Source organism: Halichoerus grypus, chromosome 11, assembly GCF_964656455.1.
Source record: "Halichoerus grypus chromosome 11, mHalGry1.hap1.1, whole genome shotgun sequence".
NCBI classification, from domain to species: Eukaryota; Metazoa; Chordata; class Mammalia; order Carnivora; family Phocidae; genus Halichoerus; species Halichoerus grypus.
In genome coordinates this window covers 98,930,043-99,074,221 of record NC_135722.1, presented here as the reverse complement: position 1 = coordinate 99,074,221, position 144,179 = coordinate 98,930,043, and the positions used below count along the sequence as shown (strand labels likewise).

Genomic DNA, 144,179 nt, shown 5'->3' with positions numbered 1-144,179 from the left:
TACTCTAACGGAACTTCCAGGAAGTCAGGGCTCTTCCTGTCTCTTCAGTGAACACTCCCCAGCACCCAGAACAGTTCCTGGCATAAGGCAGTGTATCATTATTTGTTGAATAAATCCATGAATCAAGAAAAGGCCCTCACAACTGAAACAAGATGGCAGTTTTGGAGCCAAACAGGCTGGGATTCTGAGGCATCCCCACTTCAAACTGGTGATGAGATGTTGAACAAAGTACCTAACCTCTCCTATTACTTTTAGTTTAAGACCCACCTCCATCTTTCCTCATGACTCCTGTAAGATTCACTGAAGTTTCCCTTGCTCACTTGCCTCTATAAAATTATATGCCCCCTTCCTTTTCTTTGAGACACTCCTCATTAATGAGCATTCTCCCCATTGCAAATAGTCATAATAAAATCATCTCCTTATTGCCCAGTGCATTCTGACTTCTACAATATTGTTCCCCTTGTAGAGTTAATATGAGGAGCCAATGAAATAACATGTGTGAAAGTTGTATTGCACGGCACTTTCAATGTAATTTTTCCCCAGTGGGATCTGAATGATCTCCAATGATTCTCTGGATTAAGGCAGGGTATTGGTCTACTCACAGGTCAGAGAGAAATTAACCACAAAATGTATTCATAGTTACTCAGGACTCCAACCCCCACTACCTCTGCTCCCATGAAACCAAAAACAAAAGTGCCTGCCCTGTCATATGTGTGTATATATGTGTGTGTTTGTATTTCCATGCATATATATACATATTACAGACACATTTCCAAATATATATTTTTGAATGTACGTACATGATATGCATTAATATGCAAATATAATACACAGCATCTATTATAATATTAGAAACCACTTTAGTGTCAACTGTGTATTGTGTGACAAGCACTATGTATTAGCTATGATTATTCCCATTTTTCAGACCTTAGAGAAGGTAAGGGATTTATCCAGGGTCCCACAACTAATTAGTGACAAAGCTGGGACTTGAACCTAGGTCTAGCTGATCCCAAAGTTCATGCATTTTTTTCTCTACACTCTTGTCTTGCTAAATATTATTCATTAACATGTATCTTAGGTACCTGCTCTGGCCTTGTCATAAAGAGAATATAAAAGATGGTTTATACAAATGTTGCCCTGTGAAAGCTCCCAATCTGCTTTCGACGCAAGATTGAGACCCCGGGAACCACAAGGAGAATACATAACGCAGGCTTAGCAAGTCAAGGCTCCAAGGAGAGGTTAAGAAAAGAGCAAGATCAATTTGCACTAAGGAGCCTGGAAGTTCACTGCTTTCTGTGTGTGTTCACTAAATAGACTAAATGAATAAATGATTTTAATTAATGTTTCAGGGGTACAGAGGGTTTTAAATTGGTCTTTAATTATGACTCACCCCAACATCTCTGGTCCTTCCATTGCCATAAAGATGAGAGTGAGGGGAGTCATTCGAACCTCAGTTTCTCCTCTGTGTATTTTCCACCTGCCACGACTCCTAGGAAGGCTGGATTTGCCTTCCTGGGAAAAAGACGCTCAGCCAAGAACCCCAATCCTTTTGCAGGTGGCACTGTTCCTTCCAGCTCCCCATGTGACTATCTTCTAGGAGCCTCCCCCATTCTGCTGAGGATTTTTAAGTTATGGAAATTAAGGAGCAGGCATATTCCTCAATTCCCTGCATGGCATGATGGCCATTAACCAATTAATGGCTGGGCAGGTGCCAGGCAGTAGGGTAATTATTAGATGGTAATTGCCATATCATTACAAGGTAAATATAGGGTCGGACTGTCATCCACCCCGAAGAGGGCAACTGGGAATTCATTTTATTCCTATTAAGCATAATTACTCCCCGCTCTCTGGGAACCTGTGATTTCCAATATAATTATTTTGTGTTTGCCAACTCCATCCACGAGGATTGGGGCTCAAAAGCAGACAATGAGGGGCAGCCTGGGGAGGTACAGGGCAGGAGCTTGAAACTCACAGTGGTGTCAGGGTTTAGAAGCTAAATCAGTTGGGCATCTCTGAAGGCAAAGGGGCCAAGTGAAAGAAAGAAAGAGAGAAGAGAGTTTCATTGATATTTAATAGAATCCTCTTCTCCGAATGTCCCAAAAAAACCTAAATTACCCCAAATCTCCCATAGATGGTATCATTCACTCATTCACCAAGTGTCAGGTACCATGCCTAGCACTGGAGATAGAAGGAAAATAGAACAGGGAACCTGTTTTTAAGGGCCAAGTAGTGGCAGAAAACACACTATCCTCATTCCTCATTTGACAGGAATGGAAACTGAGGTTCCCTGATTGGCTACCTTTGCTCAGCTCTCTCCAAGGAATAGAATTAACAGTCCAAAAAGCAGAAGGTCATCTACAATGCCAAAAGGTGCCAACCGAGAACTTTCAATGCTTGACAGGAGCTGCGCAGGTGTGACAATTGAGACATAAAGTTGACAAAGAACCGTAAGCGCTGCTGGGTGAGATGATGAAGAGCAATGTTCCCAGCCATGGAAGACGCGAGGCTCTGACCTGGTGCCATCTGTGAGATCCAGAGACACCACTTTTCATGCTAATGTGTAATAATGCTATGTATCACCTTTAAAGAGAACTTGACTGTAATAAACATTTACACCAAAACTATTTCCTATAAATCAAGCAACAAATCCCTGGCCTATCTGAGACACATTTTGTGTCTGGGAGTCTTGCTATTAAATCAAGTATTGTAATTTGCTTCAGAAATGTTTTGCCAAAAGGTTAAAATATACATATTCGTAGCTCATCAATCTCATGGGTTGGTGGGAAAGCCCTTTTGGTTTTTTTCTTTATAATCCAAGCCTTCTTTCGATTTCCCAACTGTATTCTCTACCGGTTATGAGGTAGACTCTAAGGCACTAGATTTAGAGAGATGGGTTGTTGGTTGAGGCACAAGAGGAGGCAGAGGGATTAACTCCATCCAAGACTTTTGATTACCTACCAGTGATATTAAATAAAAGAAATTATAACAACAACAAAAATATTACAATGGTAAGTATGTTAATAAACCTATTACAAGCTAGGCACAGAGGTAGCATGAGGGATAAAGGGGACAGGATGGACAGGGGTCCTGCCTTCATGGAATTTATAGTTGAGCAATTCCAAGAACCTTTACATGTAATCTTTGCAACCTGGTAGAATTATCCTCATTTTATTGATGAGGTTATGTGAACTGTTCTGCTTCCCCCAGTTAGAAGTGGGCGAGAGATGGCTGGTTACAGTGCTCTTTCTACCACCCCACATCACTCCCTGTATACAAGGAAACATATAGTCGCCCCCCCATCTCCCCCCATATCTGCCATTTAGCTTCCCATGATTTGTTATCTGTGGTCAACCACAGTCCAAAAGCAGGTGATCCTCCCTCTGACACATTTCATCAGAAGGGCAATAGAAACCTAACACTGCGTCCCAATGCCTACATCATTCCCCTCACTTCATCTTATCACATAGGCATTTCATCATCTCACACCATCACAAGAATAGGAACGGTGAGTACAGTACAATAAGATATTCTGAGAGAAGGAGACAGAGACCACATTCACGTAATTATTATGACAATATATTGTTATAGTTGTTCTATTTTATTATTATTTATTGTTGCTAATCTCTTACTGTGCCTAATTGACAAATTAAACTTTATCATAGTATTTACTTATAGGGAAAATCATAGCGTATATAGGGTTCGGTACTATCCACAGGTTCAGGCATCCACTGGGGGTCCTAGAACATATCCCCCATCTATAAGGGGGACTACTGTACCTAGTTCTCGGAACACTAAAAAAAATCTTCTACCTCAAGTCCCAGCTGGCCCTGCATGTATAATGTGTTGTCTACTGTCTACTGGGCCTGCCAATAATCGCTCTTCAATTGTGTTTATTATCTTTGTGGCACAGAGTTACCGTAGCAGTCAAATTTATACTCAACAATACAGTACTCCTATGATTTTCAACTAAATAGAATTACTATTTTTGTTTGTTTTAAAGCCAGAGCAATAAAATAAGCTCCTAACAATACTCTTGCAGTTTTTTATGTCTTTAAAATTTACTGGAAGTGATAACTATAATAACAGAATGCCTGTAAACAAACAAATGGCCTTCTCGGAAAAAGGGGGGCTTTGGTTTCCATCATGATGGGACCCACAGAGTGATGGATGGAAGCATAGAAAGAGAAGGTTGAGAACCATTGTAACCTTGGAGTCCAGAGGAGTCTGAGCCATATGAATCCAATCCTAGATGTTTGATGACCTAAAGAATAAAGAGCCATCCCTTCTCCCTGCCAGGAACATCCAAGAAGGTGATCAGTAAGGAGAAAGGAAGTTGAAGAACAACTAGATGTGCCCGGAGTTCTGGCTACTCCTTACCATGTTTCTCCTATGGGAAGGTGGATATGAATGATATAGGCCATGCCTCTCATTCTTATATGCCACACCCTAGTTTCTAGCCCAAAGTGTGAAGACCAACTGAAAGACAAAGGCAGACAAAAGAAGAAACAGAGAGTGAACAAGATGGTAGGCCAAATCTGGAACCCTCTCTGAGATTAAGACCACCTGAAATATGAGGAGTTTCAGAAGACGGCCTCCCCAAGAATCTCAATCTATGGCTTTAAAATTTTGCCTGGATTGCTCACCATTTCATTGGGTTAAGACATAACTTCAGAAGGGCCATGCCAAATTACAAGTATGTTACCACTGGCATAATATATTCACCTTCTAGTAGAGGTCAGTTTCTCAATCTAGCGATCTCTAGGAGGAACACGCTTCTGGAAGAAGACTCTAAATAAAGAAAACTCAGTAGGGATTGGAGAGCAACATAACCTAGAAAACATTTCAGAGTCTAGAGGAGGAGGGCAGGCTTGGCTGAGCCATCAAAAGGAGGATGGAGAAAGCCTGGACAAGAGGAGGAGAAAAGAAAGGGGCATGGGTTCAAGAAGGTGGTGAAGGGAGGGAAAACTCCCTCACCCAAGACAGAGGCTCTAAATGCAAAAGTGGAAGAGAAAGTGGGGGCAGTAATACTGGAGTATGGGGGCCACAGTGGGCCTGGGCACTCGACTGGAGAGCCTGGAATGGAAAACGACTATCAAAAGCCAGACTTCAGGGAGATGCCCAAAGACAAGAGAATGCTTTGAAGGGGTATATGTTCAAGAGCCTGGAAGGGCATGGAGACTGAGTAGCCCAAAGTTCAAGGCATGAGGAATAAGTCAGCCAGCCTATAAATGTGGTCATCTGAGTCACACTAAATTAAGTGACCACATTGTGATTATGGAACTTGCCAACCAGTACATAATTCTACACCCAGGATTTCCTTACACATAACTGATGGACCTAGCTCAGGATGCATGGACGTCCTGCCAGGAAATGAGACAAAGTATTCCTGTGAGGAGGTAGAAGTCGCCCAGAGGGATCCTTGGCCCAGCACAGACATTGGGTCAAAGGAAGTAGCTGAGGGACTGGGGACCTGCTCTCTGATTTCCCCACCTTCAGCATGCACCCATCCCCACTCCACTCTTAGCTACCCACAGCTTGCCCATATTATCTTCACCCTCACCCCCATCCTGGTCTGAAATTAATCAAATCCACTCTATTTCACCAGCAACATCCAAGCCTGATTGCTCTTCTCCACCACTGGGCTTCAGATGGCAGGGAAGAGGCTGGGCCCTCTGCCTGAGAGCCCTCAGGACCTCAGCTTAGCTGGGCCAGGACCAAGCAGCATACAGCCACCTCCTCTGATCCCATTGTTGGGGGACATCAAGTTTGATCAAGCTGAGCCTAACATTTGAAGAGTGAGAGGTCCAGCTTGGGAGCCATTGGATAGGTTGCTTTGAAGGGAAGAAGCAGACATGGCAAGAAGAGATTTAGTGTCTGCTCTGCTACAGGCTTCCACAGAATAGACAGTGACTCTGAAGCAAGCTGGGACTCTAGGGGCACATGTCTGAGTACACTGTGGGGTACACATTGGCATCTGCTACTGAACTGATTCATGCAAGTGATAGCCAACTCTCTGTAGAGCCACGTGGAAAATAATCCATGGCCCTCCCCCACCATTCGACACATTTTTAGGGCTCTCTCCAGACGGTCCAAGTCCCCGCGAGATTTGCCCACCCACATTCTCTGCCTCTTCAAACCCTACCCATTCTTTTAAAGCCTACCCCAAGTCCCCCACCCTTCATGACCTCCAGCCCAGGAGGCCCTCTTGACCTTAAGAACTCATGTTGCCTGTCTCCATACGTGGCTTTTGTTGTGGGCTCCCCTCTCGAAGGCTGGCTCACTTTTCAGGTCCTATTATCACAAAGGGAATGTAAGTTCCTTGACCTTGTCATACACTGCTCTAGTGTCCCCTAGAGGCCCCCATAAGTACATGCTCAATAAAAAACTTTGTGAATCTGTATCAGTAAAAACAGTGATCTCTTACAGAGAAGGAACTGATAACAGTTCAAGCTCTAGCTCTTTTCTGCTAGCTAAGCTCAACTTACTTAGCTTTTGTGAGCCTCCATTTCTTCATGGGTGCAATGAAAAAATTGACAAACAGATAAACAAAACAAATCAGACTCTTAAATACAAAGAACAAACTGGTAGGTTGATGGAAGGGAGGAAAGTGGGGGGATAGGCGAAATAGGTGAAGGGGATTAAGAGGTACAAACCTCCAGTTATAAAATAAATAAGTCACAGGGATGAAAAGTACAGCATAGGGAATACAGTCAATAATATTGTAATAGTTTTGTATGGTGACAGAGGGTAACTACACTTATCATGGTGAGCATTTCATAATGTATGTAATTGTTAAATCACTATGCTGTGCACCTGAAACTAATATAATATTATATGTCAACTATACTTCAATCAAAACTACAATAAATAAATAATTGAGCCCTACCTCATGCTTTGAATTCAATGAAATCATATGTGTTTAGGGTTTAAAACCATAATGGACATGTAATAGATCTTCAAACAGTGCTAGCCTGGTCCCACCCACCCCACAAATTTGTTCAGTGCTTTTAATTTAACAAAACTCTTTCCTATACATCACCTTACACGAGCCTCACATGAGGTATAGTCTATTAGTATACCTGTTTTACAGATGAAGAAACTGAGGTCTGGGGAGTTGATGTAACTCTAACCCAAGATGACACCACTAGGAAATACTAGAAACAGCCTTCCAGTGGGATCCTGCTGACTTCAAAGTCCAGGCTGCCTGGCTGGGATCCTGCGACAAGGCAGTGCCTAGAGATGGTGCCCTGTTAGGGTGCACGTGGGTTAGTGTGCAGTGAGAGAATGGAGATAGAAAGGCAGACGGAGGTTCAGGGGCTGTGGTGGTACTCCAGCTGGGAGGCAGCAGCCTTCTCACACTGAACCCCCCCCTCCCCCCATGGCAGTAAGAGTACAAGGCCAGCAGGATCCAGGGGTGACAGCATCTTACATGGGTGGTTTTGCCTCAGTCGGGATACTAAGGAATTCAGGTCGCAGCCAGTCACCATGGCGATAGTGATGGAGAAGAATCAAGGAATGAGCTCTTTTGGGCCCAGCCCTTCTGCTAGAGACAGAGAAACAAGACTCTCCAGGCACTTCTTGATTCCCTAGCTTTGAACCACCACTCCCTGCCCCAGAGACAAAGCCCTCCTTATAGTAGCACCACCACAAGACTATGGGGAGGGGGGAAACAAGTGAGGGAAATTCAGAGGAGCCAAGAGAGTCCCCACTGCCCTCAATGTCTCCCCACCATTATAAATGCCTCCTGCAGATACTCATTGTAAGGCTTTGAGGAGGTGGCGGGGGCAGGGCATGGGTTGATGGACACCAGCATGTATCAAACATTGTGCTACATCCTGGAAGTACGTGGTCTCCTTTGATGATCTCACAACATCCCTCATGAGGGAGGTATTGGTATCTACATTTTAAAGGTAAAGAAACTGAGACTCAGAGGTTGAGCCTACCCCAGTGTTCAGCTCAGGATGACTTTGAGCCCAGCCCTGTTGGACTCAAAATCTGTGACTTTGAAGGGGTAACCTGTCCACATTTTATCATCTAACCCCTTAGGGAATGGAGCTACAGCTGCTGGTTGGGAGGAAAGCTAAGGAAAGGGGACATGTGTTAGGGCAGGGCTGGTTCACAGGTGGAAGGTGGGCCATTGCTAGGGGCAAAGCATCGGAGCCAAAGTTCAACTGAAGGAGTCATGATCTAGCCTGGCCTTCTCCCTCTAGTCCTCCCCAAGGTCTCCCTCTCACACCCCTTCTCTTGGGAACATGACAGGATAAAGGAGGAAGGTGAGGTGGGTATATACCCTGGCACCCACATGGAGAGAGCAGCTGGGTGGATGGGGAGAAGAAGGGGAAGCCAAGCAGAGACCATCCCCCTACCTGCCTGCAGACTTATATTTAAAAAATCAGGGAAATAATTCAGGGATGGAGAGGACTTATTAAATTGGATAAGTCCTGGCTACAGCCTTCTTTTTAGGCTTTGAGTGGTGTGTGTATTTTTTTTTTCATTAAGGCTGCATAATAAAATAATTGCATAATTAGTAAGGAATTTGTTACCTTTCAGGAAGAGTCTTTAATCTCCCTGAAGAACACCTCCCCTCCCCCAAGCTCTGTCTCTGTGAGGACTGAGGAGGAAATAAGGTGGGGTGGGAAAGATGGCTTCCTTTCCCATGGACAACTCCTAGAGGTGAGAAATGAAGGTCACTTCCCACCCCCACCCTACCTCTGAACTTGCCTAACTATCGCGGCCGAATCACTGCTGGCTTGGGCCCACAGAGCCTGCGGGTCATTCTGTCCACCGTCCTTCTAGACTTCTGTCATGGCCCCCACCAATGTTTCCCAAATGTCTGCTTCTCAGGCTCATCAGAATCTCGATAAAAATCTTGGTAGATTCCTGGGCTCTGTTCCTATATAATCCAGGGGAGGAATGGAATTGCAGACTTCTGCCTTTAGCATTACCTGGAGATTGTTATTCGTACTAAAGTTTGAGCACCACTGTCCATTCCTAACCTTGTGCAGTGGGGCAGAGTGTCAGGAGGAGGAGGATTTGGTGCTGATGGGGGAGAGCCCAGGAAGGACGGTGAGGTCCCCTCATTCTCTCCAGGACATGAACAGGAAGGGAGACCCAAGCCTAGCTACTGTCCCTTCTCCCACATGTATTTCCAATCTGTATAATGGGGGATTGTGCCAGATCATCTGAGGTCCCTTCCAGCTAACAGTCTTTGATTCAATGGCCTGTTATCAACCAACTGCTTATCATCTGTTATCTTCTACTCTGATCTATTATCCCTCCCAGGTTCAGGCAGAAGTGACCCTATGATTTTGATGAGAGAAGAGACAAGTCTGCACAGGTTAATCCTGGAAAGGACTCTCCTCTTCAGATTCCAAAACTAAAAGCTCCGGTCCTTAGTCAAACGCAAACATCCCTGGGAGGGGTAAGCAGCAGGCAGCTTTTTTATTCTATACAGCAGGTTTCATAGGAGGAGGATGGAAAGAAACACTGAACATTGCTCAGAGACAAAAGAGGCGAGAGAACAGAGAAATGGAGTGACGTGAGTGGTGTGGGGCCCAGAGTCCCGAGTGCCAGTCCTAACTCTGCAGGTGTACATGCATGATGACAACATTGGATTTGGCCTCAGCCTGTGAGCCTGGAAAACTAGAGAGGTGAAGATATCCCCTATCTTTGGTGTTCCGCAAAAAGCTTCCTGCAAAAACCCCCCTTCCCCATATGACTTAGAAGAGACCCAGAGATGCCTGCTCCTCCTTGTTTCCCTGTGATAAGGCCAGTCATAGACCCTCAACATGCCCTTCCTCTGCCTCATAAATGATTAGCCGAACTGCTCGTTCCCACTGATCAGTTGGAACAAAATGCTTGTTAACCAAACTTGGGTTCTGCTTCTCTCTCCACACCCCTGAACTTCAGCCCACCTTCATCCTGAGCCAGCAGACAGCTCCTCCTGACGACAGGCCAGCCTCGAGGTCAACCATTCTCCTGTCTACTGTCCCATCGCGTCATCTTTTGCCCCACTGCCCCACACCTGCGTCTTCTAGCTTGTTGACTCCTGTGTATGAAAGAAAACCCCTGTTGGCCCCACTCATTGGTCGCTTGCAGTTCTTAGGGTCAGATCATTCTCCCTCTCCTACGCAATCCAGGTGTCCCCTGCTATCCAAAAGTAGAGCATTCCCATGAAACCTTTTCTGAGCCGAAATGGTACAAAGTAAAGAAGCAAATTAATATGAATTTTTATGGAAAAATTTTTGAGCATTCCCCAGACCCAAAAAATAACCTCTCTTAGGCTTTTCGGATACCTTAGGACACATCTTGCTAAGAGATGCACAAAATAAATTGAGATAATGCTCGCAGACATTCAGAGCCCTGACAGCGGGATGCTGAGATGCCGAGTGCAGCTCCTGGGAAGGAGCTCGGGGGGACCCTTCTCCCCACTCGGGGTGCGGCTGCCTCCATAATGGCTCACCGCAAAACAAATGCTGAACGATACTTTTGCTTTTTGCCTTTTCTCATATAAGCAAAAATCTTCTTTGGGTGCCTTTGGTTGGTGAAAACAGGTACTAAAGTAGGTCTTTCGTAAAAGTGATGAGGCCTAAGTCGAACTTCCGGAAAGCAGGGGCACCTGTAGTCCCTTTCCCTACCCGAAAAGAATCCTTTCAACTACAACCTCTCCTTCCTACACATGGAATTGTTTTTTCCTCGACAATGACCATGGGCAAGTCATTTTACTAGACTTTCCGCATCTGTCAAGTAAGAAAAATATACCATAAAGTTGTAAAATGAAAGACAGAGTGTATATAAAAGCACTTTATATGCATAAGCGAATCCAGTCCTAGAGGGCGCTCAAATCTCCCACCCTCGGTTTCCCTCCGAAGATCCGGGCCTGTGCCTGCCCTGCCTGCACTCCACCCCAGCTCGGTGCCACCCAAGCTTCCAGGGGCCAGTTCAGCTATACAGTCTCAATCCAGAAAGCCACCGCTCCCTTCCCCAGGCGCATCCATCCCTCATTCATCACTGTCACATCCCACAGAGGGCTTTTATTTAACAACCAATTTATTTCCAATTTAACAAATCTGGGGATGGGTATCTCTCTCACAGGCAAACCAACGACGCCTGGGTTGTAAATAGACTTACCGACGAGTGTGCTAGATAATATAAACTCCCAGCAGCATCAGAGGAGAGGGGAGAGGAGAAGAGAGGGGTCAGGAGATTGCACAGTGATAAAATATGCAAGCCCCCTAGGCAAACCACCCCTGCCACCCTCCCTCCCGGCCCCTGCACTCTGGGCTGCTTAGAATTATTTATTTGTCTCACTGATTCCTGGCTCACCTTGAGCACCCACAAAGGCTTCATAAACAAAGTATGAGCTGCTAACTGGGGGCTCAGTGGGAGCACACAGGTGGTTGAGGAGGTAGTCATCAGTCTGGCCCCAGGGGCCAGGCTCCCCTAACCCACCCCACCTGCAGCCAAGCTGCTTGCCCTTGAGTGGAACAATGGCCCCAGATGAGAGGAGTCTTGCTCTTGGAGAGGAACAGTTCATCAGTAGTCTACACGGCCTAGGCTGCTCAAGGAATACATACTGATCGCTGGAGATATCAGAGAGCAGAAGGGCTTTGTTTACAAGGCTCACAGGGCTGGGGTGAGGCTCAAGGCTCCCCCCGGCCTAGGTGGGCTGAGGGGGATCAGCAACAGGCCCAGAGGCTGCCTCAGTGTCTCTGTTCCCCAGCCTTCCCCCTTTCCCTAGATTTCTCAGGCTCTGTACAGATCCCCCCATAATCTCATCCAGGGCAGGGGGAAGGAGAAGAAGTGTTGCATTAGGAAATGGGGTTTTAGAAAGAGTGGTCACTTACTGGCTGGGTGATGTGGGCTGAGTCACCGGACCTCCCGGCTCAGTGCCCTTCCCTGAAATGAAGACCTTGAACTAGATCAGATGATTTCTGAGATGTCTCCCTGCTCAACCACGTAGAGGTGGAGCCACAGAGAAGGCCACTGGGCTTCCGAGGGAGATTTATCTTCACCTCGGCCGCACACGGAGGCCTGCCAGCGCGACTTTAAATTACACCTCCTAAACTCTGCTTCACTTGGCACTTTCTCGGGTTACCTCTGAGGGCAGAGCAAGTTTATGTTAAACAAACAGTGCTGGGTTATTAGGAGCAATATTTATAGTGGTTGTGTGACTTAGGAAATGGGGATGTATTCCCTCCCAGGCCAGGCCTCCAGGGAGGATGGTCCCCGCCAGGCAGCTCTGTCCGCCCGCAGGACAGGAGGCACCCCACCCCAGATCGATCGCTCCCTGATTTCTTCTCTCTGCAATGGCCATAATTCCATGCCTGTAGCATGCTCCCGGTGTCTGGGGAAAACCAGCTTGCAGGCCTGCTGATTCCATTTAAAAGGATGATGTATGTGGGAATGATTTGTAGCTGGATCTCCAACTCAATCCTAAACCAATTAGAAGAGGGTGTGTTTGGGGCGCCTGGGTGGCTCAGTTGGTTAAGCGACTGCCTTCGGCTCAGGTCATGATCCTGGAGTCCCTGGATCGAGTCCCGCATCGGGCTCCCTGCTCGGCAGGGAGCCTGCTTCTCCCTATGACCCTCACCCCTCTCATGTGCTCTCTCTCTCTCTCTCATTCTCTCTGTCTCAAATAAATAAATAAAATCTTTAAAAAAAAAAAAAAAAAAAAGAAGAGGGTGTGTTTATTGAGAGCTAGGGGCATCCCTTTCAGAGCGGACTTCGGGATGCTGGTTGAAAGTTAGAGACCCGGGTGGTAGGTGGAACTCTGCCTCTCAAGAGCAGGGAGAGTCCAGGGACAACAGGCCCCTCCTGGCAGAGCAGGCATTCTCTGGGGAGGAAGCTGAGGGCAGAAAGAAGAGAGAAGGGATAAGGCTTCCTCGCCCCTCCCCTTCCCCCGCATCCCAATGCTACATGGCTGGATTCCTCTAGTGGCCAGAAATATTTAATCGAATACTTTTGTTTGGATCTTGCCTCCCTGGTAACCTGAAGATGTTACCATGGCAATCCCTGAGTAATACATCTCGATTATTTATGGTCTTGAAAATAGGGTGGGGAACCACTCCAAGCCCCACAGAAGCAGCAGGAAGGTAGAGGTAGAGGCTACTTCCTCCCCTCACTGTTCCCAGCCGCCCCAGAAGAAAGGGAGAAAGAAGATGCCAGCTTGGTTGGCTGGAAAGAGCTCAAAACCATTTGGCATGGAAATTCTCCCCTCCCCATTCCCCCCTTTATGCCCCTTGGAGCTTTCCCGTCCCCCAGCCCTTCTATCCCCTCAGTTCTCCCAGATCATGCCCCACTCCCCAGGGAACAGGCCAGGGATGGATGGGGGCAGTCAAGAGTATCTGGGGACTTGGGCCCCCGGTTCTAGCGTGAGCTGGGCTGGAATCCCACTCACACCGGTATTACTGCATCTGTGACCTCAGACACATGACCTGGCCTTCCAAAGCCTCCATATCCTCCGGTGTCAGATGAGGATAAGAACGGGTCTTATTTCAGAGTTATTAGGAAGGCCAAGTGAAAGAAGGCGTAGAAAGCTGTCGGTATGGGACCTGGTACATAGTAAGTGCTCAAGAAATCCTAACTGTTCTACAGAAATTACATTACCAACCACCCTAGCACATCCTTGTTTGTGGAGAGAAGTCAGGATTGTCGAGAGGGCAGCAAGGGACAGGAGGACAGAGCTGGGGAGGGGAGAGATACTGGAGGTGGGGGAGAGCAACGCTCTTCTCCTGTCCAGTCGTCTTGAGTCCGAGAAGCAGCAGGAACCCCAGTAGCCAAGTCAAACCTGGAGAATTTGTTTTTCCCATTTCCCTCATGCCTACACGTCAGGGCACCCACCCATAGTTAAGAGCAGGTAGAGGACGGGGCGCCTGGGTGGCTCATTGTTAAGCGTCTGCCTTCAGCTCAGGTCATGATCCCGGGGTCCTGGGATCGAGCCCCGCATCAGGCTCCCTGGTCCGAGGGAAGCCTGCTTCTCCCTCTCCCACTCCCCCTGCTTGTGTTCCCTCTCTCGCTGTGTCTCTCTGTCAAATAAATAAATAAAATCTTAAAAAAAAATAAATAAAAAGAGCAGATAGAGGACATCTCCCATCCAAACTGGGCCCCTGGCTCACAGACTCTGACCCCCACTGTACTGATGGCATTCCTGACACGGCCCTTCCACCAATGACCCCAGACAACCACAGCCCAGTACACAGACACGATGGCCAAGGGTAATCCCAGGTGAGAACCACCGCCAAGGAGACCACTGGAACTCTGGCGACCTGGGGGCGCTCAGAGGACGACAAAGGTGAGGAAGCCAGATGACAGCTGACAGGTGTCTCTACAAGGCTCTTCTCCCCTGCCTCTCCTGATGCCAACACTTGCCCAGAGCCCCAGTGGTTCTTCCTTCGTTCTGGGGTGGTTCTGGGGTGGTCCCAGGCTCTCCTGCCCTCAGCCGCAGGGTCCGCGACTCAGCTTGACTTCTGGGCTGTCAGGGGGCATCCTTCTTGCCTCTGCTGGCCTGGCCCATATTTATGATGAATCTTTAGTACATAGCAATGCCTGGCTCATACTAGGTGTGAAATATATTTTGAATGAATGAATGACACTTAGGGGCTCATCGTACTAGAATCACAGATTACTTGGTATGAGAAGCAGAACTCAGACTGTCTACAGTCAGGATGGAAAGAGAGCCCCTCCTTACTTACATATGCTAACACTTCTATACATTTATGGTGATGTGAGCCTGGAAAGTTGTATGTTTTAGACTAAGACTGAACTACCCTCTCTACTGGAGAGGAAGATGATGGTGCTCGTGCATGCGTGTGTGTGTGTGCATGTGTGTGTGTGTGCACATGTGAGCATGTGTGTGTGTGCATCAGGGCAGGACTGGAAGGGGCATCTGCAGCCCTTTCTGTGAAGGACATGTACCTGAATAGGTCACAGAGATGTGGAGGCCTGAGCAGAGCAGATAAGAAGGGTCTGGAAGATCTAGACCAGTGGCCCCAATCCATGGTCCTCAGACTCCTACAGGTTCCCACAGGTAGTAACGGAGGCTCAGGAGCTATTTTTAATATTTCTGTATGCCTAGCAGAAATGACACACTTACCAAAGATAAGGCCGCACAGACTGCTAACTGAGACATCATTTCTTTGCTTTTGGCTGGAATTATATCAACTCAGTGTGATAACACTACTAATCTCACGCTGATCTGAACCCCTGATTGGCAGTCATACATGGCTTTGATTAATAAAAAATGGGAAAACAAATTATTACTTGATAAATGTAGTTTGTTTGCCAGACAAAAATCTTTAAAAATACAGGGTGCTTGGTGCAGAGGGAGGAAGAGATTCCGTGACTGTTGAGAACTCAGACTCTGGACTCAGACACTCGGATTCAAATCCTGGCTCCACAACCTACGGTGAGTAGTGCCCATCTCTTAATTCCTTAAGCCTCAGTTTTTTTATCCACAAAATGGGAATCATAATAATATCCATCTCATAGGGTTCGTATGAGGATTGAAGGAAATCTTGTAGAGACAGTACTCAGCTCACTGTCGGGCACGTAGGAAGCATGCAGCAAATACCAGCTCTTATCATCATAACCGCTATTACTGCTCTTACTATGAGTGGGAGGGTGAAAAATCTGGGAAACTCTAGGCTAGCTCATTCTTGAGGTTCAAGATATACCCATCACCACTGCTCTTACAATGAGAACTAGAGGTAACTGACCATAAGTCAGAACTCACCCAAGGAGTAGCAAGTCTCTGGGGACTGAGGATGTTAAGAAGAGGATTTGTAACCCGTTGACCTGCTCCCCACTGACAGGGACCCCTGATTGGTCCCATGAGGCCAGAAATTAGGAAGGATGGATTCCAGGCCAGGTGACAGGATGTTAGATTTAGTGTGTTATTTTCTACGGCTGCATAACAAATTGCCACAAATTTATCGGCTTAAAACAACACTCGTTTACTATCTCTCTGTCTGTGGGTCAGAAGTCTGGGCATGCTCAATGGAGTTCTCAGTCAGGTCTCACAAAGCCAAAATCAAGGTGTGGGTCAGCCTGGTCCCTCATCTGGAGGCTCTGGGGAAGATTCCACTTCAGGTTGTTGGCCAAATGCAGTTCCTATGGCTGTAAGACTGAGGTCCTGATTCTGCTCCTTGCTGACAGTCAGCTGGGGAACCCTCCCTTCCTACAGGCTGCCCATGTGCCTGCCTCACTCACTCTGTGGGCCACTCCATCTTCAAGCCAGCATGACTCACTCAATCCTTCTCATACTTCTCTCTGGAAAAACTCTGCTTTTAAAGAAGTCCTTTGATTAGATTAGCCCACCCCAATAATCTCCCTATCTAAAGGTCAACTGTGTCATGAAATAATCACAGGAGTGATGTCATGCTCACAAGGAAGGGTGAGGGTCACTGGGGTCATTCTTAGAATTCTGCCTACCACATGGAGAATATCAGGGGGTAGGTGGCCTCTGGGGAATTGTGTATTTCGATCAGTTCAAGGGGGCATAGTCATCATGAAGGAATATTGGTAACCCAGGTCAATACCCACCCTCCCCAGTTTCCCCCCTGGAGTCTGGGGAGCAGGGCTGATCTGGGTATATGCCACACAGAACTGCGTGCCCTGGAAGGCAGATGCTCATTTGCCTCCTGGCTGCATTCCCTTTCCCTGATTTTCCCATTCCTCCATCCCAGTGCAGACTAAGCCACCTGGTCAGTGTCTCTTCCCATCTGGAGGAGGAAAGCCTTTTGTGAATTAGCTATCTTCTTCCTCTCCTCTGCTGGCTTCTGTTCAAAACCTCATGACTCCTCTGTGGCCATGGCCCAAGCTCTGAGACTTAGGATCTTCTCTCCTGTCTCCTTGGCCATGGAGTAAGCCTCACGTGAACCCTTCATGGGTCCAAGACCCCCATCTCTTGACAGTCGATATTGCTCTAGGGCCTTTGTTCCCAATGCACATTCCCATCCCACCTGCCTCCTGTGTGCCAAGCCACATCTCGCATGCCCCCGGACCAGCCCCTTCAGGTGGGCCTTCCACTCGGGAGCCTTCTGGAACACATTTCTGCCTCCCCTGGGTGCCCCAGGCTGGGTGTCCTCTGTGTGGTTAGCGTCGTGCTACAAAGCTCTCAGGCGTCTCTGCATCTCTGCAGGTCTACCTCTCTGCTTCCCCGTCCCCGGGGGCAGGAACAAGGCATGCTCAGCAGCCCCTGGTCCTGGGTATGTACCAGAGTCTCCTGCGGAATTGGTAGAAACACAGATTTCTGGGTCCCACTCTGGGAGGAGTGACTTGAAGCTCTGCGCTGGTTCCAGGTTCTGTATTACTAGGGAGCCCCACAGGCAGTTCTGGGTGGCCAGCCAACCGGGGAGCCCTGGCCGTCCCAGATCTAACCTCCTATGTTCTGGAAACCTCCAGGCCACAAACGAGCCAGACACCTTGCAGCCCTCTCTCTCTGAGGCCCCTCAGCTGGACACAAACACCTCTTGAGGAAGAGGCTGGGAGGGGCATTCCGCCACCAGGCCCTCTAGAGCATTTGAAGTCATTTCCAATGTCTGTTCTGTCTCAGCAACAAGCCTGCCTGAGCGTAATGGCATCCTCCTTGCGCTCTGGGATAAAGGAAAGTGTCCTTTCAGTCACGCAGCCTCGATGGGGAGGGGCAGGGGACCATTCCCCCACGACCCGGCCCCTTCCCGCTCCTGAGGGTTGCAGGGAAGCGGCTTCCAGCCAAGGTGCTCCGAGCAGCCGATTGTCTCGTTTGCCTGGTTGTTACGGAGAGATCCGACACATAGGCAATCAAACCCCTTAGCTCACCTGCCAGAGGAAGAGAGCAAGCGACAAGTGTAATAGTGGGGAGAGAACAGATATTCCATGTCACTCGGCTCACATTATCCCCCATAATGAGCTTGGCCCGACAGCGGCTCCCACGGCTCCCATGGCTCCCACGGGCACCGCAGTGCAGGGAGCCCAGAGGCGGCATCTCCCTGTCTGCAGGTCCGGGGCCGCGCCAGCCTCCCTCCTGGCCCCAGCCTCCCTCTTGCTGAACAGGCCCGGAAAGCAAGCCAGCCCTGAAGCAGGAGGTTTGGCTCCCCATGGAAATGGACAGAGTTACAAGAGCCTTTTGTCCCCACAGCCCTGCTTCTCCCACACATGGAAACTGAGGCAATCCTCCAGTCAGATAGGAGCTGTAAAGGACCTGGTGTGTGTGTGTGTGTGTGTGTGTGTGTGTGTGTGTGTGTGTGTGTGTGTGTGTGTGTGTGTGTGTGTGTGAGAGAGAGAGAGAGAGAGAGAGAGAGAGAGAGAGAGAGAGAGAGAGAGAGAGAGAGGCTGAGCTTTGCCATCCATGTCCGGGAGATAAAGCTCGTTAATCACACAGTGCCTAATGAACAATGCACATTTTAGGAGGGCCAGATTGTCAGGGAGGGCCAAGACATGGGCGGAGGCCACCAGGAGGAGGGGGCAGCTACAGCAAGCTCCAGAGGAGAGACAGGACCCTGCTACAGGTATTAGGAGGCATCAGAGTGTGGCAGGGGTTCACTCTCGAGGGGAGAGCTGGTGCCCACTCTGGCTTGGGGAGGGCCAGCGGGGTCACTAACATCATGCCTCTCCCATGAGCTCCTGCCCATCTTAGGAGAGGCAAGGTCAGGGCTAGGTGGGGGCAGGGCCAGCAAGCCAGACTTGGAATCAGGTCTCTGAGATGGGAAGGTTTCCTAAAGCCTTGCAGGTGGGGTCAGGAGAGGTGGGTCCCAAGCCCAGCGGCCTTCCAACCAGCAGGGTGGTTTTGGGTGAGCCACCACCCCTCCCCCGCACCCCCCTCTTACTTCTCACCAGCTGCCTTTTCTAAGGCCCTGGGTGTTGGCTGCTCCTTGAACTGGGGAGGGGGAGGAGCAACGTTGCCGCCTTGTCTTCTCTGGGGCCAGGTTCTAGCCCCAGCCAGGGCTGAGGAAGGAGGCAGGGAGAGGCAGGGGAAGCTTCCTTCTTGCACTAATACAATGTTGATTCGCCCAGTGGCTCCGACAGGGCTTTGTGTCCCCTGGAAGAGCAGCTCCCTCCCAGGCTCCCACATGGGATTTCCCCAGGAGCCCACAGGTGGCAAAATAAAACAAAACTATCAATTCTTTAATTGCATTCTTTTTCTTCCCCAGAGCACAGTAAACCCATTCTCAGCTAACTCCTGGACTTGCTATCCCCCTCCCACTCTCTGCTGCAGGAGGAGAGCCCACAGCCTGGGAAGGGTCAGGAGCTTAGAGGGGAAGAGAGGCCCACCCCTCCCCACTGAGGCTGCAGATCTGTCTGCCGTCTAGCCTACCTCCCCACTGGCCTCTCTCCTCCCCCAGCCCATGGCTGGGCTCCTCAGGCTGGGCTGGGCCCAATGAGTCCGAGCCCCAGAGCCCCAGTCGGCTAGGTCTGTCGGCTGGATGCTTCAGGATGCCGGGAGGGGAGGGCGAGGGAAAGAAACAACCTGGGGAAAGAAAGAAGCAAGGCCTAGGAAGAAATCTCAGTGGTTTCTGAGCATTAAATGAGTTGGTGTTTAAATGAGATGCAAATGACATGCAAATGAGCCTCTCATACTTTTGAAAAGAAGCACCGGCATTTTGGCCGAGAGAATAGCTGTTCCTCACTCTGCAGCCAGATCCATCCAGAGTGACCTCTCCTCCAGCACTCTGCTGCAGTGACGAGCTGCCCAGCAGCCCGAAGCCAGGTCCCTGCCCCACTAGGGCCATCGGGGGACCACCTGCCCCTGCGCCTTCTGCTCCCCAGGGAGCATCTGCTGACCACTTCCCTTTCTTTGTTCCCCACAAGCCAAAGGGGTAGGGGGCGAAAGCACACCCCCAGATCTAGAATTCACAGCACCACGCAAGTCCAGTGAAGGGACAGTCCTGGGTATCAGCCCTTCCCCATTTCACACGAGAGAGGCTCTGACCAAGGCCCCCAGTTCTGTGCTGTGGCCCGGCTCCGAGACCCCCCAGATCCTGCTCCAGGTCACCACCTCACCCTGACCTCCCTGCTCTTCTGTCCTGTGAGCGGCCTGCCCTTTAGAGGCCAGAGAGACGGGCAAGTTCCCCTGGGAAAGAGGGCCAGACAGCATCCAAGGGAAACATCACCGGGGTCTCCCATCTGGAACTTCGGCCCGATTCCTGTCCACACTCTGGGGCCCAGACGAAGGTGGCCGACACAAGAGCAGCCCTCCCACAGACTCCACACTGTTCTTAAGTTTCTCAGATCTCCATGCCCACCCACCCCCCACCAACAATGCCTCCTGCTTCTCCCCATCCTTGTCCAACCCAGACCCTGCCCAGACGTTCCTGGAACTGAGTCCTCACACCCCTTCCCCGGGACCCTCCAGAGGCTGCAGCCGGAGTCTGGGAAAGCCAAAAGAGGAAAGTGATCAAATGGCAGAGCAGAGAGAAAGGCAGACAAGAGTGTCTGTCACTCGGGGCAAACAGAATCAGCCTTTCCCAGAGCTCTCAGGGACTTGAGATGCCAGAAGAGACCTCCAGAGGGCAAAGGGGAGCTGGCTGAGCCCACAGAAGACCAGCAGTCCGGGAGAGAGGCGAGTGGGGGAAGGGGACATGGTGCCGTTTGGTGGAAGAGTCCAGCACAGTCTATAGCCTGCTCCTCTGGAGGGGTTCCCTGGGCCACGAAATGCCAGGCGTCCAGAGAAAGAGTTAACCCCCCACTCATGTCCCCCAACCCTTGGCAGGCTTTGGAGCCCACCTTCCTGCCCTCAGCTCTCCTGCCCAGCCCTTCTCCACAGTCAGCGCCAACCCCAGGATGCAGGCCCCCCAAGTGCGCACAAGCCAGAGACGAGGCTGAGCATAAGGAAGCATCAGGTCCCGACAGTCATGTATTCAGAAACGCTCCCCGACAGGGACCCCGTTACTTCAGGGCTGAGCCCCTGGTGTGCTTAGTAAAAGCCTGATAAATGAATATGAGAATTGATTGGCTAATTAATTACTGCTGAAGACCTTCCAGCCAGTAAATTCTTACCCCCTCCCCAGGCCCTGCAGTCACCCCACAGAGCCACTCTGCCAACCCAGTCTGGCCACCCAGGCAGCCTCTAATTCTAGATCCATGGCTAGGGAGGAGGGGTGCACAGGCTCTAATGATGGGCACATTTTTCCGAACTCTACAGGGCCCTACCAAATTATGAGCCTCAATCCTGACCTCCAAGCAGGCTCTAAGAACTCAGGTGTCAGATGCTGCCTTCCCCATTGTCCAGGCATCTGATTCTGTGGCCAGGGTCTCACCTACTCCTTTAGTGTCTCCCCTTGGGACAGAGGGGGGTCATACAGAATACAAATGACAAGCTGCAAACTCCATTCCTCTCATCTTCAGATTCAGATAGAGAACCTGAACCCCAGATGACAAGGCCAATGGCGGGGTCTTCTGACTAAAGACACCAGCCCTCCAGCAGAGGGAGGTGATTATTGCCACCCCAAGGAGGGCCAGGCAGAGGGGAGAAGGTGGGGCTGTGGGGAAGATGAAAAGGATAATCGCTGGAATTGTCCGTGTGCTCCTATCCCCCCGAGCTTCACTTTGCTTCTGCTCTGCCTCAGCAGACTTCTGTCAGTGCTGGGAAGAACAGAAGCCTCTTTGTGGGCAGTCACTGGCCCAGGGTCACCAGAGATTGTTATCATCCAAACCGGGGATCTTTCAAGAGTGAAAGGGAGCACTATTAATAATTCACCAGCACAGCAGGTGCAAACCTGAACTGTCCTGAGCAAATGGGGACGATGGCCATCCTGACCACGGCTATTCCATGGCCCTGCTCTCTCCACAGATCATCTGTGAATTATCTGAGCGTCGACAGTGGTGACTGCCGTGGTCTCAGCTGGTGGCTTCATCCATTAGGGGTGTGGAGATCAGCCAGGGACATGAGACTGGGGACCCTGCGTAGCAAAATAGATGTTGGGGAGGGGGAAGATAGAGGACCGGGCCACACAGTTAACATTTTCCATTCACTAATTTGGTAGATGTTTACAAGGCTACAGTGAGCCCAGCAGAACCCTGGGTACTGGACAAGTGTTAGCAGTTAACACGGACAGTGACCCTGTCCTCATGGAGCTTACAGACCACTGTAAATATTGAACATCAGTTATAAGATCAAATCATGTTCTAAACAAGGAAATGCTGGTGCCCTGGGAACAGTCAGGAAATGCAAGGCCACACCTTACCTAAGGGAGGCCTGACTCATTCTATTTTTATCTCAAATCGGTTCAATATGGAAGATCAGCACTTGGTAGATGTGTGACTTTGAGCAATTTATTTAACCTCTCTGAGTCTCAATGTCCTCATGTCGAAAAGGAGAATGATACCTACTTTATAGAGTTAATCTGAAAATAAATTAGACGATAAACGTATGAAACGCTTTGCACGGTGCCTAGCACAGGGAAGGGACTCAACAGATCAACAGACATTAGTTTCCTATTATTTCCAAACCTGTTTACAACTAATGCCTTGACTCCTGCCAAATATTCCCTCCTTCCTATTGTCTACCTGACAAACTCCTATTCATCCTTCAATGCCCAGCCTAGCAGCATGAAAGCAAGAAGAATAAAGTAGTAAAGAGTACAAGCTTTTGACCCAGTGTTCCTGAGTTTGAATTCTGATTCTGCCAACTACCATGTGATATGAGGCAAAGCACTTAACCTCCCTGTACCTCAGTTTCCTCCTCTGTTTCACAGGGACTATCAGAAGGATAAAATGTGTTAATAAGCTTAATGCACTTAGACCCATGTCTACAACATAAGTAGGTACTCTGCAAACTTTTTAAAAATAAAACAACCAACTCAGATATCATCTCTTCCAGCTTGAAAAATCTGAAATGTTACTGAATCAAGCTGACCTTGTGCACTCTTAGCTGTAAATGACCCTAGCCATGAGCTCCCCTCCACATAACCCTGGGACAGAGTGGGGGACAGCAGACAGACTGTGACCCAGGGCAGGAGCTGACCTGGGAACCCAGGATTCTGAATCCAACCCAAACCCCAGGCCTTCACTCTCCATTTACCTATCTGGGGAGCTTAAAAATCAGACAGATTCGCCTCTCAAATGGGCTTAAGCACTGTCCTTTCGGAGACAGCTTCTCAAGGTCATTGCAAACCCGGGATCTGATGGCTCCTCCCTGCAGCCTTCTCTCCCAAATATTGCCACGGAGGCCCGAACTCCGGCTTCAAGAATTCACGATGTGTTCGGTTCACTTGCAGTCCCCCCGCCACCCACTGCCACCCTCCATCCCCTGGGGCCCGGAAGCAGCCTGGGAGCAACACTGCTCGCTGTCAGGGGAGCCCATCTAGCCCCGGCTTGACATTTCAGCAGCCCGAGACCCGGAGATAAAAGTGGTCACTGAAAAAGTTCATTCCCCCCTCCCTCTCCTTTCTGGAGGCTTGATAGGCATCAGGGTGGGTGCCAAGATGGTCCTCTCCACCTTGCTGCCACCACGATTCCTGCTTTTTGAGGAGGAAACCTTCACAATTGATGATTACAAAGAAGCAGTTTATCACCTGTGCTTTTATGATTGCAGCAACTAAGGGGAAAAAGATGTCCTTTCAGATAAGCATTTGAAGGAGGGGGAGAAGGATTTTCAAAGCCTCCTTTGTTCTCCTCAAGAGCCATGCCATGAAGTTCTGGCAGGCAGCCCGGGAGAAAGGAGAATTTTAAAAAAACACAATCGGAGCTGGCTTCCAAGCCCCTGCACCATCCCTGTCATCAATTAAGGCTGTTACTTAACAAGCGGTATGGACCATTGTCTCATCCAGCCTGTGCTCCCTAATTGAATGTGGACTTGTGATGAATTCTCTGGAAAAGGGCTCAGTGCAAGGAGGTCGCCACCTCGGCCCCCTGGCACTCAAGACCAGCTCCAGCTGGGCTGGCGTGGGCCTCTGGGGCACAGTGCTGGCAGGGAGATAAGAGAAGGACCTTTCTGAAGCCCCTCGGTGCAGGCAGGGAGCGCGGACCCAGGACTCTGAGAAGGGCAGGCTGCCAGTCCATGCTGGGAACTCAATTTGGGAGCTGGGGAGAAGACAGGAGGTAGAGTCCGTGCCCCCAGTGACCTCAGCCCTGCCCAGCAAAGCCCCCTCCCCAGGTTATGAAGCTGAACCTCATCAGGGCACAGAGAGCTGTTGGGGCCTCAGTCCACAAAGGTGTAGGTTGAGCTGCTACCAACTCAATACATATGATGTTCAAGAAGCTGTACACTGTCAGTCACAGCCTTGCCCCTGCCAGCCATTTTCCTTAGCAAACTAAAACTCTGATCCTCCATGGTGTACAATGGAGAGAACCCTTGGGGATAAAGGAGGCTGGATCTCATGTTGCCCTGGATCACCCAGACCTTTGGGAATGACAAAGTGGTGGTGTTCAGGATACTCCCCACTTTACCTTGTGACCCCAAGTGGACGCATGAAGGTTTTCTTTGCTCTCTACAAGATAGCTGAGATCAAGCTGGAATGGTTAAATAAAACTTTATCAAAGGCTCCAGAGAAACAAAAGGGAAAAAACACGGAAGAATACAAAACCCAGTCATCCGGTTCAAGAGCCACATCTGGTTCAGGTTCACTTTGGAGCCTTCCTAAGGTTGCTCACCACCAGGATGGACTCCTGGCTTGGCCCCTTGCCAGAGGCCATCTTTCCCCCGCTCGTCCAGGATCCTGGAGGTCCATATCCAAGTAAGCAGGATAGGATTTACCCTCCAACCTACCTAGGACCTGCCTTCTGAGTTCTGTCCCAGAACCCATCTCTTGCCTGGATAATTAAGGCAGGGACCATCCAGCAAATTCCTCCAGGAGGGAGCACATCTACCCATCTGACCTTGCAGCCCTCAGCATCATGAGCATATAGGAATGCAGCCCCATGGCCTCACACAGGGGCAAGAAACACATACATTTAAAAGCAAAGGGCGAAAACTCAGCCTTCAGCGTAGGTTTCCTGCCCATCATTACTCCAGGGCTCTGGCAATAAAGCCCGCCCTGCTTGGCTGGAGTCCTAATGCACCTGGCTGGCTCTTGCCAACTCCCTGCCCTATGCAGGGGTCTGGAGGCACTTCCCTAGAACTCGTGTTTGCTGGCAGAGTCCCCACACTAACCAGATGAACCATCCGTATCCGCAACCCCTACCTGATTTCCTGTCCTACTGACCCCACCCTACTGCTGCACCCCACCCCAGCTCAGCGTAGCTGTTGACACCAACCCCAATAAAGCCTGGGGTCATCCTAAGTCTTCTTAGAACCCATGAACGGAGTATCTAGTGGCCTTCACCAGCAGCTAGCCACACTTGTGATTGAGCGATAATCAAGAGGTAACCTGACAGAAACCTCTTCATTCTCCATAATTTTCCTCAGAAAGAACATCCTATAAATTTCTATAAAGGAAGAGGAGGCCCCCAAGAGGGCTGGAAGCAAACAGAACCGGTCTACATGAAGCAAGGGTGAAGATTTGTTTGATACTCTGAAGAGGGAAGAGAAAAGGAAGGAAAAAGACAAAGAGCTGGCAAGATCACCAAGCCTGTGTCCCACCAACTTCCCCGAACCCTCTCTTCAAATCTCGCCTCCCCTAATCTTCAACAAGGCTACGAAACTCCACGAATTCTGGAAGGGACTAGAGGATATATGGAACCCAGTGAGGGAGAAGATCCAGACAAGCCTGGGGGTGGATGACACAGGAAAAAATAAGTGAAAGAGCTCAAGAAATGACAGGTTCATGTCACAGGATACAGAATTTATATTCCAGTCAAGCGTAATAGACCTCTAAATATCAAGAGGTCTCACTCACATCATACAAGTATAATCAGTATAGCCACCATTTTCCTGAGCACCTACTATGTGGCAAATTTTGCACGCTTTTGTCAATCATCATAACCCTGTGAGGTAAGTATTATACCCATCTTAGTGATGAGGAGACCGAGGTTCAGAGAGGTTAAGTAACTTCCCCCAAATCACAGAACTATTACGTGGCTGAGCCAGGATTTTTACCTGGGCCAATGGAATCCAAAAGCCATGCTCTCCTCTGTGATATGCTGGACTCCTGAAATCTCCTGGCTCCCTTCCATGTTCATCTTGGTCTCCTCCCATTCTCCTTCCATCTGCTCCTGACAGCCCGCTGTGGAGACATAGTGAGATCAGCTGTGTGAGGCCACAGTCAGTCAGTCACTCAACAAACATTTCGCAAAATCTTACCATTTGCCAGGAATTGTGCAGGAGATTGAGGATTCAAACACAAGTACAACACAAACAATGGCCAAGTGCTGGGTGCCCTGGCAGACAAGCCTCCATGGAGCTACGGGACGGCACAAGGGGGAGCCCAGGTTCTGTCTTGGGGCAAGTGGCAGAGAACAGGGCACTAGAAATGCAGGGAGTTTCTTTGGCCAAAATGGACCACACGCAGTCTCCTGATGCCAAACAGCTGAGCCAAGAGACCCCCTACGGAATGACTTTTTTTTCCATACTTTTCCCCTTTGCCAACAAGGAGAGAACAGAAAGTGTAGGCTCAACCCTACATGGAAGGAGAGGAAAGATGAAACTAACTTTTTCTAAATACCTCCTCTGTGCCAGGCACCCCCTCAGGCCTCACAGCTACATTTTGCTGAAGGAGCCGCAGACAGGTTCAGGAACTTGACCTGGGTCATTCGGTTGGGAAACACAGAGCTGGGATGCAACCCAGTCCCGCCTACCCCAAAGCTCATGAATGATGCTTCCAGCACACCATGCCTCAGCACTTCCAGGCAGAAGCTGCTGGACGTCCACCTGAATGGACTGGCTGATGAAAATGTGGCCCAGCAGGTAGCACGTGCGACAAAGGGACTGTGCCAAAGCCAAAGCCACCGTTGCCGGGACCCTCCCCAAGTCAGAGGAGAGGAGATGAGGAAGTATATGAGGGTTTGGGGTGCATGCCTGTCCATGCTCTTCGGCCTCCTCCTCAGAAGGCCATCCCCCCCAGGCTCTCTTGACCGCCCTCATCCCCACCTCCCCTTCCCAGCCAGGAAGTCTGAGCACCAGCCTCGGGAAAATGTCAGCCAGGCCTGGCCAAGCATATGCCTGTGTCATTGGCACCCGCGGGGAGCTCCAACAGTCGGAAGGTGGAGGGACCGGGTGCCAGGGGCGGGGCAGATGGCATCTCGTCAGCCTCGTCACTGCTCTGAGAACCCTCAAACCTACTCTTGGCTACCTCTCTGAATCAAGGGCTGCCCACGAGCCCTCATCACCCATGCTCATGGCAACCCACCCAGCCTGCAAAGCCATGCCAACCCATGAGCTGGCGGAGACACCGCCACAGTTCCAGTCCCTCTGCCACCTGCCTGTTGTCACTCTTCATTGAGCATCGTCGGCCTTCCACAGGGCTGCGCTCCCAGGCTCCAGGCTTCCAATCTGCTCTCTGGGAGGCTGACAGAGGATGGGCAGGGCTGGGGGAGGCCTCCCTTCCTCGCTCCCACCAGCTCCTTGCCCAGGGCCTGGATGTTGGAACAAGTGCTAGGAACCCAGATGGCAATTGCTGCCATCTAATTATGCGTGCATACGATATTAGCCAAAAGCATTTGACTAGCTCCTGGGGTCTCAGGCAGATCAAACGGAGAGGCGCTGGGTTTGGGGATTACTTGGGCAGGGTAATGGTTGACAAGATGCCTACTGTCACTCAGGCAGCCACTGGCAGGCTGTCTTCCCCCAGCGGAGCCCTCACTCCTCACCTGAAGGAAGACGAGCTGGGAGCTCAGGCCTTCTGGGACCGACACGGGCTGGAATCCTCCGTGGCTCCTGGCTGCTGGGCTTTCTCTGACCCCGTCCTACTAGTCACCCCATTGAAGACCTTGCGCCTCACCAGGGTGGAAGCAGAGGATGTGTGTTTTCCAAGAATGGCATTTATGTGCTCACAGTGAAGCTCATCTTCTCCTAAGTCTACCGTCTCTATCTTGCCCGTTGATAACCCCTGATCTAGAATCAGTCTCCAACCCACGTGGCACTCGTTTACAGTTCATGGGAAACAATCTGTGCCTTTGCCCAGCCTGGCTTCCTGAAGGTCAGTTACCCTGTTCGGTTCTGTTTTCTTCCTGGAACCTAAGCTACTTGGGCACATGCTTTGCACGCATGAGGGGCTCGAGACGTGGTTATTGAGCTCAGCTTCACAACTCTGGTCAGCTGCTTCCTGGTTACCTACTATATGACAGGTTCCGTGCGGGACCATGGGATTCCCACTTGAACCAAGCACCGTCCCCGCCCCATGGAATTCTACATCCCAACCCACCAACATTTCACTGTGAGTGACTGAAGTAAAGAAGGACCCCCAGAAAAGGAAAGGCAAGGCGGGAGCTGAAGGTAGAGAGCGGCCTGAATCATCACATCAGGACCTCCCAGGATGTCAGCATTTGCTTGCTTTGCAGACAAGGTTCTTTGTACCCATTGTGCAGGAGGCAGGGAACTGACAGGAGGCTCTCTGATCCCAAGTGATGTGTGCGAGTCGAGGGATCAGGACATATATGTCCAACATAACTTTGCCTCCTGTACTCATCACTTAAGAAGGAAGAGAATGGCATGGACTATGGACCGCAGGAGTCAGGAGGCTTCCTGCGCTGTCAGGATGTGGTGGAGCAGCGTGAGTCCCCGAGAACAGGATGGGGAAGGCAGGAAGGGACCAGGAGCCAGCACCTACCTGCCTCAGGTGTTGTGGAAACTGAGGCCGCGGAGGACAACGGCTTCTGAGACTCCGTCTGGTGAACAAGCAGGTACCATGGGACGCAGCTGTCTCCAGTCTCGGTCCGGGGTGAGTGCCAAGAAGATGTAGAGGGTGTGACCCTTGGAAGGCTCACGTTTAAGGACTGGGATTCAACGGAATCCTGGACCAGAGATTGGTGGGCATACAGGACAGGGCACACAAGCCCACGGCCAGAACAGTTCAGGCACATAACCAAAGTCATCAGAACTGGTGTGTGGCATTGAGGTGGGGCCAGCAAAGACGAGGCAGGGGTCCTCACCCGGGGCCTTTTGGAGCAGCCCTCTTCACTCACTGATTCACTCTGGCTCCAGGCGCAGGACATGGCTCCCCTTTATATGAACGATCAGCAGGCCGGCTGTGGGCAGGACCTGCTGGGTCCAGGCAGGGTCTTCCCAAAACAGGTGGGACTTCAGTTGAGCGCTAAAGGAGAAAAAGAGAGGGGAGAGCATCATTGGAGTGAGAAAAGGTACAGAGGTGGGGTTTTCATGGCATGTTTCTGGTCCAGTCAACAAAAAATGTGTTCTACTGGAATCGAATATTTAGAACCAAGAGTAGTGCTAATCACATCTGGGAATACAAATCGGGGCTAGATCATAAGGGGAGATAGTGGGAATTCCTCTGGAGGAATTCTGGAAGCACGGAAAGGATATATATAGAGTGGAGGTGGAGGAATGCACGTGGAGAAAGTGGCCTCTTGGGGTCTCACATCATCTATGGAAAATCCAAGGAGAGTGTAGGAAACTTCTCATTGTATTGCTGACCAGGTAGAGAGTTCTAGGCAGGAAGGAAGGAGATTGCCCCAGGCCATTAGTGTGTGTGTGTGTGTGTGTGTGTGTGTGTGTGTAGGACCCGGTGCTGGGGAAGCAGAGCCATGCTCACATTGTACTCTCTGGGGCCACCCCACACCTGGCTTTGGGTCCAGGGCTCGGCTTTGGGATTAGCCGTGGGATAAAGACAAGGCAACGTCAACTGCCAGTTCCCACTCTCCCCTCCAACAGCCTTCTCTTCCTTTCCCTCCTCTTCCCTTTCTCCTGGTCTCCACAGAGGATGCGTTCCCTGCTTCTCCCCGCTCCGCCCCCCCCCGCCACCCGCAGTGTGACTGCCTTCCAGCCACAGGGAAGCGGGTGTGTCAGACTGTAGATCACCATGGAAGGGTTGACACCTCGTGGGTAATGAAGAGAGAAAATGCATCAGGGGTGTTTAGGGGAGATGACAGGTGATCACAGAGGCCTCGTCCTTGCCCAGATGTATTTTGTCAACTGATCACTCAGCAGACCGGAGAGGGAGCTCAGTCAAGCCCCCTGGGTGCTCTGGAGGGATGGGGGCTCTTTTGATCCCAGACTTGCTTAACTCTGGCCTTAGCCACACTCCTGCTGCTCCCCAGTGGGGTGGAGCTAGGAGGGGACAGGCTCCCTTTGAAGCTCATCCCAACACTGGGCAGAGCTTCCCTTCCCTGTAGAAAAATGAGAGCAGCAAGCTGTGATGTGCTGGGAAATCAAATCCCCCGAGAGCAGAGCTGACGCTCAGGCCAGGAGTACTGTGGCTTGCCACACGGCCATACTTGTCCAAGACTCCTCCAGCCTGCAGAGACAACATAGCCATGTGACCTTGAAAAGCCACCAACTCTGACCTTCAGCCTCGTTATCTGCAAAACAGAGATAAGTCCATATTTTGCTAAATCTAAGAGACCATTGACTCTAAGACCCACCATTCTTTTTTTTTACCACTAAGAGAAAGTAAACACTGCCAATTAAACTATGACATGCCACCAACGGTAAGACCCACCCGGCTGCCAGAGATGTTGAGATGAGAAGAAATATCAGTGTGAAAATCGTGAAATGTGATCATTCTGCACAAAGCTCTGCAGACGATCAAGCTATGATGAGCATCAGCATGCTTCGCAAACTATGAAACACAGAAACATGACTTGTGCGCAGTACCAGAAGGTCGATTCTGGGAAAGGTCTCGATGGCGCTAGAAAGTGAGCTTCAGGAGGGGAGGCATCCTGGTCTGTCTCCTTCATCACAGTGGCCCCAGGGTCTGGGAGACTGCTCAGCACATCACAGGCTCCCGGTCAATATTTCTGAATACAGAAATGATGAGTGATCCATGACGTTCCAAAACCTGACAGTTTCACACCGTGACAGGTCCATCTGTGCAGCCAGGCCAGGGGGTGCTGTTGAGTCTGGGGTCTGAGGCCACTGCTGTTCCCCTTCCCGACACCTTGGGTGTGTATGAGGTGAGAATCCAAGTAGACTCAGGATTAGGCTCCCTGAGACCAGCAGGGTGCCCCCCACCCCACAGCCTGGCTCAATTTTCATCCAACGAGGCTGGCAGGCTATCCCAGTGAACAAGTGAGAATTATCCCGACTCCTGAACAACATAAACATCGGAAGCATTTATTGAACAACTGCATGAACGCCCAGGGGCTGAGTCCTGAGTCAAGGTGTCATCGAAGTTGGTTTCTTCTGGGCCTCTCTCCTTGGCTTGTAAGTGGCCCCCTGCTCCCTGCATCTTCACATGGTCTTCCCTCTGTGCATATGTATCCCAATCTCCTCTTCTTGAAAGTACACCAGTTGTGTTGGACTAAAGTCCATCCTAGTGACCTTATTTTACCTTCATTACCTCTTCAAAGGCCCTATCTCCAAATATATTCATATTCTGAGGCACTAGGGCTTAGGGCTTCATCATAGGGATTTGTGAGCACATAACTCAGCTCATAACAGTTAGCTAGTCCAATAAGCATTTAATAACTAACTACTGCAAACCAGGCACTGTGCCAAGTGATGGGAACATATAAGTAAATAAGACTGCCCTCAAGAGGATCACAATCTAGTGGGGAAAATAGACACAGAAACAGATAACTGTTCTTTTTGGTGGAAGTACAATGAGAAATGTATCAACCCAGTAGGAGTGCCAAGAAGGGCCACCTGTCCTAGCCTGAGGTGTCAGAGGTGGTCACGGAAGGCTTCCTGGAGGAGGTGCTATCTTAGCTGACTATGAAGGATGAACATAAGCCAAATTGAGGTTGGGGAGAGGGGGAAAGAGGATACTCCTGGGAGAAGAAACAAGACCCCAAGTGCGTTGAAGGACAGCCATGTGGCAGGGCAGAGACAGGGTGAGACACCACGCTTGGCATCCTGAAATTGCCCCTTAATGCAATTGAGAGTAATGCCTCCTTAAATTCTGTGCCCCAGGGACTTCACTTGCCTCACCCCTGTTCCAGCCCTGAGAAACCACAATTGTTTCAGTGTTGCTGGAGCAAGAGATTCAAAGCAGGGGCTAGTGAGCAACAACACAAGAGAGAGTTGGGGGCGGGTCCTGGAGGACTGTGTGCAGAGAAGGGAGATTGGCCTTCGTCCTGTAAGTGACTGAGGTGAAGGGATCCAGGATGGACTTCAGCTGTGTGTCCCTAATTCTTAGCCTCTCCAACTAGGTGGACACGTACTTCATGGGTGATGGTGAGGCTTACCCACAAAGCATGCACCCAGGGCCTGATTAGTAACTGTCACTATTATTCTTCTGCCCAGAGTGGCTCCTTATCCTTGGAGAAGGGTCAGGTTGTTGCAAGAATTAAATGAGTTTATGTAACGTGCTCAGTATTGTGCTTGAAGCATAGTAGGTGTTCAAAAACATTCATTTCTTCTGAGTCCTTTTTGGTGCTTATCACATTCTGCCATTTAGTATATTTACTTGTGTGCTAACCTCTCTTGTTCTTTATGGAGCAAGGACTGTGATTTATGTCCATTTAGCAGAGGCAGGATGGACTTGTGGCAATAAATGGGTTTTGAAGTCAGACAGAAAAATCTAGATTCAAATCCAGGGCCACCGCTTACCCACCAGCCCTAAGACCTTGGACCAACTTTCATTTTGTTAAACCTCCATTTCTTCATCTAAAAATACTCATCTCTAAAAATACTCAGGTGGAAGTGCTGGGCTCCTGAGACACGATTAGCAATATTTGTTGAGTGTGTGAAGGAAGAGGGAAGAGAGAAGCTGCCTGCCTTGGCTTCCCACCCTATTGCCCACACTAAGACCTAATCACCCTTGACTTTTCTGCTCTCTGACCTCCTCCCCTAATTAATCACCACACTCTGGTCATGCCATCTCCTTCTTAGTTTAAAATCCATCCACTTACCTTTCTCCCTACTGCCTCACTCTGAACCTCTTTATCCAGGCCACATTTCTAGGCTGACTTCCCCAAGGGCCACTTGCTGTTGAGTCATCTTCTATATGGATGCTGTTGGCCACCTACCCAAGTATCCATCTCTCTTCCACATGGTGCAAAGGTAAGTGGATGCATCAAAGTCAGCCATGGCAAATTCATTCTCCTTGTCGGTGATTCATTTGGGAAGGGGCAGGGAACCCAAACCTGGCCAGAGAAGAGTAAGGAAATCTGCTGGAGGGCTTCAGGGAAAGTTTTCCTTACTGATAAAGAGAGACACACGGAAAGAGACGTGGCCCCTCTCCTTCCGCCAGAGGGTACCCTGTCTTCATGGGAGGCATCATGCATGGGAGGGGTCATGGCCAACAGGCCGAGGACCCCAGAGCAGAAAGATGGGAAGACCCTGGGTTCTCATGGCATTGTGCAGCTACCCAGTTAACCAAGCCTGGACACGTGCTGCCACCATGCTTCTCGCCATGTGAGATAAGTGGCTCTTATTGCCTAGCTAGTTTTATCTGGGTTCTCTAGGACTTACAGCATCCTGACTGACACAGCTTCCCACCCCCAGTGTCAACTCTCAAATCCTTCTTGACCACATACTAGAAAGATCTGGTAGCAAATCTGGCCATGTCAGCCTTTCTATGGCTTCTCCTTGGCATCACTTCCAAATCCAATTTCTTAGCATGGCCTTTGATGCCCTTCCTGATCCAGCCTCTGCCTTCTCTACAGCCCTACATCCTTTTACTTCTCTCTCTCCTGGGCCCTCTTGGCCCCTCTTACCCCCACCAATGCTACAATCTACTCTCAACCTACTGGGCAAGCCATTTCACCTTCCCATGCTCAGCTTCCTCATCTGTAAAGTGGAAATACTCATAGTATCTACACCATACAACTGCTATGCAAACGAAACGAGTTCATGTATATAAAGAACTGGCGCCCAGATTAATCTGTAAACTGCTACATAAATACTGTCGTGTCATTTCTCCAAATGTGCCTTTTTTAGGCTTCCTGTTTCTTTCCACTGGCCCGAGGCAGAAGACAAGCCCTAGAGGATAGCAGAGTCATAGGTTAGGAGGAGCCTGAGTCCCTGAATCACCACATAGGCATATTGAGCTATTACGTGTGCAAGCAATAAATCCTAGTATGAATTTGTTTGTTATGCAGCCAGCACTCCCTAACTAATAGCAACTCCCCTACGCCATGCCCCCAGCTACCCTGTGATAACCCTTGTTCTCCAGACCAGCAGGCCCTGCTGCCATTGTCAGTTTAGATTTTCCTTTCCCTTCCTAACTAGAAGCAGGAGTGAGTCAATTGACCTTTGATTACTGTTATGGGTTGGATTGTGTCCCCCCAACAAAAAAAATATGTCAAAGTCCTAACCCCCAGAACCTTAGTATGTGACCTTATTTGGAATGGGGGTCATTGCTGATGTGATTGGTTAAGATGAAGTCATATAGAAAAACAGTGGGTCCCTAATCCAATATGACTTCCAGCCTTACGAGGAGAGATGGACACAGGCATGCACAGAGGGAAGACAATGTGAAGACAGAGACACACTGGGCCAAGGCCAAGTGGTGATGGAGGCAGAGACTAGAAAGAGGCAGCTGCAGGCCAAGGACACCCAGGGTGGCCATCTAGCACCGGATGCTGGAAGAGGCAAGGAAGGACTCCACCCAGAGTCTCAGAGGGAGCGTGGCCCTGCCGACAACTTGATTTTGGACTTCTAGGCTCCAGAACTGCAAGAGAATAAACTTCTGTCATTTTAAGCCACCTGGTGTGTGGTACTTTGTTTCGGCAGCCCTAAGGAACCCATACAAGTACCAGCTCTTACAACAGAGTCAGAACTAGAGCTGAACCTTCATCAATCTGTGTGGGTGGAGCAGAGGAAGGAAGGAAGAGACAGGAGGAAGGAGAATAAGAAAGGTGAAGATGAAAGTGACTTTTACTCCTGTTTAATCACCTTCTAGACAGTTCCCAGGGGTTTTTTTTAAGGCTCTGGGTATGGAAAGAGATTTCTTCCATAGAATATCATAAACATGGGCTTGAAGCATCCTCCTGGAAGAAGTGAGGGAAGCTGAGGAAAACATCTCCTTCAGATCACCAGTTGACAAAATAATACGAGGTTATAAAGCTAGAGTATCCCTATGGCCTCATAAGCTTGGAGAGAGAATGAAACACATTTTGAAAAAAAAGTGAAGAGAGGCAGCATTGGGTAATTTCTGTTACGTGTCTTCTGGGCACCAATAGCCTATAAATAGACAGCGCATCTGGTTTGGGAGCTGTCTTGTGGGGGAAAGTAAAGACGAGGGTGCCATTCCCAGGCTACAGGCTCTGGACCTTCCCAGAGTTGTCCAGACCGTGGGGTGGGGGGTAGGCTGTGTCAAAGAGTTGGGGGCAGCACCAAGCGCCCTGGGAGGGCAGCTGCAGGGCAGGGGTAAGGCAGAGGCTGGGTGGTGGGTTTGCTGGCCTGCCATGCTCCAGGGGAAGAACAAACCCCCTGTCCCAACATTGGTGCTGTAGCCGTCAACATTCTACTCCTGGGAATGATGGGGATTGCGGTTTCCCATTGCTGCTATAGCAGATTACCACAAATTAGGGGCTTAACACACAATTTATTACCTTACAGTTCTGGAAGTCGGCTCAGAAAGGGTTTCACGGGGCTAAAATCAAGGTGTCAGCAGGGCTGCATTCCCTTCTGGGAGTTCTACGGGAGAATCCATTCTCTGGCCTTTTGAAGTTTCGAGAAGCTGTACAGTTTCCTTGTCTCCCGTGTCTTCAAAGCAAGCAACATTGGGCTGAGTCCTCATCTGCCGGCTCTCTGGGTCTCCCTCTTCTACCTCCTTCCTCCACCTTTAAGGGCCTTTGCAATTATATTGGGTCCATTTGAATAATCCAAAGTAGTCTCCCTATTTTAAGGTCAGCTGATTAGCAGCCTTAATTCCATGAGCAATCTTAATTCCCCTTTGCCACGTAAAGTAACATTGTCACAGGTTCCAGGGGTTAGAAAGTGGATATCTCTGGTGGTGGGTGGACATTATTCTCTTTTGTCTCTGATCCCCAAAGATACAGGTCCATCCTACAAGCAAAATACAAATGCATTCACCCTACTCTGGTACCACAGTCGGTATCAGTCAGTGTTCAGCCAGAGAAGCAGAATCAGCAGGAGGTATATATTAAGAGATAAATTGCAGGAACCTGCTTACATGATCATGGGGGCGGGCTAGGCAAGTCTGGAGTCTTCAGGGCGGGCTGGGACTCTCGGGTATGGACTGAAGCTGCTGTCCATGAGCAAAATTTCCTCTTTTCTCAGGGAGGTCTCAACACTGCATTCCAGATCTTTCAACAGGATCAAGCCTACCAGATGATCTAGGATAATGTCCCTTATTTAAAGGCAACTGACTGTGGATTTTAATCACATCCTCAAAATACCTTCACAGCAACATCTAGATGAGAGTTCAATGGAATGAGTGGGGGCTCACACCACATTGATGTTTCAAAGAGACCATCACACAGATAAGGTGGCTCACTAAGGACCGAGTCCTTTGCCATAGCCCCTGTACCTGTTGGAATAGATGACAATTTCTTAGGATGGTTCTCTCCGTGGAGTTAAATGGGTCTAAGGAGCCCACGAAGCCAATTCTGCTCCACTGTTCTCTGAGATTAGCAGCTCCTTAAGAATAAAGGCTAGGAGGGCGCCTGGGTGGCTCAGTTGGTTAAGCAACAGCCTTCAGCTCAGGTCATGATCCTGGAGTCCCGGGATCGAGTCCCACATCGGGCTCCCTGCTCGGCAGGAAGCCTGCTTCTCCCTCTCCCACTCCCCCTGCTTATGTTCCCTCTCTCACTGTGTCTTTCTCTGTCAAATAAATAAATAAAAATCTTAAAAAAAAAAAAGAATAAAGGCTAGGATTTCACATTTATATTTATATCTGGCAGCGCCAAACCTAGTGTTCCTTGTATAGGAGAGACATACTAGGGAAATGATGGTTAGAAGAATTTTGTCTTTGTTGAGTATATATTCTCTCCTGTGCTTAACCTGCCAAGCCCTTTGGGCAGCCGCCAATTTGACTGCATTTGCAGCTACTAATTCAAATGTTGGTACAAACTTGCATCCTATCACACTGTCGTATATGGCTAGGTGGCATTGGGGGGATAATGAGAAATCATCCTAGGGGTGGGAGTGGGGCGGAACACTTGAGTAGATTAGAGGAAGAAGCCATGGCATCTCTTTGTAGAGACATTTATAAACAAAAAAGAGCCCAGTCTGCCTGGATCAGGGTGAATATTGACTTGTCTAAAGACAAGTATCCTCAGAATGGCTCGACAGCCTGAGAGATCTCTTATTCCTGACTATTCCAGATCTTTGGGAGCTCCACAATGTCCTTGATACCAAGGTCAAAGAGAAGAGTCTAACAAGCCAGGCCTTCGAGAACATTTTACCCTAACTCCTTATTTTACAGAGACTCAGAGAGGGAGAGTGATTTGCCCAAAGTCACACAGCCAGCTACAGGCAGACAGATCTGGAACTAGAAGCCAGGGTTTGTGATTCTGATGCACTTTTTAATTTTCACTATGCTGTTGTGTCAACTTCAGGATGTCACATACTCAGAACTCAATCTAAGCATCAAGAAGAATTGGACATATTTCTCCAAAGTTCAAATGATACATTCACTGATGGGAAATCAAAAAAGTGACTTAGAGATTTAACATCTGCCCATTAAGTAAGCATGTGTTCTAAATAAAAATAGTTGCAACTTAAGAAAGGTTCCCTGTCCATTCTCTTCAACCAAATTACCTCTCTGGGGCACCTGGGTGGCTCAGTCAGTTAAGTGTCTGCCTTCAGCTCAGGTCATGATCCTGGGGTCCGGGGATCAAGCCCCACATCAGGCTCCCAGCTCAGCGGGGAGTCTCCTCCTCCCCCTGCTCATGCTCTCTCTCACTCACTCTCTCTGAAATAAATAAATAAAATCTTTAAAACCAAATTACCTCCCTGAAGTCCATCCAATATGGGAGTTCTGGAACCCACACTGACTTCACAGGATCATTGGATACTTGTGAATCACTGGCTTGAGCAATCTCATGAAAACCAAGCCCAGGTGAAAGCATTTCATTTGCACTTAACTAGATTACTACCCAAAAATAATTCATGGGATGTATCATAATTTATTTTTGTTTCCCACCAACCCTTTAATGATTTATTCAATGGAGGAAGTCTTCCCTTTGTCCATAGTTATAATCTTGGTCTTGGGCATGTTCCATAGACTGGTGGCTAGGATGCACAGAATTCTCAGATGACCTCCCAGATTGCCACCCCTGGTGCAAACATCCCATACCCCCCACACACACTGAGTGTGGCCAAGACCTGTAAATACACTGAGATAGTCACTCCTTTGAGTACCTCACCCTGCATAAGACTTCTTCCTAGCAGACTGGATGGAGATTCTCCTACTAGGAGCTGAGGATCCCAGGCTGACAGCTAGCAAGAAAATGGGGGCCTCAGTCTGACAACCACAAGGAACTGAATTCTGTCAATAGCTTGCAAGAGGTTCCCAAGCTTTGGATGAGAACAGAGCCCAGCAGATACCTTAATTTCAATGCCTTGTGAGACACTGAGCAGAGAACCCAGCCAAGCAAGGGCCGACTCCTAACCTATGAAAACGGAGATAATAAATGGGTATTGTTTCAAGCCACTGGGTTTGTGGTAACGTTTTCCACAGCAGTAGGCAATTACAGCTGGCCCTTGAACAGCACGGGTTTGAACTGCACGGGTCCACTTAAATGCAGATTTTTTTCAATAAATGCCGTACAGTACTGCAAATGTATTTTCTCTTCCTTATGGTTTTCTTAATACCATTTTCTTTTCCCTAGCTGACTTTATTGCAAGAATACAGTATAGAATACATATGATGAAGGATAGTTGGAAGGCAGGCAGGGACAAGGGGCGCCCCACCCTAAGAGGAAACTGCCCTTAAGAGGATTTTTATACTCCCCTGGAAGGAGCCCTCCACCCTTTCCCATGTGACAAAAACCTGATTGGATGACAGGTGCAGAGAGGGTTCATCAGATTAAAACAGCCGGCCCACAAGCCCATAAAAACCCCTAGACTTAGAAATTCCGGTGGCAACACTCTTGGGTCCCCTCCCTCCTTGAGAGCTTTGTACTCTACTCAATAAACCTTGCTTTGCTGCCCACCACTCTGTCTGGTCTACCTCTTCATTCTTCAAAGTGGCGTGATCAAGAACCATGGGCACCAATGGGAAAAAAAAATCCTATAACACATACAGCATACAAAAATATGTGTTAATTGACTTTGTTACTGGTGAGGCTTCCAGTCAACAGTAGGCTATTCATAGTTAAATTGTGGGGGAGCCAAAAGTTCTATGTGGATTTTCAACTACACAGGAAATCATCTCTCCAACCCCCACGTTGTTCAAGGGTCAACTGCAATAAAAGAGCTTCCTAGCATTCTTGCTATGAAAGCACAAAGGGACACTAACACTTACATAAGACAGTGAGATAAATGGGCAAAGCCACCCAAGGGGGCTCTGACGCCCGGGCCCCAGTCGGCCACTCCCATTGTTGAGGGCATCCGTGTCTAGTCCCGCCAGTCAGGAAGCTCTGCACATAGAATGTCCGATCAGCATTTGAAGTTGTAAACACAATCTCCGTTCAGAAATCTGAGTGTTTGGCAATACCCACAACTCTAGGTTTGATTTGGTGTCGTCTCCTCCCCGCCTGCCCCCCCCATAGGACCCTGCTGCCTCTGGAATGCTTGAGCTGGGAAGGGGAGCAAGCTTCCCACCCGCGGTCCTGCAAGGGCGTCCCTTGTCAGTCACAAACTGCTTTGCATCCTTCTCATCCCAATCAAAGTGCCTCTCCCAGGCCGCTGGCCCCCACAGCCACCGCACCACCAGGCCCTTCATGGGAGTGCCCAGCCCATGCTGGAATGTAAGGATTCTGTGGTGGGGGCTCTGCCAGGCCTACACATCTTCGATCTCTGTTCCAACACCACTTAGGTGTGTGGTCCTGGAGATGCAAGGCTACACTCTGGGTGGCCAGGCAATCGCCCCTGTCCTTGAGGACCCCCTCAGGCCTGTCTGGGCTCCTGCCAACCCTGCAGCCTGGGCCCAGCGGGACAGAGTGCCTAAGGCCCTTGCCAAGGGACCCACCCGTTTAAACTTGATAATCAAGTTCCTTCCAATTCTCCCTCCTCCACTCCACCTCAGCCCGGTTTGAAATCTTATCTCTTTTTGGGCTGAGAAAGAGACTGTTATTCTCCACAGTCTGGTTCATGATATAAAATCTGTGCTCTGAGCCCTCTGGCTTTGGCTTTTGATATTTAAAGCCAAGCTTTAGAAATTCAAAAATACCCTTTTTTCTCTCAAGCACCTTGCCCTTAGAATTGAAATCCATGGCTCTCAATACCATTGCCTCTACAATAGATTTACAAAAGGCTACTTAAGAGCTCAAAAGCCAGGAAAGGGACTCTTTGTTCTCTCTGTATGGTCCCTACCCTCAGGGCAATGCAGGAGAAAACCAGGCTGCACAGCACAGGGTGGGGCCAGCAGTGAGAGGGTTAAAGCAACGGTGAGAGCACCGAGTTTAACACCGAAATTTGACTGCGAGGCATTTATAAAATGCTGAGGTGTTTCCCCCAGGCACCGCTAGGTGTGGTTTTCAGGGCTCATTCCAGCAAAAGTACTAATAAAGATGAACAGTAAATATTATAAATATTGACACAAATAGTTGACAGGGAAGTTTATTATGGTCATTTAGGAGCATTTGCTAATTTAAACTTTTTGAAAATAATCTGGGAGTTGCTACAATGTGCAATTTTAAATGAATGCTTATTTTATACCTGAAAGAGTATATAAAAATATAAGAATCCACACATACCTGGACAACTAATTTTTGATAAGGTACAAAGACAAGCCAGTGAATAAAGGATGATCTTTAGAACAAATGGTGCTGGGACAATTAGACATTCATATTTTAAAATATTAACTTTTATCCATGTGTCCCACCATATACAAAAATTAACTCAAAATGAATCATAATCCTAAACATAAAACCTGAAACCATAAAACTTCTAGGAGAAAACATAAATCTTGGGATCTTAGGTTAGGCAAAGACTTTTTATCAAAATAAGAAATTAAAACAGTAGCATCAAAAACATGATCCATTAAAAAAAAATTGATAAATTGAACTTCATCACAATTAAATTTCTGCTCTTTGAAAGACACTGTTGAATGAAAGATACCCCCAGACAGGGAGAAAATCTTGGAATATATGTGACAAACGTCTTGGAGCCAGTATAAATAAAAAGATTTTAAGATTCAATAATAAAACAAACCACACAATTTTTTTAAAGGAGCAAAAGATCTGAAGACATGAAAAGATGCTCAGCATCCTTATTCATTACAGAAATGCAAATTAAAACCACAGTGAGAGGCCACTTCACATCTGATAGAAAGATCTACATGAAAAAGGCTGGCCACAGGAAGTGTGGGTAAGGAGCTCTCATCCACTGCTGGTGGGAATGTTGAATGGTACCACCACTTTGGAAAACAGCATGGCAGTTTCTTAAAAAGTTAAACACACACCTAACCATATGGCCTAGCCATTCCTCCCTTAGGTATTTGCCTAAGAAAAATGAAAGCCTATATCCATACAAAGACTTCTTTTTTAATAAAGATTTTTTTTTTAATTTATTCATTTGAGAGAGACAGAAAGATAGAGAGAGCACAAGCAGGGGGAGCAGCAGAGGGAGAGGGAGAAGCAGGCTCCCTGGTGAGCAGGGAGCCCAATGTGGGGCTCGATCCCAGGACCCTGGGATCATGTCCTGAGCTGAAGGCAGACGCTTAACCATCTGAGCCACCCAGGCGCCCCCATACAAAGACTTTTACAAAAATGTTCCTAACACTTTATTTGTAAGAGCCCGGAAGTGGAAACAATCCAAATGTTCATCAACTGGGGAACTGAATAGACATAGACGGTGGTCCGCCCATACAATGGAATTCTACTCAGTAATAAAAAGGAATGAACTATCAATCCAGTTGACAACCATGAATGAATCTCATGTTGAGTGAAGGATGCTAGATAAAAAGGAACATGCTATATGATTCCATGTATATGAAATTATCAAAACGCAAACTGATCTGTAGTAACAGAAAGCAGATCTCTGGGTGCCTGTGGGGAGAGAATGCCAGAAGGGAGGGGGGCAGCGGTTGGGAAGGATGGATTACAATTCTGGGGGTGATGGATGTGTTTATCATTTTAACTATGGTGATGATTTCACAGGTATATAGATACACCGAAGCTTAACAAACTGTACCTTTTAAATATGCGTGGTATCTTGCATTTCAATTATACCTCAATTACACCTTTTTAAACCTGTTAAAAAGATATGTTTATAACAACAACGTGTGTTTCTGGGTCTGTCACAGGAATAGACTTCTAACCCAATCCATACATACCTTCCAAAACCTGAGCTTAGTCACATAGATCTCCATACAACTCCACATAGATCTCTCAGATTCCCTGGTTGATCTCATTAAATGTTGTGAGTAAAATGAACATTTTTAAATTGGTGCTTACAAGAAAATATATAACTAATTTTTTAAATGTCTTTCCAATAACTATTAAAATCTGAGTTTTGTGGCAGGTACATCAGTAGACGTACCCTCATACCAGGTTTTCAATGATCTGGAGTCGGAGCAGGTGAGAAGGGGAGGGGAGTTTTGGGTGAGAGGTGGGGAGGGATGGGGGTGTGGGGTTGGGGCTGGTGGTTGGTGAGGATGAGTATCTTCATCTGAAACACAGAGCCCCAAGGCACTGGGCCAGAGAAGGAACGAGCAAGAAAGACTGAGAAGGGGCCAGGATGGGGAGGAGACGGGAAGGCAAGAACAGGTTGTTGAGTCCCACAAAGCTGGCAGGAATAATCCTAATAGCTACAATGTATTGCATGCTGTCTATGTGTTATCTCAGTTCATTCTTAAAACCCTGTGAGGTGGGTACTACAATTAAACTCCTTAAAACACGGAAAACTGGTGTCTGATAGAAAATCTAAATAGCTTGCCTGGGGTTAGAAACCCCAAGAGCCAGGGGGTTTCCAACTGTAAGCAGTTTGCTATTGCTGCCATAACTAACTATCACGGATTTAGTGGCTTAAAACAACAGAGATTTAACCTTTAATAGTTCTAGAGGTCAGAAACCTGAAATGAGTCCTGCGGAGCTAAAATCAAGATGTGGGCAGGGCTGTGTTCCTTCTGGAGGCTCCAGGGGAGAATCTGTCCCTTGCTGCTTTAAGCTTCTGGAAACTGCCTGCATTCCTTGGTTTGTGGCTGCAGCCCTCTCCAGCCCCCTTTGACTCTCCTGCCCCCCCCCTTATGAAGACCCTTGTGATGACACTGAGCCCAGCTAGATAATGCAGGGTAATCTCTCCATCTCAAACGCTTGGTTTAATCACAGCTGCAAAGTCCTTTTTACCATGGATGATAACATTCACAGTTCCTGGGGATCATCTTTGGGGGGGCCATGGTTCTGTCGACCCCTCCCCCCCCCCGCCCAGGCCCTGGCCGATATGACTCCTTCAGTCAAGATGGAAGGCCTTTGCTGATCAGTCCCCAGTCGCCTTTCCCCACATCCCCTCCCACAGCTGACACTGCATCCAGAAGTCACAAGCTGCCTTGTACCGATGAGGCTGCCCCCTCCTCCTCAGCCTCCTCCCCGTGATGGCCCTCCACTGCAATACCTCCCTCTTGTCCTCGTCAAGACCTACTGAAATCCCAGCTGTCCTCCAAGTGCCAGCTCCCTGGGAAACCTCTCCTAATCTTCAGCTGGGGGTCCTCTCTGCTCCCCACCACTGCCATGGCATTTGGGTTTCACGTTCAGTCTTAGACGGGGACAGCAGGTGTAAGCTCTTTAGGCAAGAATCGTATCTCATTTATCTGCGTAGCTCCCACAGCCTACAACACGGTGCCCTGTACACAGTGTTTATCCTGCACCTGAGTAGATCAATGGATACACACACGCCAGACCCAGGTAAAGCATCCTCTGCCTCTCAGCCCCAGGAGGCACCGGTCCCCTCCAAGGCCCCTGGAGCCCCGGGCCTGCCGTACTTCACCTACGCCTACAGCCAAGCTCAGCGAGTTTGCTCAGAGCGGCTCTAACTTGGAGCTTGGGCTCTAATGAACAGATGGCATAAAGAACGGAAGGGATGGCAAATTCAAGGCAGAAAGCAGGTGAGGTTGATGGGCTCTAGTCCCTGCATCCACATGGCTGGGAAAAAGCAGAGCAAGGATGCTCAATTTGGGAATGTGTGGTCTCTGACCAATTCAGCCTCCTGGGTCAGCCCGTTCCTGCCATCTGGGGCCCAGTACATGCCTTTGCACCTGGCCCCACCAGCCCCCAGGAATATGCTCCTGGACACTCACCCAAAACAATTATCAAAATACCACACTGCTACAGACTTCAAAGTCCATATGCGGAAATCCTAAGGCCCAATGTGATGGTTTTTAGAAGGCGGGGCCTTTGGAAGGTGCTTAGGTCATGAGGGCGGAGCCTTCACGAACGGGATTAGAGCCCCAGACAGCTCCCTCTCCTTCTGCCAAGTGAGGAAACAGCTATCTATGAACCAGACACCAAATCAGCCAGCAACTTGATCTTGGACTTCCCAGCCTCCAGAACTGTGAGAAATACATGTTTGTTGTGTAAGCCACCCAGTCTGTGATATCTTTGTGATAGCAACCCTAACAAATTATAACCACACAGAGCTAACATCTTTATTTTACTTTACCTACTGAACCCAAAGCGCAAGGAAGGGAAGGCCCCATTCATTAGTGATACCACCACCATGTTCGTCAACCAACATTTATTGACACATTGGTAAATGGCACCAAGTTAGAGAGTGGCTCACTGACTCCCAATCCCTGCAAACACAGGTGCAGATGTGTGTGTGTGTGTGTGTGTGTGTGTGTGTGTGTGTGTGTTGAAACCCCCATGGGGTTGGAAGTGGAGGCCCTCAGTATTCTTCAAGGCAAACCTTGGTTTCCATTTCTTGTTGATTAAATACATTACTTTGCTTATCTACCTACTCTGTGGATGAAGGGGTTTGAGGCCAGAGATTTATCCTTTAAATTAAACAGTAATACGATGGATCTTAAACAAAAATACTTCAAGAGTTCCTCCATAGAATGTGTGAGTCCTGGGAGCCAAGGAGTGGGGAATAATTCTGGCCAAATGATTGGCACTTGCCTGACCATTGATGCTTTCTGTCCCCAGCATGGAATAGGGATGAGAAATGGATAAGGAAGAGGGAAAAGAAAATCTGACCCTCTTAGATAACTGTCCATCTCCTCATTAGTCAGAGTCTCTCAAGTAGTTTGGAATCATGTAAATTTCCACTCCTAGTCACTCTCTACCTAATAGAACTTTAGAAATACATGCTAATAGCAAACAAAGGTGGATTTTGGCATCTCGGGTGTTTGGGACTGGACAGAGCACCGCATCTTTCTCTTGAAATATCAGACAGTGTCCACCGCACAGCGGATCCGCAGAGCTGTTTACACTAAACAACAGACCACAAGGATAAGGAGGTGACGTACTGACCAAATCAAGGGGGCACCATTCACGTTGTGGTCATGCAGTGGTATATTCATTGTGATAATTTTCCAGCAGATGGCAGTGATGCGTCTTGAGGAAGGAGCCCTTATTTATAATTTGTACCAAGCACCATCTAAGCTAGAGGCCATGCTGCAATACCCAGAGTGTCTGGTTCACCTACTTGACTTTGGGTGCTTTTCCTTAGAGAAATGGTACAGGGAATGCAAAAACAGTCAGAAGGCCAGGCCATCCCAACCTGTGTCTATATGATATATCCACTGTGCCTGTGTGGGGCTTGATTTGAGATAGAGAAGTGGCCTGGACAGACAGAGGCAAAGCGACTAGCTGACGGTGTTCTAACCTCCATCCTGGTTCCTGACCACATCCTGGTGTGGAGGGAAGAGTGGGGAATGAATGTCTTTCTCACTGCTCTGTCCCCACAACCCAGAATAGTGCTGGACACAGAAAGGGTGCACAATACAAGTTAGTTGAGGGGAGGATGGATGGTTGGATGGATGGATGGATGGGTGGATGGTTGGGTGGATTCAACAGACACCTGCGGAATGCATGGGCGGGCTCTCCTATCGTTTGGTTCATTTGCTCCAGCTGGTCTTCAGAGAGAGACAGCAAAAGCAATGACCAGGGACTTTTCTGATGGAAGGCAGAAACCACCAAAATGAATTCACTTAAAAGATCTCCCACCAGGAAGCAGCCCCTAGAGAGTCCCCTTTCTGGGGGAGCAAATCTCTTCCTTAATCACCACGTGCTGCCGCCCACTGTTATCACTCACTCAGTCCAGCTGTCCGTCCCACCTCTCAGCAAAGCCTATTTACCAAACCCATTTGCAAGTCTAAAATGTAATCACTGGCTTCCTCCTCAGAATGTTAATCTTCCAACAGGCCTTCCCTAAGCCAGGCGGGAGCCCCTGGCTGGCTAGCTGGGTATGGTCCTGCCTCTCCTCCCACATTTCTGCTGCTCAGCACCAGAAAACCACAGACAAGGCAGAAATAGCAATCAGGCAGAAGTCTGGGCTGGGGCCAAAACACCTCTGCTGGGGATTATCAAGGGCAGACTGGCCTTGGACCAATCAGCAGGCTAGGTTTAGGGAGAAAGGCTGGGGGGCCCCAGGTCAGGCCTCAGGTGCAGAGGGGCTCCATCCTGCTCAGCTTGACATGATGCCTGCCCACACAGTGACCCCCACTGCTGGAGGCAGGTCTGCAGCCCAGGAGCCGCCTGGGCTTAGGGCACAGCCTGGCTTACAGAGGTACTCCGTGGATACGCAGTGAGCCAAATGGCTCCAGGTAAAGTTGCTAGGCTGGAAAGTAACTCATTCTTTTGTCCTGGACCAGCCCACTATTCCTTCCAGTAGTAAGTGCTTATGGGGCACCCGCCATACGTCGGACACTGTGCTGGGTGCAGGAAAGTACCAAAGAACAAACAGCCATGGCCCCCGCCTCGTGGAGTTTGTGGTCAAGTGGGAAATAGAAACAAGAAGTTAAATGCACTGACAGGTGCCAGATCAAGGGCACCCAACCCGATCCAAAGGATTCCTGGAGGAAGCAGCAATTAAGCCAGGACTTGAGGGACAGAGGATTTAGCAGGCAGGGGCCCAGAGCAAGCATCACACTTTCTAACATGTCATAATTCAGACTGGCTGGCTGTGAAGGGGAGAGTAGCCAGAAAGGAGGGTGGGGGAGCCAGATCTCCAAGAGCCTTCTTTGTCAGCCAGGCATGGAGTCTGCACTTCCAAGGGGGGGTGGGGGGCCAACAGGGAACAACAACAGGGTTTGGGGGATGTTTGGGTCCAAAGCAAGTTAGGGATCAGGGCACTGGCAAGGTGGGAACAGTAAGGAATTCTGGTGGTCTGGAAACCGTTTCTGAGCGTTTACGGAAAATTCTATCTCATTCCTTCCTTACGTGAGAGATACACTTATGTATAAAAGGTTATAAATCACTGTCCCTCATACTCCATACTTCAGAAAGGATTTTCATGTCCATCTCCTCGTGTGATTCTATAAGAAGGTGGCAAGTAAGATCCCCCTCCATGTTACAGATGAGGAAACTGAGACCCGTAAGGTAAATCAACGCATCTAAAACTGCATAATAAATACAGTTGCATAGAGAGCTTCCTATTTGCCTAACAGAACGTTGTAACACAGATTATGGATGACCTTGGGTGGGGCAAGTGGCCGAGCGTCTTTACACCCTATCTCCACCTCAGCATAGAAGAAGCAAGTGGCCATGCCAGGAGCGGCCCCCACGGTTCTGAGAGCTGGCCCAGTGCCCTTGGCATGGCAGGCTGAGCAAAAGAGACCTCAGAAGCCACCCTACTTGAAGTCTGGGGGAATCAAGCAGAACCCCTACAATATACAAAACACTGGGGCCCGATCTGAATAGGTGTGGGCACATCCCATGCCAAGCCATCAGCGCCACATGGACATTGCTGGAAATTCCAACCCATGCATTAACCCTGCCTCCCAGACCGGAGTCCTATGGCATCCTAAGGGGGTGTAGTTATGGGGCCTCCTCACCAGCTTCTGGAAACTTGGCCTGTCCTGTTTTTAGACACCCTGCTCCCCCTGTCGCACCAAGGGCAAGAGCCAGTTCTCTTGGGCGTGCTGCTTAAGTAGGAAAATAAATAACCCCACTTAGAACAGCAGTGGCAAACAGGCTTCTGTCAGAGGGCCTTTCTGCCCTTCGCCCAGTTCCTGGGTATCCTCTCTACTAGAAATGCTTTTCAGGACAAGGGGGAAGAGATAGGGGAGGGGAGGGGAGGGTGGAGATGGACACTATTCTTGAGAGGGTCTTTGTTGCTGTAATTTCCATCCTTCGCCAAGGGCTGAGAGCCCCCGCAGAGCCGGGAGGGCTGCTCAATGCCATGGAGACTATTGTGTTATCAAAGGGAGAGGATTATGGCTCCGGTGGGGCGGGAGGAGTAGGAGTGCCAGCCGGAGCTGGAGACAGCCAAGAGAAGATGACAAGTCACTTAGGCCCTGGGTTGAGAGCCGGTGGCAGCTATGAGATGCAGAGACAGGTCTTGTCGATTCTGAAGGACCTTCAGTGTCACAGGAAACAACGCTCTCTCTAACAAGGAGCCGTCCCCCTGAAGTGGGGGAGGCTGAAGAGCAGCAGTGGCTGGGGGGGTGAGGGGCAGGATCACGCACATGGCTGAAGGCTGGCCTGGTAACGGCAGGTTGGCTAAGGCAGAAAGAAGGGGCCCGTCAGAAAGGCCAGAATGAGGCCCACAGGACCTGAGTATTCAGGCCCCAGATGATTTGGATAGACCTGCACCTAGTAAGGGCTCAAGAAGCAATTGCTAGAGAGGACAGCCACCTCAGAGGTGACTCCCAGGGCCACCAGTTGACCAGGATGGACTGTGAGCTCACCTTGTGCCCAGCACCATGCTAGGCAACTTGTAGGGCACAGCAAAATGGTGGACATGGCCCTGCCTTCCGGATTGGCTGCAAATACATAGATAAATGGCACGTCCATGCCTGACCTCTCAGGGCTCACGGGAATGGGTGGGCAGGGAGCGGCTAGGCTGGAAGGCACCCCTCAGGAGAAATGGCAGCAGGAAAGAAGAGCAGAGGGCTGGGTGATTCCATGGAAATCATCGATTTAAATTCTCTGGGCCTCGGCATCCTCATCTATACAACGGAGCACCTCGCACTCTGGGCTCTCTGGGGTGCCGCCCCAAAGGCACTCGCCCCAGCTTCCCACCAGGGTCTAGCTTCTGATCCTCCTGCAGCAGCAGGGAACCGTCCCTGGCATCCCTATCTCTCAGAATAGAACTAACGTGGGCCGTGATTTATTACCAAGCAGAAGGAGAAAGCAAGCCATGTCGGTATCTTTGAGGCAGCTGGTGACATCTTCCCAGAGCCCCCCCACCGCTATCCCACCCCACCACACCCACAATAAATCCGGGAGACACATTTTCCAGGCTCTCCCCTGACACATCTAATGGATGTCAGATGGGAGCGTCCGCATAGCAAATAGGAATCTAATCTATCCCCTCGTTCAGCCAAATGGAAACAGCAGGATATCCATGGCTGAGCCTCTAGCTTCTGGCGGGGGACACGTAAAAGGAAAATGGAAACAGATTACAGTCAGTCTGATATCCAAATAACAAATAGGTATCCCGGAGAGAAATTTGTTTTATTGATGTTCGGGAAGAGATCCACTGATTTCCTTGTCTGCCCTGCCTTGCCACTTTAATTGAGGAAGGTGCTAGTTAAAAGCCAAAGGAAAACAAAAATGAAAGAAGGTGCTTAATGTCTGGCAGGCATCTGTTCTCATGTACACACATCCACGCACGCACACACACACACCCCCGCACGGCTCTCTGGAATAAATGCTCGCAACAACCCAAAGTGTCAGTTGGAACCGGCCACTGATTGGGCACAGTTCATTCTCCCAGGGGTTGACAGGTGTTCTGGGCTTCAAGGCAGATGGATTGCGCAGGAAGGAATCAGCCACTGGGCCTGGCGCCAGGGGGCTGGGGCCTGGGGATGTCGATTCCCCGGGGAGTTGCTGAGACCGGCCTGGGATTCAGGCAGAGAAAGGGGGTGGCCCCCTGGAGGCCAGGGAGGGCCAGTGGGATCTTACCAACAACCCTCACAAAAATCTCAGCTCTGGACCTCCCAAAATTGGAAGGGAAAATGAAGCCAAATAGTGAAAGGAAGGTAATCGGCTCAAAGGAAAGAAGCAACAGTGTAAGAAAGACAAGAAGTGGGTAAGGCCTTAGTGCCATGCCAGCCTGATGTTTCCTTAGCATCGGGGCCACGGTCTACCTCCGAAGATGCCAGGTAGGAGGGGAGATGTTTGTGATGCTATAAATATAGTTTATAGGCTTTGGTTTATCTTTACGACGGACGCAATAAATAATTTACTGGTCAGTAAAAGATCAAAGACACTGCAAGAGCTGCAGCCTGAAATATCAAAACTTCTACTGTTTCTATGGAAGCTCTATCAACCATGCAAATTTACTCCTCGATGGGCTAAGTTTATGGCCCTGTGCCCTGGTCCCCAAAAGGTAAAATTTCCAAGAAAACAGAATAAACCAACACCAGGGCCAACAGACATAGGAACAGACATAAATTATCACAGAGCTGGGGTAACAATGCAGCTGACCCCACGGGGTTAGTCATTGTAATTGTGGGAAGTTGCACTGACCCAGTCCCACTTGACCCCTTACCTGCCCCCAGAGAATCTCAGAGGGGATGCACATACTTATAAAAGCCAACAAAAGTATGTGATTGACCTTCTGAGAAATCATTGCAGAGAAACTGAAGATCTGAGTGAGTGGAGAGTGAATGGCCCTAAATCCAGTTAAGGCAACATGGGTATTTTACCAGGAGGACTGGCTGTGCTCGTCGTTAAGGTCGGGGAATCTCTGGGGGGTAAAGGCTATAATAATAGGAGAAGGTGCTAGGTTTGGATCCTGGAAAAGGAAGCCCAAAGTAACGCCCTGCCCACTCTCTTCCCACCCAGCTCTATCCCTGTGTTCAGGCCACACGCCCCAGCTCTGTCTCCTCCCACCCCCCCACCCCGACGAATGCAAAACAGCTCCTCCTTGGCCATCATGGGCCTCGGGATGTGCACACTGGCAATGGGCCTGGGGTAGAGGCCCTGGGAGCCAGCTTGGGGCTGTTTGGACAGGGAACTGCCAGGTCCCAGGTGAGGGGAGGGCCAGAGCGAAGCCCTCTGAAGCAGAAGCTCAGGGCAAGGGCTTTATTCCCTAGGTCTGCAGTGGTAGTAGCCTGAGGAACAAGTGCTGTTGGGGTCTTTCCTGCACTGGCTAGAAGGGACAGACACAGACCCACCCCAGCATTCCAGGTTCTGAAGAGCAGGTTGCAGCAGTGATGACGGGTCATTGGTTCATCGGGCCTCACTGTTCACAGGCTTCCACAAGCCCCCAATCCATGTGCCTTTGGGCTGTTGGGTCATTTCTCTATTGTTCTGGAACAAGGAGAAGCTCCAAAGAGCAGATAGAAGTCTCCGTCCACTGCCAGAAACAGCCCCTTTTCAATCACTCCACTGCAATTCTTTCTCCATCTCTTTATGAGTTAGCGTGCATCAGCCCCCCTTGAGCCCAGTGGCCTCTGAGTACCCTTGTCCCTGTTACCCTACCTTTTTCACGGGGCCACTGCGGGCATTTGGGGCGGGAGGAGTCTTTGTTGTAGGGGACCGTCCTGCTCATCGCAGAGTATTCAGCATCCCCAGTGCCGACCCACTGAGGCAGACCCAAAAGCTGTCCTTGTCGAGGACACAAACCAACGTCCCCACAGTTCTAAGCCCCGCCTTCCGGTGTGCAATGCAACCTCCCCCATCGGAACCACTGCTCCAACTGCAACACGAGAAGGAAAACGTGGAGCCAGACACGAAGCATGGGCCAACTGGGAGACTCGGACTTGGGAATGGACCGACACCACAGATCAGACAGAAATGGGGACGGATAAACGATCGGGGAGGGGGCGGCCCAGACAATTTGCAATCAACCTCACACATGCTTGCAGGTTGATACAATCAGCAAATCGGCATTTTATTTTCTTTAATGGGAGAGAGAGGTGAAGACACGTTTGAACCCGGCTGCCACCTTGAAAGAGACAATCAGCCATTGCCCCGTCTCCCAAGGCTCCCCCTAGAATCCCTTTGGGATGTGGAAACCTGATGAGATTAAACAAATAGAGCTGCCTCCGCTCCCTTTACTCAGTCCCAGCCTGCCCTTCTCCCACCTCCCAGGCTGTCCTATCCCTAATGGAAGCCAAGTGCTGATGAATTGGTGGTGGGTTGCTTTGCTGTCTTCCTAAGTGGCTTCTCCCCACTTAGGGTAGGAGGCGGCTCTGGCAGGGTCAGCGAGAATGTCAGACTGTAAACGAGCTGGCCGGCAGCTACATTCATTAGAGCAACTCGATGCCACTCAGGCCCAGACAGCAGCCGGGGCTGGAATGAATCAGAATGGAGGGTCTCCGGGCCTACACTCCCCCCTCCCCTGCCTGGCAGCACTCTGCCCATTTCCCCTGCCCTCCCCGTACTCAGCTTCAGGAGAGTCCTGCTCAAGGGGAGCGCTGAGGCAGGTGCACCTCAGGGTCCCAGGCAGGAGGACTGTTTCCTTCCACCGTAGGGAGGGGATAGAGGATTGCAGAAGAAGGTCCAACTATCCCCTGCTTTGCCAGCTTTGTCTTCTTATGCATGAACCCACCATGGTCCTTGTATTACAGGCCCTTTCCCTGTTTCCCTGCATCCCTGCACACATCTGATCCACGCAGCTGGCTGAGCTGGCCATGGGCCCAGAATTCCCAAAAGGATGCTAAGTGGACGCCCCATGGGGCATGTGACCAGCACCCCCGCGATCTGGGTCCTTTCCCTCACTGTCATCTAAAATTAAGGGAGAAGGAGCTTGCTTTTGTGGGGACCATGGGAGACCAGCTCTGCTTCCACAGCTTGTCTCTGTTCTCCTCTGCTCTGAAACAAATCACTTGTGACATTATGCGCCTGCTCCAGAGACTGCAGCCAAGTACTTCACGGAAGCCTCTGGAACAGTAGGGTATGAACCAACACCAGTATATGGCACAGACATTGATAATTATTCTCCTTACTATTTACTGAGCACCCACCGGCATGCCTTAGTCTCTGTACCAAGCTCTTCAGTTATATTATCTTACTTGATCCTAATAGCAATCCCGCCAGTTAGGTATTATGATTATCCCACATTTTCAAAGCGAAGGCAACTGAGGCTCAGAGAGGCTAAATAACTTGCCAAGGGTCACCTCTGCACGATGCTCTACTCTGTGGCGCGCAGTCCCTAGAACAGAGATCACAAATACTTGCCAAGTGAAAGAGTGAATTAAACGCTCAACTTTGTCTTCGGTGATGCAACTTTCTAACCCCACCCTGCAGCCAAACCCAGCCAGCCAAACTATTTTGTTTATCCAATAAATACTTATTGAGCACTTACTCAATTGTGTTCACTGCTGTGAGGGGGTACAAAGAAGCAGCCACTGGAAAAGTTAATGGAAACAGTCAACTAATAAAAAGTTAGCAACATTTAGCATTAACTTGAATTAATTTCAAGGTTATCTGTTTCCCCTTTTAGCTAATTAAACGTTAGTGAAATGGTGCATAACTAGTTGACTACAGAGTAATGTAGCAAAAAGAACACTGGATTCGAAGTCAGGGGTCCTGGGTTCTAAAACCTCACCAGTTCCTCAGCACGCGAACATGGGCAAGACGCCTGACCTCTCTGAGCCTCTGCCTTTGTTACCTAATCTGAGTCTGAGTGTCACTCAGCCCCATCAAGTGTGGGCACAGCCATTTGGAGAGAAAATGTACAGCAGCAAGATTTATAAATCTTAAAGCTCCAGAAACACGGGAGATGGTATTCTTTCTCTCTCTCCATTTTTTTTTTTTTTGAAGGTTGAAAATTAGTCCGTTGACAGTGTTTAAATTTTTTTTTTGAAAGCAATAATGGGCAATTTGTCCATAAGCTTATAAATTTGCTTGAAACTTTCCCTGAAACAATTTGTTCTTTCCACATAATTTGCAGAGTGACAATATAACAATGTTGCTAGACTACCATGTCAAGGACTTTTTAATTTGGTGATAGCAGAGAAGGGAAACCATAATTAAAATAAGGCAGGACACTGACATGGTTTAGTGCCAATAGCCTGGTCGTCGGGCTTGCTTCTCATTTTCCACAGCGTTCACACTGGGGGTGTTGTATAGAAGTGGGGCGCCTCTCTTTTAGTCCAGTGGGACTACAGTTTTCCCCGAAGGCAAGGATGGTGTCTCCATGACCTTCTCAGCATGGCCTCAGCACACACCCCAGTGGAAGGAAATGGTGCGTTTATTGCCTAGACCTCAATTATAAAGGAAGCTTGAATGAGGGTCACGGTCAACAGAAAATGCTAAAAATTTCACGTTTAGATTTGAGTTTGGGTTGAGGGATCCTCTGGGGGAAAGAAGCAAAGAAAGGAGGCTGATGTCTTTGGGGTGAGGTGGTTTTGGCGGGTGAGCTGAGTCTGTCACATCATCATTGGCCACTGCGATGCCAAACAGGTGATACTCAATGAGTATACTGCTTTTGTCCAATGCTATGCTCAGCTCATCTAATTCTCCCAGCAAGTATAAAGTACAATGAGCGGTCCTGCTTTACAAATGAGGAAGCAAAGGCCCAGCAAGGTCATGAAACGACCCCAGCCTCCACCACCCTGTCCTCACAAAAAAAACCCGCAGCTTATAAAAGGGCAGCTGACTCGGAAGCCCCGGGGTCCTGACCCCTGTGTCCTCTGCCGCTGGATGCAGCGAGCGGCCCCAAAGTCACCTTGCTCTCTACTCAAAATGAGATCATGCTCCAACTTTAAAAAGGAGAGAGCCCAAGAGAACGATGATTTTTTTTTTTTTCCTTCAGGTAAGTCCAGAGAATGACGAAGCTGAGCAGCACTTGGCTTCTGGCCAGCGTGGTCGTCTTTCCATGGACTGTGACTGATCCAAGCTGGGACATTGCTGACTTAATTTCGCAAACCTACAAATGTACTAGAGACAAGGTGGGTGCCAGCGCTGCTGTGCAGACTAGCAAGAGGTGTTTCTTGATCAGGAATGTCTATCCCTCCCAGTCATGAACAGAGTGCAACGTGGGAGTTGGAAGCAGGAGAAATTACTTGGCCTGTTACCAAGTATTTTTAACAGCTTCAATTTCTCTCCCTTGGCTTGACCTAACCACAGGAGGAGATGGATGCCTGGCAAGCCATGAATCTTGCTCAGGAAGTCACTCTCTCCAGCTGTAAATGGAGCCCTGTGAATCCGGAGCCTGGTCTGGTGACTGGCAATCATGAGGACACCGCAACAGGATGCATGTGCACATACAGACACATAGGCCAGCAGTCCGATCGGCACCAGGGCCCCAGGGCCCGCATGGTTCCTCATTGACCCAGTCTCAGTCGCGGACTTACACCCTCAAACTCTCAAACAATGTATTCAGAAGGAAAAACAAAACTATTCCACATGGAGGATGTTGAATGAATGAATGAATGTTTATCATTTGGAAACTCTAAAAAAAAAAATCTAGTTCTCAAAACATTTCAAGTCTCTAGCACACTTTTGAGCAATTTTGAGTTAAGTCCTTTTAAATTGTTCAACTCAAATGTTGACCCTTATTTAACTACAACAATGTCATAGATAAGACATGAACCTTTTAGCTTGTTAGTAACTGGTTTATTCATACCCTCCCACTTGTGAAATATTGCCTCTGCCCACAAGGAGGTCAGGCATAGTAGGAACAAAGAGACACGTACCCTAAATAAGCTCAATTCAAGGTACCAGGTGATCAGTGACACATGTACAGTGTTAAAAAGGAAAGGGAGCGTTTGCTTCTTGGTGGGCAATCAGAGGAGACTTCCTGGAGGAGGCTCCTAGGAGAGGAAGTTGAAGAACAAGCAGGACTTTACTAGGTAGATTTGGAGGGAACAGTGGGGAAAGGAGAAAGACTCAGAATTTGGGTTAATGGAATGAAAAGTGGGCCAGTTTAACTTGAGCATGAAGTTTATGTAGGGTGATGAGTGGGAGCTAGAATGGGGGATGTAAATTGGGACCAGATTATGCTGAGTTTTGAATGTCAAGGTAAGGCTTCTGGGGTTTCTTTGGGACACAATGGGGAGCTGTTGAAGGTTATTGAGCAGGGAAGACAAATGATCAAATTACTTTGTTCCCAGTCCCTGTTTTCTGAGGTCATATGATCCTTTCTGGCAGATACTACGCACAGCCTTAGAAGGAAGCCAAACTACTCTCCCAGGCAGCGGTTAACCTGGCGGTGCTTCCTGCCTGCTCTCCATGCCCAGAAAGCTCTTGAACAAGTCCCCTTTCTGGGCATGCAGCCTGGGTCAGCTTCCCTGAGCTCCTCTCTCTAACTCCTGCTTTATGGAACACACTCCACATTTCTTAAATGAGGCTCCAGATTCTTCTGTAGCCATGATTCAGTAACAGCAAACCTTTCTCTATTCCCAGAAAAATAAGTTAATTGATGATTGCCTTAATTATAAATTTTTCAACTACAAATTTATTTTTAAATGTTGGCCCCTGCTACAGTTTGCCTTTAATAGAATCTTGTATGCGGCGCTCCTGGATTTCGCACAAAATTATATTTTTAATTAGCCTGGGCTTTGAAGTTGGGCCCATCGGGATCAGAATCCTTGGTCTACCACGTACTAGCTCTGTGACCTTCAGCAAATCGATTGCCATTTCTGGGCCTCGATACACTCATCTGCAAAATGTGGACCATTATGCCGTTCCCACCTGGGTGTTACAAGAACTAAATGAAATTAAACACATGTGGAGTGCCTAGCCAAGCGGCAGGCACTTTGAAGGCCTCAACGAGTACCCTATCTCCCATTCCCTCCCTCACCCCTTCCCCTTCCCCTGCCCTTGGGGGCGAGAAGTGTGCTTTATACCAAGGCTAGAGGTATCAGCCTTTTGAGATGTTCTACGGAGGGAGAGGCAGTGCTGGAGTGTGGACCCAGCATGAACCGTAGGTGCGGGACAGACCTGGGTTCAAAGTCTGGCAGTCCTCCCCAGCAGTGTGACTTGGGTAAAGACCTGATCCTCTCCAGACTTCAGTCTCCTCCTATGAGAAATACCACCTGCCACGTGCAATCACTGTGACAACCCTTGAACGGACACAGGCCGTGCTCCTTAGCACCAGGCCTCTCGCTTAGCAGGGCTCAACACGTGTTAGCGTCGGAAGCTTCCAGCAGGCAACCTCCACAACTTTGAGGACCACTGGGCTCAGACCTTTCCCCTCTCCAACCCACCTTCACCGTTCCCCTTTCTTCTCTTTTTGTCAAGATTTTCCATCCTCTGGCATGCACCCTTCCTTCCTCCTAGGATAGGTGAGCAGGTTCAATGAGCACATGCAGGGAAGACACTTACCGCTCGAGGCTGAGCCACACCAACTGTCTGTGGTGTGCCGAGCATCTTTCTCCCGACCACAGCCAGCTTCATCGGCTCTGCCATCACAGCCTCTTCTGGGCCTTCTTGGGGCTTTCTCCAAATTCACACTCAAAGCCCACAGCAGGACCAGTCCTCTTATCTGCAACAACCACAAAACCAAGGGTCCTTGTAAAGCACAACTGGGGAGGGGGGCTCATTTCCTGGGGGAAACCAGAGGGGTCAGCAGCCAGGACAGAGGAAAGCCAGGCCCATGGGCCCAGCAAAGGGAGCCGAGTGGATGATTTCCTACCCACTCTTTGTCCATTTTGCTTAAATCAAAGCTCATAGCCATCTCTCTCCCTTAATCAAAGCAATTGTTATTTCTGCTAATTTGCCCTGTGGACATTAATTAACTCTCTACCAAGCATGGCCAGATCCCACAGAAGTCAGTGCCCCATGAGACAGAGAGGTCCCTAAGTAGCACCACTCCATGCATCAGGGAGGAGTAGCTGTTTGTCCTCTGCCCCCATGTCCCCTGCCAGCCTGGGAGAGCGGGGGACTTTGGCCTCAGAAACTCAGCCTCCAAGAAGGGAATTATCCTGTCTCCCTAAAAAACAGAGAAATGCCCTTGCCAAGGGCAGGATCAAAGGATGAAAATAATCCACGTTCACAGCCATGCTGTCCAAGGGTCTTCTGTTGTCCGGGCAGGTCTTTAGATGCAAGAAGACCACCACAGCCTCAGAAAAGTGAATGGGCGGCCCCTCAAGATGATCGAGCTGCACATGCAGCAATAGAAGCTACTGGAACCTGCCTCTGGGCAAGGAGTGAGTTGCCTGGGTGGACTTCTGGGTCCATGTGAAGGGTGGTGGTCACACGGCCCAGATTTATGCAATCAGCTAGTCCATCTCCAAAGTCCTGGTGGCCTATTATCAGAAATACCTGGATGAGGCTTCTAAGAAGGAGATCAAAGACATCCTCATCCAGTACAAGCAGACCCAGCTGGTAGCTCCCCACGGTAGCCCCCACTGCAAACCCAAAACAATTGGTGGTCCTGGGGCCCAAGCTCACTACCAGAAATCCTACCAATAAGCCCATCAGGGGATCAGGGTTCATCTTTATAATAAACAATTTTGGGGGGGGCGCCTGGGTGGCTCAGTCGGTGAAGCATCTGCCTTTGGCTCAGGTCATGATCTCAGGGTCCTGGGATCGAACCCTGAGTTGGGCTCCCTGCTCAGCAGGGAGCCTGCTTCTCCCTCTCCTTCCACTCGTGCTCTCTGTCTCTCTCTCAAATAAATAAATAATCTTTTTAAAAAAATTAAAAATATATATATTAAACAATTGTCACGGGACTTAAAAAAATAAAGGTTGAAAAGAATCACTTCTGGTTTTATTTGTTTTGCTGTTTACCACTCATTAACCCTTCACCTCTTAGAGTTAGAAAAAAAGTCATCTGGCTTTTTCATTTCACTGTGAGGAAATGAGGTCGGAGCAGCTGTGAGACTTGCCCAAGGTCATGGGAACTGCATTTGGCTGAGGGTTCCCTCCACAGTTCCCCAGCGGTGGACACAGCCGCTGCTTTGGAAGCAAACACTGGCGGAGAAGTTGACACTGAGTCTATCCACTTCTCAGTGAGATTTGTATTGAGCACCTATTGTGTGCTAGTCACTTTCAGGTATATCATGTATATTATTTCATGGGGTTGTCTTGTTCAGTGCTGGACTCCTTCCAGCACTGCCACATAGTAGTTGCTCCGCAATGGGGGGTTTCTTCTTAGTCTTGGGAGCTGGGGATGGAGTAGCAAGAGTGGATTTAGAGTCAGTCTGGGTTTGAACCTCATCCCTGCCACTTGTCAGCTTTTTGGCCTTTACCTCTCTAAGCCTCAGTTGTCCTATCTCTAAAATGGAGGTGATAACTAATGGTAAGTTTTAAAGTCATTGTATGTGAAGGACCTTTTATACCTAGTAGGTACTCAGCCAATTATAGCAGTTCCTGTCATTGAACATGCTGCTATTGATCAGCTCCTTGAAGTCTGATCATCTCAGAAATTAAGACACATAAATACATAACCACAAAGCGAAGCAGAGAAGAGACCAGTGGAGGGCCATGCAGGTTTCAGAGGGTGCCCTTACATCTGGGAATGACGGAAGGCTGTCTGGAACAGGTGCCATTGTAGTTGAAAGAGCTGCACGGATTGAGGGGGAAGAAGGGATGCTGAGAAAAAAAGCAAAGATAAGGATGAGGAGACAAGAGAATGCAGCAAGTGTTCAGGTCCAAGAGCATAGAGATCTAGAATTTTGGGAAGACTGGAAGTTTAGGGGAGTGAAGATGAATCCGGAAAAATAAGTAGGGGTCAATTTGTGGTGGCTAAAGATTGCGGATCTTATTCTGCTGACAGTGCGGAGTCAGAAAAAGATTTCAAATAGGGTAATGGTAAGAAAAGAGCTGAGACTTAAAATGATTAATTAGGCCAAGTGTTCGGCATCATTTGGAGGACAGATAAGAGAGGAGAAGCTATTGCAATGGACCCAACTTGAGCAAATGAAGGCCTGACATAGGGAGTAACATGGGGAGGGAAAGATAAAAATGAATATAAGACAAAGATCAGAGGTAAAAGAGAGAGGACTGAGCCACAGACTGGATGTCATAGAAATGAGGGAGAGGGAGGGCAGGAGGAAGGAGAGAAATGGAGATGCCATGAATCCAAGTGGGAAAGCAGCAACAGTTGATCAGAGGCACGGAGAAAGAAAGACCAGGAGGTTACCTTGGAAGGAGGGCTCAGGAGACCTGGTAATGTAGAAAGAGCTGCAGAAAGAAAGAAAAGATGCAGGAGAGAGAGTAACTGGGAGAGTAAGACCCTGTGTGAGGCCAGAAGCCTTCCTAGGGTCCTTGGTCAGCACAAGGGAGGGGAGTGGAAAAACAAAGGAAGACACAGAAGAACTTTAAGCTGGGGAGAAGGAAAAGCGAATTTATTCATGGATATTCTCATTCCTTCCATAAACATCCACTGAGTGCCTACTACCTGCCAGTCAGAAAGCCCACCCTTCTGAGTCTGCATTAGACTCCCCAGCAAGTTAGAGGCAAGGCCAGCTGCCATGGGGGAGGGTTCAGGGTCCTTGGGAACTTACTAAAAATGTCAATTCCTTGGCCCACCCCCTTAAGATATCAGATCAGTATCATTTTCCAGGTGGCTCTTTGGGAGATCATAGTTGGAGGGTGAATTAAAAGCTTGTGGGAGTTTTGGGGTCATGGCTGAGGCGCCAGATTTGTAGGGAAGAGCAGGGGAGGGGAGGGGGTGCCTGCAGGCATCACTAAGGGGGCATTGCAAATGGTCCAATTCTCAACGCCATGAGTCCTGGCACACCCCCATTTCTGACCTCATCTTCCACCTTTTCCCAACCCCTGAGAAACCTTCCAGGAGTCCAGGGAACTAGACACCCTAAGCCTTCTAGGCTTCCTTCAGCTCTGATATTTAATTACAATTACATTTAATACATCCAACAATCAGATCCGTTCAGAGGAGACAGTCCTCATGATAATGCCTAATGTTTGTGATGAATGTCACAGTTTTCAGCAATTTCATGCATATTACCGTACATTATATCATACCAGCATTTCTTCAAGTATGATCCATAGACCACCAGCATCAACATTACCTGGGAGCATGTTAGAAATGCAAATTTGTAGCTCTCAGCCCAGACCTATTATCAATCACCTGGAGACCAGGGCCCTGGAGGCTGAACTTCTAATATGCTCTGGGGTGATTCTGAAGAAAACTCTAACTTGGCAACTGCAGATATAGTAAAAAAATAAAATAAAATAAAATAATCTTTGTCCCTAGTTTATTGCACAGTGCTTCAAAAACCCTTGGGAATTCCCTGATAGGAGTGTCTTTTGTTGTACATAACGAGCTCCTTTTAAACATACCTGAGTTTATGCTAATAGTGGGCCTTTATGGCCAAGAGCAAGACTTTCAGTCCCACCCCACGATCTCTGGGGAGGGCAGAGGGACTGGAGATTGAATTCCATTGCATGGCCGTTGATTTAATCAACCATGTCTATGTAATGAAACTCATCATACCTCCAGATACTGACACTCAGTGGACCTTCCTGGTTGGTGAACATATTGATATGCTGGGAGGGTGATGTGACCTGATTCCATAAGGAGAGAGTATGGAAGATCCATGCCACCCCTCACCCTGAGACCATTTGGCTATTCCTGAGTTGTATACTTTATAATAAAACTGTAATTACAAGTATAGTGCTTTCAGTGAGTTCTAACAAATTATCAAACCTGAAGGGACACCGTGGGAACCCCTGAATTCGTAGCCATGTCAGACAGAAGTGCAGATAGGACAGGGACCTCATTTGTGGCAGGCATCTGAGGTTAGGGCAGTCTTGTTGGGGACATTGGCCTTCACATTGGGATCGCACGGGAACTTTGGGTAGTGTCAAAATTAAATCGAATTGCAGGAAACTCCGTTGGTGTCAGAACAAAGGAACCATAGTCTTATATAAGCCAAAACATAATCTTGCAAGTTATATATCAATATCCTCATGCTACAGATGGGGCGGAGACACAGGGAGGGAAAGTGGCTTACCCACAGGCAGAGAGCCATTCTGGAGCAAAGCAGGAATATGCATTTAGGTCCCTGGCCCCAGGTCATGCCTCTTCCCTCCAGGCCTTCCCTCCTGACCACAGCTGCCTCATGGGCTACGATGCCCCCAAGTCAGTGGTAAAATCACAAACTTAGGGGCTGGAACCTGCCTTGTGGTGGTGGTGGTGGTGGGGGAGGAGTTACCTCATTCAACCCATCAAGGCCAACTGCCAGGGAGGTAATAAAAAAGACCTGAGGCCCTCAGACCTCTGAAAGTTTAAATTACACCTTCCTGAACGTGCGTGTCTTGTGTAATCCTCAAAGATTTGTAACTGTGACAGCCTAGGAAAATTACAGGTGACTTGAAGCAATTTAATGATAATAAAAATAAAATAAAAACAGTAAACAGCACTGCTGCTCCCTCTAATTTCCCAGCATCTTTATCATATAAATGCCGCCATTCTTCTCCCCACAGACGATTAATGAATCTGCAATTGCCACAACTGGATGCCATGCTCACCTCGCTCATTCTTTCTGCTGCGGCTGGGGCTGGTGCTGCAAGAAGCCCCTCCCAGCCCCGATGCCAGGGCTCTCCAGGCCCCGCCAGACCTCAGGAGCAGTCCTCGGCCGGGCCCCGGGGCCCTCCTCCAGACGCCAGGCTTTCCTCCCCTGCCCCTCACCCCCGTGGCCCAGAGCTGTCTTCAGCCAAGTGTGTGCTGGAGCCCAGCTGATCTGAGCAACCACAAATTGACCTTCTCTCTGGGTGTCTCCTTGCCTCCCTCCTGGTGTTAATATGCTCCTTAAAGAGCTGCAAACTCAACAAGTCTCTGTTATGCAGGTTAATTCCGAGCGCAGCCAAGCTGTGATCAAATGACCTTTACCCACTTCCCTGCTAATTTTGATGGGCAGCTCCATTTTCCTTCTCCCTCCTGGTCCCCCCTCGCTCTAAATTGGAAATCTATCAATTTTCTAGGTAAATGGAAAATAAAGACACACCGGCAGAAGCAACACACTCGCCCGCACACACACTCACGCTAACACTAACACTAACACTAACACACCATTGTTGGGGCAGACGCTACACCAGACCTGCTGTTTTTTTTTTTTCCTTAATTCTTAATTTCCAGATCTCAGAAGAACGCAGGAGCTGGGTCCTGAGCTGATGCCAAAAAAAATAAAGGTGTTGAAAGAGAATCCCTTGCCCACAATTGTATTCCTTGCTTCATCAGTGGAAGACAGTAACAGTTTTAATAAATGGGGGGAATAGTAACAATAAAAACTAACGTTTATTGGGGCGCCTGGGTGGCTCAGTCGTTGAGCGTCTGCCTTCGACTCAGGTCATGATCCCAGGGTCCTGGGATCGAGCCCCGCATCGGGCTCCCTGCTCGGCGGGAAGCCTGCTTCTCCCTCTTCCACTCTCCCTGCTTGTGTTCCTGCTCTCACTAACTTTCTCTCTCTGTCAAATAAATATATATATATATATATATATATATATATATATATATATATAAACAACTAAGGTTTATCAAGTGCTTACTACTTACCAGTCACATACCAAGAATGAGCTCATTTAATTTTCTCAATACCTCTATGAAATGAGAGTTATTACCCCCAGTTTATAGAAAAAGAAATGGAGGCTTCAAGAGATTATGTAAAATGCTTAAGGACACACATACAGAAAGAGTCAGAGTGAGCATTCGAACCTGGATGGTCTGATTCCAAAGTCAAGTTCTTGCTTTGTTACCAGCAGCATGATCCGGGACCTATCATGTAATCACATGAGTCCTCAGTTTCCCTACCTGCCCCATGAGGATAATCAGATTTACCTCATCAGGCTCCGGGAGGATACATTCAGTGGTGACCATCCTTTGAAAGCTACGAATCATGGTCGGTTCACTGTTATTATAATGATGATTATTGATTCAGTTAATTAATTCCTTGTACAAATATTTCCTGATCACCTACTATGTGTCAGCCCTGTTCTAGGCCTGGGAATACAGCAGTGAAAAAAACAGATAAATATCCCTGTCTCCCAGGAGGCATTCAAGTGGGGAAAACTGACCAAAAACAAGTAGAATACATAATGAGTCAGATGAGGGTTAATGCTAGAGAGAAAATAAAGTTGGGGGGGGCGTCTAAGGGGTGAAGGCGGGAGGGCTGCAATTAGACACAGCTTGGTCAGGAAGACCTCACAGAGCAAGTGATATTTGGATAAAAGTTGAAAGGAATGGGGGTAGCCAAGCAGGCAGGTATCAGAGAAAGAGCACTCTGAGCAGTGGGAACAGCAAATGGAAAGCCTCCGAGGCTGAGGCTGAGCCAGCAAGGAGGCCAGAGTGGATGGGCAGAGGGAGGGAGGAGAAAGAAGCAAGAGATGAGTCCAAAGAGGTAAAGCGGGTGGTGGGCCATGTAAGGCCTCGCAGGCCACTGGCTCTGACCCTATGTGTGGGGAGGGGGCTGGTGCACACGGGTGCGTGGGAGGGTCTGAGCAGAGCAGTGACATAATCTAACAGTTTTAAAGGCTCACTGTGACTACTACAGGAGGGCAGGAGCAGAAGCAGGGAGACCAGTTAGGAGGCTGGTGCCACTAACCTAGATGGCAAAAGATGGTGGCTTGAATAGGAGGGCGCAGTGGGGGTGATGAGATGTATTTGGATTCTGAATATATCTGAAGGTAGAACCACCCAGACATGCTGATGGATTTGGATGTCAGTGGGTAAGAAAGCAACAAATCACTGATGACTTCACCATTTCCGACCTGAGCAGATGGAAGAATGGAGCTCCACTTACCCAAATGGGATAAAGTAGGACAGGTAGGTGTTATGGGTTGAACCACAAGAGATATGTTGAAGTCCTAATCCCTAATACCTGAGAATGTGGCTTTATTTGGAAATAGGGCCTTTGCAGAGGTAGTCAAGTTAAGATCGGGTCATTAGGGTGGGCTCTGGTAAGACCGGTGTCCTTATAAAAATGGAAAATTTGGACACGGATTCACATACACACACAGGTTGGAGCTGGAGAGAAGGTTGAAGTCACACAGCCACAAGCCAAGGAACTGCCAAAAGTGAGGAGAGGGACATGGACCAGATCCTCCCCTAATTCCTCAGAGGGAGCAGCACTCTGACAACACCTTGATTCAGACTCCTAGCCCCCAGAACTGCGAGACAATACATTTCTGTTGCTTAAGCCACTCAGTTTGTGGTACTTTGTTATGGCTGGTTTGGAGGGTAGGTCAGCAGTTCCGTTTTACACATTCAGGTGGAGATGAGGAAGAAGCAGCTAGGTAGGAATCTGGGGTTGAGGGATGAGGACTGAACTGGACACATCCGTTTGAGAGTCATCTTCTCTGCTGAGAACTTACAGCCAGGGCACTGGTTGCGATCACATAGGGCAGATAGAGAAGAGGTATAAGGACTGAGCTCTGGGACACTCCACCATTAAGAGGACAGGGAGTTAAAAAGCAGTTGATGAGTGGAGGAGAAGCAGGAGAGGTGGTGTCCTGAAAGGCAAATGAAGGAAATGTTTAGGGAAGGAAAAAGTCATCAGCTGTCAAATGTCAGCAATGAGCCAAGTCTGATGAACACAAAGAATAGACCATTGGATATAGCAACTCAAAGCTCATTTATGACCTTGACAAGGGCAGTTGCAGCGGGGGAGTGAAGCCTAACTGGGATGGGTTGAAGAGAAAACTGGAGGAGAGAGATTGGAGGCACAGACATTGACAACTCTTTGGAGGGATCTGCTAAAGGGAGACAAGGGGTCAAGACAATTTTTTCAAGGTAAGAGAGGTAATAGTATGCTTTATGCTGAGAAAATGATGCAGCAGAGAGTGGGATATGGATGAGACAGGAGACAGCAGGGAGAATTGCAGGTAACACCTTTGGAAATCTGGTGGGGGTGGGATTAAGTACACACTTGACCAGGAGCATGGTGATACACCCAGAACAGGAGAGATAGGATGTTAGGCAGGTGCGTGGGTGGGTCGATGCGGTGGTGGTGGCATAGGAGGTAAAGTCATCAGCTAAGAACAAGGAGGGGAAAGGGATAACATAGGCATGGGGGACAGTGGAAGAGTGAGAGGTGGGAAGAAATAGCAGGGTTGTCCGCAGCACATGGGGCCACCTGAGGTCTTGCTCATGAATGTGGAGTAACATTAGTCACATGAGATTCTGTTTTTTCTCCCGCCATGTTCAGCTGCCCACATGGAAGCTCAAAGTCAGCAGAGAGTTGGACTTCATCAGAACTGGGGCTTTGCTCTTCAAATGCAAAGAGAGAAGAAGCAAAGGAGCTGAAGGGTATGCCAAAGAAGGATTATAAAGATGGACTCTGGAATTTAAGCTGGATGGTGATAAAAGGGAGGGCCTGAGAAGGGCAGGTATCCCCAAAGGGTATTTGAATCAAGGAACTGTATGTTCCAATGGAGGAATGATTGTTAGAGTCGGGGTACTAGCACTTAAGAATAAACATAGGGGTCAGAGAATAAAAGTGGGGGCTCCTTAACATGCCTATCTTGGAGGGGCGGCAGTGGCTGCAATGACAAGGTGTAGGGTACGGCCAAGGGAGTGGGTGGCTGGCATAGGGTGGAAAACAAGAACATTAGAGGAGGAGGTCAAAGGACTGAGAAGCCAAGGTCCTGGAAGGCTTGTAGGTATTGAACCCACCAGGAATTTTCAGACAGGTAGTATCGGAGAGAAACGGTGATCCAGGAGCTAAAATCTAGAAGAAATGAGAGCAAGCCACCAAGAATCATTAGGGAACCACAACTCCTGAGGACATGAGTCCCCACGCTGCAGGTTCTTAGAAAGGAGATCGAGAATAGGGTGAAAGCAGCCATGAGAAGCAAGGAAGGGTCCCAAGCCACCTCCAGGCCCAGCTCCCCAGAAAATGATGTCCTTAGGGTAGAACCAGGGAATTTCAAAGAAGAGATTAAGAAAAGCCAGTTTGCTGATGGCTGACCATGAATCCCAGAGGGCAGGAGCTCAGGAGGAAGGAGACCTTCAGGCAGAAGAGGAGGCATGCAGAGCCTAATGGAGGGCAGGCCTCCATTGGGGGGGCGGGAGGGCTTCTCAGTGACTGACTTAAGTGAGGCTGAAAGTGTCCAGAGCCATGAAGTCAGGACAGATGCCTAACCTCACTGTGGGAGGTCTCCTGCGAAAACACCCCCACCGCTTTTCCCATTTGCTGGAAGCTTCTGCCACTGCCACCCTCAGAGAAACAAACACCTCCACCATCGCATCAGCCCGCAAACCGAATACCCCCTGCTGGGCCACCTTCCCCGACTGTCTGCTCTCTAAGCCCGTGTCTGTGGACGAGTCTGATTGGTGCAAACTCAGCCACAAGCCAGGCCTCACCAGCAAGGGAGGCTGACCGTGCAAGTCTTGTGGCCTCTACCCTAGGAAGAATCATTCAAAATTTGTGTGAACTACCCACATCTAAGGAGGGTGTTCAAAGTTTCTGGCAAACCAAAAATGTCAAATATTTATTAGATAACAGGAATAAGTCATTTTTATTATTATTGTGTCTAAGCTTTGCAAGAAAGAGATGCGGAGGATCCTGTGCAGCCACTTCATCTCTAGGATCTCAGATGAGGTTTCTAACCTTCCAGCTACAGTTGAGAACACTATTTCTATTGATTAGTGCCAAGGACTCAATAAGGCACGTGCATGTTCTCAGGTAGGACTTTAGGCCTGAGCCTTCCCAGATAAGATCAGACCCATTTAGAGTTCACTCCTCACCAAAGCACCCTCTTGACTCTGGAAAGAAGGTGATAGAGGTTCCTATTTACTCAGCAGCCCCTGTGTGCCGGACACTAGAATCTTCACTCGGCATGCATGATCTCCTTTAATCCTCAAGGCAACTCTGTGAGGAAGGTAGTGGGATTACCATATTAGAGATAAGGAAATGGAATTTTAAAGAAAATATTAGTAAGGGGCGCCTGGGTGGCTCAGTCGGTTAAGCGTCTGCCTTCGGCTCAGGTCATGATCCCAGGGTCCTGGGATCAAGCCCCGCATCGGGCTCCCTGCTCGGCGGGGAGCCTGCTTCTCCCTCTCTCTCTGCTGCTCCCTCTGCTTGTGCTCTATCCCTCTCTCTCTCTCAAATAAATAATAAAAAAATAATAATAAAATAAATATTAGTAAGTTGCTTATGACACCCTCCACCCCCCATTGCCCTCCCGTACCCCAGCAGCTACAAGCTCGCCGTACATGGATGTGCAGGTCGTGCACTGCACAACTCCACAGTGCATAATTGTATCCGTTGTGGATGACACCACCTGGAATTGTGCAGTGCACAGCCTGTGTGCTCAGATGTAGCCTCTGCTGGCTTGGTTCCAAAGTCCGTTTCCCCACAACCATGGTACAGAATCCAGTCATCAAAGTCTTTTAAGTAAGAGCTCCTTAAGGTCAGGGAAGATTTCTTGTGTGTATCCACAGACAGCAGCACAAAGCCTGGCACATAGCACGTGCACAATAAATGGCTGCAAGATTAAAGGCTATCAAAGATGAGCATGAATGTGCTCATCAACTCCTGAATCACTGGATCTACAGAGGCACCACTTGAAGCCTGAAATAGGTAGTTTAAAACAAATGAAAGGAAGAACTTCTGCTTGGCACAGCTGGTTGTCAGCTTATAAAACTCATTAACCCCAGAGGTGGTACAGGCAGCAAATACTAATGGACTCCAGGTGTGTCTAGGCAAGTTCAAGGTTTCTACAATGACGGAGAGTAGCCGAGAAGGGGGCCACGGACATTGTTTGAGCACCCACTCTACTCCCCGCACGGGGCTAGACTGAGCACCTTATCTTAGGGATCTCTCCAAATCTGTTTCCTTCTATGTAAAGAGCTATTATCATCCACCTATTGGGGTGGGGGTTGTAATCGTTAAATGAAATAACATATGTAAGGCACTTAGCACCAGCCTGGCACCGTGTTAATGCTCAGCATAAGTTAACCATTATTCCTGGAAGTAAAAATAACGCAATGGAATCGTGTTAACATTTCACCGGTAGGAAAGAATCTTCACAAAACCTGCATCTCATACCAAGAAACTAGGTTCAATTATCCTCCTATATGGACACTTCACTGATCAAAACTTAAAAAAAACCTAACCTTCAGCCTTTGGGATTGCACATAAATAGAAGAACAATTTGATTATTTTCCTCCCTTGTCATTTTCAGCCAGGGCAATCTTGAACTAAAGCAGCAAGAGAATGATCATCTGCTTCGAGCAACCCCCACCTCCTGTCACTTCTACCAAGAGCTTTCAGGGGACCAACACTGTGTCAGGCACCAAATGAAATAGTCGCATAAGACTTCTGCCTTCCCATGTAGAGATTTTTGTGCAGAGTTTGTGGTTATTGTGGTACACAGACGACATGAAAACAGATTCATATCACCAGAAGCCAGATCGCAAAGAAAACCATAGCAGATTTTCCAGCTTAGTCACGCTTGTAACCAGCTTCCTTTCCTACGAACCTGAATGTAGCCCCTTGGCGGTCTGCCTTGCTGGACGCTGCACCCCTTGAAGGCAATGATCACTCAGTTCTGTCTTTTCTTCTCTGGATCCATAAGCCCCTCATGGTACAAAGTAGATTTTGCCACAGAGACAGTGAGAGAGGGAGAGGGTGGAGAGTTGGATGGATGCGTGGTGGCAAGATGGCTGGATGATGCAGCATAGTTTAATTAATTGACCACAGCGTCAGCTCTAAAGTGATATTAGGGGATGCCTGGGTGGCTCAGTCAGTTAAGCGTCTGCCTTCGGCTCAGATCATGATCCCAGGGTCCTGGGATCAAGCCCCGTGTCAGGCTCCTTGCTCAGCGGGGAGCCTGAACCTCTGCCTGCCACTCCCCCCTGCTTGTGCTCTCTCTCTCTCTCTCTATGTGTGTGTGTGTGTCAAATAAATAAATAAAATCTTAAAAAAAATAAAGTGATATTAGGTTCCAAAATGAGCTCTGCCATTATTTAGTTGTATGGCCTTGAAAAAGTTGCTTGATCTCTCTGAGCCTCAGTTTCCTTAAGTGTAGTATGAGGCTAATGCTAGTACCTACCTGTAAGTTTGTTGTAAGTATTAAGTAAGCAAATACACAGAAAGCACTTACCTATCAACGCACGTTAATTGAGCTCATACCACGTGCCAGGCCCTGGTCTAAGAGCTGGGACTACCTCATTAAGCAAAACAGATAAAAATCTCTGCCTTCATAGAGTTTCTATTCTAATTGGGAAAGCAGGCAAAACACAATAAATTAGAGAATTATCTAGTATATGAGAGGGCAAGGGTTTTTAAGGGGAAAGTAGAGCAGAGTAAGGCAGTAGGGAAAGGTGTACAATTTAACTTAAAATGGTCAGGGTGATCCTCACAGAGATGGGAGCATTTGAGCAATGACTCAAAGGAGTGAGGGAGTGAGCCAGAGGGACGTCTAGGGGAGAGCATTCCAGGCACAGGAAATAGCCAGTGCAAAGGCCCTGAGGTGGGACTGTGCCTGGTACGTCTGGTGTGGCTGGGGCAGCAAAAGAGGGGCAGAGTAGCAAGAGATGAGGTCCAAGGGGGAATGGGAGGTCAGATACCATAGGACCTGATGGGACACAGTATGGCTTTGGCTTTTTTCTTGTTTTCTTTGAGTGACATGGGGATCCTTTCTGAGCAGAAGAGGGACAAGGTCTGATTTACCCTCTGATGAGGTCACTTTGACTGTTGTGTGGAGGACCTGCCACCTGATTGGGGCACAGTGGTAACTGTTATGAATGCTCAGCAGAAACAGCTACCTTCTTGGGGGTCTTAGCAAAGCTGCTCGTCTTCCTAATTACTTACACCATCTGTTTTCATCGACCGCAGCAAAGGGCTCTGCAGAATTGAATAGAAGGAGCTAGAAGCTGGCACTTCAACTCTGCACGACTCACTGTCAAGGTGCTCCCCAGAGCCAAGGGGGAGCGGGCATGTGTGCGGACACGTGGTTGACCCCCACAAGGGGGATCCTCTGAAGCTGCTCCTCGCCTTGCCCATCTGCTAAGGGACACTTACCCCTAGCTGTCAGGCAGCCTCTTCTGGGCCAGAGGAATGAGCATATTCTCCCCAAAGTTGGCCATGAGGACATTCACAGCGCTCTTCTGAACAGGCCTGACCTCTTCCCGTCCTTCTTTTCCTCTTCCTCCTCCCCCGCCCCCTTCTTCTTCTTCATCCACATCCTCACCCTTATCACCGCTACCTGAGACCATGCTGGGCGCTCTACGTGCGTCACCTAACTTAATCTCCACTATCCCGGTATGAGACGGGGACTAGGCTCTCCCCGTTGAACCCAGGGAGAAACTGAGGCCCGAAGACGTCAAGTCACTTGCCTGAGCTCCCACTGCTGGCCCACGGCAGAGCAGGACTGTGACCACAAATAGGACGGCTCCAGAGCCTGAGCCCAGAGACTTTATGCTGCCTGCCTGCCTGCAACTGCTGTTTTTGTGGAGGCTCTTATTCCTTCAGCCTATCTGAAATGTCATTAATGTGGCCCTCGGTCCGTAGAGAAGGAGAAACAGCAAGGTGGGGTGAAAAGGACATACAGCCCCGTACCGGGCCGGTCTGGCTTCCCACGGCGGCGGATTTGTACAAGCCCACACTGTGTCCTGATATTCACCTGGGGGTGAGCACGTGCACATAGGGAGACAAAGCGAAGGTAGATCTGGAATGCGTGCAGATCGGGCTCTGGCCATAGGCAAGGCTTACCTTACCTTGGGAGGAGCATCCTGGAGGGGGTTGAGAGCCCCCAGAAGCGAAGCCTCACTCTGCCCTTGGCTAACTGGGACGCCTCTACCTCCTCACACCCCTGTTTTCTCTTTTGTAAAATGAAGGGGAGTGTAGTGCCCACCTCACAGGCTTGTTATGGGGATCGAATGTGCAAAGGCACAATGATATAGGAAAACCTCTGAACACCACGAATGACGAAATACGTAGAGACACGGCTCACTTCTGGTACTCGGCCCAGACGAGGCCGTCTACTCGCCAAGGTCTTTTAAAGAGAGTTTGAGCTGTGGGTCAAAGGGAAAGTTTACCTTGGAAGCCCGGTCCCCACCTTTGGAATTAAAAGGCTTGGACCAGGGGCGCCTGGGTGGCTCAGTCGTTAAGCGTCTGCCTTCGGCTCAGGTCATGGTCCCAGGGTCCTGGGATCGAGCCCCGCATCGGGCTCCCTGCTCCGCGGGAAGCCTGCTTCTCCCTCTCCCACTCCCCCTGCTTGTGTTCCCTCTCTCGCTGTGTCTCTCTCTGTCAAATAAATAAACAAAATCTTTAAAAATAAAAATAAAAATAAAAAATAAATAAATAAAAGGCTTGGACCAGGGCGGAGGGGAGAGGGGGGGACACAGGGAGGCATATCCAGGACTGCCCACATCCCAGGTTGGAGGCCTGCGAACACCGCTCAGCGTGGGCAGCCCCAGGCCTCTGTCCCCATGTGAGCTCCTTGAGGGAAAGCCTTCCAATTGTTCTGGAATGGTACTGGGGATGACTCACTCCCCCCAACAAGGTCTATCTAGTGTAGAAGAGGTGTCTATCGAGGGCCCAGCTGCCACAAAGCTTCCTGCAGTAACGTCTTCTGGTGGGATCCAGTTTCCTTCACACTGAGCATGGAGGAAGATAGTTAACAAAGCAGCCCTTTCAGGGTTACCTCACTGCATAAAAGAGGGCAAGTACTCTCTGAAACCCAGCTGTGTCCATGATGCTCACTGCTGGCTCCCCAGCTCCCAGCACAGTACCTCGAATTTCAGTATCTGCGGAAGGAGGGAATAAAGAAATAACGAAAGAAAAGAGGAAGAATCGAGCTTTTTAAAAAATAATACCTTCGGTGTTCGCCTGACCAAACAAATGTGCCAACGTCACGGGGCAGACACTGGTTTCCTGGTCAGGAGAGAAACGTGGGACCCACCTGGGGGGAGGGAAGCAGCCACTAGGGTCCCCTGCCCAGGTATGACTCATCTTCCCCCCACACCCGGTAACTCAGCCCCGCCTTCAGGCAGTTCCCTCCTCCCCGGGCCCTTCTCCAGAAACCCACCACTGTCAAGTATAAATAAAGCAAACCACATTATTGCATGCGTCTCCATCTGTTAATTAACAAATAAATCAGCCCCGTCTCACCAATTAAGGAAGGATATCTGGGACCACAGAACGTGACTGACTCCTCTCAGTGAAAATGAAAGGTGTTTGTCACAGGCGTCCAGGTGACAGGGGCTGCCTGCCTGTCCCACCAGCCCCTGCCTGCTTCTCACAGCCCAGATTCTCCACCCGCCCGGGGCCTGAGGGAAGCCGGGGAGCAGGCACCGTGTAGAGCTGCCCCTGCGCAGGGCTCTCTGGGCGGCCCCTGCCACTAAGCTTCGGGCAGTGCATCCAAGGTGCTGAGGGCTGAGCTCAGACTGCCCTTCCCCCAGGCCGCCCTCCCAGCATCTCTGCTCCACCTCTTCCGTGAGGTCTGTACCTGAGGCTGACCCAAGAGCCAATGTGGCATTTCTTTTCTTCCCCCATCTTCACTGAGGTATAATCAACAAATTCAAATTATAGCTATTTCACGTGTCTGATTTGATGTTTTGACATACATATATGTTGTGAAAAGCAGTTTCTTAAACTGAGGTCTGAGGACCACCAGCATCAGAATCCCGGGGAGCATGTAGAAGTGTAGACCCTCGGACCTCAGCGAATCCCATAGGGTCAGAATCTCTGGGAGTGGGACCAGAATGATGCCACTTTAGCTGGCTCCCCAGGAGATTCTCAGGGTTTGACCAGCCTTGTACAAAACCCTCCTTTTCCTCTGCTTGGGGACCTAGGTGTTCTGTCATTTATAGTGACAAAACGGGGAAGCTTCTGGCAAGTGGAACAGGATCATGGGAGGTCCATGGTGGAGGGACCCTTGGTCCCACCTTCACTGCGCGGGCAAGGGGAACGGGGCCCAGGGGAGGGGTTGGTTTTTTCCCCTCAGCAAAAAGACATGTGGAAGTTCTAGCCCCTGGGGCCTCAGAATGAGAAGTTATTTGCAAATCGAGTCTTTACAGAGGCAACCACATTAAAATGAGGGCACGAGACAGAACAGGTGTCCTTATGAAAAGGAGAAATGTGGGCATAGAGACAGACATGCACAGAGGGAAGCCTGGAAGAGACACAGAGAGAACATCATGTGAAGGCTACAGCTCTGTTGTCACGAGCCAAGGAATGTCTGGAGCTACCAGGAGCTGGACGAGGCAAGGAAGGATCTTCCCCTACGGTTTTCAGTGGGAGCATGGCCCTGCCGACACCTTGATTTGAGACTTCTAGGCTCCAGCACTGTGAGACAATAAATTTCTCTTGTGCTAAAGCCACCCAGTTCGTGGTACTTTATTATAGCAGTCCAAGCCGACCCATCCAGCCCATAAAGGGAACATGACTTGCCCAAAGTCATCCCCCACACCGCCACCACACTGCCACATAGTCTCCTTCTCACCCTTTGTCCCTACAAGGCATGACCCCCAGCCCTCTAGAAATGTAATGCAGAGCAGGTGGCCCCTCTAAAGCATTTTTCCACATGCAGAAAACAGAGGGGTAGTCGCTCAGTGTGACAAGGACCCCTGGGGGCTCACCCAGCAGACAATAGCTGCAGAGCCATCCTCCCCCTCGCCTCCAGATCCTTCCCTCAGAGGCCAACCCTCCAAGGTCTCCAAGCCCCTGATGCCTACCTCTACCCCTCCATGGTATGCAGGTTACCCCACAGCCCTTAGGAAACTGTCTCGCAAGCCTCTGGTCTACAAGGCCCAGATAGGATGGGAGGGGAGGCCACTACCAGGATGGAGAATTCCACGTGGTTTAAGAATTCTGCATTAATGGGTGTTATGCACAACAATGAATCATGGAACACTACATCTAAACCTAATGATGTAATGTATGGTGATTAACATAACAATAAAAAATTAAAAAAAAAAAGAATTCTGCATTAAGGAGCAAAACAAAATTCTTTGAGCTCTTGTCCCTAAATTGTGTTGTGGGTCATGGGAATAGGACACAGGATTTCTGAGTTCTTGAGGGAGACACCACCAGACAGAAGGCTAGAAGCACTTTACGATCCTCTCCAACCCCAGGGCCCTGGGAGCAAGAGAAGCTGGTGTCCAGGGGCGGGAGGGCTCCGTAGCCAGCTCTGAGTGAGCAGGAGCTCCTGCACACTGCCATCGGTGCCTCAAAGGTCCCAACAGGAGGAAACTTGTCATGCCCGAGAGTAACATATCCATGAGGAAAGTCATTTGTGATGAGAAAGGAGAGAGAGAGAGAGGGAGAGAAGAGGGAGAGTATGCAATCAAATAAATTCTAATGACATTGATAAGGAGATTTGGAAGCACAGCCAATGACTCCATTAAAATAATGATTTGGGGTCTCTTCTATCATCACCTGGGGTCTTTTCCCCCTCCCTTGCCACTATATCTCGAGAGTGCAGGCAATGACCACCGTGTGGGGAGACAGGCAGGACAGCAGGGATGGAGACTGATGCCACAGAGAAGCAAACCCTCTTTCTACCCACTGGCTCCTGATCATCAGCGGTCAGGCCTTTTGGTTGGCAGCTACAGGGAGGGAAATAAATCACATCATGACTATGTGATCAGGAGACATGGATGAAGGAGTCTGGCCTAGAGCCTCTGCCATCCCCCTCTTGTGGCCAGAGGTCCCATGACACCCCAGGGTGGACACAGGCCCACTCTGCTCCATGCATGGACCATCATGTCAGTGGTGGCCCCTGGGGTTGCACAGAGTGACAGCTCTGGTAGACACCCACACATGTATGCAGGCAGCTTCATAAGACAACAACCAGACAACAGGAAAGATGTCTAGTAGAATTTCCCCAGATCCCCCAGAATGAAACCTACACTCCCTTTTGTGTTTGCTTATCTTTAACTTTTTTCATTGAGATGAAATTCATATAAAGTAGACAATTTAATACATTGACAGTGTTATGTAACCACCGCCTCTGTTTAGTTCCAAAATTTTTTCATCACCTCCAAAGGAAATCCCATACCTCTACTCCCTCCTCCCAGCCCCTAGCAACCACCAATCTGCTTTCTGTCTCTACAGACTTACCTATTCTGGACGCTCATGTAAACAGAATCATACAATAGAGAACCTCTATGCCTGCCTCTTTCAGCTTGCATCATGTTTTTGAGGTTCATCACATGGCAGGAGGTATCAGTAGTCCATTCCTTGTTGTGGCTGAATAATATTCCTTTGTATGGATGTACCACAGTTTGTTTATCCATTTATGTGTTGATGGACATTTGGGCTAAATCTACATTTCTGATGGGACCCAGAGCTCTCTTTCCCCAGAATGAGTGCACCAGCCCTTGCTTTCCATCTCTGTTCTGCCTCCACTCCCACTCCCAGGAGAACTCTCTCCCCATCACATGTTCAGGCTGTCTTCAGCTGAAAAAGATAAAGACACCTTCACCTGAGCCCTCACTCTGGGCCTCTAGGAAAGAGGGGAAGACGCAGAGCTGTCTGCAGTCTGGTCTCAATTTTGCAATCCCAAACTCTCAATTAAGGAGAATTTGTTTTGTTGTAAATATTTATTTATTTATTTGAGAGAGAGAGAGAGAGAGGGAGGGAGATCACAAGAGGGAGAGTGAGAGGGAGAAGCAGTTTCCCTGCTGAGCAGGGAGCCCAACATGGGGCTCAATCCCAGGACCCCAGGATTATGACCTGAGCAGAAGGCAGATGCTTAACTGACTGAGCCACCCAGGTGCCCCTCAATCAAGGAGAATTTGGACAAAGTTATTTAGGTTGAACTACTACTATACTTGGTGTATTTGTTCCACCCTGGGCAGACAGGTAAGTGTGCACACATTCTGATCCTCTCAACCACTGGGGAGGATTAATTGGCCAAACTGAGCCTGGCATGTCCCAGAAGACCATGCTATGGGCCAGGATTTGGTTTCATCTAATGTGCCCTCACTGAGTATCTGCTCCAAGCTGGGCACCATGATAAGCCCCGGGATATATAAAGATCAATGAGACATGGCTTTTGGACTCTTGGTCTAGAAAAAGAATGTGCAGGAATAGCAGTAAGACAGGGAAGACAGACCCTGAGTCATACAGTAGTCCAGGAACCCAGAGGAGGGGAGCTGTCTTCTGGCAGACCTGGGAAGGGAAGGTTTCTCAGAAAATGTGATCTCAGGGGGCACCTGGATGGCTCAGTCGGTTGAGTGTCCGACTCTTGATTTTGGCTCAGGTCATGATCTCAGGGTCATGAGATCAAGCCCCACGTCTTTGGGCTCCATGCTCAGCGAGGAGTCTGCTTGAGATTCTCTCCCTCTCCCTCTGACCCTCCCCACCACCCCCCACCCTGCCGTGTGTGCACTTGCATTCTCTCTCTCAGATAAATAAAATAAATCTTAAAAAAAGAAGAAGAAGAGGAAGCAACCTCAGGACTGAAGGAGAGTGAGCACTGTCTGACCAGGGGAAGAGCTTCCTGAGTGGACTTCAAAAGCAAAAATATGAGAAGGCTATGGTTTGCGTGGGGAGTCTTTTCCCCCACTGTGGCCACGAATGAAGGACAGGCTGGAGAGGCACACAAGGGCATGGGCCACCAGATTGCGGAGGGCCTGGGGCATCAGAGTAAGGCATCTGTCCTAAACTATCTGCAGGTTTGTGACCTGAGGAGGAAGGACCAGAAGGGGCAAAAGGCTGGAGGCCGGGAGGCCAGGCAGGAGGCTGCAGGGGTGGCGCTGCCCAGCCCTGAGCTGCTGCCCAAGCAGCACCTGCGGTACTCTGCGGAAGACAGGCTGAGGGCAACACCTTGCTGAAAGGTGGTGAGCAGGCCCTGTAATTAACATGGTAATTTATGCAAGATTAAGAAAACCAGTGCGGAGCTTATAGAGACTGGGAGGTTGGAACCCTCCACCCTGCCCTGCCCCAGCACCGCGCTGTCTGAAGTTGGGCAGCCACAGGAAGTGTGGAAAGGAAGGAACTGCTTCAAGAAAATATGTCAGAAGAGGATGAATGGGGTCGTTCAAAATAAACTGCTGTGCTCCTTGCATGTCCAAACCAGGAAATCATCAAAGAGCAGTTTCCCACAGAGCCCAGACGTGTAAGGGGGTCCTGTCCTGCTTGACACCCTCTTTGCCATTCGGAGCCTGAGGAGAACCTCCCAGGTCAAAACCCAGCTCCGAGCAGAAGGTGTCTGCACCCACTGGAACCGCCCGACCCTCCAGCTACTGCAGCTGCTGGCCCCGCGCTTCCCAGACAGAGCGGCTGGACTGCCCAGGCGGGGTCCGGCGAAGCCTCCACCCCCTCCCTGTGCTGCCACTTGTCAGAGCCAGGCAAGAGAGATGCCAGCCTCATCCCCAGCCTGGAAGCCCATTCGGGGCGCTGGAAGATGAATTATGTTTCATTTATATCAAAGAAGCAATCTCGGAGCCCATTTGTGATCAAATTTGCTGTCAGAGAAACTTTGCTTTATCTCATTACATCTGATATCTCTTGGCTTCTTGTCCTTGAGACTATTAAAGTTTAATGTCAAATTCAAGATGAAATGAAATCTTTGCTGTATCATCTCATCAGGACCTGAGCATTCCCCCTTCCATCTAAAATTTTTTGACAACTAATTACAATGGGGGGTGGGGGGAGGGAAAGAGAAAGACTTACTTCCCTTCCATTTGCTGAAAATGCCATCATTTGAAGGGGTTGCCAAGGAGCACAGTGGCCTCGTGGTGGCGGAGAGCAAGGAGGGGTGCTTGTCACCCTTTGGCTCCTCTCTGTCATCCCTTCACCCCGAACCCAACATCCCTGGGACCAGTGACATCTGTTTTCATCCCTGTTCTTACAAGGCCTTCCTGCCCAGGGCACATGGTGGCAGAGAAGACACACTGGACTGGGAAGCCGGCAGGCCCTGGATTCCAGGCTCTGCTAACTGCCTGACCATGGGCCAGTGAACAATCTCAGGTCTCGGTTTCCTCCGCTGTAATACAAGGGGTTTGGACTAGAATCACGTAACTCCACTTAGGCACTGGGAGGGCAAGCGGATAACTGAATAGCTGTGGGTGGAACCACAGGGGTTGGGGACTGTGGCAAAGAGAAGCGTATAAGAATTAAACAAACACCAGAACATCACATCTGTGGCCTTATTTATCATGACAACTCTGAGACAAGTTGATTTCCGAGGCTTATGATCACCTCTAAAGAAGAAAAGTGCCCACAGGAAACAGGCTTTAGACTGGGAATATGTTTTCCCTGGTATAGAGTTGGTGCATTGATTAATAACACTGATTGAAATCCACCTGTGCAATACAGAGCTCTCAGAAGGCCCAGGGACACACAGCTCAGAATTCCTAAAAAGCAATGTACTTTAAAAAAAGGAGGGGGGGGTAAAAAAAAGCAATATATTACAAATGTATGAAGAAGTTCATTTATTTAACAAAAGCTACTAAGCATCCCTGATGTGTGCTTCCACTCTTCCAGGTACTAGGGATTCAGCAGTTAGCAAGAAAGATAAAAATTCTTAACCTCGTGGAGCCTAAACACTGTGGGAGGAGGACCCACAATAAATGTGATAACGAAGGAATTCATTCATTTAAACAAATCTTCAAATTCCTAAAGTAGACGGGGCCAAGGAGTGATGTGAATGCTGGGATGTTAAGATATCTCAGACCCTTGACTCACTATGTGACCATGGGCGGTTTGCTAGCCTCTCACAGCCTTCGTTCCTTTATCCATAAAACAGGTACCTACCTCTTTGAGCGAAGTGAATTGGGTTTGTGTGAAACGCCTGGCACATAGGAAGTCACCGTATCTATTGGCACAATCGTCTGGGCAGGCGGTCTGGAGAAGCTGACCTCTGACCAGCAGGCCTCGTGTGCCAGGCCTGGAGGACAGCAGCTGGTGTAAAGCAGAGCCCACAGCTCAGAAGAAGGTCCCAATTGTCTTCCAAATAGCTACTCTGCTGGAAGAAATCAGGAATTACTTGAGGCACTTGGCCAAGCTAGGATCCAGCTTCTTTTTTTTTTTTTTTTTTAAGATTTTATTTACTTATTTGAGAGAGAGAGAGCATGAATGGGGGGAGGAGCAGAGAGAGGGAGAAGCAAGCTCCCCACTGAGAAGGGAATCTGATGCAGGGCTCGATCCCTGGACGCTGGGATCATGACCTGAGCCTAAAGTAGACGCTTAACCGACTGAGCCACCCAGGCACCGCGGATCCTGCTTCTTAATAAATAATTTCTTGGTCTTCTTCACTTGCCCTTCCCTCTGCCTAGCCATATTCAGGGGAAGTTCTTCATGGGCTCTCACCCATATCATTTCTACAGCAACCAAATGCCAGGACTTCCACAGTTTTCTTCAGAGGAATCAGTATCGTAAAGCCAGTCTGTAATCTAAGTCTCTAAAAGTGTGAAGGCGGCAATTTATTCCTTAGCCCTTCTATTCTCTGGGGGGGAGAAATAATAATCCAAAATGTTGGTAGGTATTTTCTTTAAAATCAGAATATCTGGATGCCAGAGCCAACACTCATCTTTACCAACAGCCCTATTAAGTAGTTACCACCACCACCACCCACCCCATTGTAAAGGTGAGTGAACTATCAGAAACTTCAATGAGTGCCCAAGGTAGCCCAGCTGGTGGGCGACGCAGCAAAGACATAAACTGCACCCGTGGGCTTCAAATGCCGTAATCTACCTACATACAGTATTGACTCATTGTTCGCTGAGTGACAGATTCCTGTATGAGGTATGACATAAGCCAGGGAGACTGCGTCCTTTAAACAAACACGCCAGATTTCATGCATCCAAGTTAATGTTGTCCCTTGTAAGGTAGGACTCTGGGAGGCTCTGCATTTATCCCAGTGATGTTACCACTCACTGTTTTGTTTTGTTTTGTTTTTGCCTTAAGTTTTGTTTTTTGTTTTTTGTTTTGCAGTTTTGTATTCTTTGCTTTCATTGTTGTGAATCTGCTCCAAGACAGTAAACCTTTAATGTTTTGAGGGTAGATTCAATTCCTGGAAGAAGGCCAAACTTGTTTGGAGCCAAATCTTGCCAATAAGGTAGACAAGTAGTTTATATTAAATTGAAAAAACAAAAAAACAAAAAAACAGAACTATGTGCCTGGGGCTCAATAAATATTTGTTGACTAGCGATGGCAACAAAATGAAAATTAAATATAAGTTGTTTGATTCTAAAGAAAAGAGACTAGTTTTATTCTTTGGCTCATAAACCTTCTCTGAAAGTAATTCCAGAAAAGAAATTCCAAAGCATTTTGAACAGTGGTGGAGTCATAAGAACAGGAGCATCATACCAAGGGGGGTTCGGCTTGGAGGACGATCTATGGTTACAGAAGTTCTAGATTTCAAATCAACATGTAAGGAGTCCCAAGTACACGTAGGACAAGTTCTAAATACTGTGTGTAACTAAATAAGAACAAAATTCTCCAAGAGCTCCCAATCCTTTGGGGAGGGAAGCAGGAAAGATGCCTATAGAAAAGCAATAAATACCCATGATACAAAGCAGACCATAAGACACTCCAGAAGGACCAGGGGAGGCATCCAAGGGAGGCAGGGAGAATTCTGGCTGGAGGGTCGGGAAGAGGCTTTGTGGGGGAGGCAGCATTGAGCTGGGCCATAAAGCAACGCTTCCGGATCTTTTCACAACATGGCACACCCAGAAAATGGCTAGCTCACTGGGACAAAGGGATCATGCTCCCCATGGATGGGAACGCTGGCCAAGAGGGCTTCCGGTGGCTCCAGCCCCATCCGGCAGCCCTCAGGGCTGAGGAGAATGAATTCCTCACAACACATGAAGACCTGTCTTAAAGAAGGGACGGAACTTCAACGAATGGGTTGGGAGAAAAGGCGTTGGCAAGCTCACAAGCACAAGACAGAGAGGAATTAAGTGTTGGGTGTGTTCTGACAGCAGGCTAATATCCCGTTGGCAGGAGGGCAGGAACCCAAGGGGGAATGAGGGAGTTACGGCCAGGGAAGCGGCTTGAGCCCAGTGAATTGGGGGCCTGGATTGCCATGTTAGTGACTCTGGAAGTGATTCCACAAACCGATGGGGCGCTGAGTAGTATGTTTGGGGGTAGAGAGAGAGTGGGAAGAAACCCTCACATTGCTTACAGTTTACTTAAAAACAGCCGTAAAGAATAAACTTTAAACAAACAGACAAAGCCCCAAAGCTAGGATTCAGGCCTTTCTCCCGCTTGGACCTTAGCAGGGTGCCCTGCTTAGAGAAAAAGGCCCAGTTGATTCGGAAACAAGATGAAAACCTCCAATCCCCAGTTTAAAAAAAAAAAAAATGCTGTGAGCCTACAGAGTAAACACCCGTGTGTCCTCAGGAGCCCAGGGTCTCCGGGAACTAAAAGCAAGCAGACTCCTTCATGTGTTTTCTGTGTGTCCCCTTAGTAGTTTGAGTCACTGCGGCTATGGTCCGCCCTGACCAAAGGGAGACTTAGAACCCAGCAAACAGCCGCCCTGAGGTGTGGTACCAGCCTGCCCTCGGGCTGGGGGACAGTACTCTGAAGATGGCTGCCAGCGTTGCTATGGAAATTTAATTCCCCACCAGAAGCAAATCCCATTCTAAAGGCCAGGAATGGCCATGTTAGGTCAAGAACGAAACATGAACTGGGGGAAAAGACTGCTTTTCAAGAGAACCAGACAATTAATTAAGCAGAGGAACCACCCTACAAAGAGAAAATTGCTGATACCTAATGTAAGCGATCTTCATTCTGTTCAAGGGCAGTTTTTAAGAGTGCCTACAAGGGACGTCGTGCCGGGGAGCGTTCTCTATGTCATCAGAGGAGAGGTGTACAAGGTGGCCAGAGGGAGGGAGGTGAGAGGTCAGGAGGAACTTCCCCAGCTCTTACAACCCTTCAGTTGTAAGACACTGATCTGTGTTCCTGAGGAGAGTGGTGAATCTGCCTCTCTAGGAATTCCAAAGAAGGGTAAAATTAGGTACATGTCCCAGGTGGTTCCGGTTAGTGCCTTCCAAACATTTTGAGTCGAAAACCTCTGGAAGGGTCCAAAACCCCATTTCCATAGGTGCAACCCTAACTCAAGTTCTCTCCGTTCCCCCAATGTCACTGTCTACGCGTGTGGTGAAGGTGTATGTGTGGTGAAGGTGTATGTGTGAGCTGAGCCACGAATAGAAACCAGCTGCCTAAAAAGGCGTGTGTGGACACCCCACTCCTATCTGGGCACTGTCTTCTTCCTCTCTCCTCTCTCCATCGCCCTCCAGCCCACAGTCCAGAGCTTATGGACGGAAGTGACAATTCAGTGTGTAAACATTAGTTGGGCCACCATTATGTTTGAGGCACTGTGTTCGATGCCACGGGGAAAACAAAGAGGTGAAGATTTTACCCCCTTGCCTTCAAAGAACTTGTCTGGAAGGAAGCTCAAATGTGACCATATAAAAAGGTAACAGGTCAGTTTAGGGGGTTTCCGTAGAAAATGCAGGCCCATGAGAAGCTCTGGAAAGGGGTAGCTCTTTCTTTGGTAGGCTGGCCAGAGAAGGCAAAGAGAAAATCTCTTTCTTTTTTCTTTTTAATTATGGTAAAAAAAAAAAAAAAAAAAAACACATAACATAAAATTTGCCATCTTAAACATTTTTAAGTGTACAACTCAGTAGTTAAGTACATTTACACTGTTGTGCAACACACCTCCAAAACTCTTCATCCTGCAAAACAAACCTTATATCCATTAAGCCACAGGTCCCCATCTCCCTCTCCCCCCCAGCCCCTGGTAACCATGATTCTACTTTCTGTCTCTGGGAATCTGACTACTTTAGACACCTTACAAAAGTGGAATCACACAGTACTTGTCCTTTTGTGACTGGCTTATTTCACTTCGCACAATATCCTCAAGGTTCATCCAAGTTTTAGCATGGATCAGAATGTCCTTCCTTTTTAAGCCTGAATAATATTCTCCTGTATGTAACACCTCATTTTGTTTACCGATTCATCCATCAATTGACATTCGGGTTCCTTCCCTCTTGGATACTGTGGATAATGCTGCTAGAAACATGGGCATGCAAGTATCTCTTTGAGATCCAGCTTGTAGCTCTTTTGGATATGGACCCGGAAGTGAGATTGCCGGATTGCATGGTAGTTCTATTCTATTCATTTATTTATTTAGGAACCACCATACTGTTTTCCATAGCGGCTGTCATTTTACAATCCCGCTACAAGTGCAGGACGGTTTCAATTTCTCCAAATCCTCCTGAACATGTGTCATTTTCTGCTTTTTTAACAGTGGCCCTCCTAATGGGTGTGAGGTGACATCTCATTGTGGTTTTGATTTGCATTTCTTCAATAATTAGTGATGTTGAGCATCTTTTCATGTGTCTGTTGGCCATCTGGATATCATCTATTCAAGTATTTTGTCCATTTTTCAATCAGGTTATTTCGGGCTTTTTTGTTGCCGTTAAAGGAAGAGCATCTTGAGTGGAGTTGGGAAGAGAGAAGAATGTCTGGGTGTAGAGAGGAGGCAGGCTTTTGTCGGATCAGGTGACCCAGGCAGAATGCTTTAAGGAAGGTGAAGCTGACATGTTGTGTGGACCAGATAGGCAAAGGTGTGGGCCAAGTCTCCAAACCAAGATCCTGAAGCAATGTGCCTGGCATCTGGAGAGCCTAGGGCCACAGACGCACACCCCCCGCCCCCCTTAGCTAAAGTAAAGCTCTGCAGTTAAATGGGACCAGCTTCCTTGTTACTGTTATTTCTCAAACGTGTCTCATTGGGGAGAGGGCTCTCGACTCCACCCTCCCTCCAAGTGCCTTACATTCCTAGCGTTGTTCTGAGCTTCCAAGTGACCGGCACCGAGGCCCTCTCCCTTCCTCCCACTGGCCTGCTGGGGCTGCAGCAAAAGCCCACACAGGAAGGTGGCTGACTCAGTGGAAGGGACCTCCAGCGAGGCAACAGGATCAGCCAGGCACACTCCCGAGATGCCCTGGGACACTGGCCTGCACCCTGCCCCGCCTCTGGGGCTACGTCTCCCGCCCGTGGATTATATGGTCCTCTGGCTTCACTGGAAGCAGGAGAGAGCCCCATCTGTCAGTGCTGAGATCCCCTCTGAGAGCCCGCTCTCCCACGCTTCCCAGACCAAACACCTGGCTACACTTTTTGCCCAGCGTTTGTTGTGTGAGGGAAATGCTCCCCACATGCTGTTATGAAGTAGGAGACAAGAAAGTGTTTCTGCATGAGATTCCTATTAAAAGACAGAGATAAAGAGTCAGAAAGAAAGGAAAGGACAGCAAGGTGATACACCTCAAATATTAATAGTGGTGGCTTCTGGGTAGTAGAATATGGATGAATTTTTTTCTTTGTGCTTTTCTGTATTTTCCAAATTTTTGACCATGAATATGTATTACTTTTGTAATCAGAGAAAGGACAGCACATGGTAATTTTAAAAAGCCTTTGTTGGGCTTCATGCCTACTTGGGCTTGGTGCTCTTACAGATTCTACACAGAAAATTGTACAGTCTTTGCCCCTTGGAGCTCTTCATCCCAACTACACCTGCTGGTCCTCCGAAAGGGGCTAAAGACATTCCCTGGGGAAGTGCCAAACAGCCCTTCACACCTGACCTGTCAGGGCAGAGAAGCCACGGTGGGTGGATGGCCCAGGCACAGGATGAAACATCACAGGTCCATAAATGGAATTGGGCATTTCCTGGGAACAGGGGTCACCTTCAACTGTCCTTGGATCAACCCAGAACACCCTCAGCCTTCCTGAAGGAAGGGGTGATGAAGGGGCTCTTTTAGAAACTAGAAGGAGACAGCATCCATCTGTAAGGAGCCATGGAAGGCCTCATCAGGATGCACAGGGGTGCCCCCAGCAGGGCCCGGCTCCCCACAGCTCAGCCCTCCCTCACTAGAGAAATCACCACATTTTCCAGGACCAACTGTCTCTCCATCTAGATGGGCTTGGTAAGGGAGCTGGAATGAGTTCAGCAAGACGGAGGGGAGACTGAAAAACCGTATCTTGATTTGAATCAGTGGTGCCAAAACATGGCTAGTCTCTGGATTCTAGTATCAGCCATTTCGCTTCCTCCCTCAGGAGGGGAAGCATCATGGGTCCTAAAGATAGCCCTGTGAGAGAAAGGGGTCTGGAAGGCTGCACCAGACAAGGGTGCAGATAAAGTCCTCCCTCTGAACTGCCCCTTGGAAGATAAGGCTGGGCTGCTGCCTGATTTTATGCATGGGAAATGAAAGTTATAACTATGTTCCTTGCATAGAAGTGCATAGTTCCAGCACTTCTTCATCCCCAGAGCTTTTATGCCATACATCCTATTAGACACAAGGGGAAACTGAGGCTCCAAGGAAAAAACAGCATGCTCTGGATCCAGAATCAGGCTTGTCTCCCCCAGTACCTGCCGAGTCATTTACATACATCCACTTGCCTTTCTGAGCTCCCTGGGGGGGGGGGGGGCTCTACCACGGAGAGGGGTCGCCCGTATCCTAGGACCAGCTGCCTGAGAGTCCAGGCTCCCCCTCAGCACTCCCTCCCGTGGGCTGACTCCTAGCACTGCCCCAACACCTGCGAAGTTTTCAACCTTATCATGTCCAGCTTGAACACAGCCATCCCCTGCAAGCCAAAAGATACCATTTCTGAGGGGGAAATCTCTGACGGCGTTCCTGTGTGTCTCAAGCCCAAGAAGCCAACTACGCAACCCGTCACCACAAGCCTTCCGAGAGCCTCAGTTTACACAAGATGCCTTTGCTAAAGTTAGAATACGGCGCTCCCTCCTGGTAGATGAATTATAACATAAGGCCTCTGGTGCCCAAGTAAGACCCCAGGATCTGTGGATTTCAGTTCTCACTCAACCCCAGGGGTGGGGAGCCACTGTGCAAGGCATGCTATGGGCTTCATCCCCAAGGATCTAAAATGCCCACCCTCCTTCTCCCCAACCCCCACTTCCCAGGCATGCCTCCCCTCCCCCCACACACACACACTCAGTTTTCTTTCAAGCTCCCTACTTGGTGATCAGAAAGGCTCCCCATCCCACACCCCACCCCAGCCCATGGTCTGGATTGGATTTCTAACTCCCTATGTAGAGCTGATGAGGTCTCATTCCCAGGAGGAACCAAGCATTTTCCTCGTCCTCTGCCCACCCCCACCACCACCCCCCTTGGAGAGCTCCTTTATGCTCTATTTTTAGTTTCTTGATTGCAAGTGAGAAGCCGGAATCAGAGTATGCCAGGAAACTGCAGCCGCAACCAACCCCGAAAAATGGACAGCAACTGGGGGGGGGGGGGTCTCAGAGTGGAGGTGGAGAGGTGGACTCCGAATCTCAAACTATTCCGGGTTGGAAAGGAGGGCAGAGGATGTGTTAGCCACCCTTTCTTCTAGACCAGCATGGAAAAGTAGCTTCCGCAAAGCCACAGAGCTAGAAGGACCCCTAGAGGCCGCCTAGCCCAGCCCCCTCCTTTCCAGAGAGGGCAACTGAGTCCCACAGCTCGCGGGCAGGGCAGGGCAGAGCCGCCAGAAGTAGCCTGATTGCTGAGGCTTCCTTCTCTGGCCCCGCACAAGGAGATCCCACCGCTTGGCCAGGAGATGTTTCTGTCGCATCCTCAAGGCGGGTGCCATCCGCGTGCTGGCGCGGGCGGGGAACCAGGCAGGCCTCCTCCCGCGCGCCCAGGCCCACCGGGGCCTGATTCAGCCCTCACGCCGACCGCTGCCCTCTTTGTGTCGCGTGCAGAAGTCAGCGGGGGCCCTCCGCCCGCGCCAGATGCACCACCGCCCCGCGGGGACAGGCGGGAAAGACGCCGGGTCGGGAGCGCTTCCCCCCCTCCCCCGACGGGCCGCCGCACTCCCTAAATGAATGAACTGGCAGCTCCAAAACGGTGGCGCAATTGGCAGTTATTGCTGGCAGTTTATCAGTATTAACTGATTAGGCCCGGGATGATGGATCCCCTGTCTCTCTGAGCCCGCCGCCCCGCGGGCCGCGCTCCACCCTCCGCCGCCCCCGGGCAGCCCCGTGCGGCCGGCGCCCCGAGACCCCCCTGCCTGGCACCTGCCTCCCGCCCGCCCCAGCCCCTGGCTCGCCCGCTCCCCCTGCTCCCGACACTCCCGTCCCCCGAAAAGAGACATTTAAATAAATAAAACAAAATTCAAATGAGGACACTAAATCTCCCCGGCGTTTAATTGATGATCATTATGCTTGGGAACCTAAACTCTTTTAATTTCACTGCGGTGCAGGGAGATGAATTATAGAATTACAGTCGCCAATTATCAATCACGCCTTTGCTCTGAGTCTCTTGGCTGCCCAGCCGGCTAGCCCTCCCTCTCGGAGGCCAGGGGTTGAAGAGGCGGGGTAATGCATTGCAAACAGGAGCTCAGCCTGGACACCTGGCCAACTCCGGGTTTGGGGGTACCCCCTCGCCTCTCTCTGTCTCTCTCTGCTATCACCCCATTTCTAGCACACCACCTTTTCTACTTAAAAAAAAAAAAAGAAAGAAAAGAAAAGAAAAGAAAACCTTTTTCATTTCGAGCTTGGCGTTTAATTCATTTTGTTCGGGGTAAGATGTGCTTGTAGCCTCGCCCCCACACTGGGCCCCATTCCAGCGGCAGCTTCTGCCCCAGCCCGGGCAGCTGCCTTCAGGCCCGCGCGAGGGAGGGAGCCGGCGCTCCGGGAGGACTGAAGGGGCTCGGAGGCGGGCTTGGGAGTGCTGCCCCAGTGCTGGCTGCTGGAGCCCGGGCGCCCACCACTGGGGACTGATTCCACTGCCCTCTCCTTCCTGGCCTCCTTCACAGTGAAAATAATAATAATAATTTGAATAATAATTTCCACCAAAGCTGTGAATGATTTGCATTTGTATAGAGCTCTGCAATTTACAAAGTGCTTTCATGTGCATTATCTCATTTGCTCCTCCCAATAATCCTGAGAGAGGTCGGTAGAGCAGGTAGTTCTGTTACTCAAACGCTTATTCATTCATTCAACTAACATTTATTGAGTTTCTACTTTGTGCCAGGCCCTGGGGATAGAGACAAGAAAAAAGAGGCCTCCTATCTCAAGGAATTCACAGACTCCTGGGGAGACCTACTAAGTGAACAGAAAATTATAAAGCCTGGGTGGACAGGTGTTCTCCCCCCCACCCCCACCCCCCACAGGGAGGAAGGGGATGTAGCTGAGGGCCAGGGCCGGGGTGGGCCTCAGGCCTCACACCTGTTGCACTGGGGTCCAAGTATGTGTTCCCTCACAACACACATACACACACACACACACACACCTTATTATATTGTCATCACTGTCCATCTGGTCCATTTTTTTAAGTACCCATATAAATCTATTTCTAGCCTTGGGTCCCCAAAATTATCCACATTGGTAAGCAATTGTGGATCAGGAGAAAAAAGTGTGGGAGCCTCTGACTCCAAATCTCTCAAGGCCAAGTGTACTACCACCACATAAAAAGAGATGTGGGCTGCAAATGGAGCCAGATCCTGGTCCTCACTAGGCCGCCCTGACACCTGGGCCTCCTTCCCACGAGGTGCTGTGTGGAAGCTTCTGGTCAACATCTCATGGTTGATTGATGGGTTGGCTGACTGGTTGGTTGGTTGTAATACTCTGTTTTATTCCAAAAAGGATTTGAGGTGGACCAAGACAACACATTCTCTCCCACAGGGGTGAGGGGAGTGAGCATGGCTGGCCTAGAGTCATTGATATATTCATTAGACAGTCCCATCCCCAGGTCTGGTCTTCAGATGGAGATCCAGCGCTCTGATGCACGGCTTCTTAGTCATCCAGGCCCCCGACTGCAGGGGCAGATGGAGTGGAATTAGCTTTGGTCAGTTGGCTTAGCTCAGCCCCCCAAAAGCAGCTGGGTCCTCAGATTCCCTGTGCTGGTGAATGAGGTGAGGGAGCACAGAGCAAGGGGATACTCTTAAAACAGCGTCTTTGCCTCTTTGCAGAGCTAAATATCTCCAAGAGGACGTCCTGCAGGGATCACAGCCTGGGTCAGAGCCCACCGGTCTGCCTGGCCAAAGCCAGGACAACTCTATCCTGTCACCAGCTGGCTTCCCTGGGCTCTGGGCCACTGGCCTCAGGCCACAGTCCAGGCACCCAGCCATGCCAGGGAGCCAAGCAGCGCTGGCATGGGGAGCTCCGTAACATTCTCCTAGACCTTGGAAGGCTGACATGGAACCAGGACACTGTAGAAATTATGTCTCCATCCTGAAGTGGAGAAGGCATCCCAACCTTTCCCTGGTGCTGAGGACTTCCTTCCTTCCAAACCACATCCCATCCCATCCCCACATGGCAAGGAAATGGAAAGGGTGCCTTTCCATTCTGTAGCCTCCTGCCCTGCCACCCCCATCACACACCATTTTGCTCCCCAGCTTAACTATGTCCTTTTATACCTCTCCAAGCTCTGCCTCTTGAGCTCCATCTCCAGCCCTCCCTCTACTCTGCCTCACAAACACCTCTTCAGCCTTCAAAACCTCAACTATCACCTCCTCTGGGAAGCCTTTCTGACTACCCCCCATCACCACCAAGCCAGAGTTCACCTCCCCTTCTCCAGGCCCCTTCTCACACACTGTAGGGCAATTCATCTATCCATCATGCTGCTCCTCCTTGGTGCTCTGAGCACCCTCCAGGTAAGGGTTGCTTCTGTCATTACTGTATTCTTGTGACTTGCCCACAGTAGGGTACCAACCAACATGGATAGAATCACATTTGAGCCCTGTCCTAGGGTTCCCAACTCATCCTAGTTTGTCCAGACTTCCCCACTTCCAGCACTGGAAGTCCTATGTCCTGGGGAATCCCATAGTTGCTGGCAGGGGGGCCGGTTGGGGGGCCTTACTCTGTGCCTCCTCCCTGGGAGCTGAGAGTTGCAGTCCTCCAACACTGTGACACTTGTTTTCAAGGCTGGGTTTTCCAAGTCCGTGACATCTGCAGGGAAGGGTCAAACACAGCTCGGCCATGCGGCCTCCAGGCGTGGTTTCAACATGCAGATCTAAGCATTCAGAGAGCTCCAGAATGGATTCATAGGATTTGGACTTTTTTTGAGCTGGACCACCTCAGAGATCATCTGGGATGGGGAACCAAGGCCTGGAGAACTGGAATGGCCTACCTGAAATGGCCCTGGGGAGTTGAGAGTCACCATGGGGGGACAGAAGTGACACCAGCCTGGGCATCCTAGACCTTCTAGTCCCGGCTCCAGTGGCACACGGACTGCCCTGCTGAGCCTACACCTTTGTTCTGAGATGTAGAACATGCCAGGCGGCCAGTTCCCACCAGCCTCCCAGCCAGGCAGGGGAGGCAGGCTAGCACCTACTGAGTCCTGGGCTCTGTGGCACAAGCTTCGCATTCACCATTTGATTTAATTCTCCCAGCAAGCCTCTGCCAGTTTACAGATGAGAAAACTGAAGACTGGAGAAGTCCAAGAATTTTCCTGAGCTCACCCAGCGGGTGGCCGTGCTCGGTTTCAAACCAGCTTTCTCTGCGCGGGAGCCCAACACCCTTCTACTCACTGACTAGGCCCCTGACCTCTGTGGTCCAGGCTCCTCCAGATCTTGCTTTCTTTGGATCTCAAGGTAGCAAATGTCAGGTGTGGCCCCACTGTTGGATCAGGTGCTCAGCGCCAGGGAAATGAGGACATCCACCACAGGCAAGAGACAGGGCTCTGCAAAGTGCAGAGGCGCAACACTCCTCTGAAGCCCTGATCTCAGGGGCAGAACAAAGGGAGGTAGCTGTTTAACATTTAAAGCTGTCTTTGTTCTAAATGACAAGGCGAGAAATATCGCTAGGGAGAAAAACACGAGAAAGAGGCAGAGGAGGAATGGAAAGTAGCCTTCGAGGAGGACCAGATGGCAGGCAAGGAGGGGTACGAAGGTCAAGGTGTCCAGGAGGCGAGCCTCCTCCTGCCTGCTGACTTCTTCCATCCAACACCCCTCCCACAGCTACCGTGGCTGCCCCGGGTCTGCGTGAATTAGCCCCAGGCCGCTCCGAGGATGCCCCACCCACTCAGGAGGAGCAGGGACCTGCCCTCTCTCCCCGGCCTCTTCTTGTTTTTCTACAGCCAAATCTGCAAGCAGCAAGGGACGAACATTTGCTTCATTCGGGCTGGGCCCTCAGAATGGCCTCTCTGCATCTCCTGTCCTAGTCCCAGCAGAGGGTCAGAGGCTTCCTGGGCCACGGGAAGATCGCTGACTGGACCCTGCCCCTACCCCTACCTGCAGCAGTCTGGTGGACCCACGGCTTGACTCTACCTGATTCAGCGACTACAGGGTGGGGGCAGCAAGGACAGGGGAGCCTACTGAGGGTCGGGGGCCTGCGGGGCTCCTCTCTCATTGTGAGCCAGCTTCAGACGTGACAGATGAGCTCCTTAACTCCAGGAACCACCAGCCCACCCCCCACCCCCGTCTTGCCCATCCCCCACTCCTCCCAACCTATCTTTCTGGCCAGACCCCACATCTTCCTTGCAGCCTCAAATCTCTGCGTTTCTGAAATGTAAAGTGCAGTTTCTCTTCTAATTACAAAAATAACAGCTGACAAACACATGCCAAAGGCCCTCTCTTTTCCTCCTGAGCTAACAGCCCCATTAGGACAGATCCTGTTATCTTCTGTGCCCTCTCCGTATATTTTATGGAACAGCCTCAAAAGTGCTCTGCGGCTCGTTCTCCCCACCCTCCTTTTCAAGGCGATGGCTTTGTGAAAGCTGAGGGGAAAAATAAAGCCTTTTACTAAAATGTCACTCTGGGGAAAGGGGGGGAAATTTCCTAATAGGCCATCAAAGGTTTGCCTTTTTTTTTTTTAAGTGTGATAAATTTGGCCTGTCTTAAAAAGACAGCTCAGTGTTGCTTATCAACCGTGATTTGACCAGATAGCCGTTTAAAAAAAAAACAGACACTGGTCTTTTTATAATAAATGAAAGCAATAAAGCCAAGAGCTGGGCCAGAACTATAATTAAGAATCAGGAGCTGAAAGCAGTGGGTGTGTTCATGAAGGGCAGAGTCCAGTCTTTGGGCAGGAGGCGTGGGCCAGACCTGCGGGGGGCACACCCCACCGGGGGTGACTGACTCCTCTTGCGCTGGGTCCCCCACCCTCCCCTTCTTTTCCTCTCACATTTTGGGAGAGTTCCTTCCCTGGACAGATGGGCCTGAGTGTAGAGAGGAGGGGACAAGGGAGGGGCTCATCACCCACCCCCAAAGCCAAATCAAATGCCTATTTGAAATTCAGCCAGAAATCCCCCTCCTTGCTCTGTCTGTGCACAATAAACATCCCAGACTCGGCTACTCCTAAAGAGCTGTCTGTTTAACACAATCTCCATCTCAAGCGGCTGTTTTGCATTTCCTTTTGGCTTTATTAAAACTGATTTTCTATTTGCACTATAAAAACTGATCTGATTAAATTTCCATTTTTCCCCAAAGAAAAGACTCTCTTCTCTCTCCCTCTCTCTCTCTCTCTCTGCTTTTTCTCTCCCCTCTGTCTTACTTGCCTTCCTGTCTTTTCTCCCTCCCACTCTCCCTCTCCACTCCTTTTTTTCTTTTCCCAAACAAGCAATTCTTGATTATTCTCCTTCATCCCTCTCTTATCCCCTCCAACTGGGTCCCCATCACAGTTGCCATGGGGATAGCCATGGATGGCGCTCCCTGGGAAGGGAGCAGGAGGGAGCTCCACCCTGGGACTCTGGAGAGAGGAGACTGGGGAGGACTTCTTGGAGTGGGGGGGGGGGTTATCTGTGAAACTTCAGCCACCTCCCACATTACCCCTTATGAGGACCCTCATACTCAGGGTGGCCCACGCGGTTAGATGGTATCAGGGCTGCCCACCAGCTCTCTGTGCCATGATTCTAACAAAGCCAAGGTTGTGGGTTCGATGCTCCCATTGGCCACTTAGCTCCTTCACTGTGCTCGGGGGTGGGGGTGGGGGCCCAGTGTGAACTTATCACCCTAAGCTGTGTGTGACTAAGGCCACTGGAGGATGGGCCAAGAAGAGGAGAGGAGAGAGTATGCAAACCCACCTGCCCTATATGAATAAAAGACAGCACTTTTCCTTTTGCATTTTTACTTCTCTCTCCTGCTTGACAATACAGAATCCATGTCTTTTGCCCCTCTGTGTAATGACAATGACAGCTATCACTCATTAAAGACTCACTTTGGTATGCACTGGGTCTTAGCAGGTCACACACAATCGTTGTCATTCTTACACCCAAACACCCACCCCCTGAGGGAGATGCCATCTCAGAAAGCTTCAGTAATTGGCTAATGGGAAGAGGCAAACCCAGGCTGTGTTTTCACCACTCCCCAACACCGCCTCATGAAAAGAAAGGAGCCTTGTGAAAGACAAACCCAAAGTGTCCAGGGGTTTGGCAGAGAAGAGCTCGGGAAGCAGCATCTCTGACAAGAGGATGGGCAAACAAAGTAGTTGCCCTCCGCCCTTGTAAGGGTCACCCCTGTGACAGTCCCCTGGCACACTGGGATTCCCCTGCCTCCATGCGCTTAAAGCTCCAGCCCAACCTTGCACCCACATCTCCTCCCCCCCTCCCGCCATGGCACAGCTAAGGCAGGCTGGCATTTATAAAGACTTTTCTAAATATTCAGGGAAAAAATTAAATAATGACAGCAAATATAAATGACCAGTACCACCTGATTTCCCACTGCACCTCAGCACCTGTGCACGCATTATCATTAGTCAATTGTTGGATGAATGAATGAATGAATGAATGAGTGAGTGAGTCAGTGAGTGAAGAGCTTGCTTGCTCATTAGACAAAATCAAAAGAGGCACGGACTAAGTTTCCTGCACAGCTGGGGCCATCCACTCAGGGCTGGATTTCAAAGAGGCTACCACCGGGCCCACCGGGGCAGGTAGAATGGCGAGCATTGACTAGCACACAAGGAAAGCCCTCGCCTAGCAGATGAGGCCCCGTTTCCCCACTCTCCGAGGTGGCTTTCCTCATGACAGCTGCCCAGTGTAGTATCTTCCCCACACATTAACCGTACCGCGCAGATAAGAGGAGTTCATACCCATCTGTAACAATTAATGCATGGTTACTTCCCTCTCTGGATCTGAGCCAAGAGATGTGGACGCCCCCCAAGGCCCCTCATGGCAGGCTCAGCTCCCAGATCCACACCTTGGCTCGCTGTGGCCTCCAGCATCTAGGGTTCTCTCTGGCAACCACCACTGGCAAAGCACCGGGATGACTGGCAGAAGCCCCACCCTGCCACCCAGCAGAAGAGGTGAGGCGTGCTCGAAGAAGCAGGATACAGGTAGTCTGCACGAGCCGAGCCACAGAGAAGAGCCGCAGCTGCCAGAGAGAAGTGCTGGGCACACTCGGCAGAAGAGAGACTGTCCGTTGGGAGGGAGGGGTAAGGCTCCATGGAAGAAGAGGCCTGTGAATCCCTGATCTCGAAGGATGGTTATGATCTTGACATTTAGAAGCACAGAGCAGGCTCCTGCCAGCGGAGCGACTGCCTGAGGGTGCTGCTGGAAGGCGCCGGCGTTGCGGGCCATCCTGCCGGCCCAGGGCAGAGTATGCTATGCATCGGGGGCTCTGGGAGAGAAAGCCAAAGGTGGGCTGGGGCCAGAACATGGAGGGCTTGGCTACCACGGGGCAAGGGGAGACCCCGAAAGCTCAGAGCCTTTCTCTTTCATCCCCACCTGTCCAAATCTTCCTTGCCCTTCAGCCTGCAGCTGAAGGCCCATTTCCTCAGAGAATCCTTTGCCGATCTCCCAGGAGAGCCCTCTCTTCAGCTGAGGTCATCTGCCCTTACAGGGACTCCCACTCACTTGACATTGAAGCCTTCCTACATACCAGCCTTGCAGAACGGCTCGGACGCCAGAGTGCAATGCACATGTGCTGTTCTCTCTGAACTGCCCTCCCTGCCCCACCACCCAGCTTCCGGTTGCTGATGAACGCCTGCTCATCCTCAGAGGCCACCTCAGCCATTCCCTTCCCCAGGAAGCCTTCCCTACCCTTGGCCCCGCAGCTCTGTCCCCGCAGCTTCTCACACTTTGTGCCTTCATTGGCCCTCTTTGCACTGATCCCTGTTTATGCATCCTTCTCCTCCACCAGAGCATGCGCTCCTTGAGGGCAGGGACTATTTCTTTTCTCTCTTCATTCATTGCAACCAGCACGGTGTCTGGCACATTTGGGGTCTTCAATTATCTGTTAATTGAAGGGACACCTGAATGAACAGAGGACTGCCTTGTGAATATCCTGCATATTATTTTGGTTTGCTACTCAACTCCCTGTGGATACATTGTTCATGCAGTTTGCAAGTTCCCTAAGGGCTGGGACTCCATCCTCAAACCCTCAGCGTTTAGTACAGTGCCATGCTTAGACAAAGTGCTTCCCACATTTTTAGCCAAAAAAAAAAATCTGGATCCTGTGCTTTGAACCAAATCTGTGCTTGAAGTCTCTGGAAGCTTCCCAAGACAAGCAAAGCATGGCTTCTGTGTCCACGAACAAGGCAGCCCACTCAGAGGCCTGGGGCAAAGAGAAACCACAGGAACCTAAGCCCCATGAAGGCAGGGAGCTGTGTCTACTCTGTTCACTCCTTTGTCCTGCCCATGGCAGATAATAGCTGCTCAATGCACACTTGCTGTAAGAAATATGACCATGCACAGAAAGGCGACTTAAAAACTGTAAACACTATACAAAAGTTTCTTTTGATAACTGCCTGTATATAAGAAACTGAAGTGAGAAGAATGCAGTAAAAAAAAAAAAAAAAGAAGAAGAAGAAGGTAGAGGTCACAGGGGGAAGCAGTGGTTTGTGAGAGAAGATGCGGAATGTGGTTTTAGACATTTTATGGTGACAGCAAGACATTTAAGGAGAGATGTCCTACAGGCTGCTGGATTTATGAGACCAGAGTTCTGGTAAGAGGTCAAGGCTGGAAATGAAAATCTGAGCATGTTGGAAAAAGAGAAGATAGCTGCAAAATGAGCTCATGCAGGAAGTAAATCTAGCAGCAGGGAAAGGCAGCATCACGGGGGCCTTGGGGGACAGCCCCAAGGATGGGGAGGAAGTGACAGCATGGAGACAGAGAAAGCACAAGCAGGGAGATGTGAAGCAACCAGAGGACAGTAATGGGTAAGAGGACGAGAAGGATGAGTACTATCTGACTTCGCCTTTGGAGATTTGGGCCTCTTTTCTGACAGTTTTCATCTGTCTTTTCTCAGGGGCAATACAATCATGTCCTGCTCCAAATTCTGGCTTGGTCCTGGCCTCCTGTTCTGCAGGCTGCTTCTCCCACCACACATCCACTCACCTTCCCCTCTTTCCCTCTCTACAATCGGACCATCAATGGGACCACATAGTATCACAGGCCCCTACCAAATCATAGATTTAAAAAAAAAGGCTTCACGAAGCATCACATCCTTTGCTCTCACACCACAGATGAGGCCCAGAGAAGGAATGCAACCTGCTTGAAGTCACACAGCTAGGAAGTGGAGAGCAGGACTAGATCAGGCTAGTGCTCCTGGATTTCTAGCACAGTGCACGCTACAGAGGAAGCAGAAACCCTGGGGGAGAACCTAACCTGCCCGAGATTCACAGCTGGGCCAGGCTGGGACCAGAATCCAGAGACTGAATTTCTTGTCCACACTCTTCCCACTCCACTGGCTGGGCAAGAACAAGCTGCCTGCTGGTCTCCCAGATCTTCAGGCCGGCCTCGGCGCCCAAAGTGCTCCCTAGAGCAAGCAGACACAACCTCACAAGTTGAGACTGCAGGGCAAAGATCAGGGGCTTGAGCCCTAACTGCTCCCTGCCGCCGTATAGCCCCTCTGCTCAGAAAAATTCCCTGAAGATGGGTTGCCTTTAAGGGCAAGGCACTTTTGCTCCCTGAGCAGCAACTGTTAACCTCCCTTCATCCACACCTAAAATCTGGGCCATTCCAAAGACACAATTACACAGCCTTTACCATCCCGGCACCCAGAGCTGCTGGCTGCTAAGAAACCCCTGGCCCTCCTTGTCCTGAAGCTGCCAATTTCCTCATCAGTATTTTATTTGTCTGTTTTGTTCATTTTTAAGCTGGTGGCAATTGCTATTTAAATTGTTTTGTAAAGTGTCTTTGCATTTACAATGCCGGCTGTCAGCAGCCCCACAATAGGAAATGAGATTTGGCATCAAAGGCAAAGACGCTACTAAAATACATTTTAATAAATATGTAAATCAATTAATCAATCACCCATCCAGGGAAGGAGCTTCAGGAACACAGGCTGGCTGAAAGAGTGGAGTTCGGGAGAATGTGGGGTCCAAGGTGATAGAGGATGTTCGGTGGTCAAAGAACCCAGAAGTTATGGGCACATCGGGTCCTGGGGCCCTGGCCTGGCCTCCCACCCTCCCAACTCTCCCTAAACGGGCCTCCGCAGGGTCTTGCACAGTAGCCCTACCCGAGAAAGGGGACAGAGCCCCATCAAGGTAAAAAATCAGTTCCAGCGCTGAGAAACCAGCCCTCTGGCTGAAACTCCCACCACCCCCAACCTCTTCCCCATTGATGCTGTTTCCTAGAGAAGTCAAAGATTAGACAGTTCCTGCAAGGTTTATGTCTGTAAATTGGACCAGCCTGGAGGATTAGCACCAAGACACAAGAGGAAGAAATGACCAACTGTTCTCTCTTTTCCTGAGACAGCACCAAAAGGAGAGGAGCGTAAGCTGTAACAGGAGGCATGAGCCCTTGGGGAGAGGGCTGCCGTCCGCTAGGAGAGGGTCCTGGCTAGGGGAAGGAAATAGGACTCAAGGGACAGTATTGAGGGGACAGAGAAGAGGCCTACCAGTGAAGAGCTTTTAAAACAGGAACCCAAATACACACTGTGGCTGATGAGCGAGGTGGGAGTGTCTGGTGGCAAGGGGCTGGCCACATAGTCACAGATCCTCAACTTGTACGAAAGTGTGTTATTAGGGGTATCATTCTGGCCAATAAAATCTGAGCTGGCACACATCTCCAAGCCTCGGCTGCGCAGACCTTATAGAGTCTCTTCCAGCCCATGGTGTATGGTTTGCTAAAGAGGGACCTCAGATTTATGGTGAGGTGCATCCTCACACAGCTTCAGTGTGACCTTGGGCAAGTCACTTGTCCCCTCTGGGCTTGTGCCTACTCATCTAGACAATGCAAGAGTTGAGCAAAATGAACTCTAAACTCAAAACCTCTCTGACCCGACTTCCCCATCATCGTGGAGGTAGAACCAGTACCTCCCATTACAGCTGCCAGACCTTTGTGGCCATCAGTAAAGACTGGCCTGACCCTGCCGAGGAAGAGACAGACGATTTGGAGTCTGAAGACCAGGGTGGACCTGTCTGAAGGGCCGAAACATGCTGCACCCCCCCCCCCACTCAAGTAACCAGGATATGGGAAGAGTGATGAATACCCCCAGAGGAAGCCAAAGAACCACGCTCAGCTCCTCTCTCGCCCCTTCCTCTGCACTCGCTCCCCACCCCACCCCCACTGCCTCCCCTGGAGGAGGTAAGCCCTCTGATTGAAGACCTGTCTGGCTCCCAAATTACCTCGTTTTTTAAACTGATGCCACCTGGACCAGAGGGCAAACATTCCCATTAGGGCTGAGCGTGTGCACACGTACCCACCCCGGGTGCCCGGGCATGTATACACACGGCATACGTGTGGCTGGTGTTTCGGTGAGCACACGTAAACGCGTGACTTCAGGCATATCTGCATATCGCTGTGCGCCTATAAATGTGCCGATCTCTGTTGCTCGGCGTGTTCACATCCAGGCAGGTATGTGCTTATTATGTGTGCATGTGTGTTTCAACAGGTCTGTGTGTGTGAATGGTGCCCCTTCAAACACACCTGTGGCCAAGAGAGGCCGCATGCTAGGCAGGGACTGGTGGACATTTCCATGGCCAGAGATCTTGCTTGTCTTGCTCTCTTCTCTCGGAGAGTCTGTTTCAAAGCGTTGCCCAAACTGCTGCCAGGCAGGCTGCCACCACCCCGTGCCTGCTTCTTCCCAACCCCACGAAGCAGAGGCTGGGATAAGGCAGTGTTGAGCACAGAGCTGTGGGGATCATTTGGCCAGGAGCCAGAGTCTCTGCTCAATTGCCCTGACCTGCTACATGTGACCAAGCACAAGAACGGGGAGAGCAGTTGTCCAAGGAATCCCTCTAGCCTTTCTAGAAAGATCCAGGGATCACTCCACAAGCTGCCAGACAGGGTGTCTCTGAGCCCTCAGTGCTACATCTGGCTCTACCCCACTCCCCCCCACCCACACACACACACAACTGTTAGAATAAACTCTCTCAAAAGCAAACTTGACATCTTCTGTGTTGCTCCTTTGGTGGCTTCCCACTCCCCATCTCCAGATGGCTTTGCATGACCCCCACGCCCTGATGGGATGTCTCCCTCTCCAAACTCTTCCCTCGTGCCTTCTGCTTCATCCTCTATACCCCAGAGGCCCCCACAACATGCCACAATGCTTCATGCCTCCATGACATTGCTCATGAGCCCCTCTGCCTGAGCGGGACCCCTCCAGCTTCAACTGGTCCGATGTCTACTCAGCCTTAAAGACCAAGCTTCCAGGAACCCCTCTCTCACCCATCTGGGCTCTTCTTCAGTGCTCCCATAAACCCAGCATGGCTAGGCCATGACACTGTATTGTACTTCCTTATTATCCACTTACCCCTCTTTCTTCCCTGCTGGACTATAAAGCCCCTGTGGCCAGGCACCACATCCTCGTCATCGTGGAGATGCAGATAGGAATGCCCACTGAATGACCCGTTGGTTCTCTCTAGATTGCCTTGCAATGAGCTGGTTGAGGTTGGGGGCTTCTCATGGTTTCTAAAAGCTATAATGGTAGGCAGTTGGCATGACCAGCTCTGGTATGCATTCCCTCAAGTGGCTGGCACCATGCTTAGATTGTTTTTTAAAGTTGCTCCCTATAAAACAGTAGAATAATACCAGTGCATGGCATACCTCTTCTGGAGCCCAACCCATGAGGCAGGCATCCAGCATGCCCAGCCCATGCTTGTAGTAAGCATATTTTGTTACTCTAATGCTTTGACATCCGATTATTATGGCCTTGCTAACACTGGAGGGACTGCCCCTCCCAGCACTAGCTAATTCCTAGAAATAGCAAACACCTTAGAACCCACCTGTCATATGCAAACAAACCAATCCAGAGCCCAGACCCCAACTGGCTCCTTAATGGCACCCTCACAGGGCTCTTCCACTCCAGGCCACTAGTACTCTGCCCTAATCACCGCAAGGCCAGGTACCAGACAACCAGGAACAGCCCCTATGCCCCAGAGCCCACGAAATTATTCAAACTAGCCAATGCCAAGCCTGCTCATGCTACCTTGTCCATTCCTTCCCTCAAAAACCACTCAGAGGGCCAAAGTGGTCACACCTGATGACTGCCTGACTGTCCGGCTAACTGGTCACCCCACAGCCCCAAATATGCTGTCTCCCTGGCTCCCCGTGGCTCCATCATCCCCACCCTGAAGGTGACACCATTTCTGGGGAGACTTCTGAAGTGCCAACTTTATTAAGATTGATTTGGCCTGCCTGCCATTCTGACAGGTCCAAAAGCAAACACGGCAGGGCCATGGGGGAGATTTGGTCATAATTACCATCTTTAATTACTGCTAAAACATCAATTGCTCTTGTTCAATTAGCAGTGCGGTTTCAGGCATGGCAAACTTTGCAACACAAAATAAGCTGAAAATTGATTTCTGAACACTTAATGCAGATCTGAAATTGCTAACCTGATAAGGTTGTCATAGAAGAGCCAACATGGCCAAGGAGGAACTTTGCGGGGCTATAATTGCCCTGGTAGGAAGATTAATAACTTGTATACTTACATCTTGTTCATCAAGTAGGAGGCACTCATTGGGGGAGCCAGAGCGGTGGGTGGGTGTGAAGCATGAAGGCAGAGGGAGGGTGTTAACAAGGACAACGGCAATTAGGCAGGAGAGAGCAGCAGCCTGCACCCAGTGGTCCGTGAATGAGGACATGGCCCTCTGGGATGGCACGCAGGAGGGGCCGGCTGCCTGCGATGGCTGCCAGGAAGAGCCGACCTCTGCAAAGCAGGCAGGTACTGGGGCAGGCTGGTGGGGAGAGGGTGCCCGGGGTCCCAGCCACCTCCACCTTCTCTCCAAGCCCTGGAAAAGACCCTCAAGGTCAAACACCCCTAAGAGCTCAGTTGGCTGCTGAAAGAGCTTTCTCCGTTCAGGCCTCCTGGCAAGGAAAAGAGTCCAACGTGATGGACAAGAGAAACCGCAGCTGGGCTAGGGATGTGAAACCCTTGCCCCGACTGCTTTCACCATCTCTCCTTTGGATGCCATGGTCTTCCTACCATGGGATTGAGGGCATTTCTTGGTGCATATCACATAACATTAAACAGGGAACATTCTATGAGCTACCAGGTGCCCCACAGACTGTGCGATTGCTATTATTGTTGTTATTATTATTATTATTATTATTATTATTATTCCCCTGGGCCTGTGGTTGATGTAAGGGCACAGGTCAAAAACCTGAACAATCTTGAGAAAGGCCCCCCCCCACCCGCCAAACCCTGTCACTGAAGCTGAGGAAAATGAAGAAAATATTCCCTCTTCTGCTTATGAAACTAACATCTACTGAGCACTGGTATGTGCCAGGAACTGGACAAAGCACTAAACAGATTGGTGGGTCAATGGATCCATAGATGGGTGGATGAATGGATGGATGGGTTGATGGATGTAGGTAAAGAGAGCAGGTTGGCAGGTAGGTAACTGTTAAAGAGAGGTTATTGCATTTAATCCTCTCAATACCACTAGTGGGTAGGTGTTACTATCCCTATTTGATGGATGAGAAAAATAGGACTTAGCAAGATTAAGTAATTTACCCTAAAGTCACATACCTACTAAGTGGTGGAGCTGAGATTCAAACCCATACCTCTCTGAGGTAAGAGACAATACTCTCAATCTCCCCTCTCTGCCCCGGAAGTGTCCTTTAAACCTGTTTGGTGCTTTCACTAAATTGTGGTAGGCCCCATGACAGACATGACTAGGAACCAGAAACGTCCTTGCCCACGTCACTCTACCTGCAGAAATGGAGACAGACATTCATCCAACCAGCTGTGCTGTGCATGCAGCCAGCAAACACCCCGGCTCCATGGCCTGAGCAGCAACTGGACACTCTCGGGACACACACCTGCTAATGCCAGGCTTGGCTGGAGCCAGACTGTAACCAGGTCCCTCTCTTTTATTTTCTTAGAGCATAAGCCCATGACCCCTGTAGATCCAAAATTCAACTCAATTCAACAAATGTTTATTGAAGACCTCTTGCTCCGCATAAGCCCAGAGATAGAGAGAAGAGTAAGACTTTCCAAACACACACTCCCTGAAAGAGTGAAGGAAAAGAGGGATGATCGTATGGGTGGGAGCCGTGCAGAACAGAGGAATGAGGGGCCGAGGGCAGAGGAGAGGGAAGCAGCTGGAAAAGGCTGCCCAGGGGAGGTAATAGAGGCGGCTGTGCAGCTGGCTGGGCATTAGCCGGGCAGACACAAGAGCCACAGGGCCCTCCAAGCGGAAACAGAGCGATGTGAGGGCCATGGTCTGTTGGAGAAACTAGAATCTGTCTAATGTCTCTGGCCTTGATGCTTGAGGTTGGGTTTGGAGTATGAGGGAGAGATGAGGCTGGAGAGGAGGGACCAGATGACTAAAGGACTGCAGGCCACACGTGACTTTATCTTGTAGGTGCAAGGGGTCAGCACTGCGCGTCCCAGAAAGCTCCCTCTGGCCGGAGGGGAAAGAGGGTGTATGAGTTTGCCAGGGCTTCCGTAACAAAGAAGCACAGCCTCAGTGGCTTAAACAACAAAGACTTATGTCCTAGAGGCTAGAAGGCCAAGATCAAGGTGCAGGCAGGGTTGGTTTCTTCTGAGGCCTCCCTCCTTGGTTTGTCTCCCTGTGTCCTTCATGTGGTCTTCCCTCTATGTTGTCTGTGTCCTAATCTCCTCTTCTCTTAAGGACACCAGTCATATTGGATTAGGGTCCACCCGTAAGACCTGATTTTAACTTCATCCATGTCTCTTTAAAGACCTTATCTCCAAATAAGGTCACATTCTGAAGCACTGGAAGTTAAGACTTCAACATATGAATTTGGTCCATAACAGAGAGACTAGAGGCAACCAGATCAGAGAAAAGAAACCCATGGGAGCCTGTTGCTGCAATCAGGGCAAGAAGGGGTGAGGCCTGAATCACCACCCCACCCCCACCCCCCGCAAAGCAAGGGGCTGCTTGGAGGGCTGTGGTGTAGAGAGAAAATAAACAGGTTGTGTGGGTATCTGGATGGAAGGACTCCCTTACAGTTGCAGATGCTCATAGGGTCAGAGGCTGGGCGACTTGCTCCAGAGAAGTCTCTCTAAAATGTTCATTTTCAGGGCACCTGGGTGGCACATCCAACTCTTGATTTCAGCTCAGGTCATAATCTCAGGGTCAAGAGATCGAGCCCTGCATCGGGCTCCATGCTCAGCACAGAGTCTGCTTAAGATTCTTTCTCTCTCCCTCTCCTTCTGTCCCTCCCTCCATCTCAAAAAAAATTAAAAAATAAAATATTCATTTTCAGGACTCCTTATGGTATGCAAATCTACAGTGAACACACACACCGTGCAAATCAGTGATACTGAGAAAATATCACATACTGGTTAGAGAGGTGGTCTAGCATGGTAGACAGGACCCCAGACCAAAAGTCAGGAGGCCTGGGTTCTGGGACCCATTCTCTTTAAGAAAGTCACTTCTTTTGGGGCCTCAGTTTTCTCCTCTGTAAAAGGAGAGGGTTGAACTAGATTGCCTATAAGTTACCCTTCCTTCCCTAACACCCTATAAGCTTATTATTGCATAAGGAGCAGAGTGGGAACAAGAGCAGGAGGAGGAAAGAGAGGCCAGAAGGAGACTGAGGTGAAGGGGGAGAGAAGGAGCAAGTCCCCCATTCATCACACTAACCATACTCCAGGGACAGTCTTAATAGGCTCAGATCCAAAGGCCAAGACAGATCAGGGCCACCTTGGCCTGGCATGAGTGTTTCTAATAGTCACTTAAGAGAAAAGATTAATTATAATAAGTAAACACTGGTACAACAAACCAATTTGCCTTATTACCTGAGCTCCTCCAATGCTGATGACCCTAAAAGTACTCCCTGACTCTACTCTCTGACCCCAGGCTCATATCCTCCTCCTGCTCCAGGTCTCCCTCCCCCTTCCTGGTTTCAGTCAGTGGTGCCATCTTTGACTCTATCTTGCCCACATTACCAATTATCACCTGAGTTCTGTGGCTCTGTTTTAGCAGAGGATCTTGCCTCCATCCCTCTTCTTTCTTCCCTTCCAATACTACCCCGGTCTTGGAATTTTCCAGCTTCATGACTGTTGCAGTTTGTTCTTTGCAGTTCCTGGGACTTGCACCCTCATGTTGACAGGCAATAGCCTCCTAACTGGGTTCTTCCTCCAGCCTTCCTTTGGTGCTTCTTGCATATCCTCAGTCCCAAGCCCCAGCCCTCTTAGGCCCTGCCCAGGTGCTGACTCAATGGACTGCCACCCAGGTCCTGAGCCGTGAGAGTTGCTGCTCTCTGGGGAGTTCCCAGGACAGGGAGGAAAGGGGAGGGAGAAGGATGGAGGACTAAGTGCAACTGCCACCCTCCCTGCATATTCAGTCTCATCTTGTACTATTCCTCAGCATGTTCCACCCCATCCAGACTTGGTTTGGGAGCTTCAACTCAAACCCCACAAATTCAGTCCTAATCTCAAGTCAGTGCCTGGGTTACGCCTGCCCATACAAACCCTTGTGCCCATATCTCCCTAGTAAGGAGACAGTCCAAGACTATATATACTCTGCTGTGTTATTGAAGAGCATCAACCACACCCACCTGACCAGTGAAAGGAACTGATTCAAGTGTTTTATTAAAAGGGCAAAAAGTTCTATCCAAATAAGGACAATGGTTATTCACTGGACCAATCAAATTGTCCCAGAAGTTTGAATAGGAAACTATGGGGAGAGCATCAGTCAATTGGCAGCAAAAGTAAAAACTGAAAAGACACATAGAAATAGGCATTGAGGTAATAGGGTTATTAGTGTGTCTTGAATAAGCAGAAACTATGAGTAAATAGAATCTATAAGCTAACTAGGCCACCAAAATAAAGAATGTACGGAACTTCTGGTTGCTGTTTCTTCCTCTAAAAGGAAAATACTTCTTTTGAAAATCACCTAAAAGCAACAAGGAGAATAAGAAATGAACTCTATCTTTGACAAAGCTAACAAAGACCTATAAACTCAGACACAACACATAACTGGGATACAGAAAGATGCTGATAGAAAACAGTTGTGGCACAAAGTTCAGGTAAAGCTGGCCAAACACACCCTCCAAGGTAAGTGTCACTCTCCAGGGTAAAAAAAAAAAAAAAAAAAATCACACTCTCTTGTTAAGAATAATAAGGACAGGTATGTGGGCTGGGCATTGGGAACTTTCTTGACCCTATTTTGACATGAAGCAGAGAAAGCAAAGTTGGGACCAATGATGAATCATGCAGAGAAGTCATATTTGCAGAAAGCAGTCTCTTAGTAATGGAGGAGAGATGAGTGAGGCTCCACATTATGAGCATATCGGCAGTTGTCCTTGCCAGTTGACTAGACAAAAGTAAAGCTTGCAAGATCCTACACTCATGTCCCTGTAGGAAAGTTCTGGTAGCCTAGAACATGACCATGCTCTCCCTCCTCCACTCTAGAACCTCATGCAAATAACTGGTCCAGGAAAAAGTCACCTCATTAAAAGATGAATTAATAACCAAAAAGAAACTACCATAGAATTTATATAATAAAGATATTATAACAAAAAAGGAGAGAACAGAGGAAAAAATAAGTAGTAGACAAAAAACCCTCACCAGAAAAATGAACAAACATATTACCATAGAAATTTTTAAAACGCAAGGAAGCAACCACTTCTACAAACCAAGGGCACAAAGAAGAGTTACAAATGTTCAGGGAAAAAATATGGCAAGGCAAGCAAAGGATATAAGTCATAAGATGGCAGAGCTCAGAAAATAAGTAGGAAAAAAATATAAAACCAACCATAGACCCTGCTGAAAGCATAGGAAGTGATATGGAGGACAAAATTGAAGAAAGTGAGAAAAATCAGTAGAAATTAATAAAAGGCTAAAAAACCAAGATCATAGAGAAATGGTTGGTCTGAAAAGTAGACAAAATATATGTAATTCATATCCCTATGAAGAGAACAGATATTTAAAGATGTTTTATAAGAATTTTCCAAAAAATATAAGAACAAATCTACCAATCAGAAAGGAAAATATCGGGCACCTGGGTGGTTCAGTCGTTAAGTATCTGCCTTCGGCTCAGGTCATGGTCCCAGGGTCCTGGGATCGAGTCCCGCATCGGGCTCCCTGCCCCATGGGAAGCCTGCTTCTCCCTCTCCCACTGCCCCTGCTTGTGTTCCCTCTCTTGCTGTGTCTCTCTCTGTCAAATAAACAAATAAAATCTTTAAAAAAAAATTCTTAAAAAAAAAAGGAAAATACCAACAAAAAATGATCAAATCTAATAAATATTCTGGACTTCAAAGACAAATACTCCTTTGGAACATTCAGCCCTAAAGATCAAGTTGCTTTTAAGGAGGAGGGAAGACAATCAGGGTAACCTCAGACATCTCCACAATTTTATTCAAACAAAGAAATAATGGTTTAACTGAAGATGCCATATCCAAGCAAGCTATCAATCAAGTGTAAAGGCAACATTTATGAACATGCAAGAACATGAGAACATCAATCTCATGAGCTTGAGAAATCTACAAGAGGATTATCTCAAGGTAATCAAAAGATGAGTGGAAAAAAGCACAGCATTAGAACTAAAGTGACACAAGATCCCTGTAACTGAGACTAAGACCAACACTAAAGCAACATGGTAATTATGGTTCTAGAACCAAAGGTAAAGGTTTTAAACCTTGATAACATAAAAAGTTTATAACCAACAAAACATGGCTCAGGGAAGGAAGAGAAGGTAGAAAACAGTGTAAGTATGCTAATAACATATTGTTTCTAACTGGCTGTCAAAGATATCATTTAAGGCTAATAAAGTAAGTAATAGTCATGCATGAATATTTAAAGGTATAAAAGGGAAACATTCAGAAAAACAGTAATAATATGATCAACTAAAGTGGTGGGGGGAGGTAGCATTTAGTAGAAATACAGCAATTTCGTCATTTGTAGAGAAAGCAGTCAATAGATACTAGGGAACACACATACACACACACACACACACACACACACACACACACAAAAGGTAACCACTTGGGGGAAAACAAAAGCCTTTCAAATTATTAGAAGAAATACATTAGAAAAAAAACAAGCAAATAAAACACAATATGGAGTAAAGGATTGAAAAAATAAATGCAGCAGCAATAAAACCAGAAAGTATAACATAAAACGTGATTTAAAAGGGAAAAAAAAAAAAAAAAAAAGCAAACATGTCTGTCATATTAATTCATGCGAATGGGATCACTTTACCTACTAAAATATTTTTACTCTCAGACTGGATTACAAAATAAGGTCCAAATTTCTTATGTCTCTTAAAGCAATTACCTAGAGAGGTTGGAAACAAAAGAATGGGTTAAGATAGAACATGTGAGCACAAAGAGGAAGGAAGGAGCACAATTTTAGGGGTTGATAAACTTTAAGTTGGGGGCAGCGAGTAGGACACAGAGGGATATTAAACTAGAACGAAGAAAACGTTCTAATGATAGAGGTCACCATCGCCAATGATCAAACAGTTGCAAATATTTATATCTCAAACACCATCACATCAACATTCTTTAAGTAAAACTACAGGATACACAAGAAGAACTAGAAGCATTTTAGTAGTCACAGATGACACTTGGCCACCCAGTCCATGCCAGAGGCAGTAAACACAAAATAATTCAGGATACAGAGGAGCAAATAATCAAATTAAGAAAGTGATCCTGATACCCTGAAAATAATTCCTTCAAAACCCTGAAAACAGAAAATCTTAAAAATTGAACACCTTAGTCTACAAACACCACCACAATATGCTCTCCAAAATAGAAACCATCCATACCATATGCTGGGATTATAATGAAATAAAATCAGAATTTTTAAATAAAATTCTTACCACTCTGAAGTTTGTATTCCTTCTCTTAAAGAGCATTTGGGACAAAGAGGAAGTCAAAGCTGAAATTGGAAAATACCTTTAAATAATCCTAATGAAAGTGTTATGTCAGAATTGTGCTAGAAGGATGTTCACAGGTAAAAATGAAGATAAGTTAATTAAGCATGCAACTCAAGAAGTTAGAAAACAGACAACAAAGTCGAGCTGCGGAAAGCAGAAAGAAGACATTAGTTATGTGAAAGCAGAATACAATGAATGAAATTAAAGAACTATAGAATTAATATATATATCTCCGAGAGGCAATTCTATTAAAAAAAAAAGCTCATAAAAGAGATAAACCATTAGCTAACATTATCAAGCCAAAGGGAGAAAACAGAAATACCCAAAATAAGTAATTATAATGGGAAAATAACCATAGAAACTGATAAAATCTAAAACATAACATGACACTATTTTGCTCATCATTATGCAAAATAATTTGAGAATGTGGAAAAAAGGATAAGTATACAGGAAAATATAAATTGTTAGAACTAACCACACTAAAGTGAGATACTCTAACGGATTAATTGCTATGCGAAACTACAGACAATTGTCAAAGCTGCCCCCACCCACCCACCCAAAGAGCACCAAGCCCAGAGACTGTCATAGAAGAATTGTAACCAACTTTAAGAAATGGATCATTCTGATGCTCTGTAAACTCCTTTGGCACATATAACAAGTGCATACAATTTTTTTTGAAACTAGTGTAACACTGACATCAAAATCTGACAAAAAAGCACAAAAGGAAATTATAGCCCACGGTCACTTAAGAATATCATAACAACAAAGAAATTATATAAAATATCAAGAAACAAAATATATATACGAACAACCACGTTAGAAAATATAGTGGAAGGAAAAAATTCATCTATAACAGCAACAGAAGATCAGATACACAAAATTAAACCAGGAAATGTAGAAGATCGAGAAGGAAAAAAAAAACAAAACAGAAAACACCATAAGGCTCCAATAGAAGATGTGCAGATGAAGATTTAACATTGAAAATATGAAAACTCTCTTTACGTTAATACACAGATTCAGTATGATCCTGCCCCTCCCATAATCAACAGAGTTGGGTCTTTTTTTTTTAATTTTGTTTCTATGTTTTTATTTGCTTGGGCTTTGCGGGGCAGAACTGAAAAGATGATTCTGAAATAAATAATGATTTTGAGAAAGAAATTATCGAGAATTGCTAGCAAAAATATTTTTTGAGGAGTAATAGGTGCTAGAAGCAGAATTAGCCTTACCAAATATTAAAACAAATTATAAAGCAACGAGGCCATAATAAAACACCATAGTTAATTAAAACACCATAGTACGTGGCATGAACAGATGGACAGATTAATGGAACAGAAGAAACTCAAAGGCATTTTTTCAAAAGGGAGGAAGATAGAATTTTTAAAAAAATAAATGGCAGTTAGCCAACTGGGTAGCCATTGAAGAGAAAATAAAAAAGAAAAATTGTATTTCTTTTTTTTTTAATTTTTAAGTAATCTCTACACTCAATGTGGGGCTCAAACTCACAACCCTGAGATCAAGAGTCGCGTGCTCCACAGACTGAGCCAAACAGGTGCCCCTAAAGTTGGATTCTTATCTCACACCTTACACCAAAATCAACCCAAGAAGAATCACATATTTGTATTTTTACAAAATAAAACCATAAAATTCTAGGGGAAAAAAAATGGGAGACTTACAAATATAATCTTAGAGTAGGATAGATTTTTTTAAATATGACCCAAAATCCAGAGCCCATTTCACTAAGTTGATTCATTTGACCACACAGAAATCAAATTCACTGAGTTTGGGGCCGGTGAGGTGGGAAACAGCAAAACAAAGCCAAGAAACAAATGATAAACTGGAAAACAAATTGCAAAAACCATATTACAAACAGTTAATTTGCTGAAAGGAGAATGTCATAAATCAATGAGAAATTGGGCAAATGGTACAAAGAGACATTCATCTAAAAGGGGACGGCTCCCAAACACAAGAAAGGATGCTTGCCCTCACCTGTAACAGGAGAAATGTTAACATGGTGACACCATTTTTACCCAAAAGATGGTCAAAGGTTAAAAAGTTCAATACCCCTTTGTAAGAAAGGGTATAAAGACACCAAAAGTTGGCTTTTTATGTTTTTGGTTTTTGCTGGTAGAAGTGTAATTTGGTATCGCCTGGATGAGGTTGTTCCTAGCTGGGTCTTTGACCCTAGGCAAGTCTCATAACCTGAGTCTCAATAGCACTCTCTTAGAATTACTTTCAGAATGAAAAGGAATGGCATATGCAAACTGGCACAGTGCTCAGTACAGTAATACTGATACACCTCACATCTTGGTCATGTACCACCCTCTGCCCTTGCAGACTCAAAGTGAATATTCTATCCACAGCTAAGCTCATTCAGAGGCTCTGTTCTTTGGGGAGGGTCCTCCTCCCAGAGCTAGAGGAGGGAACTGGTATATCCCAGATGCCCAACCATGCCTGAGAAGGGCAGAGGCCAGCCCCCAACCCTGGGAGCCCAGGATTTGCCTCCAGAGCAAGCCTCAGCCCAATCTGGCCAGCTGGTGGGGTAGGAAAGAACAGCTCAGAGACTCGGGCCTGAGAGCCACAAGCAATGGGTACGCACACAAAACCAGGGGCAGCATAGCCCTCAGACTGTATTTTGAGGTTGCTGATGCCCTTTAACTGGCCCAGATCCCCAACTGCTCGGTTCCAACCCCACCACCAGCCCCACGTACCGGGGGTTGACTGAATTCTCTGGCTTCCTCCCAAGTGGGGGAATGCAGGGAAGTTTGGTTGGAGGCCAGCCTCCCCCCCATGGACCTCCAGACCCTTCAGCACACACTCGGTTCTTCTTGGAGGTAGGAAAGCTGGTGTCTAGTTGAATTAACAGTCTGCTGGTACCAGAAAAAGGAGGTGTGTACTTGGAATCCCTTTTAGCCTGGGCTGGAAACACAGCGTCTCTGTGAGCAAGTTGCTTCCCGTCTCTGGGCCCCAGTTACCTCCCCATAAAATGAAGAAGGAGGACGAGCAACGTCTGTGGCACGTTCCAGCTCTGACACTGTGTGGCTCTAGGATCTCTCCCAAGAGCCAGGCTGGAGACCAACAAGACTGCCCTTTCTAGTAAGTTCCTCAGGGAAAGGGAAGGGTCGGGGGGCTGCATTCTGACACTGCAGGCCTGGTTAGGGGGATGGACCTCTTCCTCTGCAAGCATCTCCGTCTAGGAGGGGGGCTTCATCCATTCTTAACAGGGTATTACATGGAAATTTTGGCACCATGACACAACAGATGGCAGTCTATCAGTGGACATAGCGAAGTAGATGTTCAAAAACCAGTTAGAAGGCACTACAATCCACAGAGAGGACACAAAAGATAGAGAAAGTGGGAATGGAGAGATGAATCTGAAAAGTAGTTTTATTTGGGGAGAACTGCTATAAGTGGTCCCCATCCTACCCCAGCCCGGAGCAATGAAGAGAGGCGTGCCCAATCAGGGGGACTTCCAAAGATCTCTCCAAGAGCTTGATAAGGGTCTGTTGCACCTTGAGGAGCCCCAGGGTCTAGCGTCTAGCTTTTGCCAGGATGTTTAAAGAGCAAGAGAACGAGACCCATGAGTTGCTTCCATGGCAGGGGAAGAACTGCTTCTGGGGTGGGAAGCCCTGCACCCCCAGGATTTGTCAGGGACAGAAGATGCTTCTGCATTTCCTTAGACCAGAAGTGGGAAGGAGAGAGCCCTCTGCAAGCCACTTTGTATCCTACACAAGACGGGCACCTGGGAGGGCAAGGGGACTCCAACAAGGAGTGAACACCCACGGGATGCAAAGGGGGAGGTTTGGGGGAGGGGTGGCAGCTGGAGGAGGGCCCACGGAAGCGAGCTGCCATCAGACAGGAGCCTCTGAGGAACCCACGAGAGAAGAGTAGGCTTCAAACATCTGCTAGGTCCAGAGGGCATGGAGCCATTGTGTCTGCAGGGTTTCATCCGAAAGTGGAACTGCTATGAGTGAGACGAAACCGGGACTTATTACAGGCATTAGCTTTCCACGGTTGCGTTAGCTGGGGAAGGGGTCTATGGAAGGCGGCTGCCTCTGTTTGATGGTGGGCCTGACGTCACCAGAGGTCATGAAGCGAGGGAGAGCAAGGGCAGACCGGAGTCTGCACCTGCCTCTCCGTGCCTCCAACCTCGACAAGAGGCAGAAAGAGCGGGAGCCCCTGGCTACGGAGCAGCATGCACGCCTGGCCCAGGACTCAGAGCGGCCGAAGGAGGAGACCCAGCGGGAGCAGCAGCTTGGCCCCAGCAAGGTGAGCCGGAAGACTGTCGGCCCTGTGTCTGAGCTATAGAGGCACCTGGTTCCCTGCACCGGCCTTTGTAGCCTAACGGCTGCTGCTTGCCTTCTGCCTTCCAAATCTCGCCCAGATTTCTCTTATGCTCAATCCTAATCCAGAATCATGCAGAGAAGGGAATTCTGGGACACTTCTTTCTAGCTGAGCTATGTTGACAAAGCCCAAAAGCACCACAGCTACCTTCTGACAGCATCCTTCAGGTGAGAACTTTCTCCCTTCCTCCCCCCTCCCTCCCCGTACACACCTGAGGGGTCAGGAAGGGCGGCGGACAGGCAGTGGGGGCAAAGCAAACTGGTAAGGCAAAGAAGCTGAACGCATCATCTTCGGCTCCAGGGCAGGCAGCTGGACCCACCTCCCTCAATATTCAACTAGAAATACAAAGTGTTTGGAAATTAATCTACCTGAAAATTTGAAGGGCCTTTACAAAGACAAGTTACAAACTATTAAAGGATAAAACAGGAGATCTGAATAAGTAGGAAAAATTATCCCCAAATTAATTCATAAACTCAATACAATTCTGAACCAAATTCTGGCAGGCTTACTAAAAATTAGTTTTTCGTTCATTATGAATGAATCTGAATATCTTTTCCATATATCACTTATTTGCTTACTTCATTTCCTCTTTAGGGAATTGTCTGTTTCTATGATCGCCTTCCTTCTTAAGGGTGTTCCTGGGTTTTCTTGATTGGATGAACACTTTACTAAAATGAAAATATTTTCCTGTCATGCTCATACAAAATGCCTCCAAGTTTGGTGATTGCCCTTAAATTCTGCTCACACCGTTTGGACATCAGGAGTTTTACATTTTTATGTAGTTAAGTCTGTCAGTGTGTATATGATTTCTTCCTTTAGCTTTAAGGTTAGAAACAGAAATCAGATATTTATTCTAGCTCTCTGTGATTTCACTTTTACAGTTAGCTTCTTATTTTTTAAGTTGAGATATAATTGACATACAACATTATGTTAGTTTCAGGTGAACAACATAATGGCTTCATATGCCTACATATTACAAAAGGATCACCTGTTAACATCCATCACCATATGCAGTGACAAAATTTTTTTTCTTGTGATGAGAACTTTTAAGATGTACTCTCCTAGCAACTTTCAAAAGTATTAACTATACTTGCCATGCTGTACATTACATCCCCATGACTGACTTATTTTACAACTGAGAGTTTATACCTTTTGACCCTCTTCCCCCTTTGTCCCTCACCCCCCACAGTTAACCTCTTTATCTATACAAAATGTATCTTCTGATGATATAAACTATGTATCTGAATGTCTGTCTTCTTCTTCCCACCCCTACCCACTGTCTAATTTTTCCCAGCATCTTTTGTTTGTAACAAAGTGGTTAATTTTGTATTATCTTGACACCTGGCATCAGAATTCCTCTTGGGGGACAATAGTCACTGTTTAGAAGGTCCTCTTGATAAATGTGGGATAAAAGGTGAGCCCTCTGAAAGCCCAAGTGACAGTGGCACCAAAACTTTGGATAGGGGGGGAAACCAGGGCTCCTGGGTGGCTCAGTTGGTTAAATGACTGCCATTGGCTCAGGTCATGATTGCAGGATCCTGGGATCGAGCCCCACATCAGGATCCTTGCTCAACGGGGAGCCTGCTTCTCCCTCTCTTTCTGCCTGCCACTCCCCCTGCTTGTTCTCTCTCTCTCTCTGTCAAATAAATAAAATCTTCAAAAAAATTTAAAAAAAAAATTTTTTAAAGGGGGGGGAAGCCACTCTGAATGAGATTCAGAAGGAATTTGTGGTGATTCACATACGAGGGAAGTGAGAGAAAATGAAAAACAAGAAGGGAAGATGGTGAAAAGATAGCCAGAAACGTGGCACGAGGATGGAATGAGCCAGGTAAGTGAAGCATGTGGAAGATGAGGTAGCCATATTTGTACTTTAGAAGCTGATGCTTGTTGGGGAAACTGAATCTCCTTGCATTTCAGCAATTGAAACCCTCCCTCTTTTGTCACCATCCTGCTTAAAATTCCTTGTATGGGTGAATTTTTCCAGCTGGAATTCCCTAGAAGATTGACAAATTCTAAAATGGAAGAACAAAGAGCTACGTAGTTTTTTTTTTAAAGGAAGAACAAAGAGGGACATGCCTTATCAGCCTACTGGAAACAGTCCACCCATGGTAATCGTTTTAGTCAGGATGGGCAAGATTTTGCTGCAGAAACAATAAGCTCCCAGTGCAATCATTTAAAACAGCCAAGGTCTGTTCCTCACTCACGTTACATGTCCATCGAAGGTTGCCTGCAGGATTTGCTCGGTGTCATCCAGGCTGCCAGTGCTTACCTGACCGGAGCATCGCAGGTTGTCACGGCAGGGGGAAGGGAACGTGGGGAATTACACACTGGCTCTGAAAGCGTCCTTCCAGAAGTGACATGTGTCAATTCTGCTCATATTCCATTGTCCCAATCAAGTCATAGAGCCACAGCAAACTCCAAGTGGACAGGGAAATGCAATCCTACCATTTTCGTGAAAGAGAGGAGAACTACACGATTTTCGAACAGTGCTAATGATGACAACAATCATTTTTTAAAAAGAAAACTGGAGGGATGATTGACACAAGGACTAACGAATAAATGAATAAAACAAGAAAGAACACACAACAAAACATGTGTGTGTATATATATATACACATACATATGTGTTATGTGTTTGTATGTCCATTCGATCAGGCATATGAGACAGGTGAAATCATAAAGACTGGGGGGAAAGGTGATTTGTTTAGTGGGTAGTGTTGGGAAGATTGGCTTACCATACAGGTGAAAAACAAGTTTAAATCTCTCCTTCTGCTATTTAAAAACTTGAACTCCCAAAGATTAGGGCCCTAAATGTGACCTGCAAAACTATTGGAGAGTACATGAAAAAATATCTTTGTGACCTTGGTGTGGGAAGATTTCTTTAATAAGACCCCAAAAAGCTCAAACCATCAGGCAAAAAAAGAAATGATGCATTTGACTAGAATAAAATTGAGGCTTTCTGTTCACCGAGAGAACAGAATGCCAGAGTTATCAGGCAGGCTGGTGACCAGCCAGGAGAAGACATTGCAACAACTGAAATAGAGAGCATGCCTATGTCCAGCAAATATCATAGATTTGAACTCCTTCGAATCAACAACAAAACAACAACAAAAACAGAAACAACCGAGAAAGGGCAAGAAATATGACCAGACAATTCACATAAGGTGAAATCTGCAAAGTCCCTCGCTGTAACAGTACACCGTGAGGCACGCAACTGCGAGGTAATCGGAAAAACTCCAAGAACCCATGGAGCACCCCCGTAAGGCCCGTCAGCCTGGCGACAGTTAGAAAGCCAGATGACACCAAGTGCTTGGAAAAGATGTGGGAAAACCACCAGCCATCAGCACTGCCAGTGGTGGGGTCTGCGGAGGGAGCCGATCCCAGGAGCCACATGCCAGTTCTGAGCGGACGGGAACGTGGCCAGCAAGCCCTCTCCTGGGTGTGTGCTGCACACAAACTCCCACAGAGACCCACAGGAGGACGTGCTTGAAACTGTCCATCACGGCAAGGAACTGAGGCAGCCTGGTGTCTGTCACTAGGACATGAGAGCAACCTTTGATGGGTGCGTAGGTGAAATAGTCTGCACCGTCGAGAAGCAATGAAACGGACAGAGATACAACAGCATGAACAAATATGAAAGACAGCGCTGAGTGAAAGAAGTAAGGAACAGACCAAACTGTATCTAGGTATGAGATACGGTAGAGACAGGGAAGTAAGCATGGGGGTGAGATGGAAAGACATAAGAAAGCAAAACAAAATAGGGGCCTTTCGCAGATGAACGGTGCGCGTACTGCGGAACACGATTAACTCAGTCCTATGCTTCTCTCACCCAGTAAATGGAAGGAAAGAGAAAGCAACCAATCACTGCACGGCCAGGAAGTAGCACTTGCACTCCCATTCCGTGGGTTAGAACGTTTTCTCACGCTTTCACCGGCAGATTCCTGGGCTCGGCTCCCAGAGATTCGGATGCAGTAGGACTGATGAGGGGCCCCGAGAATTTGCATTCCTAGCCAGCTCCCGGGTGATGCTGCCGCTGTCCAAGGAACCATATACGTTGAGGAGCAAGGAGCTAGACCACAGTCAGGAAATCATACCTCCTGCCAGGGAAAGGCTAGTCTAACTCTGCCCCAGGAAGGAGAGGAAAGAGGTCTAGTACACAGCTGGCCAGTGTCCACCCCAGGGTCACACCCTCACTTCCAGCACCTGCACGTCTGGATCACTGGCTCCTTCCACAGGCCCACGTCGGGCTTCCCTGCTACATTGTAAACTCCATGAAGGCAGGGCTCATGCCTCGCTGTGCTCCCTTCCCCCAATCCTCCCCCCCCACCCGCCCATGCCTAGCTCAATGTCTGGCCCAGAGCAGAGACTCAAGAAATGCTTGCTGATACTAGGCTGGACCTTTAAAGTTTTTACGCACAGAAATGGCTGGTAAGAGTCAGGACAGGGATCTCACCAGCAACTGGGAAAGAGTGGCTCAGAGTGGGAGTAAAGTAAGCTTCAGGGGAGGCAGGTGTAGACTACGGAGGCTGGAATGGAAAGGAAGTGTCCTGTGGGTCTCCGCCCACTGCCAAGGGCCTGATCAACTGAGTTTCTTTCATCTGCTCCTCTCCCTTGCCTCCCTCCTCCCTTCCCCCACACCCTCTCCTCCAGCGACAGTCAGAGAGGACAGCAGGGGCAAGAGCAACTTGGACCCCATGGACTAGCCCGAAACTGCTGGGAGCTGAGAGTGGGGGCAGGAATCCAGTCCCACAAGTCCAGAGTGGATTAGCCAGATTCGGATGAATGGCAGGTTGGATGGATGCAAGGCCACGTGCTGCCTGGAACCCAAAGGGTCAGAGCAAGACCATCTCTGGGGATGGAGGAGCATCTCCATTTGTCCCAGTGGCTCTTTCTGCCCTTGTGCCCCCTCCACGTCTTTCTGAGCCTTGCCCTCCGTGCTTCGGCTTGGAGAACGGCACTGAAGCCAGAGCCTGTTCTGTGGCCAAGTCAACACATCCGCTTAGATCTCAGTCCCCATGTGTGCAGTGAGATACATGAACCCTTCTAAGATACAATTAAATGCTGAGATTCTGGGAGGTTATTTACACCTTCATATGATTTATTTTGTTCCCCTTCTCTAGTGTTTTCTCCCCTAAGGGGACCGGGGTAAATAAGTGATTTTAATGGTGATATGTCACACTGTCATATGCATCTGCAGGGAAGATTACAAGACAGTCTTCCTAGGTGACCTGGTCAGCTGGCCGTGGGAGGGCGGCCCTCCCATCTATCCAATTCAATGTGACTTTCCCCCACCTGTATGAAATCCAAACTCTCCCAGACACTTGAGAGCTAGGCACAGAGGAGATGCCACATCTAGAACATTGCTTAAATTTTCCAATTGTTACCTGGGATCGAGGCAATAGGGGAAAGGCATCCTTTATGATGCCTGAGGCGCTGGGGAAGGAGCGTCTGGACCTGGGGTGGGAGTGGGTCTGTGGCCCACCAGCCAGTCCATCCCTGAGGCTGCAGGCTCCCACAGCCCCCAGGCTGAGATTGCTGTGAGCGCACAGCCAGGGAGCCCCGCTCCCAACCCCAGACTGACCTCTCCTGGCCAGACCCTGCAAAGCAGTTTGCAAAGAGAAAGGGTGAGGAGTCATCCGTGTGCTCATCGTCCTCTCGCCACCTTCCCCCCAAAGAGAGGAAAGAAAGGGGACAAAGAGGAAATCAGGAGGAGTAAGTTGGCCCTCCCACCCTCAAGCTTCTCCCTCTCCCCCAGACTCCAGCTGTCGGCCTAAAATCACAAAGCCTTTTCGCGCAAAACCTCGAGAAAAAAAAAGAGAGGAAAACGAAGGGAAGAGAAGCAGCAGCAGTGAATTTCAAAAGGAGGGCTAATTTGTGCAGCGCTGGACAGCTGCATTTGCATAATGAAATGTGCAGAGGATGTTTGGCTCATGTATTTTTTAGAAGGTTTAACTTTAATTTTATTTAGCCTAAGAAGGGCATGTCACTCAAACTCCGCTGGTCATTTATAAAAATATTTCAATTGTGTTTCCAAGGAGCTGTCTTTCTGGCCTAAGTGGCTGGTGCCGGAGGTTGTGAATGCTAATGCAGAGGTCGGAAGATCGATGGGGAGGGAGAGCAGGAGAGAAAAAACTGGGAGGGGCAGAGACACCAAGAAAGAGACACCGAAGATGCAGAGAAGAAAGGACAGGCAGGAAGACAAAGAGAGAAAGAGACAGAGTGTGGATTGGGACGAGGCCCTCCGGACTCAAAAGAAGCAGGTCAGGTAAACATCCACAGCAGGTGTGGGGATGGGTGTTCCCAGTGGACCACATCTCGCTCATGCAGGTTGGCCCAGCTCTCCCAGCCCTCGGTGTTCAGGTTTGTTTTGAGTATTGCTACTCTAATCTCCAAAAAAAAATACCACTTCCAAGAAGGGCACTCTAGGACCAAGCTGTCTGCCTTCTACCCCTGGGTCCTGCACTGGAGGCATTTTCTCCCATCTGTAATTCTGAACTGTAATGAAGGAGCTCGATTGTGGGCTCTTTGCATCAGCGATGGGCAAGGGAGGGCTGAGCTGAGCGAAGCTGTGTACGCTTCTTTCCTGTTGCCATTATGGCAACAATTACCCTTCAACTCCCCTCACTAGTTTCCACACAAACACCCCAACCTCCTAAATAAAGTGCTCGCAGACTTTCCCAGCACAGGCTAGGACCACAAGGGCAGCGCAGAGAGGAGATGAGGAGCGGGGAGAAGAGGCTGTACCTGCGGAATATCTTCCTCCCTCCCCCACTGGCCTCAGAGACCTTCAGAGAGACCCTAGGCTCTCAGACCCAAGCCAATCTCTGATTCACTGATGTGGAAATGAAGAGCCAGGGAAGGGGCGGGGGGGGAACCATCCGGGGGCAGCCAGCCCTCGGGTTAGAGTTCTCGAGGCCACACCTCACTGCTTCCCACCTTCCCTTGCCAACCTGCTGCCCAGAGCCTGGGCTCCCTCTGCCTCCTCTCTGGCCTCGAGGACCAGAAAGGAGATCCCCAGTAACCTGCTCAGGAAACGTCCACCTCCCAGCTCCTTGCAGGCTCTCTATGTCAGGTCTAATCTGAGCGTTCGGCTCTCCACTGGATCTGGGCACACAGCCGTGGGAGCAGACATTCTGGTCTGAGGACACCTCCAATGGTCCCCGTCTGGGAGTTCACAGTGGCTGATCCAGAATGTGGGGCTGGGGGGCACACTAGAACCCTCCCTATAGGAAGTACCCCAGTCCCTACTGCAGACAATTATACACACAGCCAAGGTAGTCTGGGGCTGGAGCCAACACCCAAAGCTCATGGACTTGGCAGAGAGTTCAGGGTAGGGAGGATGGCCCATATGGTGACATGGGACAGTGACCTGAGGGGCAGGGGATTTGGAGCTGGTCCATCTGGGTTTAAATTTGCTTGAATTAATCACTTGAGCAAGTCACCTAACCTCTCTGATCCTCCCTTTCTTCATCCGTAAAAAGGAGGGAAGTAGATCTTACTGGTAAGATTGCCATGAGGCTTTGCCATCATGCATCATAAGATGCGTGGCCTGTGGCAATAAGAGGGTTTGAGGGACTTTCTGCCAGGCACCCGAAGGACAGGCCGCATGTGCAAAGGCAGCACACCCGTCCTGGGCACCTCGGGAGGCAGAAACAGAGCTGGGAGAGCAGAGCCAACTCCTGCCCTCGAAGAGCACCTCATACGATGGCCCATGATTGTGTCAGTCCTTGTCGTTAACAAAAGAGCTGGACAAAGAGTAGAGAATCAGAGACTGCTGGAAGCAGAAGAGGTAGAAACAATCTAATGCAACACTCTTCTAACGCTTTCAATTCGAAGATAAGAAGTCTCAAGTCCAGAGAGGGGCACGAACAGCAGCCCAGGTCACAGAGCTGCTCCACACAGAGCCAAGCCCTGAACCCACCTCTCCACGTCCTGGTTTCCTCTCCTCTCCCATGATAAGACTAACAGCTTCTGGTGTGTGAGACTCCCCACCCTTCCCACCCCCTACCCCCCCACCCACACGCGCACACACCTGCACTTCCGCACGCACACACACGTTCCAGAAAGGGCTTCCCACTGTGCAGACGGAGGGGGCAGCTGAGACCAGACTGGGGTGGGAGAAGAGCCAGGGGAGGGGGCTGGCACTGGCCACCGCAGCCCCTTGGGAGACGCCTGCATATGGCCAGGCAGGCCTGGCAGCCCATGCACACTAATCCTGCTGTCAGCCAGGCCAGGCGCCGGATTAGGAAATGTCACGTTTCAAAGGAAATTATTTCCATTTTCTCCCCAGGAAAGGAAAAGGCAGAAAGACAAGCAAACTCCCAGGGTTGTGTGCTGGGAGACAGGCCAGCATATGGACCTGAGACAGGCATCCCCCCCCCTCCAGCCCCTCTGCGGACGCCCAGAAGTGACAGCCATCGCCTCGCTGAGTTCATTCCAGTCAAGGACAAATGGATTTCACAGTTTATCAAGGGAGGAAGGGGCGTGTCACAGACTCATCAACCGTGACCCACCTTTGGTCCCTGCTTTCCCACCCTGAGCTCAGCCAGAGCCCCCTCCCTGAGCTGGCCCCCGGGCCCTGCCTCCGGGGATCGGCAAGTCTGAGAGAGATGTCGCCCTCCATCCTCTGTGCTGTGCGGTACCTGCCAGACCCTCTGCCCCCGCCTGGCCCTGAGATCCTGCCTCTTATCTGGGGCTCTCCACTCTGCAGGCAAGACAAAACCTCAAGACCCAGGGAACGAAATAATGCGTGCTCCCTCTCTAGATTTCTCTCTCTGCTATTACTTTTCTGCTTCTCTACCTTCTCCAGCCTCATCTGAGACAATAATAAACACTTCTCATTCTCACCACCACTGGAAATTATGGGGCTTCTTAATTACAAAAGTAATGTCACAATATTAGCAATTAATTAATTCTAATCTGGCCTGGAAGAGAGGTCGGGCGCACAATTGCCCCGTACGCCTCTGGAGCCGAGGACCACCCCGGCGGGTATTGTGATTGAAATATATTTGTATGGAGTTATTAGATACTATCTGCAATCAATCCATTACCATAAACTTAAGCTTCCACGTTCTTTCATATTAAATGAATTTTCATATCACATTTCCCAATAAGCGCTGCCTCAAGTCAACCCTTATTTATCTAATAACGCCATGCAAATATTTTATTATATTTCAATGAAATGTGTCGAAAACTATTACCTTGTGCTGCCTTTGGGGTGGGGAGGGAACAATGCTGAGTGGGAGGTGGGGAGACTTCCCTCAGTATCTGCTCTGTGAGGAAGCGGCCCCCGCCCCTCCCCCCGACACCCACATGTCTCCATCCCCACTCTAGGGCCCAGCCCCTTCGGGGAGGTAGGTCTGCAAGGAAAGGGTTTCCTAGCCCCAGACAAACTGAGGACTTGCAGGGCAAATGCAAGCCCCTCAAGGAGAGAAGGGACCCCTCCCCAGTTCCAACAGCCCTCTGCGCTGCCCATCGGCCATGGCCCGAGACCAGCGCTGGGCGGTTGACTGTGCAGGCACATAGAGCCCCTCGCTCAGGGGGCCCTGGGCTTTGTTTACAGGTCTGCTATCACCGTGATGAAATTCTCAATCATTTTTGAACAAGGGGCTCCACATGTTCAGTTTGCACGAAGGGATCCCACAAATGCTGTAGCCGGTCCTGCCCAGGATACACTCTATCTCCACCAATGCTGGTTTCGTACTTTTCAGCCATGCTGTACACTCCGGGGCATTCACCTACAGTCTAGCAGCCAAACCTCTGGGGTCAAAAGAGGCCCTTTCCGGTCCTGCCTTTCCTGCCTGTCCAGACTCCCTTCCTGCCACAGGCCCACTCCCAGAGATCTTGCCATCATGCAAACGAGGACCCAGAGGCATGTGCCAAAAGCTGCACATCCAACAAGCAGACATCTTGGACCCCAGAGTCGGGATGGCTCCCAGGTCCTGGCTCCCAGATCATGGACCCCAGAGTCGAGATGGCTCCCACGTCCTGGCTCCCAGATCCTGGACCCCAGAGTCGGGATGGCTCCCAGGTCCTGGCTCCCAGAGTCGGGATGGCTCCCACTGTTTTGCTGGTACCACTGTCACAGGACCGTCTGGGCCTGGGGACAGGTGGACCTGGTGTCTGCTCAGCATCTCCCAGGATCCTGCCCCTGCTCCACAGCGGTCTGTCACTACCCCCATTTCAGCTGGCAGAGTTCAGGGTGAGCATGAACCCCTGTCTCCCTGACCCTACTGTTCACAGTCTTTCTAACTAACCTAGAAGGACTTGCCTCTTGGTGACCAAAGCTCCCAAAACAGCCATTTGTTTTTTGTTTTGTTATGTTTTGGTTTTTCTTTAGATTATTAATGTATTTATTTTAGAGAGAGTGTGTGAGCGGGGAGAGGGGCAGAGGGAGAGGGGGAGAATCTCAGGCAGACTCTGCACTGAGCCGGGAGCCCAATGCAGGACTCGGTCCCATGACCCAGAGACCAAGACCTGAGCCAAAACCAAAAGTCGAATGCTTTACCAACTGAGCCACTCAGGCACCCCTGTCATTCGGTTTTTTAGCTTTACGGTCCCTTCAGGCAAGAAACACATTTCCCAGGGACCAGAGGGCATCAAACTTACACACATATCTCCTTCCCTGCTCTGGTCTTCAGTTTTACCAACTGCAAAATGGGAAAATAATATCTTCAATGAGAATCTCTCAGAGCCTCTGTGGAAATCAGGTGAAACAGTAGAATCTCTAAAGCCCCATGTGATTTTCTAGTTCTGGAGCAAGTGAGTCTGAGGTAGAATGGGTCCTCAGTGATCTGTGAGCTTCCCCGGGCTTGAGGTCCCCTGTGTAAGCTCCTCGCACGTCACCTCCATGCCCCCCAATAATACTTTCTCCTCCACCCATTATCAAAACTCCCATCTGCTCAGTCAGAAAGGCAAGCGGGGCCCTTGCAAGCAGAACGGACTGACAGCAGGGAGGAGGAAACAGTCCCCGTGTAAGGGGTCACATTAACCACCCCAGCCTGGTGAACACTGAGGGACTGAGACCTCAGAGCTGGGTTTGGCGCCCCCAAGCCAGCCAGGGGGGCGGGGAAGTCCAGCCAAGCAGGCAGCCTGCGTTCACTGACATTAGGCTTCCTTCCTCCCAGGCCCGCTTCCATTTGGGTTGCTCACGTGCCTCCTTCTCACTCCCAACGTACACGTCTGAACCTCCACCACGGCCCCAGGAGGCCGTCTCACAGGTGAGGAGCCTGAGCTCACACCTGCAGTCGCTGGCAGAGTTGAGATGCTAATCCGGATCCCTCCGGCCACTTTCCATGATTTGGGGCAACACAGTGCCCTGCCTCTCACTCAAGCATCTGCATTTTTTTAAAAGATTTTATTTATTTATTTGAGAGAGAGAGAGCAAGAGAGAGAGAGAGAGAGCACATGAGAGGGGGGAGGGTCAGAGGGAGAAGCAGACTCCCTGCTGAGCAGGGAGCCGATGCGGGACTCCATCCTGGGACTCCAGGATCATGACCTGAGCTGAAGGCAGTCGTTTAACCAACTGAGCCACCCAGGCACCCCAAGCATCTGCATTTTAAAAGAGCCTGGTCACAAAGTGAAACCTTGACTCCAGAATCCTGAGAGGTCTTTATTCAGTCATCCAACAAATACTGACTCCTCGCCGACCATATGCCAGGCACGGTTCCGGGAGCGAAGCATATCAGATGAAGGCTGGGCCTCCAGGAGCTTATGTGCTGACCTTTGACCGCAGTCCTCTGATCCATCCAGAGGCTGCACTGGGTCTGCTCTGAGCTTGGAGTGGCCACCACTCAGCATCTAGGCACTCAAGTCAGGAACCAGAGAGAGAGAGGAGCCCAGGGCCAGCGGCCTGCCCGCCTCCCAGAGTAGGCACTGTGCCCTCTCAGTGCTTCCCGTGGCCTCCAAGGGGCTGACCTAAGATTCGAGGAAAGTCAAAGTCACTGCTCACAGGAAAAGGGGATTCCAGGTAATAGGATAGAGGAGAGGTGTCATGATGGAGAATCTTCCGAAAATAATTCCGTAAGTGGTGTCCTACAGGAAACCACTCGCTGGTAAGGTGAGCTTGCACCAAAGCCGTGTGTGTGTGTGTGTGTGTGTGCGTGTGTGTGTGTGTGTGTGTGTGTGTGTGTGTGTGTGTGACAGAGAGAGAGACCCGTCATTCAATCCTCAGTGCCCTGAAGGCAAAAACACCAGCCTCCCGTGTTTCAGCCCGCCCCCCCATCCAGCTGCATTCGGGGGGCTTAAGGGCTCTCAGTCCACGGGGCGACTGACCGCCGGACAACCTGTCTGACCGGCTGACAGTGCACAGACCTCCCCCAGCCCCCCGCCCCAACCCCGGAGGACACAGGCTCCTCCTCCTCTCCATCTGCTCCCTCCCCCTCCTCCCGCCCCAATCATTCATGGTGACAGATTGACAGAAATGCCCCCACCAGATAAAACTGCCTCTGGGCACAAGTACAAAAACATAAAACATTTAGGGAAAATCATCCAAGAACAGTTGGCACCACAAGTAAACTGCTTTAAACACTCAACTATAAGCAACCAGTTTAAAACTCTGGCACAGCTGAGTCCTGGCATCAGCTTGGCCAGCCTCGCGGGGTCTCCATCCTTAGCGTCCCTGGGGCTCTCCAAATCAGAGCTGCCTTCTCCTGGCCCCCCCACCTCCTGAAACCAGCCAGGGGCCCCTCACTCCCCACAGGAACATGCAGAAAGTCCCAACACTAGAGGAGGCAAAAGGAAAAATTCCCTTTTAGGGGAATACCCTCTCACCAACCCCCACCACATACACCCCACTGACAGTAAACAGGTCTGACCAGCCTTACTATGTGCATAGCATGTATGACCCACACAGTCAGCCGCTTCACACCTTGTACCCCACTGGCCCTCATAGCAGCCCGTGTGGTGGGCTTCTAACTCCATTCTTGAGATGCACAAAAGGCCCAGAAGCAACTGCCCAGGGTTGGCAGGTGGCAGAGCTGGGATAAGTCTCTTTTCATGGCCTTCCCACCATATCAACCTGCCTCTCGGTCCACCCTCGAGTACCTCTTTAAGCTCAGGGGTGGTTTCCTTGGGGCCTGGGCACAGGATCAAGGGGGAGGACAGGTATGGCTCCAGGAAGAAGCAGTGATGGGGAGGGAGTCTGGGAGCCTGCTGGGCCCAGAGGAGTAGGGCCTCTCCCCGAGACCTCGCTGTCCTGCTCCCCAGTCATCTTAGGCCAAGCCCTCCTCCCAGGGGACCCAGGTTGGTGTCTGCTCCCCAGCAGGAGGCCTGGACCTGGGCAGGAGCTGAGTCCAGGCTGCCCCCTCCCTGCTGTGGTGCTCCCAGGAGCTTTTTGAGAAAAGGAACCTCTAAGGTGTTACCTGAGCTATGAAAGGTTCACAGGCAAAGATGGGGAGACAGGGCATTCCAGGCAGAGGGGACAGCATGGCATGCCTGAGACTGCAAATATTTCATGGTGGATGCAGCGTAGACCAAGATGGGTCAAAGCAAGAGAGACGAGCCTGCAGAAACAGAGGCCATGCCACACAAAGGCAGGGAAGTTTTGGTACCTGGAAGCCTGAGAGCAAAGGGAATCTACTATGGGTTTGGAGCAGTGGAGTGCTAAGAATTCTCTGGTCTTCACAGAGGCAAGGGATTGGAGTGGGCAGAACTGGAAACAGGGGGACAGGTTTGGGAGCTAAGGTAGTAACCCAAGTTGGGAGGCAGCAGGAACAGAGCAAAGGCAAGTGTTGATGAGAGACCACAAAGGTAGATTTGGCAGCGTTGTGTGTTTTAGGAGATGGAAGGTGAGAACACTGAAAGCTGCCTGCAGGGCTTCTGGTGTGGGCAGCAGGGGAGAGGGTGCCCAGAGCCTAGAGCACTGCCCAGCACACAGCAGGCATGCAGAAAGAGTATGCTGAATGAAGGGATTCCCCAAGGGAAGGAATACAGGAGGGGAGCGTGTTTGTTGGGAGGGGGGATGGTGAACGAAGTCTGGGGGTCAGCAGCAGAGTAGGAAACACAGGGGCCAGGGTGGAGGGAGGTTCCAGAGTCACCAGCGGATAGACCACAACTGAAGCCATGGGATCAGCGTCAAGCACCCAGACAAAACTTGGGAAGTCAAAGTGAAGGAGGCAGAGAACAGAGAACACTGAGAAATATCAAAATTTAAGGAAACAGAGGAAATGGAGTTTACAACTCAGACCACGAAGAAGCAGGCAGAGCATAGAAAGAGAATGGAAGAAAACAGCACCACGGGAAAGAGAGCATTTCCAGAAGGTGTGGTCAACTAGATCAGACGATGGGGACAAGTCAAGCAGAGCACGAGCTAAACCTGCCCATTGCATTTAGTGACAGGAGCAGGTCACAGGTGACCTCAGCAGAGTGATGGGTGAAATCGATTCCAGTGCAGTGAATGGAATAAAAATAGAAAATGATGATGATGTTTCAAAAAGTCTGGCTCTCCAGGAGAAAGGAGAGAGGGGGGTAATGACCAGGGAGGCGTGGGAAGTCAGAGAAGGGTGCGTGTTTGTTTGTGTACAAGAGATGCTAATGTTCCAATGGTGCACGGACGGATCCAGACAGGGAGGGGTGCTTGTAGTTATAGCCGAGACACTTGCTCACTGACGGTGAGATTGAAGTCCTGGCAGGAGGCAGAAAAGTTGGTCCCCCATCCACAGGGGCGGGAAAGACCCAGGAAAAGCTCAGACACAGATGTGTCTGAGGGGAGGAAGACTGTTGAAGGCGCTGTGGTGGAAGGGCTGCTGCTGGCTTAGTGGTGCCAGCGGTGGGATGGGGAGGGGGGTGCGGTGTTGAGGAAGTTCAAGGGCAGTAAAGGAGGCTGGAGACAGCTTCTTGGAGAAATGGAAAGAGGGCTACCTAGGGAACCGGAGGAGGGCTGCGGAGAGAGCCACTGAAGGCCAGGTAAAGTGTCAGGGTGCTCAGCGCCGTGTTTGTGTGCGCGTGCCTGTGTGTGAGTGTGTGTGTGTGCGTGCGTGCGTGTGTGGCCAGAGGCACTAATCACCCCACACTGAGGAATGGAGAAAGGAGACCATTGGATTGATCCAGGGTTTAGAGTTTGTCCAGGTCATGAGATATAAGCCATGGAGCAAAGGATCTGAGGATATTGCAAAAGGGTGACTGAGTTGCTTAATTCTATGTGTAAAATTGACTGGGTCATGGGGTGCCCAAACATTTGGTTAAGCATTATTGTGGGGGTGTTTTTGGAAAACACCCTGTGAGGGTGTTTTTGGAAAAGATTGACATTTGAATGGGTAGTGTGAGCATAGCAGATTGCGCTCCCCGGTGAGGGTGGGCCTCGTCCAATCAGTTGAAGGCCTGAACGGGGCATAAAGACTGACCCTCCCAAGAGTAGAAGAGAACTCCTCCTACCTGACAGTCTTCAAGGTGGAGCAATGGTTCATTCCTGCTTTCAGACTGGAACTGAAATATCAACTCTCCCTGGGTCTGGATCCTGTTGGCTTTCAGGTTAGAACTACAGCAGTGTCCCTCCTAGGTTTCCAGCTTACTGACTGCAGATTTGGGGACTTCTCAGCCTCCATAACTGCATTAGCCAATGTTTTATAAATCTCTTACATAAACATAGATACAGACACATAGATACAATCTTCTATTGGCTCTATTTCTCTGGAGAACCGTAATACAGTGGCTAAATGGTGGACCAGAGAATTTAAGCTGGATGGGAAAGGAAACGAGGACTGGGAAGTGACAGAAGTCAAGGGACTCTCAAAGACTGAAGAAAAAAACAAAAACACTTACTGGGAAAGAAGAAACGGCAAGAGAGAGAACTCAGTTGATGGAAAGTTGTGGTCCAAGCACAGATGCAGGATTTCAGAGTAGGGGGCAATTCTGAACAATAAGATCCAGATGTCACTATGGGGGTGGCTGCCGAAAGTAAAGCCAAGATAAAGGCCAATATATATGTGAAGAGATGCGAGGAAGGAGAGGTCAGGATTTTGGATGATTCTCCCGAGGGGGCACCAAAGTTTCCAGCACCTGGGAAGGCCTTGGCGTGAGGACAAAGACTGAGACAGGCCATGCGTCCCATGTAGGAGGAAGAGTCACTGCTCCTGTGATAAGCTGCTGGGATCTGGGGGCGACTGCTACCGTGGTAACCAAGGATGGCGTGAATGAGAGCTTTGGCGGGCTATGGCTGGCCACAAGGTCTCCATGATATTTCGTCCACAATATTTCCCTGGCAGATTGGATTGGCACAGGAGAGAGATAAGGAAAGATGCTGAGGAAGAAAGCGGAAGAGGCAAGGGAGGAAGACAGACTTTTCTAGAAGGATTCAGCCACAGCCTAGACTGATCAGGGCTCTACCTTCACCTACTTAGTAGACAGGAGTCTGGACCAAAGTGTCCAGGCTCCAGAGATTTACTGAGAGGTTGAAAGACCTGTCCTCAGCCTGGGGGTCTGTGGGTCCTGGGTCTGTCACAAATGTGCTGTGGGCAGGGTCATTTAACCACTCTACATCTCTGATGTCCCCTTCCCCCTGAGATGGTTCATTTACTCCTTCATTCATTCTATGAACAATGCATCGACCACCTGATACACTCCAGCACTTCTCTAGGGTCTGGAACTGGAGACTGATGCAGCTCTCCAGAGGGAGACTGCAGACTGCAAGCAATGTGCCCTTGGAAATCCTTCCTGGAGCAATCAGCAGCCAGGGGGCCAAGGGCGCCAGACCCACCCAAGGGAAGAGCCCTCTTCTCTGGTCCCTCCCTAGCAGGGTGAGGGTATGAAGAGGTGGGACTTCCCCACCCTGGCTGCTGGGCTGTGTGGATGTGTGGCTTCCCCACAGATGGTTCGGGCAGTTTGGGAAGGCTTTGGACCTGCACAGCCCTGATCTCCCTGCCTTCCCCAAAGCCCAGAGGAGAAACTGTGCCCAGAAGGAAGCAGGCAGTTGGGAGAAAAGGGGAGTAGAATGATTGAGGTTTGCAAATAATGAGGTTTCACCCTCGGGGGCCCTGGCCTGTCTAGCACTGTTGCTGTGGCCTTCTGGGGTGTCCGGCTTGCCCCATGCCCTGTCTCTGCACCCCCTCCATCCCTCCCTGGCCCCCTGGCCAACCCCTTTTCCTGCTCTCCCTGGGCAATTCCAGCTCGGGTCACCCTCGCTCGCATCCATGTCCCTTTCCCATTCCTCTCTCCCTGGCTTCCCCTGCGCCCTCGGTCTCTCTCCATCTGTGCCTCCTTCTCTCCCTCCACAGTCTCTGACTCGGGCTCTGAGGCTCTGCCTCTGTCTCTCTGTCCTCGCTTTCCTCTTTCTTTCAAATCAAATCAACAAGTATTTACTGAGTCTGACCCTCTGGCGCTCTCCCCTCCCCTGACCCTGCCTCTCCTTGGCCTCTACTCCCACCCATGTCTGCTGTCCCGTGGTCTGGAGAGTTCCACTCAGCCAGGAGCCCCCGCGGGAGGCTCTCAGCAGCAGGGCCCGGGGGATGAGGAGTGAGACATGTCCCTGGTGCACACACTGAACCCAAGCCAGCGTCCCCGCTCTCCGCCAGCTCCTCCTCCCTGCAGGCAGCCCAGGGAGCGCACATTATTTAGAGAAATTCTTTAGCATTCTGCTTCTGTCATTCCCTGCCATGGCACCAGGCCCTGAGATGTGATAAAAATATCAGCGTTAAACCGACTCTGACAACTGCTGTTTACTTGCAGCGTCACCAGAGCCCAGAGCCGGGGGCAGAGTGGACAGGTCCTGCAGGACCTGGGGCACCAGCAGCAGCTGCCGTGTGGAAGACTCTCCAGCTCCCCAGAGGGAGAAATCCCAGGAAGGACGGCTGTGAGAGGGGCAGCCCCTGGGACGCGCGGCTGCCCGCATACCGTGCCGCAAGCCCCCCGCCCCAGGCCTTCCCACTCTGCCCAAGCTTCCCACCCTGGCAAGACTTCATTTCACCAGCAGTAGAAAAATTCCAATAAAAACCCAATAGAGTCTTTACAGCATGCACAGCACTATGCAAGCAGTCGATCACAGGATATCTTCTTCAAGTTCCATATCAGTCCTGGCGGAAGGAAGCTTTGCCCCTGTATTCCAGATTTTAACACTGAGGCTGGGAGATGTCACGTAGCTTTCCTGAGGGCACACAGCTAACAAGCATGGAGCCTGGGTTAGGACCTGGGTCTGTCTGACACGAGCCCAGGACATTGCAACGTAACGCGCTGGCCCAGCGTGGGGCGCTGACCAAAAGATGACTATCCTCCAAAGGCCGATGAGGATGGATCCCTCTCCTTAGTGTGTGACCACCAACTTGATATGAACTAATTCAACCTACCTCGATGGAGGTGGGAGCATGGACCACTTGACCTGTGTTGAAGATGCTGGACAAGAGTTGGTTAGACCTTTGCACTTTCTTTGGTCTTCCCCTTTGCAGCATTCCCAGGGCTAAGCAAGGATCCACAGGCAACTGGAGAAGGGAGAAAGCATAGAACTTCAGGAAGCGAGGGGGCAGAACACCAAGGACAGCAGCAGGAAGGAAGGACAGAATAAGAGCAGAAACCCAAGACAGAGAGAGCCCTGCCTTCACAGGACACTCACATGACCAACATCGCTCTCGAGGGTCTCTCTTTTTGGGAACAGAAGCCACGTCCCCTCCTTCTTTTGAATTAGCAAAAGGTGGAGCACATAATGGACTTCGCAGATGTTTGCTGGTTGGGTTTTCTCTATTAAGGGCATAGAGTGGAGGGCGGTAACACCCTCTGTAGGCATCTCAAGGATGATGGTCCTGGAGTAAGGTCTCACCTGGCCCTTGTGAAAAGGACTTAGGGGCTCCAGACATCACAGGGTCAGCATGGTGAAGGGATTGCCAGCCAAGCTAGCAGGTGTGGGCTGCTTTCATGGAGACACAAGGTCCAAAATGAAGGAGGTGATAGTCTCATCTGTCTCTGCAGAGAAAGCCCTCCCTGGGACCTGGGTTCAGTGGTGAGTGCTTTAGAGAGATTTAGACAGAGCAGGGTGACCAGGATGTGGACGGGCTTCAAATGATGGTAGAGGAGAGGTATTGAAGGAATTGGGTGTGTTTAGCCTACAGAAGACTCACAATGACAAAGGATCCAATATTTAAGAGCTGTTAGAGAATGGACTTTACCATTCAGCCCATAAAGTGTAGAATCCATTCTGTTGTCAGGGAAAGGAATGGATGAGGTCACCCAAAGCCATAGGCAACGAGCGATGGGACTCTGACCACCTGCGTGGTGGCCCCATGGCAGAGGAGAACTCACAAAACGTGCAGATGGAAGGACACTGGAGGAGCTCTGTTGTAGTAGTAGTGAGCTTCCTATTCCTGGGGGCATGCAAGGAAAGACTGGCTGAGGGCTGGGGGAGAAAGGGTGCTGCAGAAAGGGTTTGAATATTAGAAAGCAAGCCCAAGCCTTTCAGCTTGGAGCCTCCTGGTTTCTAGGCCTCCAGGAGGACCAGAGGGGAGAGGCAGAGCTGCTCCACGCACAACCACGGGCCCGGAGCAGGGTCCGTCCGAATCTTCCTTCGCTCCCTGGAGAGCAGAGGATTTCTACATTAGCCAGCCCCTCACAGTGATGACCTGTGTCAGTCATTCGCCGTGCTGTGGGAGACCCAGCTGACCCTGGGGTACGACTACCCCATTAGCCTTCCACCCCTGTGTGGGATAAGGCCTCCAGATGGACTAATGAAAATCACCCAAATTGAGTTCAATTGAGCAGAAGAAAGGAGGCTGGATCCCATTAATTATCCCTGGGCCGACCTCATGCATCATCCCAAACACAGAGCAGCGCCACTTCCGACAGACAATAGCAATTAGTGATGTGGAACTTTGATGTTGTCAAAATAGAGATCCATGCTCTGCTCACAGAGCGTGAGATGACAAGATGGCCCCAGGTTGGCCCTGCAAGACTGTCTGAGCACGTCCGGTGGGAGCGCACGGACTGCAAAGCCAGACAGACCCGGCCTTCTCCGCTCACTGGCTGTGTGACCTTGAACCAGTGGCTTGGCTTCTCTGAGCCTCTACCTCCTCAGCCACGAAACAGGTTGAATAGAGCCCACTTGATAGACTCATTAAGAGGATTTCATGAGATAGTGTGTGACATTGTCATGAAGACTCTGTGTGACCTTGGGAAAGTCACCACTTTCATGAAGCCCCAGTGTCTCACTCTGTAAAATGAAGAGGTTTGTCCATAGACGGCTAAGGTTCTTCAAGCTCTAAAGTCCTGCCCTCGATGATTTAGGAACTTACAGCCAAGTCTGGGGTGGGCCAAGAAAAGCCACCAGTCCCTGAAACCTGATGCCTGTCTCCCACCCTCAACTCTACACTCACTCCCTTAGGACAAGGGTCTCCAGCTTGCCTCCCCTCCCAACCCCAACCCCTAAGCAAACCCAGACACCAACTCTGCAGACGTCCATCAATGTCATAAGACCTAGAAGTCACTAACTTTTGATTTATGGAGCACTTTGCTGTCCCCAGCCAGGTGCCCTCCACCTCTGCCCTGCACAAAAGACAGCCCACTCCTTGGAAGATAAAAAGCCACGAATTGTTTCCCTCTTCACTCCAGTATTGATTAGGAGAGTACAGAGGTTATTGGTGTTTTATCGACAGGCAACTGTCTCTCTTGCCTGGGGTAGATGGCCTTTAATAAGACAGAGAAAAAGAGAAAAACTGCTGGGCCATAGAGTCAGTGGCCGGGAAGGTCGGGGAGTGGGGGGAGGCAGGCAGCTGGACGATTTGGGTTATAGTTCTGCATTTCTGGGACAGGGTCTCAAGGGCCACAGCTGCCCATCTCCAGCCTAGCCCAGACAGCACATGAGGGGAGGCCAGTGGCTCCACATATCTCCCCAAGCTGGACACTCTCAGCTGATCCCACACCCTGTGCCAATTCCCTCCCCCAATCCTAGCACCCCCTTCTCCCCGCTGTGTGTGACCCAGCTCCTATAGCTGGTGGTCCCCACTGCGATCCTGACCTGGCCCACTCCTCGGTCCAGACGAGTCAGGGAGCCTGTCCTCAGCTCTAAGCTGCTGCGAGAACTCAGGGGCACAGGGGACAGCAGACTATATGAGGTGCCCTGGGGAGCACAAGTGACAAACAGGATCACCGGGCAGACATAGGAGCCAATGCCCACCTACATTACAGAGTCAAGGATCTCTCGTCTGCTTCCCTTCTCCAACCTGATTGTGTCCTTCGATCCACCCGTTCTTTCTCTTATTCAGTAAATCTTAAGTTAGCCCAATCTACACTGCAGGTACAGTGCTAGATACTGAATTATAAAAATAAATTAGACACAGTTCCTGCCCCAAGGGGCTCACAATTGGTGGGAGTCAGATGGGCACATAGAACTAGGGACACAGAGTCCTAAAGGTGCTGTGAGAAGGGTCATCACAGGGCACAGTGGGCACTGTCCATCTCTTTCTGAGAACTGGACACCAGATGGGGTGTCTCTCATTCAATCCATCAATACATCTGGAGATAAATTTTCCCTGCTAGGAGCTGTTTGGATTTGGACCTCTGTGGAAGTTGGAGAATGACCTGGATGATATATCAGAGCGCTCACATAGCTATGACCCTAGGAGTCCCAGCCCAGTGCACCAAGCCTCCCAAAGCGCCTGACCTTGCCTTTGACTTTCTTTCCTCTGAGTGGTAAGTATGGTCACCTGTAGCTTCATCATTTCTCCCAGGGGGCCCCTGGTTTGGAGGAGGAGGCAGGGAGCAGGGCCCCAAAGAATAGCCCACGGCTCCCTCCCAGATTGCCTCCCTCCAGCTACCAGATGGGGCAGGTGTCAGCTCAGGAGTCCAAAATCACCAATTCCCCTCACAAGGATGGGATTCACTCCAGAGCCTCCTTCCTGGAATGTATTCCATCAAGGAAGGGGCCTGTTTGAGGGATCACTGCAGCTCAGAGAGGAATTTATAGGATTAATCGTTAATACTTGCCAGCATCAGTAATTTGGTTATTAAAAGAAAAAATAATAAAATAACAAGCTGATTCCATACCATTGGATGAGGCTCCCTCCTTCCAAACACAAATGTTCCTACACACACACACACACACACACACACCCCAGCTGTCCCAGAAAAACCTAGGGTGGCAGCAATGAGCACCAGGACCCCTGATCTCAAAGGACAAAGGTGGGGTTGGTGGGGATAAGGGGAGGGGAGGATGTTTCTTTAGACTTCGAAGACAACTGTTTACAACAGATGGACAAAACTAAATTAAGCAATTCTAGAGTCTCAATATAGAGTTTGGGGAGGACAGAGTCTCCCAGTGCTACTGACGATAAATATTAAATAAGTTAAAAGTCACCCAAAATGGTAAAAAATTGAATTGAATTTAATGTTGTCATGTAGATCCATTTGGATATAATCAGATTATAAATTGTACTAAAAACACTTGAAAACCTACAGTGTGCCACTAAGAGACCTCACTTCTGGCAGAAAAGGTTAACGAGAGGTCATTCTCACATTCCCCAAACACTTATTAGGAAGCTACCTTGGGCCGAGCACTGTGGCAGGCACTGGGATATAGACATGAGCAGGAGCCCACCGCTGCCCTCAGCTTGCTCACAGGCTAGAGAGAGAAGCAGACACGGAAGAAGAAGATGCTGGATTTGGTAGACAAGTACGGTGGGCTAGCCCAGGAGAAGGCAGAGCGCCAGGGAAGGACAGAGGAGGGAACGTGCCTCTGCTGGGAGGAATCAGAGAAGGATTAATAGACAAGGTGACCACCGAGATGGGTCATAAAGGGAGGGACCTACCCGACAGAGAAGGGATAAAGGCATTCTAGGCAAAGGGAACAGCATACGCAAAGGTACGGAGGTGCGAGCAAGCATGTCCTGTTCAAAGAGCAGCAAATAACTCCCAGGACTGAAGCACAGAGTGTGAGGGACACTGACAGGAGTGAAGGCTAGAAAGGTGAGTTAGGGCCTCATCATGAAGGACTTTGAATGAGAGGCTAGAAGGCTTAGATGTTATCCAATTGCAAGTGCCAAGCCATTAAGGCTTTGAACAAGAATGTGGTAAGTTAGCTGTGTTTTAGAAAGCTGTATGGGGAGAACAAAACCTGCTGCTCCAGAGACTGTGGGGTCCTGGAGGCAGTGAGGTCCAAGCAATCCTCAGAGAGCAGCATCCCTCCACGAGGGAAAGGTAAGACAGAGGCCCTCCTTCAAAGAGGAGTGCTTACGAGACAAGCCCCATAAGGACATTGGGTCACAATTTGAGGGGTCCCCGATGGAAACCACCCCCTCCATTTTCATCAGTGATATGCCTCAGGTAGGGCTGGTGGGCAAGCATACCCTCAGTGGGGGGTAGGGGGGTTTCAAGGTCTTGGAATAGCTCGGCTGGTGCAGAGGCTGGCCCTCCCCCCCGAGTAGAGGAGACCTCTGGGGAAGCAGCCAGGGTCTGGGACAAGCCTGCAAATCTCCAAATCGGTTTTGTTTTTTTTTTTTTTTTTTATTTATTTATTTGAGAGAGAGAGAATGAGAGAGAGAGCACATGAGAGGGGGGAGGGTCAGAGGGAGAAGCAGACTCCCTGCCGAGCAGGGAGCCCGATGCGGGACTCGATCCAGGGACTCCAGGATCTGCTGGACCAGTCGCTTAACCAACTGAGCCACCCAGGCGCCCTCTCTCCAAATCGGTTTTGTCTTGAGGCAAGGTCGGGTCATCAAAGGCCTCGAGAAGCTCATGAGACACAGTACAGGTACCGGGTTCTTCATCCCCTGCCAATAAAATTCAAGTTACACATTGATAAACCCCGGCCTCAAGAATCAAGGCAGATTTCCAGGGAGGGTGGAGTGAAGAGGCCCAGTAAATTCTCTTCCCAAAATCTGGGACCAAATAGTCAAACACAGAACAACCATTCAGGGGCTCTGAAAATCAATCAAAGGCAAAACAACCCACTGAGAAGCCTTTGCTCATGAAAAACAACTCTGAGTAAGAAAAGTGGGAGTCTGGCCTCGCATTGTTGGCATCCCCACCCCCAGCTGTGGTTCTTCCCAGGCCGGCTGACCATTAAAAACAAGAACCTTCATTGCGGGAGACGCCTGACTGGGAACAGAATGCCGGGAACCCACGTCCGGCAGGTGGCAGTTGAGGAAGCAACGGGCAAGGCCCACTGCTCTGCTGGACCGAGTGGCAGTCCCAACGGGGGCAAGCTACAGAGCAGCCAATCAGTCAGAAACCGAACAGGGAGTGCCCAGAACTGAGAGAGCCACAGAGTGTTCCCAGAGTGCCGCTCACGGAAGGCTCTCAGGAAGCACTGCTGGGCCACTATGACTGGCCTCCCTTGTGTCTTCTTTTATGTGAGTCAGAAGACCTGGATGTTTAGCCTTTCTGAGGCTCAGTTTCCTCCTTCTTTAAATTAGGAGAAATCATGTCTACCTCACCAGAGTGGTGGTGCAGTGAGGATAAGGATATAATAAGGATAAATATTAATAACCCTAATTATTATTTTTAAAGATGTGTTTATTTATTTTAGAGAGAAAGCATGACCAAGAGAGGCAGAGGGAGAGAGAATCTCAAGCAGACTGAGTGCAGAACCTGATGCGGGGCTGAGATCACAACCTGCTCTGAAATCAAGAGTCGGACGCCCAACCGACTGTGTCACCCAGGCACCCCAATAACTCTATTAATAACTAATACCAAGAATAATGTTGTTTAGCATTGACAATATTATCATTGACAATAAGAGTAAATATCATTTACATTATAAATAACACAGCAAAGGTGGCAGAAGCAGGGAGAGCTGGGCGGGGCAGTAGCGGGGAGGGAGAAGGGGGAGCACACGGCTCCCTAGGGCTGCAGGACTGCGACGGCTGGACATACAAAGGCTGGGGAGGGAGAGCGCTGCAAGCAGGGGAGGCTTGAGGAGTGAGACCAGGGCCCCCTTGTGGGACACATGGGGGGAGGGGAAGGGGCTGGAGGAAGGTGTGACTGGAGGCAGGATGAGAATCCAGGGCTGGGTCCTGTGAGGTTTGATGCCCCGGTTGCTGGGCAAACAGCAGTGAGTCCTCAGGCCCAGCCTGTCGCCTGAATGCTCCAAATTAAATAACTGCAACTCCCCTTTTATTTCCTCTCTGACAGCAACTTATTGCGAAGGACTGTTGCTTCTGACATTCTAATATTCAGAGTCACATCCTGCGGGATGAACCCATCGCTGTTGTCTGAGCCAGTGATTTGTGCCAGGAGGGGAGGGAGCCGGGAGGGGCAGGGAGAGGCGGGGCCTGGGGCTGCCGGCAGCAAAGGGGGAGAAGGATGAGCGCTCCGGTTCTGCTGGACCAGCCCAGGTGCCCCCTCCAACAGGCGTCTGACCCTGGAGGAGGTGGGGCTGTCTGATCATTCCCTCCCCTATTCACCTGTACATTTAAGAAATGCTTGGAGCACCCACCACGGGCAGTCTGTGCCAGGCACTGTGAGGGTCCCAGACCCCAACCCTTCAGGAAGGGTATGGCCCAGTGGTTAGAGTCCGGTGCTTCAGAGAGACACCAGACTGGGTTCACATTCTCACCCTGCAGCTTACCAGCACGGAAGCTATAGGAAATGTATCCTGCAAGTCAGAATAACCACGTGGTCTACCTGCTAATGTCATCCAAAAGATTAAATGAGAGACTGCCACATAAGCCCTGACCACCCCCAGTGCCTGGTGCAGAGTAAATAATGCTCATGGAGGTCGTGAAAGTAACGCACGGTGGAGGACAAGATACTGCTAAAAGAGAGGGGCCAAGAGAATGCTGTGGCAGTGTTGGGGAGTGCTTGCTCCTAGGTCATGACGTCCTGGTCATTTAGGAGCTCCCCACGGTCCCCACAGCCCTCCCTTGGCATCAGACACATGTGGGGCCCTCCAGGCAGCTCGCCCTATAATAGGATGCTTCATGGAGTTTTCTGTCCATGCCAGCCGAGCCCCAGATAGCCTAGCACATGCAGGATGGAAGCAAACAAGTAAGTTGAGCACGCTAATGGGGGTGGGTCACTTTCAGGGGACAGGGTGAAGCCAGGGTGGTCCTAAGCTGGAGTGTAAGGGAGAAGACTCCGTGGGATGGGAGACCAAGCAAGGACCAGTGGAAAGGCCCACCTGGCAGGTCTGGAGAGTGCGGGGGGTGGAGGGGACCGCTGCTGGCAGCCTGGGGCTGATCTTGGGTGGGGGGCAACAGAGAGATGCTGGCTCCATTAAAGGATGGGCAACACCGAAACTTAAGGGGATGGGTGGGGGGGAGGGGCGGGGGGATGGGACCAAGCTAAGAGTCCAGGGAAGAGGCAGCAGAGGGGCCTGGAGACAGACCTCGAGCTCCAAGTGAGGGCTTGTGGGATGTGTGAATGGAACACAGATTTGGTCAGGCCTTTCCAATTAGCCTTGAAAGGGGAAAACAGAGTCTCTTCAGGCCTGAAAGGAAGAACAAAAACAAGGAAGAGAGAAGCTCTGAGAATACCCCGAAGAGCTGCCGAGGACTGCTCTGGCCTTTAAAATGCAGGGAGTATGGTAATCTAATAAACATGGCAACAAAGCGTTTGTCACCAAGCTAATTTTATTAGAACAGATCTCAAATGGCTAATTTCCTTTTACTAATGAGCAAATTAGTTGAATCTCTGATCTGCTTTTAAGGCACTTATACTAATAAAACATGAACGACAGTGAAATTCGTTGTGAGGTGTAGTGACATGCGCACTTGGGTTGAAGGGAACCTCCAGGCAGAGAGGCTTTGCTCTCATGGCGCCTGGCCAGCTCAGAGCCCAGCCCAGCATCCAGAGAACCGGGGTGTTGGGCCGTCTGCGCACGCCTCCCCCACCTCCTGGCCTCGGTGGGTCATATGTTTAGAGAAGGTTCTAAGACACTCCCAGCCCTCTGGTGCTCCAGGCTGGCTCCCACCAAAGCTGAAAACCTGTCTACCAAACCATCTCTCCCAGGGCCAGAATTGGGGCTCCTGACTCCAGCTCTTCAAGTCAGCTTTGCAGAAGCCAAGGGAATGGGAGGCCCAAGGCCCAGCTTCTTCTCAAGGCAGAGAGGCTTTGGCTGGGCTCTGATGGGGGCCAGTATTTGCGGCCAGCAGCCAGGGCAGGCCCGGGAGGGCACAGCACAGAGGAGGACCTGGGAGAGAGGAAGGCCTCCTGCCAATCAGAGCCCAGGGATGCTGCCTCCCACCTAAAGGACGGGCTGAGAGGGTGGGCAGAGGGCAACTGCTCTGAGCCGACAGGATGGTCCCCCACATGCTTTGGTGGCATGCTTGCTCTTGGCAGAGAGAGAAGGCCTGGGAAAAATGCTCCTGCAGCAAGACCAGGGACAGGGGCTATCGGGTGGGTCCTGTGCACTTGACAAATACAGGACATCCACCTGTTTCAACCAGGCTTTGCAAGGAAAGGGGGGAAATTCCTAGAAACAGGATCCAGGGCCAGGCAGGTCCCCTGGCCCAACCCATGCCCTAGTAGTTACTTTATGCCAAAAGGGCTTAAGAGAGCTGGGGGGGCTGGGGCAATGGGCAGCACCTGACTAGCTGCCCCAACAGAGAGCCTGACTGAAAGGCCCCCAAAATGCCAACAAAAGGATGAAAACTTCTTCCAGTTCCAAGCCCAGCTCAGCCACACACATTCGGATCCCAACTTACCAGTTAATTAGTGGGGGTATAATTTGAGCCCAGTTACTCAGTCTCTCTGTCCCCCAGTTATTTCTCTTTAAAGGACACGCTCATGCTTATGTATCTGCAATTTTTTTTTTTTTAAGATTTTATTTATTTGCGAGAGAGAGAATAAGAGACAGAGAGCATGAGAGGGAGGAGGGTCAGAGGGAGAAGCAGACTCCCTGCTGAGCAGGGAGCCCGACGTGGGACTCGATCCTGGGACTCCAGGATCATGACCTGAGCCGAAGGCAGTCGCTTAACCAACTGAGCCACCCAGGCGCCCTCATGCTTATGTATCTGAACTAGCATGTGGGCTCAGTGAGGAAAAGAGCCAGACATGTGGCAAGCATCCAACAAAGGTGCGTCCCTTTATGTCTGCAGGCCGAGTTTTAGAAACTGGGGCCCCTTTGGGCCATGCAGAAAGTGTAAGGACGGTATTGAGTTGGCAGAGAAAACCAAGGGCAGGGGACTCCCAGGTCACACGCTTGGATACCCACATAACTGAACTGCTGAATGAAATGGGCTGCCTCGAGAGAAGAGGGGGTCTCCTCACCAAGCAATCAAGCATCTGGCGGCCCTGAGGACCCTTGAACCCCGCTGGGGACACCCATGCAAGTTGCCCTTCTCCAGCACCTGGCAGGAGTCACGTGTACCACAGCCACTTTCCTGCTTAATCTGGCCCTCCTCTAAATGCCCCCCCAAAAGTCTCCCGTCCTGCAATCTTCATCTAAGGAGGGTGCCCTGCATACAGTCTTAATCCAGCTCCACAAACCACCTCTGCAAAGTCCTCAAGTAGCTTTTCTGAGTAGGAGGTTCGAGGCTGGGGAACAACAGGGCCAGCACCAGGAGGTTAGATGTGTGACAGGCCCAGGGTTTGCAACACAATCCATAGACACGCTCTCGTGGCCACTTTCCTCTTCGAGTCCATAGCTCTGACCTGCAGCAGAAGCCACGGCCACGGCCCTCGTCTGGGGCCCCTGGCATCTCTCCCCTTGCCCGGCCACCCCCCACCTGTCCGTGCCCCTCCTTCTGCCCGCACCGTCCCCAGGGCCACCGCTCTGATGTGCTCTGGCTCATTCATTATTCAGACATTTCCTCAGTTCAGAGGCCCAGGGGCCAGAGGCTGGCAGTCTGCATGCTCTTGCATCTCCCGGGTTGTACAGAGAATGCAGACGCGCCAGGCTGGGGTTCAGGATGTGGACAAAAGCTCAGTCTGGGGGCATCCTTGTGCTTTAAGCTCTAGGCCTGCATCCTCTCACGGGGAGCCCTGGGGGACAGGGCTTTCACCCCCACCCTGGGGAGCCACAACCGAAAGCAGCTGGGATTTGATCCAGGGGCAGGCTCTTTACAAGCAGCGAGTGGCGAGACTTGACTATTCTGGAACAGCACTAGAGTCACCTGACCGTGAGCCTGGGGCTGAAGGCAGCTCAAAAGCCTGAGCAAGCCCCTGGGCAGAGAGACAAAGAGCCCTCCTGAGGTGGGGCCAAGACACGTGCCAAATCTAAAGCCAGCAGTGGCGCCCTGACCCCCGCTTTGGCTGTGCGGGAGGTGGACTGGGAGGGCAGAGGTCGCTCTCACCTGTATCACGGGTCCTGTGATGTGCATTCCCAAAGCTGGCATTGCTCTGCTCCTCCCCTCTTGGGCTTTGGGCTGCACAGTCCTCTTTTCTCACGTTTCCCTCCCAGGGTGAACTGACCAGCAACTTAGCCTTCAGTTACTTGAATAAAAGCAAGGGTTGGAGGAAGAGAGAGAGAGATACAGGGTCAAACTGCCTGGTCCTAAATATGCCTTGTCCCTTTGCCCATCCTGAACCCATCTCCCACACAGCTTTGCCCCACTCCCCTTCTCCCCCAGGATCAGAACTGGAATCGTCTACACACATCCGCACTTCCCTGAGTCTAGTGTTGGACCCCTAGGCTGGCCAAATCACAGGGAGCCAGCCTTGCCCCTCACTGGCAAGGAAGTGTTAACAGGAGGGCCCCCCATTGCCTCAGACAGAGAATGAAGGTGGAGGGGAGTGCCCAGCAGGGATGGTTTCCTCTCTCCTGCCCCTGTGCCTGGCCCTACAGGATCAGGCCCGGAGCACATGGTGAAGGCAGTCTTGGTCATTTCCCTCCACAAAGCCCTGTTTCGGAAACAACCAAAGGAGACCTCAAAGGAGAAGTCTTTCCATGAGGCCACTGAAGGCAGAGAGGGAAGGAAAGCAAGAAGCCAGGGAGAACTGCCCCTCGCGGGCTCCAAAGTGTAGGTTTCTTCATAGAAATCTGAGGATCCCTGTTGAGCACCCAGAAAATTAGGCTGGTAAGGGAACAGACAAGCTCTCAAAAGTGTGGCTTTTTCCTTGACTCCTACAGCCAGGTTGCTTTTTAAAACCCAGCCCCCAGGCCTGCATTCCTTCTCTGCTCCCCCTGCCATAGTTCCTGGGGAGGGGACCAGCCTGAGCATGGAGGATGGGATGAGAATTCTAGACTCTGGCCAGAAGCCAGACCATCCAAGGCTTTGTGCAGGGCCTAGAGATCTGGAGTCTTCCACAGAGCAGGCCCTGGACACCCTCACCTGGGCCTTCCCAACGACCCCAGCCTCCAAGTTCCAGGGATCCAAAATTTAATAATGCACTTTATCCAGAAGTAATATGATTAGCTCAGCCCAGTCTGGCCCTGGGTCCCACCTTCAAGGTCTAACTACCCTCACTCATGTTGTTCCCTGCCAGGAACCCCCTCCTTCTACCTCCACCCCTCTTCTCCTTCTCAGTCCTCCTTGTCTTCAAGAATGGGCTCAAGTGCCACTTGGTCCAACATGCCTTTTCCTTCTGCTCCAACTCCTGTTGATCCATCCCTTTCCATCAGCCCAAAACACGTACTTGACACCTGATCATATATAACTTGGCAATTCATTAAATATTCCTCTTAGTACCTTTCTCTTGTTTTTCATATATTTCTTTCCTATATACCTTGTCTCCTCAGCTAGGCTTACAGATGGGAGTCACATCTTTATCTTCTCTGAGCTTTCCCAGTGCACACCCTGCACTCCTTCACATGGCCGCGCCCCTAGTTCAGGCACCCCCCGCCCCCACCCCCGCAGTCACCTGATCACTGCTCAGAGACATCCTGTGCAACACTGCTAAGTTAATCTTTCTAAAGCACCACTCTGATCACGACATCCACAGCTCAAAAACCCTCATTGACGATTCAGTGAAGCCCAAACTCCTCTGCTTGGCATTCAAGATCCTCCATGACTTGGTGGAAGCTCTG

General features: G+C 49.6%; 1 long non-coding RNA gene and 1 pseudogene across 2 annotated transcripts; one reads left to right on the top strand and one right to left on the bottom strand.

Annotated features, from left to right (window-relative positions):
• Nucleotides 1–25,960: 25,960 nt before the first annotated feature.
• On the bottom strand, nucleotides 25,961–142,640 carry LOC118549865 (uncharacterized). 2 transcript variants are annotated; one of them, XR_013442711.1, is made up of 3 exons: nucleotides 142,507–142,640; nucleotides 28,623–29,105; nucleotides 25,961–26,081 (listed from the first exon to the last, which is right to left on the bottom strand). It is a non-coding gene; the product is annotated as an uncharacterized LOC118549865 (long non-coding RNA). The 2 variants fall into 2 exon arrangements; XR_004924273.2 differs by lacking the exon at nucleotides 142,507–142,640 and adding an exon at nucleotides 57,373–57,505.
• On the top strand, nucleotides 58,048–58,461 carry LOC118549864 (small ribosomal subunit protein uS9-like; annotated as a pseudogene).
• Nucleotides 142,641–144,179: the final 1,539 nt, after the last annotated feature.